A 144,179-nucleotide genomic window follows, 5' to 3' on the forward strand; every position below is an offset into this window, starting at 1 on the left:
ATATTTAAACGATTTTTTTTAATTTTTGTGACCGATTTATGGTGAAAGATCGACACATTTTTTATTTAAAATCAAAATTTTGAGATTGATCGCCTGCCAATTTCTTTAATGTTTTTTTTATCGTTTTTGAGCTAAACATTGTTTAAAAAAACAGAGTTTCGTAGCGGTCATTTGTTAAAAAAATACTGAGTGTAGCTAACGATATGTCATTTCAGGTGAAGAAACATCTTTTTAAAAATACTCCGTAGTATTCTTGAAAAAAAAAAAAAATAAATAATAATAAAATAACATCATGAACAATTAAAAAAGTATCAGTTTTCTATCAGGCTTTGCCGACAGAGATATACCCTCAGCATAAGTGAATTGGAACTTTCATCTACAGACAGGTCGAATGTATTTATGGTCCTTTCAGAATTTTGTGGGACTTTTTGGACATTTGAACCTGCCGACAAAAATGTGGATTAGGATTAAAGTTTAAAAGTTTTGAGGAGGAGGGAATGTACCGACATAGTGCATTACGGAAGTGGATTTAATTTTTAGAGTCATATCTTTTCGATAGATATCGCGCCCACTAGTAATTTCAGTGAGTTATCGTACAACTGTTGGACCAGCATGCCAGGAAGCATGGACTAGTCCACGGAAAACATATATGGCTGTAAACAGGACCACATAAAACATCATCGGTATAAATTTGCAAAGGATCTCCGAACAGAACATAAATTGCACTTGGACACAAAGGTTGAACTTTTGTGGAGGAGGTATCGTAGGGAGAGGACAGATATGGACCATTTTAGAAGTTAAACTAAGTTTGGACAAAATATGAAGAAGGCAAAATTTTGGACCAAATCGGTTAATCAGCTCGAGAATTATTGTGCTCTCCAGCTACTACATATGGTGCCATAGAAGTTTTTTACAACTTTCGCGTTGTAATTGACACAGCGATTGCAAGTAGCTTCAAAAGAAATCAAAGTTAGTCAAGAGCAGGTCTTAAAGTGAACTTATCCGAAATTTTGTGTGGGAGGTACCCGAAGGCGTGTACCGATTGAGTCCATATTGGAACCTCATCTAAGTCTGGTAGAAATTTCTCGATGTGGAAAGTATGGACCAAATCGCTTACTCCCTTTAAGAGTTATCGTGCGCACAAATTGTCCGAACTTTTTCAAACATTTGTGGGGGAGGTACCTGAAGGAGTGAACCGATATGGCTTATCTTCGAACTTAAACTAAGTTTAGACAAAATATTATCGAGGACAAATTTTGGATCGAATCGGCAGATCCGTTCGAGAGTTATCTTGCACTCCAACCACTACACACGGTGTCATAGGGGTTTTTGAAACTTTCAGGCTATTTTCTCAGGAAGTATAGTTTTGCCCCTGATGAAAATTGTACCGCCGTATAGGGGCTGTGAATAAAAGTTTTAACAACAAAAATCAAAAAGATTCGAGAGCAGGTCCTAAACTGAACTTTTCCGAAATTTTGTGTGGGAGGTACCCGAAGGTGTGTACCGTGTCTGGTAGAAATTTCACGATGTGGAAAGTATGGACCAAATCGCTTACTCCCTTTAAGAGTTATCGTGCACACAAATTTTCCGAACATTTTCGAACTTTTGTGGGGGAGGTACCGGAAGGAGTGGACCGATGTAGACCATCTTCGAACTTAAACTAAGTTTATACAAAATATTGCGAAAGGCAAATTTTGGACAAAAACGGTGCATCCGTTCGAGAGTTATCGTGCGCATCAGCCAGCCAGACAGACAGACAGACGGACGGACATTTCTAAATCGACTCCAAATTGTCTGAAACACATTTCGTTCAAACATACTTGGGGTCTAAAAAACATTATTTCGATGAGGCACATTTTGCCCGTATGAAAGTGTATATACCCTCGTTAGCATAAATGCTGAGGGTATAAAGAGGGTCAAAACTACATCGATGAGGCACATTTTTGCTGATCCCTCGTTAGCCTAAAGGCTGAGGGTATAAAAACGACTTAAAATTCCGGTGGACTGAATTTTTTGTACTCTACACCATAAATTCCGGCCCTTTCGGTTGTATATGGTGGCAAGAACCAAATTAAAAAAAAAAAAAAAACAAGTAAAAATGTGTTAAGTTCGGCCGAACTTTTTATACCCTCCACCATAAAATATTCTGAAGTAAAACGGAATAATTTTTGTCTTTCCTGTCCACAATTTTAGGCGGAGATATTTTGTGACCACTGATACCTAAATAAGGTAAAAAAATCATAAAAAATGTGTTCAATTGGTCGGGAAACTTATATGCGGCCAAATTAAAGTGTGGACCGATGTTTTTGGTGGAGAAGTTTTGCGACCACTGGGAAACTGAAATGTCGAATTGCAGATACTTGGGTCAAAAATTTTAGCTAAGATCCAAAAAACCGAAATTCGGGAGATACCGTTATATGGGGCTCTACCAACACATGGACTTATGTGGACAGTTTTTCGAATTACAGATAGTTCGGTCAAAAATACCGAAAATGGAGAGGCACCGTTATATGGGGGCTATACCAAAACATGGACCTCTGTTGACGGTTTTTAGTGGAGATATTTTGTGACCACTGGGAACCCCACAGGTGCAATTACAGGTAGTTCGGTCAAAAAATGCAGCTAAAATTCCCAATATACCGAAAATCGGGAGATACCGTTATACGGGGGCTATACCATATATACTAGGAACCTCAACTGTCAAATTACAGGTAGTCGGTCAAAAATTGGACCTATGTTGGTTTTTGGTGGATATGTTTTGTGACCACTGGTAACCTCAAATGTTCTATTGTAGGTAGTTTGGTCAAAAAGTGTAGTTAAAATCCACAATGTACCGAAAAATGGGAGGTACCACTATATGGGGGCTATACCAAAACAGGGACTTATGTTGACAGTTTAATGTGGAGGAACTGTCAAATTACAGGTAGTTTGGTCAAAAATTTTAGGTAAAATCCTCAAAATACCGAAAATCGGGAGGTACCGTTATATGGGGGCTATACCACAACAAGGACCTATGTTGACGTTTTTTAGTGGAGATATTTTGTGATCACTGGGAACCCCACACGCGAAATCACAGGTAGTTTGGTCTAAAAATGCAGCTAAAATCCCCAAAATACCGAAGTGGTTCGATATAGTCTATCTTCGAACTTGACCTGCCTATGGAAACAAGACACTCGGATGCAAAAATATAGCGCTCCAGCTCAATTATTGCGAACGCGGACATGGCTATATCGTTCTAGAATTTTATCCTGATCAAGAGAATATACTTTATATGGTCGCAAATTATTAGTTCGGTGTGTTACAAACAGAAAAACAATCTTAATATACCCTCCATACTATGGTGGAAGGTATAAAAAAATAAACAACGGGAATAATCGTGCTATGGGATGCTAATCATAACGTGGGCCTGTAAGTACAATTCTATAAAGGAAGACTAACTACAAAATTTAAACTTTTTCCATTGAACAATGTAACTGAAACCTTTAAAATTCCCAAATTTGGAAGGTACCGGTCTGTGGGAGCTATATCAAAATAAGATATCACCTGATGAAACCGTTCTTTGAGTGCTATATGAAAACGTGGACCTGCAATGATAATTCTCTGGAAGAATGCTTTATACCACCAAAGGCGACTAAAAATGTAAGCTATTTCTCTTGGATAATGGGGCCAAGTACCAAATTTTATTATTTTCTGTTGTATATGTTTGCAAGAACTTTCAAAACCCCGAACTTTGGCAGATACCGTTCTATGGGGGATGTGTGACAACGTACCCCAATCGATGACTATAAGTCAAATTTAAGAAATTTCGGTAAGATAATACTACCATAAGCTTGAAAATACTGAAAATCGGGCGGTGTATGTATATCAAAACTAGGACCCATTTTTAATACACCCTAGGTGTAGTATGAGCTTCTGCACCATATGTTCTATGTTCTATTTTTAGAACTGTTGAGGTGAATTTATGTTCAATTTCAACACACTCCATATTTGTATTTTGCTCCCTGCTTAAATTGAGCATGCGAACTTCTTTAGTGCGATTCTCTAACTCATTTTTGAGTTACCGACAAAAATCGGTAGCATTAAAACGCAAAATTATAAATAAAAAGTTTAAATAAAAGTTGACAACACTCATGCCATTGGTAGAACTTTACTACTACATTTTATTGGTCGCTAACTCGCCGAATAATGTCGTTAATTACCGAAATTATAAGCATTTTGATTTTACCGATATTTGTCGGTAACTCAAAAAATGAGTTAGAGAATCGCACTACAAACACACTACACATCACAGCAAAAATACTCATTACAAAACCCCCTACTAATCCATTACTTTAACAAGGGCATGTCACGCGAAATAAATACAAATTTTTTGGCCACTTAAATAAGTAGTCAGGACTTTTAGTACTACTTTTATAAGTGGCCAAAAATCTACATATTTTGTGCGACATACCCTTGTTAAAATAATGGATTAGTATAGGGATTTATTATGAGTATTTTTGCTGGTACTGCCCCGCAGTACGAACATGGTAACATGTGCACAACCCTCGCTTTTGAAAACAAAACCAGAAAGAAAAGGATCAAAGTCGGGCGGGGCGGACTATATGAAACCCTACACCACCACAATTTCAATATAATTTGACGAAATTGTTTCTAGACCGAATTGCCTGACATTTTCCAAGTTTCATCAAAATATCTGTCCAATTTTGTGTTTGATGCCTTGTATACCTGAAATCGGCTGAAAATGTTGATGTTAGTGGAAAACAGACGTTTATCAATTGTAATTATAACACATTTTTAACTTGTGATAAAACCATATAATTCAAATGACATTGCATTTATCTAATTTTTAGATTGTTGTTGTCGTATGCTCTGTTAACTTTACTCACTTTTTATCTTTAAATTGATTCCTTCATTCTTAAAAAATTTAATAAAGGAAAAAAGCAAAATTCTCTCATCCTCCTTTTCTGTCATGCTGAAGAACAAAAAATAACAATATGTAATTGAAAAAGTTAAAAATAATTTCAACTTTATAACAATAACTTTCTTCATACTGGAGACTGGCGTAATAGCATCAAATGCTATGTGAAAAAAACAGAAACAATAAAGGGGGATTTCACCTTTCTTGCATAATTTCTCCACATGTTTATCGCTACCACGAGGTTTGCACGAAAACTGTCACACGACCATGGTCATACGACCATGTGTTGTGTTGTTTACAGTGACTTGAAAAAATTACTTTCCAAAAAAACTAGTATGAAAGTATCAGTCAGCTGTACTGACGGAGATATACCCTCAGCCACTGACAAAAAAAAAAAACAACAAAAGCAAACCAAATACCATAATGATGCCGTATATTCAAATATATTGATTTTATATCACGAGTTTGCTTTAAAATCTTTACGCGCAGAGAAAAAATATTTTTCGCTTTTGTTAGAACAACAATATCTATTTTTGTTCCAACAATTCATTCGGTTTGTTCAAGCATTGCAATTGCAAATCCAAAAATACAATCTTTGGCTCCAAACATACATAACAAAAGCAACTTGCGAAATTCCTCAATATTGTAAAAATCATTAACAATATCGATAGTAGGAAATAACATAATCTGGAATTTTTACAAAAACTATTGTCTGCCAAGAAAACCTGTTACTTAGATTTGATCGTATATAATTCTCATATACACTTTCCACATAACTTTGGTATAAATGTCACGTATAATATTATGAGTATTGGCAAACACAACGAAGGGTCAGGTTTAGCTAAAAATACAACAAATTGAATGAAGAAAAACCATCCCAACATAAGGAATACTATTAAACCATAACAAATATGAAAAGAAAACACACATTACGACCAAAAACACTTCTCAGATTGTGGTGTACCTCAACTATCAAAACACAAAGAAGAATGAGAAAGAAGAAACAAATAACAACAACACTCTCATGGTGTCCATACACAAAATAAAGAATAAAGATAATATAAAAAAGGTAAGAGAAACTCATACAAATAAAATTCACCAAAATTGTTTTTTCATCACGGCATCGAAAACTGAGAGAAGAGAAGAGCAGACAAAACTAATTGTTGTAATTAACAAAAACGATTGTTGGAGTTACAATACTACAGAACAATAATCTAACAATATATTTACACTAAATGTTTTACTCTTCGAATATTGTTGGATCAATTCTGTTTTTTTTCTGCGTGTAGGTACTGTAATGTGGGCTATACGAAATCATTAACACATACCAAACATTTTTAGTAACCAAACTTCTTCATAAAGGACTCGAAATATTAAATTACGTCAGCATCGGGCAACCCATACCAACGCACATTGCGTTGTTTGCATTAGTATTGGAGACATAACATGCTCAATAGTCATTTCGCTAAGTGGACGCATACACAAAAAACGAAACAAGCGACTCACAACTTTATTCAATGACTGCTCAGCTGAGACTAAATTGTTTTGTGCTCTCCACATGTTGTATACGTGAATAAGTTTACGCTCCCAAAGAGCGTGTGTTGATCCAGAGCCAGACAGACGGACGGACATGGCTAAATCGACTAGAAATTGTCTGAAACGAATTTCGTCCAAACATACTTGGGGACTAAAACTGTTATTTAGATGAGGCACATTTTCTTTCTAGCCTAAAGGCTGAGGCTATAAAAATGGAATTTACTTGTGTACAATTTCGTTCGATAATTCTTCACAACTTTCGACGTGGATAATCACGGGAAGATGTCTATAAAGGACCACCCTATTCTAGCACTATGAAAAGCTGGTTCAATGAATTCAGTTGTGGCCGACACTCGCCAAAAAACTAAGGTCGTGAGGGTCGTCCAAAAACGGCCTATGTGCCAGAAAAAAATAAGCCGTGCGTGAACGGATAATGAAAGATCGCCATGCTACGTGCCGTAAGATAGAGGCATCCTTGGGCATTTCTTCTACCAACTAACATTCGATATTGCATGAACACATGGCCAAAAAAATGGATTTTGCTCGTTGGATAGGGCAAAATTGGACAATCGCTAAAAGGCTCTTAGGGATTGGTGCAAAGAAATTGTGAATAAACACGATTGCTGTGCTTCAAACGACGTTTATAAAATCGTCACGGACGACGAATCTTGGATCTATGCTTAGGTGTTCGAAAGCGAGCCAAATCCAACGAAAGTTGTTCATGTAAGAAGCACATCGAAGCAAATGGTCGCCTATTTGTTCGGCAAAACTGACCGTGTCGCCACTATTCGGCTTTAGAAATGTAGGACGGTTAATTCTGAGTGGAACACTTCAATTTGTTCGCCTGAAGTTTCCAGAGAAATCGAAAAAACAAGAGAACATGAATCATTCTGTATCATGACAATGCGAGCTCTTACACATCGATTCAAACCAGCGCACACTGGTCGAAACCATTGATATAGCGGTTGAAAGTCAACAAATCAAAGTATAAAATTGCGAAATGTTTTCCATTGTATCGATTACAGACACTCTGCTGACTAAAATTTTGTTTTTACTTTTTCTTTTTCTTGTTGTAAAATTAAATTTAAAAAAATGTTTGGAGCCTGAAGTTACATAATTATATAGCAATAAATGTTCAAAGATTATTATTTTTTTTTTTAGTTTTTTAGTGCAATGTACTTTTGTTGAATGGAGCGTAAATACAAAGGTTATCTAAGGTCCAGTCCAATTAGGGTGTCCAAAACCGAAACCGGTTAACCGGTTACCCGGTTTTTCGTTAAAAACCGAAACCGGTTTTCATCAAAATCGTCATTTTCGGTTAACCGAAAAAACCGGTTATTTGTGTCGGTTAACCGGTTTTTTAAAAATAGTGAAATGTTCAATATTTCATTACAATATTACTCTTGAAAGTAAAATAAACTCAACTAACATAAAATACGGCAAATTTCTAGATGCCAAATGTGTTTAAAAGTGAAAAGTATTTTGTGCAAAATGGTCCTAAAGCAGCTTTCGGCACAGTGTCCTAAAAATTAAATAATATTCAGAATGTATTGTTGTAATTACAATTTAAAACGAATATTTAGTCCAATATTTTCATTACTCAAAGAACGATTTTCTGATGACGTCAATGATCGGCCTAATTAGTCAAAACCTGCACATATAGCCGAAAGAAAAAATTCCCTACAACAGATTCTTCTTTAGGCCAAAAATATGAATTTTCAAAGAAAAATCATCTATTTATCAAGAAGGTGCTTTATAACATATACATTTTCGTCCCCAAGATCTACGTTATAGAGAAGTTTGACTGTAATTAGTAATCTTTAGCCGGATGCCAGGTTATAAATAAAATGTAACGATAATAAAATGTATGTTTGATTCAGACATTTCACAATAATATGAAGCTTACAAAACAAGACGACGTAAATTGTAAATTTAGTTCATTTGGTATATAATTTTATATTAGTAACAGTTTATACTATTCTTAAAGCACAATTTCAATCTAATACCAATTTCAAGGTTGAATGTCAGATATCATTGATTTGATGAGTTAATTATATAAGTCCCGGTCCACACTAGCGTGAATTTCATTAAAAAATTTCATGAAATTAGGTGTTCTTAAATCGAATTCCCTACTACAGCAATTTTATGATTTTACTCTACTATGGACGTCGATCTAGAGACGCATAATTTCATATCAAAATTTCAGTGAAATTACTGTAGTGTGGCCCGGGACTAACAATGTCAAAAATAGACGGTAAATAAAGTATAACCTTCCGCCTATTTTTAATCCAATTTTTATTAAATATAAGCAATTTTATAGTTATTTAAAAAACCGGTTTAAACCGGTTAACCGGTTTTTGAAAATTTTAATAACCGAAAACCTGTTTTTGAAAAAAGCGAAAATTTCGGTTAACCGAAAACCGTTTTGTTTCAAAAAACCGGTTTTTTGGACAACCTAAGTCCAATTTTTGTTTAACTAAGTAATTTAGACTTCATAGATTCCGAATAACAACAACTTAGCTGCTAATAGCTGCAAATCTTTCTGATAAATGGTCTTAAAAATAGTTTAAATCCTCAAAATACCCAAAATCTGTCGGTACAGTTGTATGAGGGATATATCATATTTGGTCTGAAAATGTAGAAAAAAATGACTCAGACTCCGACTCCAGCAAAATTGCTCTACTCCGACTCGTAGACTGTTCCATACTCCTAAATACCTAGCAACAGTTATCCAATACTAAAATAATTTTAAAGCTAAATTTAGAGCAGATCCGTTGTTGGCCCAAATCAAAAAACCTCAGTCATATAAATCAAAGAAATTAAAAACAACAAGTAAAAAAGCATTAAGTTCGGCCGGGCCGAACTTTTCATACCCTCCACCATAAAATATTCATTCCTGTCCCCAACTGTGAGTACGTTTAAAATGTCAGATAATGTTTTTTTTATGGTGCCTATATCTAACTGTTGACAATTTTTGGTGGGCTAGAAATTGGGAGGTACTGTTATATAGGGGTTATAATAAAACATGGGCCTATGTTGACAGTTTTTGATGGGAGCCTTTAATGTCAAATAACTCCTAATTCGGTTAAAAAATTTAGCTAGAATCCTCAAAATATCGAAAATCGGTACATAACGTGGGAACTTCAAATGTCATTAACAGCTAGTTCGGAGGCATCTGGGCTATACGAAAATATGAACTTAAATGAACAATTTTTGTTGCAGAATTTTTGATGACTTTTAAATTTCAAATTAAAGAAATTTCGTCCAAAAAATAAAGCTAAGGTACGGAAAATCGGGAGGTTTGTTTTGGGGCTATACAAATACATGGACCTACGTTCGGTTAAACATTTTAAGTAAAATCCTCAAAGTACCGAAAATAGGGAAGTATCGTTATATTGGGGCAATGTTGAAAATTGTTGATGCAGATGTGTGGTGACCACTACAGCCTTCAAATGTCAAATTACAGTTAGTTCTGTTAAAAATTGTAGCTAAAATTGCCAAATTACTGAAAATTGGGAGGTACCGTTACATGGGAGCTATATCCGAACATGGACCTATGTTGACAATTTTTGATGGAGAAGTGTCACTAAAAATGTCAAATGTCAAATTACTGCTTGTTCGGTTTAATATTGTAGCTAAAATCATCAAATTACTGAAAATCGGGAGGTATCGTTATATGGCGGCTTTCTTGACAATTTTTGGTGGAGAGGTGTGGTGACCACTAAGAATTTCAAATGTCAAATGTTCAAATTACAGATAATTCGGTTAAAACTTGTTCCCAAAATCCCTGAAATCGGGCGGTAACGTTATATGGGGGCTATTCCAAAACATGGACCTATGTCCACTAGTTATATAAGTTCATTGACATTTAAGAACCCTAAATGTTAATTGATAGATAAATCGGTCTGAAAATGTAGATAAAAACGTCAAAATGCCGTTAATCGGGGGTACCGTTATATGGGGGCTATACCAAAACTTGGACCTAGGTCCACAACTTTTGTTATATAAATTTATTGACACTTAAGAACCCTAAATGTCAAATTATAGCTATATCGGTCTGAAAATGTAGCTAGAAACGTCAAAATACCGTAAATCGGGGGGTACCGTTATATGGGGGCTATACCAAAACTTGGACCTATGTCCACAAGTTTTGTCACATAAGTTTATTGACATTTAAGAACTTCAAATGTCAAATTATAGCTAAATCGGTCTGAAAATGTAGCTAAACCCGTCAAAATACCGTAAATCGGGGGGTACCGTTATATGGGGGCTATACCAATACGTGGACCTATGTCCACAACTTTTGTTATATAAGTTTATTGACTTTTAAGAACCCCAAAATGTCAAATTATAGCTATGTACATCGGTCTGAAAATGTAGCTAAAAACGTCAAAATACCGCAAATCGGGGGGTACCGTTATATGGGGGCTATACCAAAACGTGGACCTATGTCCACAACTTCTAATTTATAAGTTTATTAACACTTAAGAACCCTAAATGTCCACAACTTTTGTTACATAACTTTAGTTACATTTAAGAACCCTAAATGTCAAATTATAGCTATATCGGTCTGAAAATGTAGCTAAAAACGTCAAAATACCGTAAATCGGGGGGTACCGTTATATGGGGGCTATACCAAAACGTGGACCTATGGTCACAAGTTTTGTCACATAAGTTTATTGACATTTAAGAACTTCAAATGTCAAATTATAGCTAAATCGGTCTGAAAATATAGCTAAACCCGTCAAAATACCGTAAATCGGGGGTACCGTTGTATGGGGGCTATACCAATACGTGGACCTATGTCCACAACTTTTGTTATATAAGTTTATTGACTTTTAAGAACTCTAAATGTCAAATTATAGCTAAATCGGTCTGAAAATGTAGCTAAACCCGTCAAAATACCGTAAATCGGGGGGTACCGTTATATGGGGGCTATACCAATACGTGGACCTATGTCCACAACTTTTGTCACATAAGTTTATTGACTTTTAGGAACCCCAAATGTCAAATTATAGCTACATCGGTCTGATAATGTAGCTAAAAACGTCAAAATACCGTATATCGGGGGGTACCGTTATATGGAGCTATACCAAAACGTGGACCTATTTCCACAACTTTTGTTATATAAGTTTATTGATACTTAAGAACCCTAAATTTCAAATTATAGCTAAATCGGTCTAAAAATGTAGCTAAAAACGTCAAAATACCGCAAATCGGGGGGTACCGTTATATGGGGGCTATACCAAAACGTGGACCTATGTCCACAAGTTTTGTTATATATGTTTGTTGACACTTAAGAACCCTAAATGTCAAATTATAGCCAAATCGGTCTGAAAATGTAGCTAAAAACGTCAAAATACCGTAAATCGGGGGGTACCGTTATATGGGGGCTATACCAAAACGTGGACCGATATAGCCCATCATCGAACTTGACCTGCCTGCAAACAAAAGACGCATTTTCCCAAAATTTCAGCGTCCTATCTCTATTTTTGTGGATGCTAGAGTGATTACCACAGACGGACGGACGGACGGACGGACGGACGGACGGACGTGCTCAGATCGACTTAGAGTTTTACGCTGATCAAGAATATATATACTTTATAGGGTCGCAAATGAGTATTTCAATGCGTTACAAACGGAAAAACAAACTTAATATACCCTCCATACTATGGTGGAGGGTATAAAAATAAATAAAAAACCCTTACCTACTACCCCCCAACTATTCTAAATTCCCTCTCTATTTGCTGCCTTATATAATAAACTAATCAATATTCATTTTTTGGTTTTTACAAAGCTACTGAATCATCGGACAAAGTTGCTGTGATACTCTTCGATGCTGCCGTCGTGCTGCTGGATGCTGTATGCGTTTTACTATTTGTTGCGGCGGTGGCGGCCAGCGTCGTTTTGGTAGACGTATTCAATTTAGAGGCAGGTAAGGTGGTGGTGGTGGTGTTGGAGTTGTTGGTGGTGATGTTCGACAAACTACTACAGGTGGTTGCGAGTGTTGTTGAGGGGGATGAGGCTATGACATTATTCTTAACCAAACGCTGCTGGGGCTGCTGATGTTTGCTTTGCTTTTGAAGTTGTCACATATCAGTTGTGGTATCACGTGGATCACCAACATAACCTTCATCTGGACTATCGGCCAAGGGGCCATTGAGGTAACGCTTTTTCGTTGTACCCTTTTCTGTGGCCGTCGTTGTGGTGGTAGTGGTGCTGACATCACCACCACCCACTGTCATTGAAGAGTTTGAGGGTGAAATTTCACTTTCGTCACATTCGGGTATGGTGGAAGAGTCCGCCTGGGCGGCTACACAACGTTGTTTACGTGCCTCTGTTGCTGTTGTGGCTGGACATGTAATGGTGGACGCCGATGAGGAGGCCGATGAAGAGGTTGAAGAAGATGAGGCTGATGAAGAACATGAGGAGGAGGCGGCTGGTGATTGTATAGAGTTATTAGCATTCACTAACGATGATGAGGGTGAGGAGGAGGAGGTGGTGGTGTTGTGGCTATTTAGTTGTGAAACTGTAGAGTTTAAAGAGGTAAGTGGTTGTGGCGGCTGCTGAGGACTTAACATACCCATAATTGTGGGTGCATAGTGCAGTGGTTGGGCATGATAGCCGGGCAGACAAGGTGGCCACTGCTGATGCTGCTGTTGTTGTTGCTGCTGTGAGGACGTTTGTTCTGGCCCACTATTACAACTCTTGTAGCCCTCAGGTGGTGAAGGATACTGCACTAGATGCGTTTGCGGATAACCCTCTGCTGTGAAACGTACATGAGGCAAATTATATTTGTCATAGGTGTTGGGTGTCATGCTGCGTTGCTGCAAAAACTCTGCCTCCAGGCTATAACGCATGCCATTGTTAGTGGCATTGGCAAATTGTTGTTGTTTGTGTTTGTGCGGCAAAGTACGATAGAAATTTTGTTGTTGCTGGTGCAGGGCATTTTGCTGTTGTTGTTGCTGCTGCTGTTGTTGTTGCTGTTGATTGCTGGCCGCTGCAGCTTGCTGTTGCATTAGATGATGATGGGCTGGCGGTTGTTGTGGTGACTGCTGCAAATGGGCATTGCTATAGTCATAGGCAAAACCATCTTGTCCCAAAAAACACACCGGATTAAGGTGGACATCAACTGGATGCGTGGGTATAGAATTCATTACCGTCTTTAGCTGCATGCCCCTTGGCAAGGTGGTAAGGCCACCAAAGCGTGATGACGCCATGGCGGCAGCAGCATTGGGCCTGAGTATTTGTGAGCCAAATTGTGGAGCTGACAGCTGATAGTATTGTTCATATTGCAGTGGATTTTGACAATCACTTTGACTATCGTACTCCGAGCCGCCAGCATCCAGTGATGCAGATGCTTTCAGTTTGTGTTTCACGCCACTTTCTGCATCATTGACCAAATCGGGATTCTTTTCGGTGTAGTTTCTCAACGATGAGGGTGGTGAACAGTAGGCCAGTTGGGAACTTAAAGCTGGATTAACCATCAATGAACTGGGCGGTGGTGGTGGCGGTGTGGCTGAGGCCGATAAGGCAGCAGAAGCGGCTGCCGCCATGTTCACACTGAGTTGTAAAGTTTGTGTCGAACTGTCCATGGGATTATAGAGCATGATGTTCTGTTTCATTTGTTGGCCGAGAATGACACCATTCTCCTTGGCTAATTTGGTGGGTGTTAAGTTGTCACATTGTCCCAATATTAAGCCGGAATTACCGTTCAGACTATCGCTGTCATTGATGATGGATGAGCATTTCATGAGGCCGGTATCGTTGCTGGACGAACCATCCGAGGAGGATGTGTTACCATTGCCATTGACAGTTGTCACAGCCGATGAGGGGCATTTCTTGCGTTTCACAGGATTTTGACGTTTCTTGCATTGGATAATGATAAAGGCCATGATGAGAACAAAAATGATGCCACCACCTGCCGAACTGGCCACAATGTAGTTCATGTAGTTTTGGGGAAAGGAAACTTCATTTACAACGGGTGGTTCCTTGATCATAACCCTGATGGTGTAATTGCTGAAAGTGGTGCCGGCAATATTTTGACCCACACAAGAAAATGTGCCATTGTCCTCCACCCCCACATTGTAAATGAATATTTCGCTATGTTTCTCCTCCGATGTGGTGGATGTCTCATCGATGTAGTAAAGCATGTGCATGTTGTCGATGAAGCTATCATTGGTCATAACTTGGCCGTTGAATAACCACAAGACTTTGGGTTCGGGTATGGCCCGCACCACACAGGATATGGTGAGATTTCTACCCTCTGATACTTCAGTGTAGGTGGACTGGGGTGTTACCTCCGGCAGACAAGCAAATTCTTCTTTCTTCAGAGATTTAATAACCTGGCCCTTGAGCCGTAAAGGTTCCACACATTTGGGTTCCTCTGTTTGCGGCGTATTATAGCTATTCAACCAATTGTGCAAGTCCAGCAAACGGCAATCACATGTCCAGCGATTACTCTGTAAACTTATACCATGCAGAGACTTGGGCAAGATGTGATTTCCCTGAATATAGCTTATGCGATTGCCATCCAAACGTAACCACTCCAAATTGTCCATACCCACAAATGCCTCATTTTCAATGCGTTCAATTTGACAATTACTCAACTCGAGAGTGGTGAGAAAAGAGAGATAACGAAAGGCTGAGGTCTTCAGTTCTCTTATTGGATTGCCGCTTAACGAGAGACGCATCAGGGAACTATAATCCTGAAAGGTTTCTGTGGGTATGTGCTGCAGTGAGTTCTCCGATAAATCCAATTCCACCAGATTTGTAAGGCCACGAAAAGCTTTTTCATGTATGCGTATCAGTTGGTTGCGTGACAAATAGATTTTCTGCAGATTTAACAGGTCCATGCGTAGAAAGCGTTCACTCTGCAAAACCTGTAGCGCGTTACCGGAAAAATTCAAAACTTGGGTACCAGGATCCATGCCTTCGGGTATATTGGGCAGAGATTGGCCACCGCATTCGACAGTCTGTTTGCCACCTTTCCATTTGCAAATGCATACTTCTGCCGGGCAGGCCAATGTGTGATATGGAATCAGCAGCAGTGGCCATAAAGCGAAATAAATGCCAAAAATGTTGGAAAGTTTCGTTTTTGATGTTGGCCGGTAAGACATTGTTGTTTTTGTTCTTTTTATGTAATTTTAAAAATATAAATTTGTATTTTTTCTATGTTTGTTTTAATTTTAAAAGACTTTGTTAGCATTCATGTCAAAAATAAAACATCTTTTTCTTGGCAAAATTGTCATTGGCCCAAGGTGAAGGCGTATCTTCTTCCTACAGTCAATTGTTCATTTACCCAGTAAGCCATGTACTTTCGCCTAGAATATTTAAGTTTATTAAAGCCTTCTCAATAATCCAAAATCCTTTTAGACTAATGACTTAAAGCTATCCAAAGCTAACCGACATTACACAATCTCCAAATGAAAATCAGGCTTCTTTTTCAAATGTTCCTTAACATGTCAACCAAGTCTCCTTCAACATATCAGTAAAATTGGGTGAATATTTCTTATCTGTTTTTTGTTTAGTAATCCCCTTTTTTCTGGAAACCACAACTATTTAGGGGCCAGGAGTTTGTGTTTGTTGTTTTCTTAGAGAGGAAGTAAGTGTTGTTGGCATTTGTTTGCTATTTTTCTTGCTTTGTTTGTTCCTTGTGAGTTCCTAGTCCTGTTGGTTTTTTGTTATTTTCGTCTTTGAAACACCCACACTTTTTTATGAACTCTTTTATATATATAGGTTTGTGCGAGTGTGTGTTTGTTGTGACTTTGCTAGTTTATTGCGTGGCTGACGTCAGCATATTTTCTATTAGTTTCTTTGCTGCTGTTGGTTTTTTACTATTTTCCCAAAATCTTTTTTTATGAACATCACTTGTTTCACTTGTGTTCTTATCGCCTTTTTGCTGTATTGTATGTTTGTTTTTTGTGTTCCGTTCTTCCTCTTGTTTCTTATATTTCCTGTACATCCCGGTATTATGCTATTCAATTTTGGGTCTTTTTGGGGTTTCCTTCTTTTTCTCGATTCTGCTTACTATTTCATCTAATCATTAAGGCCATTAGTGTCGTTTGGTTGCCAGCTGTTTGGTTCGCTTTGGTTTTTTTCTGCTTGTGGTTTAGCTTTTTGGCTGGGGTTTCCTTTGTATTCTGCAAGTATTTGGTAGAAAAAAGAAGAGAAAAATAAATGTTATTATTACCAAGTCAATGAAGAAACGGTTGTTAAATTTAAAGATATTTCAATAGATTTTTTGATAAATGTTGAAAATTACACAGAATAAAAACACAGTGAGTACATCAGATTGTATGAATAACATCGATACTCATACGCACCAAATGATCACACTTTTTGATATGTGGTCACAAGTTTAAAGCTAAGATATAGTTTAGGTATTTAAATACAGAAAATTATACAGAATCAAAAACACGATATATCAGATCGTATAAATAACATCTATACTCATATTTTTATATATGGTCATCAATTTAAGTTTAAACAAAGATTTGGTAACATTTTGTTTTTGAAAACGTGAGAAAATTGCGACAGAGGTGCAAGATTTTCTATTTTTGAAAAAAAGATCCAAAAATATAAACTTTTTAGAATTTTAAAAATTGTGTAGTTGCCAAGTACGTAAGTGACCACAATTATTCTGAACAACATGAAAGTTAACAAGTCAAAAAGTATTAGTGGGTAAAGAAGAAGCAAACAAATATGTATTGTTTTCCCCAATGCAAATAAATCACTGCTGTAGTGGGATTATCTAACTCATTTTTGGGTTACCACCAAAAATCGGTAAAATAATTTTTCTTATAATTTCGGTTATTAATGATCGGTAAGTTAGCAACCGAAATATAGGTGTCACAAAGTTCTACCGACAACAACAGCGTTGTCATATTTTTGTGGTATTATCATTTATAACTTTGCGTTTTACTTTTACAGGTTTTTTATCGGTATCCATAAAATGGGTTAAAGAATTCTACTATTGACGTCTATAAAAAATATTTCTTCTTACATTTATATTTTTGTTACATTTCTAATTTACTTATAAATATAATTGTTAATAAATAAGTAAATAAAAAAAATATTTCTATTTATTTAACTATGGAAGCCATACAAAACCATCTACCAATACAAACAGTTTTTTGGTAGGCGGTTCGAAATTCCAATTTACAGCTTTACCATCCGAGAAATCTTCAAAATATCTGAAATATGAAAATTTCTGTACTTATTAAATATATTCGTACTTTAATAGCCGAAGCAAGGGAAGGAGTGCATCGATATAGTTCATCATCGAATTGGATGTATATTTGAAAAAAACTTTTGCGATGTGTTAAGTTTGAAGCTTGGGATTGACTACCTTCAAGAATTATCTTAATCTGCCCATTCGCAAAAAGTATTGAAATTTTGTATGGGAGGTACCCGAACGATTGCACAGATAAAGTTCGTTTTCGAACTCGATTTATGTCTGAGAGAAATATTACCACTCACTTATCTAGAGCATGAAAATATTCATAGAAATTGACATCAGCATGTCTGTCAATTTCAGGAATAACAAGTAAAAATCGTTAGGCTTGACCTGGCCGAACTTTTTATACCCTCCTTTTTTCCAAAAAAAAACTTATGTACATATTTAGGTGGTTTTCAAAGTTATGTACGTATGAACGGACAAAAGTGTGGATTAGGATAAAAGTTCAATATGTTGCGGAGGAGGTACTTAAAGAAATGGACCGACATAGTCCATTATGGATGTGGATGATATTTTGGGAGTCATATCTTTTCGATGCCAACGTGGTGCAATGGTATGCACGCCCGCCTTGCACGCAGAAGGTCGTCGGTTCGATTCCCCGGCCAGGCAACATCAAATATTTCCAACGGTGGCAAAATACCCCTCAGTGATGTTGGCGACATTTCCTGAGTATTTCAGCCTTGAAAAACTTCTCCACAAGTGGTGTCTTAAGACACGCCGTTCGGACTCGGCGATAAACAGTAGGTCCCATATGATTGAGCTAAATATGAATCGGGGTGCACTCATTGATATAAGAGAAGTCTCTCTTGTCCCGTATGGGATGTTGTGGAACAATGTTTGTTGTTTTGTTTATCTTTTCGATAGATACCGCGCCCACTAGTTATTTCAGTTTGAGAAGACATAATATCGCTGTAAATAGGACCACAACGAACAGCATCGGTATACGTTTCCAAAGGATCTTCAAACAGACCCTAAAATGCACTTAGACACAAATGTTGAATTTTTTTGGGGGAATTATCCTACGGAGAGGAGCGAAGTTAAATTAAATTTTCGAAGTTAAATTAAATTTGAACAAAATATTAGGAGATCCAAAGTTTGGTCCAAAATGATTGCCCCATTCAAGCGATATCGTGCATACCATTTTAGTGCAATTTTTTAAATATTGGAGGAAGTACCGGAAGTTGGGAACAGGTATTGCCCATCTTCGAACTCAAAGTAAGTTTGGACAAAATATGGCGAAGGCCAAATTTCGGACCAAATCAGTTCATCAGTTTGAGAGTTTTCGTGCTCTCCATACACCACATATGGTGAAATAGGGGGTTTCTACACATTTCGGGCTGTTTTCTCCAGAAGTATAAACTTGCCGCTGAAAAAAAATTTGCCATCGTATTTGAAGCAGCGATTGCAAGTTGCTCCAACAAAAATCAAAATGATTCGAGAGCAGGTCTTAATGTTAACTTATCCGAAATGTTGTGTGGGAGTTACCCGAAAGAGTCGACAAATATAGACCCTATTCGAACCTGTTCTTTATCTGGTAGATATCTTAGGATGTGTAAATATGAACCAAATCGGTTGCGCTCCCTTCAACAGTTATCATGCGCACAATTTTTCCGAACATTTTTTAACTGTTGAGGGAGAAGCACCTGAAGGAGTGGACTGATATGGCTTATCTTCGAAATTAAACTAAGTTTGGAAAAAATATTACGAAAGCCAAATTTTGCACCGAATCGGCAGATCCATTCGAGAGTTATCTTGTGCTCCAACCACTACATACGGAGTCAAAGGTTTTTGTTTTTGCAACTTTCAGGCTATTTTCTCAGGAGTTGTTATAACAGAAATCAACTCGATTCTAGAACAGGTCCTAAACTGAACTTTTCCGAAATTTTGTGTGGGAGGTATCCGAAGAAGTGGACCGATAGAGTCAATATTGAAACCTCCCTCACCTAAGCCTGGTAGAATTTTTATGGTGTGCAAAGTATGGACCAAATCGGTTACTCCCTTCAAGAGTTATCGTGTCCCCAAATTTTCCGAACATTTTCGAATTTTTAAAGGGAAGGTACCTGAAGAAGTAGTCCGATATGGCCCATCTTCGAAATTAAACTAAGTTTGGACAAAATATTACGAAGGCCAAATTTTTGACCAAATCGGTTTATCCGTTCGAGTTTTATCGTGCGCACCAGCCAACCAGACAGACAGACGGACGGACATTGCTAAATCGGCTCCAAATTGTCTGAAACGGATTTTGTCCAAAAATACTTGGGGTCTAAAACCATTATTTCCATATTTTGCCCTTATGAAAGTGTATACATATACCTTCGTTAACATAAATGCTGAAGGTATAAAAATTTGAAATACCTCAAATGAGGCTGTACAGTTATATGGGGGTTATTCTAAAACCTGTGTCCACAATTTTAGGTAGATAAGTTTTTAGACCACTACAAACCATAAATGCCAAAATACAGCAAAAGTTTAAATGTAATTAATAACTTTAAAATACCTGACAGGCGGTGGTACCGTTATATAAAGCTATACCAAAACATGGACCTATTTCCACAATTTGTTTAGGTACGTTTTTTAAACTCTAGGAACCGTAGTTTTCAAGTAATAGCTAATTGGGTCCTAAATTGAAGTTAAAAACTCCAAAATACAGAAATCGGGCAGTACCGTCATATGGGGCCTATACCAATACATGTTCCTATATTGATAATTATTGTTGGGGAAGTGTTATGACCACTAAGTATTTTAAGTGTCAAATTACAGCTAGTTCGATCAAAGTCCGATCTTCAAAAAAACTAAAATCGGGAGGTAGCACTATAAAGGGACTGTACCGAAACGTGGGCCGTTATATCAGATCTTCGAACTTGACCTGCCTATGGAAAAATACACAAAGAAGTAGCTCAATTGTTCTGGAATCTATAGTATCGCAATGCATTTCAAACTGAAACACAAACTTAATATATCCATATTATGGTTGAGGCTATGAAAATTTACAGTTGAAATAATAACTTTCAAAACCATACGAAGTAAACTTTAGAATTTACCCAAGGAAATGTATTAACCTGTACTTAAGTCAAAATTTTTTTTGTGGAGGATGTACCGAAAGAATTGGACCGTCCATCTTGGAATATGATGTAAATATGCAAGACTTGCACTCTACAAAGCAGAAGTTTTGATATGTAGTGTGGTTTTCATATCCTCCACCTTAATATGGAGGGTATAATTAACATTGTGTCTATTTTAAAGGTTTCAGTCTCATTATCACATCGATGGAGCTACAAAATTGTTCTCTCGAAATTTCACATTCCGACTTGAATATTTTAATTGTTTTAGCCTCATTATTACACCGAATTGGCTTTTAATGAGCTGCTTCTCTACGACGATTCGAATTTAAATTCGTTCGAATTACTACCAAACTCCTATTGTTGTAGAAAAAATTGTTTTATTGAATCTGAAAACACCAAGAATGGACGTTGGATGTTTTCCTGTAGAAATGGAAGAAAAGCTTAATACCCGAAGCAAAGAAATATTTTTTGGAACACAATATTTCTCCCAGATGGATTTCGTGAAAAGATAAAAGAAAAGAAAAAACACAAGCGGGATCAATTTGTGAATTTGAACAGAATAATGTTTCTTTTTATTGAAAGAAAGTAGGAAGTAAATTGTGGAGATCGATCCTTACCGAATTGTACAATGGTTGAATAGCAAGTGATTGAACAAAGAATAAGAAAGAATGTCCGAGGAAGCACAAACGACAGGCTTCGAACTAGAAAAGCAGAACGCACACATATATATATGTATGTGTAGATGATCGGCAGTGAGAACGAAAATGAATAAATATAATAGAAAAAAGCCTGAGTTGCCAGAAGCCAATAAGGACCTCTGTGACACAGGATTTCGGCGTTAACAGAATCAAATATTTTTCAAGAAACAGAAGTTTGGAAATAGTTCGAAACAAGTCATTTATCCTATTTGAGCCTACAAAATTTTTCTCCCGAATTTTGTCATCAGCTAGTTTTGGGTAGCGTGTTCTCAGATTGAAAGGTGAGTCTTTCTATCTGTTACTCTCCACCGGAATAGAAACCAGATGTTTTAAGCGCTGACTAAAAAAATTTAGAACCAAGCTCGTGCTATACATCGTGGCACCAATACTACAGTGCTTCATCTTTTGGCATTTGCCAATCAATCGTACGTAAACTGCAGATTCTCTATGTACAGTCCGAACATTGCAGTTTCTTGTTCAAAGATCATAGTCTTTAAAACGCTTTGCGGGAGTCGTCAACTTTAGAGGGGTTTTTTTTATACCCCCCACGATAGTATGGAGGGTATATTAAATTTGTTTTTCCGTTTGTAACGCATTGATCAGGATAAAATTTTAAAATCAACACAATTGTAATCCAATATAATTGCGCTAGAACGCTTTATTTTTGCATTTTTGCCATATATGGTCTATATCGGCCCACGTCTTGGTATAGCCCCCACATAACGGTGCCACCCTATTATCGTTATTTTGAGCGTGTTTGGCTACAACTTTTAACCGAACAAGCTGTTATTTGTTCTCCACCAAAAACTGTTATATAGGTACATGTCAGTCGGCCAGTCGACATCAAATTTTCAATGGTGGCAAAATATCCCTCAGTAATGTTGGCGACATTTCCTGAGTATTTCAGCCATGTAAAACTTCTCTACAAGTGGTGTCTTAAGACACGCCGTTCGGACTCGGCGATAAACAATAGGTCCCATATCATTGAGCTAATACGAATCGGGGTGCACTCAATGGTATGAAAGAAGTCTCCCTTGTCCCGTATTGGATGTTTGTTGAACAATTATACCTGCTCCTAAAGGACCCTCAGCATATGAAGACCACGATTCTATGGTGTATTTCAATATTGTATCTATTTACACTAAGTTGTTCCTTTTTATAGTTCCCTCTTACATCAGCCACTACCTCAAATTGTCCTCCAAGTGAAATAAAAGAAAAAAATCGTAAAATTAGCACTTACTTTTTGTCATATTTTCCATCTCCCTCTCTGTTTCTTTATCTCTCAAGTTCTTAGAGAAAACGTAAAACAAACATTTACAGAAATCTAATTTACAATATAGCTCAAATCCATCACTACCACAAGCTCTTAACTTTCAACAGCTGGAAAACTTCTATGCCATTAACAGTGAGGAATAGCGCGGACAAAGTGTCATTCATTTTGTTTTTATTGATGGTGTGTGTTGTTGTTGTTGCTACCTCCCTACATTTAAAAGTTTTACGCTATAAACTTTAATTAACTAAATTTCTATAATTCTTTTTTTGTTTTTTTTTTTTTGTTTTTGTTCATCTTCTTTAAACTTTTCTCAGCTCTATTGTCATTGCCATCAACACACGGCATAGTTAAAAAGTTAGTAAATTGTATACCATCATAGCCATTATCATCACGAACGGTAGGGATAGGGGGAGGGACATCTTGGAATCCTCAACATGATGGTTATGGTGTTGGCCAACAATGAAATGGAAAGAAGAGGATGAAGTCAGAAAAGGGATAGTCGGGATGGTGTTTGTGTTCTTTGAACGTTGTTAAATTTAAAATGATAGCATTTCCAACAGGGAAACAAAAGATAACGTTGATCCTACTTATTAACCCGCAAAACTTTATGGGTTATGTTGGTTGCTTTTGTTGTTTTTTTGCTTTGGGTTCCTTCAAACACAATGTCATCCATCCTGTTCGACATGAAGATAAAATGAATATGATTTCCATAGAATTTCATGCCAAAAACTTTAATTGAAATCTAAAAATGAACATATTTTGTGGAGCAATTAAAAATTTCCTAAAGTAGTTTGGAGTTTTTGGCTTACACAGCAGGGGCTTCTATGTAGCATGTGGACTGAAAAGTTGTGGGCCTTCGGAAGGAATTTAAGGGGTTTGGTTTGTAGCTCTTTGCCTACCGATAGCTACAAAGATTTCAGTCCACGAGGCAACTGGGAAGGATAATATTAAAATAAAATACCCTAATTATTAATAATCACGAAATTCCTAATAAAATAAATTAAAATAAAATTAAAAATTAAAATAAATTAAAATAAAAAATAAGATAAAATAAAATTAAATATAATAAAATTAACAAAATAAAATATAATAAAATAGACTAAAATAAAATTAACTAAATTAAAATAAATTTAATAAAAAATAATATAAAATGAAATAAAAAATACAATAAAATAAAATGAATTAAAATAAAATAAAATAAAATAAGATAAAATACAATACAATACATTAAAATAAAATAAAATTAAAAAAATAAAATAAAATAAAATAAAAATAAAACAGACTAAGATAAAATAAAATTTAATTAAATAAAAAATAGACTAAAATTAAATAAAATTAATAAAAAATGAAAGAAAATATAATATAATAAAATATACTAAAATAATATAAAATGTAGAAATTTTCTTTTCTAGATTTAGAGAGAATGTTAGACCTTGCCAAAATAAAATAAAATAAAATAAAATAAAATAAAATAAAATAAAATAAAATAAAATAAAATAAAATAAAATAAAATAAAATAAAATAAAATAAAAAAATAAAATAAAGTAAAATACAATGAATTAAAACAAAATTAAAAAGAAAATAAAATAATATAATATATATAAAATAGACTAAAATTAAATAAAATAAAATAGACTAAAATAAAATTAATTAAAACAAAAAAATAAAATAAAATTAATAAAAAAAGAAAATATAATATAATAAAATAAAATAAAATAGACTTAAATAAAATAAAAAAATTAAAACAAAATGCCGAAATATTCTTTTCTAGGTTCAGAAAGACCTTACCAAAATAAAATAAAATAAAATAAAAATAAATTAAAATAAAATTAATTGAAACAAAAAATAAATAAATTAACATAAAATAAAATTAATAAAAATCAAAAGAATATATAATAAAATAAAATAGACTAAAATAAAATAAAAAATTAAAATAAAATGACGAAATACTCTTTTGTAAGAGGTTTGGTTTGTTGCTCTTCGTCTACCGATAGTTACAAAGATTTCAGTCCACGGGGCAACTGGGAGAGATAATATTAAAATAAAATACCCTAATTATTAATAATACCGAAAAAACTAATAAAATACAAATGAAAATATAAAATGAAATAAAATAAAAATGAAATACAATAAAATACAATTAGTAAAATTAAAAAAGAAAATAAATTAAAATAAAAAATAAGATAAAATAAAATACAATACAATAAAACTAAAAGAATAAAATATAATCAAATAGACTAAAATAAAATGAATTAAAACAAAATAAATTTAATAAAAAATAATATAAATTCAAATAAAAAAATACAATAAAATAAGATAAAATGCATAAATTAAAGTAAAATAAAATTAAAAAATAAAATAAAATAAAATAGACTAAAATAAAATAAAATTAATCAAATTAAAACAAAATAGACAAAAAGAAATAAAATTAAAACAAACAAAAAAATAATTAACAAAAAGTAAAATTAAATTATTTTTTTATTAGTTTTCTCGTTTAGAGTTAAGCGTGATGATGGAAATATTAAATTAAATTAATAAAAAATATAATATAATAAAATAAAAAATATACAAAAATAAAATGAAATGCCGAAATTTTCTTTTCTAGATTCGGAGAGAATGTAAGATCTTGCCAAAATAAAATAAAGTAAAATAAAATAAAATAAAATAAAATAAAATAAAATAAAATAAAATAAAATAAAATAAAATAAAATAAAATAAAATAAAATAAAATAAAATAAAATAAAATAAAATAAAATAAAATAAAATAAAATAAAATTAAATTAAATTAAATAAAATAAAACCAGTAAGGAAAGGATCAAAGTCCACTGTGAATATGTAAAGTATATATGGGAGCTAAATCCAAATCAGAACAGATTTTGATATAATTTTTAACATTTATATGTAGACCAAATTGCGTCACATAGTCCAAATTTCATCAAAATTTTACATATATAGCGTGTTTCGTGCATCAAATACCTCAAATCGGTCGAAAATATATATGGGAGCTATATCCAAATCTGAACCGATTTCGATATGATTTGCCACAGTTATTTGTAGACTAAGACACCGTTGCACATTCCAAATTTCATTGAAATCGGACATATATAGCGTGTTTCGTGCACCAAATGCCTTAAATCGGACGAAGATATATATGGGGGCTATATCCAAATCTGGCCAAAAAAACTTTCTTCCCCAATTTTCATGCGAATCGGACAATAAATGCGACCTGTACTTTGTTTACAAAAATACATGGACAGACGGACATGCGTAAATCGACTCAGAAAGTGATTCTATGTATATTCCTAAAAGGAACTATGGGTCTATCTCGTTTCCTTTTGCATGTTACAAACTAATGCACAAAGACATAATACTCCTTACCACAAGGTGGTGTAGGGTATAATTTAATAAAATAAAATAGACTAAAATGAAATTAATTAAAACAAAAAATAACATAAAATAAAATAAAAAATAAAATAAAATAAAAAAATAAAATAAAAATTAAAAAAATATAATATAATAAAATAGACTAAAATAAAAAAATACAATAATATACCGAAATATTCTTTTCTAGGTTCAGAGAGAATGTAAGACATTGCCAAATTTTTGATAACATTTCTGATTAATGTTGCACACACAATTTCATAAAAGATTCTATTCAAAAACGTATTTTTATCTTTGTGTAATTTAAAAATGTCTATATGTATGTGTGCTTCGCCAATCTTGCCTATATCTTTTCCTATGCAAAATGCAGAAAAATTTTACACTTTGGAAAATTAAAACAATGCATTCATTAACACACACCCGGAATGAGAGTCATGAGGCTTGTTGTGTTGGATGTGGCTTTGAAAGGAAATGCTTAAATGGTAGTGATGGAATTCCATTAACATTTCCTCTTGTTGCTGTTTTATTGTTGAATAAAGAAAAAAAAACGAAAAGATAAACAATTCAAAAATTACTTTGCAAACACACATTTATACAAACTATGTAAATACCGTTCTCATAGGCGTCAAGTTACCCAAGAACAACAACAACAACCCAGCAAAGGATAACAAACAAACAAATAAACAAAAGGGGACAGACAGACTGGGTAACCAACAGACAGACATAGGCATACAAACAGGCCTTGCATACACTAGACGGGGTGGTGACTTTTTTCTTATACTCTTTAATAAAAGCAAATGTGCGGGTGCCATTCAAAGCTTTTGTTATTACTCTTATCGTTTGATAACAGCAGAGTGCTGGTTTAAATGTCCTACTAGTAGCAGTAGACCCCCCTTTCCAACCTGTGTCAAGGCATTAACTTAAGTGCCTTCCATATTCAACTAAATTGTGGAAAATAAAGTGAAAATAATTTATTTTCTCAAAAGTGAACAAACAACAGCAGGGGCCAGTAACAACAACAACAGAACACAGGCATAGTAATGCAATCTCAGTATCAGACATTCAAAATTGAAATGAAAACCACTCCAACAAAAAGGGCCTACGCATAGTGAAGTTTGAGATTTTGTGTTTTGTATTTTAATAAATTAGTATTTTATACGAAGACGACGAAGACAACGACCGGTACTTATATAACTATGTAAATGGACAAAATCAAAATATGAGACATTACACGGAAAAATATCTGAAATAGAATTGGAAAGCGAAGAGCATATCAAGAAGTCGAACAGGATCCCTTTACTAGAATTTTTAGATTAATTAAAAAGTTTGTATCGTTATTTATATAATTGGGAACTGTGATTTACACCAAATTTCACCCACGTCGGTGTGATAATGAGGAAAATTTGGAGCCTCAAGGAAAACCAAATACGAAATTTCAGTCATTTCTGAAAGACAACGTGGCTAAATCGAAAATAGGGAGGTACCGTTTTGTAGCCCAACCAATTACTTAATTTCATCGTGGTAGCTGCGATACAAGAAAAAGCAAAGCGTACCGTCCCCAGTTGCTTGCAACGTTGCGATGGTTACAACATTTTGCGGAAGAATATAATAAGAAGCGGAAGAGGACTTGCCTTCCTTATAGATCCCTCTGTGCTGGTAGCACAGACCTATTTCGCTTGGTCTTGACTCGCAAAAAATTCAGCGAAATAATAGACTTTATGATCGAAAAAAAAAACATCGTTGTCGCCGCGATACAAGAAAAAACAAAGCGTACCGTCCCCAGTTCCTTGCGTACTATTCTGAACCATGAAAAAGTTGATGGGCAAGGGTTCAGAGAATTTACCAATCACCGCTTCACACGGTGCTCTTGAAACAATTTTAAATGGAAGGTGCTTACACCTTGGAAGTTTTTGCGGATTCTGAAATTACAATGTTCATAGATGAGAAAAATCAAAAAGACAAAAAAATCGCAGGAGCGCTTTAAGTTGACATTTTTAGGGGTTGTTTAGGTTTTCACGATTTTGATAAGAAACCGCAAGTCCTATCAAAATGGAACTAAATGGAACTAGCTATGAAAATTCTTTACAAGATAGTACTTTATGGTATTCTCGTCAGTTTTACCGTTTTTGAGATATAGAAGTTCAAATTGGGACTATTCAAATTCAATTCAATTCTGTATCGCCCCCTTATAAAACAATGACATGACTGCAAATTCCCAACTTAAACTTATATATTTAAAAAATGGTACAACCTAGGATAAGTTACTTAAGCCAGTCTTGTAGAGAATTTTCACAGCCTTAAGATTTGCTCAAGTCCCATATCGATAAGATAAGTCAAGCAAAATCGCGAAACCCTAACAAAAAAAAAACTAAAAATTTAAACTAAGCTTCTTTATCTCAAAATGGTACAGCCTTTGAACAATCATTAACGTCATTCCTCTAGAGAATTTTCACAGCTACAACATTTTCTTTAGCTACATTTCGATTGGACTTGCGGTTTCCAAGCAAAATCGTGAAACCCTAAAAACACCTACAAATGTGAATTTTGACCGCGATTTATTTCAAAATCCCTACAGCGATTTTTTCTTGTTTTTGGATTTTTCTCATCTATGAACATTGCTGTTTCAGAATGCAGAAAAACGTCCCCTGTGTAAGCGTTTTTTTATTAAAAGTTAGTTAAGGCGGACCCTTCATGACATTGTTTTATAAGGGGGCGATACAGAATTGAATTTTAATTGTCCCAATTTGAACTTCTATATCTCAAAAACGGTAAAGCCGACGAGAATACCGTAAAGGCCAGTCTTGTAGAGAATTTTCAGAGCTACAACATTTTCTTTAGTCCCATTTTGATAGGACTTGCGGTTTCTAAGCAAAATAGTCAAAACCTGAGCAAACCCTAAAAATGTCAACTTAAATCGCGATTTATTTAAAAAGCGCTCCGGCGATTTTTTGTTTTTTTTTTGTTTTTCTCATCTATGAATATTGTAGTTTCAGAATCCGCAAAAACTTCCAAGGTGTAAGCACCTTCCATTTAAAATTGTTTCAAGAGCACCGTGTTCAGAGAGCGTCCATTCCCTCAGATCCTCGGGAGCTGAGAGAATTTTCCGAGACATTATTATTGTTGCAACAGCTAGCTACAAACCTGCTGGTCGAATACCTGAAATCCATATTTCCCAGCAGAGAACTTACGTTTAAAGTCAACAGGCTAGTAAGCGAAAATAAGAGGAAAAAGTGGCTAGAGGATTAAGTGGTAGAGGATTAAGTAAAGTGTTGGCAACGCTTAAATCACTTTCGGATCCGGGAAAAATAATGAACTGTTACTTTCAACGACGTGACATTAACTGACCCCAAGAGGTGCGCTTGTTGTTTTAATCGGCAGTTTATAGAGCACCCAGTTAGTGATCTCAATCGTAATGCTGGATGGACTCGGGATTGAGTATTTATCAAGTGTCCTAAATCTATCCTTAGCCACCCATATTGCATCAGAAACCTGGAAAGTTGGCAGGGTGGTCCCTCTACTAAATCCAGGGAAGGTTGCCAGCCGATGTGAATCGCACTGGCCGACCTTCCTCTTGTCGCCAGTAACGCTTATAGATGCACTACTCCTCTCATGATGAGAGCACATATGAGAACTGAAACAGAGCTGGCCGTACGACCGAACAATTATGACTGCTCTTGACCTATAGAAAGCTTTCGATACCGTCAACCATGCCTCCATCCACAACCGTGTTTGAAACGTTGGATAATCAACTATAAAAGTGGACGACATTACTTGTGGTGCTGACAAAGAAACCTTGCTGACCTCTTATCAAACAATAGGCTAGTATATGGTAAGCTATGTGGCGTCAGTGTAGTACGCAAATCTTAGCGCTACGAAGTGGAAGAATATTCAAACTTGCCAGACATGCTTCCCCACCCAGGCACGTTAGGAGAGATCTTCGTGATCTGGCGGTCCAAAGGTATAAATGGGAACCTCTAGATCATCGCGCCTATCAAGCAGGCTTTGACAGTATTCATACTGTTGCAGTTGCGCAGGTACAGTGTGAATGCCATATTCGGAGACCATAACCCATCGTCGCCAGCTGCGTATACAAACACGATCGATTTTAGACCAGTTAAGATCTGGACAATGCAACCGCCTCAATTCATATTGGACCCGAATTGATGTTACGACTACACGACACGCTGCACTTGTTTAGCTGCCCAGCTGACCTGACTCATCCGTCTCCTGATTCTTAATGGATTTGCTTCAAGCATTAATGTCGCAGATAGGGGGCATATCTCTGTTGGCAAATACTACTGATACTTTTTTTCTTATTTCCTCTGGAAAATTTTGGTTTCGCAACTTTATACATCTTCTTTCTCTTATAGAATGCCTCATATCTAATTATCTACAACTAAATTACTATGTTAGCTTAAAACACGTGCTTCATACATCGTTTCATTGTTATGCAACAAAGTAAGTCTGTTCTAAATTGTTGGTACTTTAGAACAAATAGATGGTAATATATCTTCTTTTTTTAAATAAAGAACAAACAAAGTTTTCTATGTGTGTGCGTGAGTGTTTTTGGTTGTTAACCTTCCCAAGAGGAGTCACAAGGGATTTTAATAGCCATATCACCTAAAGATTTAACAAAATAACATTTGTTTTGGATTGAAGGTGGTTGTGAATCACGTATCCAAATGACATTTACAAGACGAGTTCCTTAAGTGTGTGCATTTCAATGCTTCTCACATTTCGAAACAATGATTGAAGTTTGATACATGTTACCTTTTTTAAAGAAATAACTTCACATATGCTTACATGGCACAGTTCGTGTGTGAAAAGGGTTGAATGTCGTTTGAAAAAAGGTATGTGTGCATACATAAGACATATAATAGCATTGTGTCATACATATGGGAAGCAAATCTTTTTAGTTTTATACACTGTGGGAGTGCGTGATATAACCCGATAAGATTTTGTTTTTTAGAAACTCTTATTGGAGAAAAGAGTGATTTTTAACGTTAGGGCTAAGATAATTTCGGGTTGGCATTAATGACGATCGATATCGATATTTAGAAGCCACATAAATGGAATAAACCAAACTTGGTGTCCTCAAATGTATCAGAGTACCATACAGGCTGAGCGTATACAAATACCAGACGTAGCACAGGTTCTTGAAGATTTTATAGTAAAATCTCATATTTTCTTGTTATATTACGTTTATAGCTTTGATTATGATTAAAAAAAAAATAAATAAATAAAAATTCTCAAATTTTCCTTCCAACATCTAATGGATAATTGACAATATACATACGCATATTTCCCTTAAAGACACTGACATTTGAACTAAGCATAATATTCATGTCACTTTCTCAACCTTTTAAATCTTTAAATATGTTGCTAGGCGTTCCTTATTCTTTTTTGTTTGTTATTTCGTTCTTTTTGATAAATTTATTGTTGTTGTTGTCGGTACTGTAATTCTAGATAATTTATGTTTTATTTACCTCCTAAGTAATTTCCTGCAATATGCTGTGTTACATACATTCATTTTCATGATTTATGTACTTGGTTTTGATATACACGCTGGGGGAAAATGTATTTTCTTCCGAAGGAAACATTCTAATTATGGGAATATTTATATTTTTGTAACTTCGACATACAATCTTTTAGATGAAGAACTTCTTTCATATATGTTTTTACTTCAATGATAAATGAAAGTAAATATTGAAATGGAAATTAAAAAGGTGTAAGTTGATAATAAAATGGCAATAATGTATGAATATGAGAGGAAACATTTTTCTTGATGACTTGACTTGTTGACATTTTTTTTTTCAAAAATGATTTCCTGTAGTGAGAATGAATGAACTTTTGACTATTACTTCCTAAACTAAGATTAAATCCGTTTTATTATAAAAAAGGTTTCGCACATACCACTTTGATTTTTTCAAATCTGTGAAACGAAAAAAAAATTTTTTTCAAAAAATTATTTCCTGTTGCACGAATGAATGACCTTTTGCCTATTAATGTCTAAAATAACTTTTATTACATTTAAATATTGAAAAAGGTCCAGCCCAAATCAATTTTAATTTTTATGATAATTGAAATAAAGTTATATATAATATAAATGATACATATAAAATAATATGAGGATAAAATTAGTGAGAAACAAACAGTTATGTCATGTTGGTTATGTCGCGTGCCCCTATAGTTTGTTTTCATATAAATATCGACTTACAGTGACTTCAAACAATCTTCCAAAATTCTGAAAAATAAAAACTTTAAAAGCAATTTCTGCGGAATCTTTTATCAAATCACTTTTTTATTAAGATTTTATGTAAAACTCATCAACATATCATACAGGGATACTAGGTTGTAAAAAAGTCATAACCCTAATGACAAATTTATTTCAAATAATTATTGTATTAGAACATTAGTGGCGTTTTTTTTATTGGGATAGCTGTTACAATTCTGATTTTTCAAAATTGTCTGGCTTAATCCCATTGTTGTTGTTTTAATATTTAAAACAACTAATTTATTAGTGGTTCAGGATTGGCATTGTTCGCGTAGGTGTAAGGCAGGGAAGACTAGTTTCGATCCTCCCCACAGGATCTCATCAGTTCCCTTGTGTTTTGTCTTTGGATATTCTCCACCGAAGTTTTAATTCAATAACTTCTTCAACAAAAAACCTTTTATGCCCAAACATTAATCGTCAGCTCGAAGTGAACTAAGTAAAAACTTCAATGAGAAATTTTTCGTTGGCAACTTCACACAACCCTGACGAAAGTGTTTGCAAAACAAAGCAAACCCAGTTATTCAATTTATCAACAGATTTTGCCTGTAACCTTTCTTTTTTCTTACGGCCTTTGTCGGATTTTTTCGCCCATTGATGCTGTTTGGGATTTATTATCGTCCTAAAGCGATCTAATAATAAAAGTTAAACAAGTAAGAACGGCGTTATGTTCGGCCGGGCCAAACTTCTTATACCCTCCACCACAAGTTGTATTGAAGTAAAATGGAATAATTAGTTTCCTTTCGTGTATGAAGAAGACTTAATACTAAATTTCAGCAATTTGGGAAAAAATAATTGGGTGCTATTTCCAAACGTCGATATATACCGACAAATTTTTGACGGAAAGTTTTTAGACTCAAAGAAGACTAAATACCAAATTTCCTATATTTCGGTATGAGAATGTGGCTAAAATCTAAAAAATACCGAAAATCAAGAAGTACGCTTCTATGGGGATATAGGAAGACGTGGGATATTGATGTAACAATCTTCAGTACTACGAAAATCGGGAGGTACCGTTCTAAGGGGGCTATATCGAAACGTGGACCTATACCGACGAATTTTAGTCGGAAATGGGGCAATATGAAAGCGTGGACCTGTACAGACAAATTTCTATCCAACAGTTTTATATCATATTGAAGACTAAATACCAAATTTCAGCCATTTTGGAGGAATATTGAAGCCACAACTTTAAAAATACCCAAAATCGGGAGGTACCGTTCTATGGGTGCTATATGAAGGCATGTTTTATACCACCGACCTAGACTAAGTACCAAATTTCAGCCATTTCCGTGTGATATTCAAGCTAAAATCTTCAAAATACCGAAAATCTGGAGGTATCGTTCTATTGGGGCTATATGAAGGCGTGGACCGATACCGACAAAATTCTGGGGGAAAGTTTTATACCTCTAAAGAAGACTACATAGCAAATTTTAGCCATTTTGGTAGGATAATGAAGCTAAAACCTTTAAAATACCGAAAATCGGGAGGTACCGTTCTATGGGGACTATATCAAAACGTGGACCGATATATCCCATTTTCAATACCAACCATCCTGCAAGTAATAAAAACTTCTGTAACAGACAGACGGACGGACGGACAGACGGACATGGTTAAATCGACATAGAATTTTATGCTGATCAATAATATATATCGTCTGCTCCGTCGGAAAAGGTCGTAAGTCCACTTTTTTGGAAATCGCGTTTTTGTTACAGGATGATAGTACAAGTCAAAACACGTTGTATGATACAAACAAAATGGTAGTATGTCGCGTTTTTCTTTATGTTTTGCCCTTGTCGGAAAAGGTCGTAAGTCCACATAACGTACAAATTTGAGTACGAAATGGTCGTAAGTCCACAGGAAAATGTATAATTTAACAGAATACTACAGCTAATGTAGTTCAAATATAATGTTTAACGTCATCCATGGTTGGGGTACAATGTAAAGAACTAACCTACACCTTTGGATGATAATCGGATGATATTTGGCGGAGCCTGTGGACCAAACTTTTGAACAAAAATGTGATAATTTATAAATTGAAAAATTTGTAAAAAAAATCAAAATTTTTACTGTTTTTATTTTCGTATATCTTACTTAACTATCTGGTAATTTGTGGTTTCTCTAGGGACATTTATTCGCATAACGAGATTAGGTTGTATTCTGAATTCAATAAAGTAATACCTTCTTACGGACGGGTAAGTGCAATGTTCATATTATTAAATCATTCTAAAATAATAATTGATTGAAATGTTATTAAACTAAGAATACAATATGGTTATTGCTAACAAAGAGCAGTATGAATTTGGAATGGAATTAGACGATGGTGTCATGGATCTAGTTCCCTATGATTTTCACGGTGATTCTGAAAGCTCTGATGATAAACTTCCTAAACGCAGGAAGACATTACATGCCGAAGATTCTACATGGTTTGCAGACAAAAACAAAAGATGCAGGGAGTTGGGGCAGGACTACGTGGGAAGACAAAAAAGGACACTATTTGGGATTACAATGTAGCTAAAAAACCACGGACATTAACGGAATTAATCATGAAATTTAATTGAAGGAAAAGTTCGTAAGGCAAAAATACAAGGTCTTAAGTACAACGCGTCATGTTTTATATTAAATATTATCCGAACCGGTCCACGTTGCGTCAATACCAAACATCCTAGAAGTAATAGAAACTTCTATACCAAATCACGAAGATCTATCTTAAAAATTGCGAACTGTATATTAATTTCAAAAGACGGACAGACGATCATGTTTATACCGACTTAGAATTTTACTCTGATCAAGAATATATATAATTTATAGGGTATCCGCTGAATATATCGATATGTTACAAACTGAATGACAAATTTAATTATACATGGAGGGTATTAAGTTTATGGTATAAAAATCTTCAGAAATGTTGGTGTCGATATGCAATTTTAACATACCGCCAAATAACTGATGACTTGAGGCATGTCGACTGTGTCCCTCTTCTTATAATGTATCTTTTATACCTGATGAAACTATAGCTATCGATATTTTGCCTTCTAATCTAAACACTTGCATTCCAATAAGACCAAAGCTTCGTTATGCATAACATCTAGTATTTCCCTTCATTTGTAGCATATTTAAGAAGGTGGGAGTGGTCGGATCTTATTTTCGTTCGTAAGTTTTATATATAGCGCATTTAAAAATAGGGCACAGGTGTAACCCGCTACACCGAAATTCAACAAAATATATAGCCTACTTCCACCAAGGGACATCCCTCTGCATAATCTGAAAATTACATGGAATAAGTACATAGGGTCAGAGATTCAACAACCGTTGTTTCCCACATTTATTTTCTCCGATAATTTCATAACTTTTGCGAAAAAGCGTGTTTTTAAATAGGGCCTGCCCCCGCCCCCTCCGAAATTCAAGAAAATATAAAGCATATTTTCACCACGGTTGTTCCTTGTATATTCTTTGAAATTTAAAAAAATCGGTTCAGACGTTTTTGAGTCTATGCGGAACATACACACATTGTTTTTTATATATAAGATTTCACCCAAAAGTTTTGGTTAATTTAACCTGCTAATAATTATCTCATCACCATGTTAATTTGCAAGCTTATTCTTTGTCTTAAACTCAAATCATTCTTAAAATTTCGCTCCGATCGGAATATTACTGCGATCTACAGGGTTTGGTCCATTTCAAACCTCTCGATCATAACCAACATCTAATGGGGTTACTTCTGGTCGGAACCCGACCTCTCCACAAAATTTCGTGACGATCGGTCCAAAATTGAGGCCTTGAATTTTATTACAATTGTTAATGGATGGACGGACACACATAGATAGATAGGGAGGGGGTCTACGACGAATACTTCGCTATGTAACACGAATATTGGACAAAATAAACTTATAATGCCCTTTCCACATTGTTTTGTAATATATAAATATTTTATTTTAAAAACGTCCATACATTGTAGGAAAAGGTCGTAAGTCCCTACAAAAATACAAAACTGTACAAGGAAAAGGTCGTAAGTCCCAAGACATCCAATTATCTCCTAAACGCGGCGGAATTTTATCAAACAAAGTACAGGTATTGAAGCGGAATAAATAAACGAAGAATACTGTCTTTACCACCATAATAACATCTTTAATACAGAAAGCGCTGGAATGTTTTTTCTTCCTCCTGAAAATTTTATTGAAAGGGACTTACGACCTTTTCCGACGGAGCAGACCATATACTTTATAGGGTCTCCGACGAATATTTCGATGTGTTACAAACGAAATGACAAATTTAATTATACCCTCCATATGGTGGAGGGTATAAAAAATGGTTAAGTCAAATTCTCCTGCTTATTGAGACATATATTTTTTAGTTTTTTTTTTTTGTGGCTGATGGCTGATCTTAATGGGAGAGATACCGTGCCATATTCGAAATTCATGCCTACATGTACCACGGCATATTCCACAAAATTTCGTGAAAATCGGTTCGCTAGTTTACTTAAAAAGCGGCCGTGGTCGGGACTTCGGGCACCAAGAACATTTGATCGGGGGCGCAACCACCGTTATCTCGAAAATTAATTTGCAAGCCAATGCATTCATAAGTTTAGCGAAATTCATCAACAAATATACAGTATTTTGTAACACGGGTCATTCCTGAACATTTTCTGAAAATTTCATGAAATTATGTTCAATAGTTTTGAAAAAAATGTACTGAAAATAGTGAGCGTATTTTGTACCTAAGGTCGGAGACACAATTAATGCTGCAATCGATAAAATCATAAGTTTGGCATATACATATTGCGTTTGAAAGAAATACGTGGGGTACCTTCTTCTAAAATTCATAAAGTACACATTGCCACAGCAGAGTTTGAGCTTTTTCTGAAAATTTCTTGGAAATTGGTTCAGTATATATTACGTATTTATAAAGGTAGACATGGTTGGGTCTTTAGGTCCAAAAGAAGTACCTAGATTCTAGATTAATTCGTAAATTTTCAAACCGATACATTCGCTATTATTGTAAATGTAGCTTTTTTTTAATATCAAACAAACAAATATGCAGTCTATTTTCACCGGGTACCATCCCTTTACATTCCCTGAAAATTTCAGTAACATCTGTTCAATAGTTTTTGTAAAAAAGATCAAAATTGCAAATTGAAAAAAGTGGCTGTAAAAGTGGGCGTTGTCAAATTTTCTTTGCATAAAAACCTAATCTAGGTTATGGCAAACATTTAAAAAAAAAATAATGATCCAAATCGGTCCAGTCGTTCTCAACTGATGCCATTACCAATGAATGACATTTAATTATTATTTATAAAGATATACTCGTAACATTCTTAAAGAAATGGGGTATAGGGGAAGTACCCCGCCCCTTCCGAAATACAAAAAAAAAATATTTAGCCTCTTTTCACCGCCGTACATTCCCTGAAAATTTCAGGAAAATCAGTTCAGTAGTTTTTGTAGAAAATTATAAAATTGAAAATTGGAAAAAGAAATAGGGTATAGGGGAAATACCCCGCCCCTTCCGAAATGCATTTATTCATTTACTCATTTATTCATTTATTTTCACCGGTGGCCATCCCTGTACATTCCATGACAATTTCAGGAAAATCACTTCAGTATTTTTTGTAGATACCGCCCGCAATATTAATTATAGAGCTTTTTAATTTGGTACAAAAGTTTCTATTACTCCTAAAATGTTAGGTATTATTATTATATCCCAGTTTAACATGTACAAATGATGATTTCTAACAGTATTTCCAAGTTTCACTTCTTATTCTTAGAAGAACATTAAACCTGCCTACTGTTGATAGGAGACATTTTCAACATGTAAGTGTCATTGACAGATAAATTATGTCCCAACCTCTAACAGCAATAAATGGTCAACGAACCCTTCCAGTTGAACCAATGTTATTTGTTCCCGACAATGCCGTCTACCTAGATAAAGGTGTAATCGGCTTTCGAACAATTCTCAAATGTAATTTGCTGTTACTAATCCTGAGATTTTATATACATTTCCCGTAATATACAACAAAAGCAAAGTGTAACAATCACGACAGAGTATTTAAATTTCATAATTATCACCTGCTTAAGTTTACACATTTAAAACTTACCATAAGTAATTTAATACTCAGCTTCTTTGCCTTGCAGCTACCTCACTTGCAAACTAAGAATGTAAAGATATTTTCACCATTTATGGGCAACACTTAACGGGCTTTCCATAAAATTATGGCTTTCAAGTTCTTGGTATCTGCATTTTTAATATCCCTGATGTTGGTGTATAATGAAAATGCAACATAGTTAATAAAAAGAAATTTAATGGCCAAAAACAACATCTTCCCACAAGTGGGGAATATAAAAAGTGACATAATTAAATATTATTTATGAAAAAAAAAGAAATCTCAAGAAACAGTATTCAATGTCATTCACACATCAGGCGGCAATAATTCGAAGAAAATACCAGTTTCTTTTTTTGTCGTTCAGCTTAAGACGACACCGAACAAAAATGGAAACTCTATCAAGGTCTAAATAAAACATGGAGAAAAATAAGAAGAACAGAACGTTGTTCGTTTTTTGTTTTTGAAACTTCTTAAATATTCATTGTAACGCTGTCGCATTATACATAACGCCGCAGCGCTAACATCATTATGTACTTTTAACAGTTTTAACAGTAATTAAAAAAATATGCTAAAAAGCCTGTAATGGGCAAGTGTATGGCATTTGATTCGAGGCATGTAGATTTTTATGAGTTTGTATATGCAAATGTGTGGGGGGTTATAACGTGGGTAAAAAGGGTTGCTAACGCAAAAGTGTTTTATGTCGTTGTCTTGTTTTTTTTTTTTATTTTTTAATTATAACATCTATTGACAGTACTTTGTCATATTTGAAATTGTTAATGTCATAAAGGTATGGCTTTACATTTATATGTAAAACAGAATTAATAAAGTTTTTTTTAATTACATTACTTGTTCTTAAGTAATAAATAATAACGACAATACCAGCTGGAGGAAGAATATGGGCGATGGTTGGAAAATTTTAAATTTAATTTTATCATTTATGAATGGAAAGAAATATGTATAGGAAAGAAGTTATGTAAGGTAATGTAGGAAATGCGACACAAGTTTGATTCAAAATTTACAAAACAATAAGGGAAGGTCAAAATTTTACTCTGTTGGTAAAGAGCTATTTAAATAATTATACCCAGCAATAATGCTCATTAAAAAATTATTTTTTACACAGTTCCACATGGGTTCTACGATGCATACTTACATTTGCGATATACATTTTGGGCTTATTGGGATTCGAACAGTACATGTTTTTATGTATGCAAATATTACACATTTTTATACCCTCCACCATATGGAGGGTATAATTAAATTTGTCATTCCGTCATCGAAATATTCGTCGGAGACCCTATAAAGTATATATATTATTGATCAGCATAAAATTCTATGTCGATTTGACCATGTCAGTCTGTCCGTCCGTCTGTCTGTTGAAATCAAGATACAGATCGCAATTTTAAAGATAGAGAGTCAAAATTTAGTACAGAAGTTTTTATTACTTGCAGGGTGGTTGGTATTGAAAATGGGATATATCGGTCCACGTTTTGATATAGCCCCCATAGAACGGTACCTCCCGATTTTGGGTATTTTTAGCTTCATTACACTGTGCGACACGAAAAAAATTAACCACATTCTGACACCGCAGCGTGATAGAAGACGAAAAATAAGAAGACACGTGTCTCGGCGTTTTTCCCTGTTACTTCGAATTTCGCGGTTATGGGCCCCCAAAGACCTGAGGCCTTGATGTCAAAAAGGACCATTTTGTCAGGCTCATATCTTCTAAACCGCTAAGAATTTTGGTTTACTCGTGGAGGCAAAGTTGTAGCTCTCATCTTAAAGCATAATAATTGTGAAGACATAAAATCCATTCAACCTTATCTTCATGGTCAAAATCGTTAAGGTCAAGTTTCCGTTATAATTTTTTCTCAGATTTTGGCCTACAGATATCAAACCGATCAAAATTGAATCAAACAACCAACTACAAAAATGTACCATAGATCTCAATAAACAACTTTCTAGAACATACGAATCCTGTAGAAATGGTTCTTAAAGGTCAAAATAGCAAACCAAATGCAATTGTTATTTTATTTTTTCGGTTTCTGCTCCATAGAAATTAAACCATTCAAAATTCAAGAAAACATTCAACCACAATAATGTGGCGATTATATCAGTATACAACTTTGTGGAACATCAGAGCTCTCTATGAACTGTTAAAGGTCAAAATAGCAAAAAACTTTAGAAAATATTCGATTTTTATTCTTTTTTCTCCAATTCTGGTCCATAGTTCAAAATTCAAGAATAAAATTAACTACAAAAATTTACCTACATAGTACATAGTCTTCTTAAGGGGTATAAAACATTCCCCCAGAATTTTGTCGGTATCGGTCAATGCCTTCATATAGCCCCCATAGAACGGTACATCCCGATTTTCGGTATTTTTAAGGTTTTAGCTTCATTATCCTACCAAAATGGCTGAAATTTGGTACGTAGTCTTCTTTAGGGGTACAAAACATTCCCCCAGAATTTTGTCGGTATCGGTCCACACCTTCATATAGCCCCCATAGAACGGTACATCCCGATTTTCGGTATTTTTAAGGTTTTAGCTTCATTATCCTACCAAAATGGCTGAAATTTGGTACTTAGTCTACGTTGGTGGTATAAAACTTTCCCCCAGAACTTTGTCGATATCGATCCATGCCTTCATATAGCCCCCATAGAACGGTACCTCCCGATTTTCGGTATTTTGAACGTTGTGGCCTCAATATTCCAACGAAATGGCTGAAATTTGGTATTTAGACTTCGTTGGGGTTACTCAAACTTCCCCTTTAAATTTGTCGGTATAGGTCCACGCCTTCATATAGCCCCCATGGAAAAGTACCTCCCGATTTTTCGTATTTTGAAGGTTGTGTCTTCAATATTCTACCAAAATGGCTGAAATTTGGTATTTAGTCTTCAATGTGATATAAAACTGTTCGCCAGAAATATGTCTGTACATGTCCACGCTTTCATATTGCCCCATTTCTGACTAAAATTCGTCGGTATAGGTCCACGTTTCGATATAGCCCCCATAGAACGGTACCTCAGGATTTTCGTAATACTGAAGATTGTGACGTCAATATCCAACCGAAATGGCTGAAATTCGTAATTTCGTCTTCCAAGAGTTATAAAATATTCCAGAAGAGTATTATCAGTATAGGTCCACGTCTTCCTATATCCCCCTAGAAGCTTACTTCTTGATTTTCGGTATTTTTTTAGTTTTAGCTACATTCTCTTACCGAAATATAGGAAATTTGGTAATTAGTCTTCTTTGAGCCTAAAAACTTTCCGTCAGAAATTTGTCGGTATAGATCGACGTTTTGAAATAGCCCCCATAAAATGGTGCCTCACATTGTTTTACAGAAATTGCTGAAATTTAGTATTAAGTCTTCTTCATAACGAAAGGAAACTAATTATTCCATTTTACTTCAATACAACTTGTGGTAAAGGGTATAACAAGTTCGGCCCGGCCGAACTTAACGACGTTCTTACTTGTTGAATATTATTACCGAAGACTACCTTCGTGTCTATCAGGTTCCAGATTTAAGGCCAATTATGAAAAAGTCGAACTCTGTAAAAACTATGTGAAATGAATGTACGCAAAACTTCCTTACTATTGGTCCAAGTAGAAAAAAATATTTTTTGTATTTTTTGCTGTTTTATCAGCAATCTAATAAAAACTAGAAAAAAATTCTGCACAGTGGTCTTGCATGCAATGTTCGCGATTCTAATAAACTACGATTAATTACAAACATTTTCAGTCCTATTTGGTAGTGGGATTCGAGTGATTACCATTTTTTCGGGTACCTCCCTCACAAAAGTTCAAAGTTTGTCTTAAAATGGTGTGAACGATAACTTTCAAAGGGGGTAATCGATTTGGTCCAAACTATGCACATCGTATTATTCCTATCAGATATATATCGGGATCGAATATAGTCCACTCCTTCGGGTACCTCCCACACAAAATCCGGATAAAGTGAAGTTTAAAAGCTCCTCTCGGATCGTTTTGAAATTTGTTTCATAAAGTTCTCCATATTTCCTGAGATATTGGACTAAAAGTTCCAAGAAACCCTGACGGCACCAACCAAAATGGCAAATCCGCAAGACAATTCTCCCAGCGAGTTTCTGATTGGTGCAGACTTTACACATCATATTATTTCATCCAGTCATGTATAAGGTTGGAATATGGACTATATCGGTCCACTCCTTCGTGTACCTCCCGCACAAAATTCGAAAAAAGTGAAGTTTAAGAGCTCCTCTCGCATCGTTTTCGGCCTCATTTACAACGGTACAATAGTCTGGATTATAGTCTGGCTTAATCCCATTGTCGTTGTTCAAATATTTTAAAACAAATAATTTACTGGCGAAGAAAATTTGGCATTGTTCGCCAAGGGGTAAGGCAGGGAAGACTATAGTTTCGATTCTCGCCACAGAATCTCATCATCAGTGGCACGGTTATATTATTGCTGTAATAAAGAGACCAACAGAATTTTGTTATATTGGCTTCGTTGTAATTCAATGACACATAACAGTGAAGAAGGTTCGTATTGTTTCGCAAACACTTTCGTTAGATTGATTGATGTTTGGGTATAAAAAGTTTTTTTTTTTTTTTTTTTTGTTGAAGAAGTTATTGAAAAATAACTTCGGTGGAGAATATCCACAAACAAGTAAGAAGGGAAGTGATGAGATTCTGTGGCGAGAATCGAAACTAAAGTCTCTACCTTACCCCTTGGCTAACAAAGCCAAATTTTTTCCACTAATAAATTAGATGTTTAAAAAAATGTAAAACAACAACAAGGGGATTTAGCCAGTCTGTTTAGAAAAAAAAAAAAAAACAAACAAAAATATAAAACTCTTTCCACATTTCATAGTAGGATACTGCAAGCAGACTTCACCCAGCTGATCTCAGGGTTATCGTTAATATCAGCGCTGCCGCTGAATTAATTATTGGTACTAAACCCATGAGAGGACGTGCTCTACATTATTTCCTCAACAGGGTCGTTCATAATCTACTTTCTTCGATCTCCTGGACTAGAGCAGGACTTCTAAAGACCATTGCCAATGCACAACCTCGAATGCGACAATAGAATTGTGGAGATGTACCTGCTCATTGAAATGGAACTATCTTCTATAATTTTGATAGAACCAGGATACGCCGATGCAGGAGAGAGCTTAAGGAGAGCTAATAGCAACACATTCTCCCCGTCAACATGAACGTCTCAGTTGAAGAAGGGCTTAGTTCTATCTTTAAAACAGGTATTGACAATAACATGACGAGGTATACAAAAATTCTACTTGGAGATCTTCGAACAAAAATGCCAAGATTCATCGCGTCTTGCTACCTTAGAGGAAATATCAGGAACCTTAGTATAATAATCAGGCAACTGATTAATATACTCGAGGTTAACTCCATAATCTATGGGAATGTGAAGAGAGCTGTTGGCCAATCCTACAGGTAGTCCATAAAAGAATTCATAAACAACGATGAAGACTTTACCTCAGATAACGCACAGATGGCATCGTAATATTTTTCGGTACTTAGATAAAGTTCGATTATGGACTATATCGGTTTACTCCCCACAAAAACTCAACATATTTGTTTAAGAGCAGTTCAGGGTCTGTTCGAAGATCCTTAGGAAATGTTTACCGATGTTACTCCTTGTGGTACTGTGTACAGCTATAAGTGTTTCGTAGGCAAGTCCATGCTCCCTGAAATATTGGTCCAAAACCTTTAAGTTATACGGTGACCAACTGAAGTGACTGGGAGAGCTCTATATATCGAAAACAAGTGACTTCCAAAATAACATTGTAACGTGACCGTTACATATATGTATTTCTACATGCATCCATTACCATCAACCACCACTTCACAGTCAGTATAGTGGACAAATTTAACTTGGGGGTAATTAACGATAACCACCGTTTATAATAATTTTCATTCACTTCGTGTAACTAGCCGAATATGTATTCTGGGTTTATTCACCGAAGTCGTCGATCACCAGCCGACAAAGTACGACAAGACGTGTGGCTCGTCCGCAGTCTCGTTACTCGTTAGCTACGATTCGAACACGCTCCTAGTAAGCTCCAGTCTCTTAGCAAGCTCCAAGCTCTTAGCAAGCTCCAGACTCTTAGCAAGCTCCAAGCTCTTAGCAAGCTCCAGACTCTTAGCAAGCTCCAAGCTCTTAGTCAGCTCCAGACTCTTAGCAAGCTCCAAGCTCTTAGTCAGCTCCAAGCCTCCTAGTAAGCTCCAAGCTCTCAGCAAGCTCCAAGCTCTTAGCAAGCTCAACGCTCTTAGCAAGCTCCAAGCTCTTAGCAAGCTCAACGCTCATAGCCAGCTCGACGCTCATAGCCAGCTCCTAAATATTTACCGACCTCTCTCCCCCACAGCAACCCGAATACCATCGACATACACCCGACGACATACACCCGACGACCGCCGAGCCGACAACCACCCGATTGCCCAGACCCGAGTTGTGTAGAGGCGAGTCCACCCGACAACTGCCGAGCCGAAAGCTACTGATTGCCCCGAGTCGACAGCAACCCGAGTCGTGTAGTGCCGAGTCCACCCGACAACTGCCGGGCCGAAAGCTACTGATTGCCCCGAGTCGACAGCAACCCGAGTCGTGTAGAGCCGAGTCCACCCGACAACTGCCGAGCCGAAAGCTATTGATTGCCCCGAGTCGACAGCAACCCGAATCGTGTAGAGCCGAGTCCAACCGACAACTGCCGAGCCGAAAGCTACTAATTGCCCCGAGTCGACAGCAACCCGAATGAACTCAATTAATAACTAATATTGCATCCACTCTCCACACACATATATTATTCGTTCATCAAACACCAAGAGTTCACAATAAAGATTAAATTTATAAAAACTCGTGTTTTACTTAAGGTTTGTGGGACCTTAGGTCGACCCTGGCAGCGACTGAGCGTACCTCAGCCCTAGATAAAACCACCCGTTATAACATCCACTTCCAAAATGGACTATTCCGATGCGTTCTTTAAGGCACCTCCTCCGTAACACTTTTGAGCTTTAATCCAAATATATTTTTGTCAGCAAGTTCATACCTCCAAAATGGCCACAAAATCTTAAAACCCCCTAATCCATTTTTATTGGGGAAAGGATGTAGGATGCGTAGCCGGTATTCGATATTTTCAATAGATGAAAGTTTCAATTCACACAGGCTGAAGGTATATCTCTGTCGGCAAAGTCGACTGATACTCTGTATATCCTCAGTCTTTAGGCTATTAAGGGTATATACACTTCGATTCGACCAAAATAAGACAATTTGGAGTCAATTTAGACTTGTCCGTCCGTCTGTCTGGTTGGTGCGTGGATCACAGATTCGAACTAAATTGTGGACTTGGAAATATTTTGCCCAAACATAGTTTATGTTCGAAGATAGGCCCTATATATAGGTCCACTACTTCTGATTTTTTGAAGTTTGTTTGTTTTTCAGCAGCTTTTACTTGCTGCCCCCTTTGCGGCGGTAAAATTTGTTCTAGGGCAAGTCTATACTTCCTTTTATAATGACCTTAAAGCTTTAAGAAATACAAACCGCACCAACTAAATCCGCAAGATAACTCTCTCAGGTAGCTTCTGATTGGTCCAAACTTTGAACGTGGTATTATTTCATCCAATCACGTATCAGTTTAGTATATGGACTATATCGGTCCAATCCTTCGGGTACCTTCCACACAAAATTTGGGAAAAGTGAAGATTGAGGACTCGTTTCGGATCTATTTTAAATCTATTAGGAGAAGGTTGCTTTCACGGTGTCTATTGTAACGGTACAATTTTTTTTTCCTGAGTAAGTTCATACTTCCTCAGATAATGGTCCAAAAGCTACAGAATGATTTGGTATAATCCCACATTACGGTACCTACCAATTCCAAGTATATATACAAATTCAATATATTTAATACACGGCAAAATATTGTGCTTGCTTCTGTTTTTGTTCAGAGGCTAAGGGTATATCTTCGTCAGCAAGCCGTATGATTCTCTCTTTTTTTACTTTTTGGATTGTACAAGTATATGCATATATTTACCTTTAACATTTTTCTATTTTCGGGGTTATAGTTCTAAAGGTTAATAATAATTATTCCACATACATCCCATAAGGGACAAGGGAAACGTCTCTCATATCAATGAGTGCACCCCGATTCATACTAGCTCAATGATATGGGACCTACAATTTGTCGCCGAGTCCGAACGGCGTGTCTAAGACACCACTTTTGTAGAAAAGTTTTACATAGCAGAAATACTCAGGAAATGTCGCCAACATTTTCCACCGTTGAAAAGTGATTTTTTATGTTGCTTGGGCGGAGAATAGAACCCATGACCTTATGTGTGCAAGGCGGGCGTGCATACCATTGCACCACGGTGGCACCCAGTTCTAAAGGTTATTAAAAAGTATTTTCATAAAAAAGTCCATATGAAAGTTGTAGTAGTCCTTCCAAAATAGTTTTTAAATATAAGCAATAGTCTGGTTTTTAAAAATCGATGTCGGTTTTTTTTGTGCGGCACCCCCTTGCAGTTTTTAGTTTTGTTCGATTTTAATATTGCCAAAGTTTGAGTATTTGTTAACACGTGCCAGGCCTCCAATTTTCCATCGAAATTTGTATTGGGCCAATGTTGAATGTCACGAATTTGCCCTAAAGGCAACAAGGGGGTGTCGCATAAAAATCCGACATCGATTTTTTCCCTTTTAGTTAAAACCAGTCTAATGAGCAATTTAATTTTGCGAAATTACTGTACAATTGAGAAATAGAATACCATTCATAACCATGTCCATTCTGTTGTATATATTACAAATTCTTCTAAAAACTGACAACAACAACTTAGACTTTTTAAATTCCATTGTTGGCTCTCCCCCTAAACGTGTCCGTGTCCTTGCATAATTATACACTTAAAGTTTATAATTGTTTTACTTAAGAATTCCTTTTCTTCTTCTTCTAGCTGTTGTTGTTGTTTTTTGCTTTTTTCGTTATACCACTAGAAATGTTGTTGATATTGCCATTGCAAAAATGATGTAGTGCTCGTCTTGAGACACATCTGTGTTTTCTAAGTTCTCGGTTACTTAGGCTTGGTATTTACTTGGAAATGAACATACATCTGCTTGCCTGTGTGGGTGGGCTGGGGGCTCTGTCTAGTTACCGTCATTGCCTTGTTTTCTAAATGAACGGATGTATTGAAACTGTGTAGTAGAACATGTGTGAGCTAAGGTGTTGTCCTAGGTGGATTTTATTTGTTCAGAGGATGGTAGCTCTAAGTGTTTGCTCTTACTGTGTGACTATAAAGTGCAATTTGTTGCCATATTTTACTGTGTTTTTGTTTTCATCTTCTTGGCCTTATTGTTCATGGTCTTGAAAACAATAAAAAGACGACTAATGTAAACAATAGACTTACACATATTCTATTGGCATTGAAGAAGACAACAACCATTAGAGTGTTGGTTATGATTTGAAGGGTGGCGGGCAGTGGGTCTTTGGAATGAAAACAAAAATACAGAATAACAATTCTGCAACTTTAATGGAATGGCAAAAGACGGAATTATAGTTGATGTTTTTGTTTTCTTCTTTGTTTCTACTGTCACAACTAGTAACAATGGATTGATGACAGACAAACAGACAGGCATACAAGTGTGAATGTCCATAAGTGGCATAGTTGTACAGCAAGAGGTATTAAACGGTATTAGCACGTTTTTCAATGTGTCGGAATAAAAACAGCAATTTCGGGTGAATAGTGTTTTTCTCATTGTATCGATGTTGAGCTTAGAATGATTCGTCGACGCTGAATGTGATAGCGAATTAATAAATATTGGTTTCATTGCTGTGTCGAATGGAATTTTTAGAAACTAGGATTAGGAATACTCTTCATGGGTAAAGAGCGCGTTTTTGTTGACATTCAACAAACAAAAAATGTGTCTGCCAGTTCATGTGTTGAACACTATATAACACATGGGGTAAAATTTTTAATCTAACATAAGTGTTGTAATTTTTTTAGGTTTGGTGTGTTATAGTTATTTTGTCGGCTATGTGCATAAAAGATCTTGGGTGTTCTTCATCGTAAATATTATTCGGGCGGATCACGATGCGCCTGAACCAACTTTAAATGAAAGGAGCTTATACCTGGGAAGTTTTTGTGGATTCTAAAACTACAATGTTCATAGATGAGACAAATAAAAAAACAAAAAAAAAATCGAAGGAGGGCTTTTTAAATAAATCGAGTTTAAACTTCACATTTTTAGGCCTTTTTAGGTTTCCACGATTTTGCTTGGAAACCTGAAGTCCTATCGAAATGGGATTAGAAAAATTTTTTTTTGCTGTGAATATTCTTTACAAGATTAACCATTATGATATTTTCGTGGGTTTTACCATTTTTGAGATAGAACTTCAAATTGGGACAACGCATGGACTGCATCGTCTCCGTGAGATGGGTTTTTCGAACAATCTACATATATTTGTAAAGAGTATCCCAGTATTGCTCTTGCAGATTTGATTATCGTCCAAAAATTTGATGTGACCTTGTTGGGGTGCTACCTACCGTGGTGTAAGGCTATGTATACCAGCCAGACAACATCACGTTTGCAACGGTGGCAAAACAAGTCTCAGAGCTGTGTTGGCGACATTCCCTGGCAACATTTCAGCCATGTAAAAATTCTATACAAATGATGTCTTAAGACGCGCCGTTCGGATTCAGTTATAAAAATAGGCCCCATAACATTGAGTTAATATGAAACGGGGTGCACTCATTTATATGCAATAAAGTGAGAGGTTTTTGGAGATCATTTGGCGCTTTTTTAAATGCCGCGTTATTTAAAGCCGCCACATATCTGTACATTTCGAACATTTAAAACCTGAGCACATTCATGTCAAGCAACCAGGACTAACAGAAGGGAATAAAACAATTGTCCTAACGAAATTCAAGGGCGGACATCAGGTAATTTTCCATCAATCGCAATTCAATTCTTTTAATTACCCATGGTCCCCGTTCTGTAGGCAATTATTCCATCCATAGCACGCTACTCCGTTCTCCTTGTCTCCAGATATCTCTTTCGTGGTACATATACGTGTTTCTTTTCCCTTCAATAGTAGAACGGCACACTTGGAGATACTAAGAGTTTCTTTGCCGAAGCCTCGGGAGTAAGTAACTTATTTGGTACAAAATTTGGACATCGTATTATTTCATCGAAAAATAGATCAGGAATGAATATAGACTATATAAGTCCATTCCTTCGGGTTGCTTCCACAAAATGATGTGCACGATAACTCTCGAACGGATCAACCAAATTTGTCTGAACTTTTCACAGCGTAATAATTTGTCTAACATTTCCGATCAAGTCCGAAAATGGATCATATCATTCCACTGCTTTGGGTACCTCCTCCACAAAAGTTCAAAATTGTTCGCTAAAACGTCGCGCACGGTAACTCCCGAATGCAGCAACCGATTTGGTCCATACTTTGCAAATCGTAACATTTCTACGATACATAGATCAGGTTAGAATATGGACTATATATGTCAACTTCTTCGGGTACCTTCCACACAAAATTTTGGAAAAGTGCTGTTTAGGACCTCATCTCGAATCTTTTTAATTGTTCTTGCAACAGGTTTCACTCAATGCCTCTATTACGATGAAAAAACTTTTTTCAGTGGCTAGTCCATACTTCTTGAGAAAATGACCCGAAGTTGTAAAAACCTCCTACGGCCAGCATGTGTACACGCAGAGAAAAAAATATGTTTGATCCAACAATATTCCAAGTGCAAAATATGTATTGTTAACATATTGTTGGATTCCTCATGTAGTATTGTAAATCCAAAAATAGTTTGTGTCAACTGAACAATATTTCTCTCTTTTCTTCGAAAATTTGTTTCTCTTCTCTCGCTATTCGATGCCGTGTTGAAAAAACAATTTTGGTGAGTTGTGGTGTGTTTGTATGACATGCTGTCTTTACCTTTGTTTTTGTGTGTATGTACTTGTGAGACTCTTGTTTTTATTTGTTTCTGTTTTGTTTCATTCTTCTTTCCTTTTCATGTTTGTTATGGTGTTTAATTATTCCTTATGTTGTGGTGGGTTCTTGTGGCTTTTTGTTTGTCTTTGTTGTCAGCCAATGCAGCAAACCATGTATTGTGTTCATCAATGATTGCAATATTATACGCGACATTTATATCCAAGTTATGCGAAAAGTGTATATGAGAAGTATATGCACTCAAATCAAAAATTTCTGGGCTGGTTTTCTGTATTGACAATACTTTTTGTAAACAAAATTAGATTATGATAGTTCCTACAATCGGTATTGTTAACGATTTTAACAATATTGCGGAAATTCGAAAGTTGTTTTTGTTTTCTATGTTTGGAACAAAAGATGGTATTTTTGGATTTGGATTACAATGTTTGAACAAAACAAATTCATTTTTGGAACCAAAACATATATTTTTGTTCCAACAAAAGCGAAAAATATTTTTTCTGTGCGTGCAGTAGCTGGAGCACACGACAACTTTCGAACCGAATGCTGCGTTGGTCCAAAATTTGCATATAGTGATATCTCTTCGTATATTATACGAAATTCAAGAACAGTGCTTATACGTCCCTTTCTGTACCTCCCACACAAAAGTTCGAAAATAGTCGCTAAATAGTACGCGCAATATCTCTAAACGGAGCAACCGATTTGCTGCAAACTTTGGATCTCGAAATATTTTGTTCTCACTGTTCAAAAGTGGGCCCTATCGGTCCACTCCTTAGGGTACAACCCACAAAAATCTTCAACATTTTTGTTTAAGTGCGTTTAAGGGTCGGTCCGAGGATATTTTGGGCGATATTATGTTTTTCGGGGACAAATCCATGTTTCCTGATATAATGGTCCAAAAGCTTTAAATTATATGGTGACCAACTGAAACTGGCGTTGGTATGTATTGAGAGGAATGACTCTCAAAATAAGACCCACATCCAAAATGGACCATATCGGTCCCCCTCTCCCTCCCTCTCTTTTGAGCTTTAATCCAAAACCATATTTTTGTCAGCAAATTAATACTGCCAAAATTCTGAACACCGCCTTAATATATAATTTTTTTTTTTTGGAAAAAAGTATTTCAATTCACACAGGCTATCTCTGTCGGCAAAGCCGACTAATACTATTTTACTTGTTATTTGTACACGCAGAAAAATTTATGTTAGAAATATGTTTGGATCCAAACAAATATATGTTTGGGACCGGTTGCAAACAAATATATGTTTGGATCCAAACATAATATGTTTGGGTCCGAACAAATATATGTTTGCAACATTTTGTAACATATCTCAATTTGATATGTTTGGGTAAAACATATTTTTTATGTTAAAACATTTTTTTCATGGGTGGAGAGAGGATGTTTGTCAACGAGAGTAATAACAGTGCTCTCGCGGCTGTGGAATGTTGTTTTATAATAAAGAGTTGTGTGTATTGTATAATAGAAGACGTAGAAGCGAAGGGGGCTTTGGTGGCGTGTATGCGTCAAACTCGTTTTTTCTTGTTTTGTTGTTGTTAACCAACGCAGGCAAAGAAGAAAAGAAGAAATGATATGAATTATATTTTTTTCTTTCTTCAGTGTTTTTAGAGTCAAGACGGTAAAGTGAGTGAGTAAATCAGTGTTTTGTGTTTTCTTAAAGAAATTGTGCTTTTTAGTAAATTAAATGCCCAATACATTTTATAATTGAATCGGAAAGTTTAATGGAATTATTTTATTGGACAAGGAAGAAATCGCATTTAATATTGGTAATTACATACATACTTATGTATATTTGAAATATGGCATATCCATATTTATTTATTACATTACATAATCATTTGATTCTAGATGCCGATTCCCCGCTGATGATTTCAACATACATAAATTATCGGTAATGTTTAAATTTAGATTTTTGTTTGTTCGTGATCCTCAAGGCCTGATATGGACAGCAAATAGGTAAATTACTATGTTTACAGTGGCCACAAATTGTCATGGAAATTTTAAACAACGAACACAAATTTGAATGACATAATGGAGACATTATCCGTTATTTAAATTTGCACAGATTTCATCCTTCTGGTTAGGCAATGTTATGACCATGGCCATAAGTTTCGAATATTTTATGTTAGTTCCAAAATTTCCTCAGTAACTTAATTTACTCTCCTGAGCTTAAATTTAATGCAACCCAACAACAGATGTTGCAAAACTGTCACAAAAAAACTGTCACGTTATGATGTTGGAATTTGTTATGGCCCTCATCATAGTTGGGATATAACATCTAATATATGTTTATTTGTAAATTTATAACCACATATTTGTCTTTGCTCTCTAGGTTTTATAAGTTTCAAATATGTATACCAACCAACAAACATACGGCGGATATCATAAAGGAATTATTTCTAAAAAGGGAATTTGTTTATAATTCATTCTTATTCCATCAGCTACCTGCAGCAACAAAAATGTTGAACTTTTTGCCTCTTCTTCTTGCTTTTTTTGTCTCCCATAAAACATTTTAAAGTTTAAGTCGTGCCGGGAAATCCATATGTTGTTTGGTTCGGTATCATCACCACACCATGTTTTTGTATTGCCATAACGTCGTCGTCATCGTAGTACGTGTATGGAAATTTTGTTGTTTATTTTAGTTTCTTTATTTATACAAATATGTGCTCTAATATTTCTTGAGCCTTAGCTTGTGCCACGTCTGCTGCCTGCTACCTCCTGTCATCTAATCTGATTAGGTTTATAAAATTGTGTTGGATTTACGTAGAAACTAGGAACGAAAATTGCTCTACGAGACCTGGAAATTTATACATATTTTATTTTGTTGAGATTTTGTTTTCGTTTTTAGTGGGATTTTTTTGTTTGTTTATGAATTGGTGTTTTTTCTAACTTTATTTTTGTTGTAGGCGAACGTGAAAGTGTGCCAATTTTCTTAATATACCGAAATAGCAATCGTGGTGAAACCTACTAGAATAGTTGTTTTTACAGAAATTTTAAATTCCTTTCACAGGAATTTTATGTGACCAAATATTTATGTTGGAGATATATTACACAAAATTTTGTATTAATTTCATTTAAAAACCTTTTTAGTGTTGATATTTGTTATAAAATAATAAGGAAGGTAAAACCAAAGTGTGTTTATAGATATGTATATTCTATGTGCGCTCAAATGATGATCATATTTGAAACACAAAAAATTCCGTATATAAATATACAAATGTTCTCATCTGAATGTTGAAGACCGCCACACAACTTTCATCGAAGGTTTAGGCACAGAAACAACAAGACCGACACAGCTGCCTTAAAAAAGTTTGACATTAAAAACTTGAAACACCGAAGGCAAGAATTCTTTTGTATCAATGAAAAGTCTTAATTTATCAATATGTACACATGAGGCAGAGACCGAACAGAATTTGATTCAAATTAATATAAGTTATACCCGTCCGAAATTTCAAACAACAATAGAAACCGAGAAATTTATGGAGGAAAGTTTTGTAAATACCAAATATTAGTCATTTCGGTTGAATAATGTGGCTGAAATTTTCAAAACACCCAAAAATCGGTGGTACCGTTCTATGAAAGCCATATGAAGAAGTGGGCATATGCCGACAAATTTCAGGGAGAAAGTTGTATACCGTATTTCAAACATTTGTGTTGAATATTGATATTGCCATAAACTTCAAAATATCGCAAATCGGGGTATACCGTTCTATGGAGGCTCTATGAAAACCTGGACCGTTATATAAAGAGGTGGACCTATACCGACAAATTTCTGATGGAAAATTGTATTCTCCCCATGAGGACTATATACCAAATTTCAGCAATTCCGGTGATATTTTAAGGCCACAACCTTCAAAATACCAAACTTGGGAGAGACAGTTCTATGGGGGCTATAAGAGGATGTGGACATGCACCGACAAATTTCAGGTGCACCGACAAAGTTTCAACTTTTGTACTAAAATACAAAGCTCTACCTTAAATATGGCGAGCTGAAAGGATTATTCTCAACGGGAATGTTCCGTAAGGAATACTATATATAACATTTCAGCGATTTCCGTTAGATAATGCGGCAAAAACCTTAAAAACACGAAATATCGGGAGTTACTTTCTATTGGAACTATACAAAAATGTAGACCTATACTGACAGGTTCTCCCCAACCTTCAAAATACGCAAAATCGTGGGTACGTTCTATTAAGCTATATCAAAACGTGGAATTGTACGGATCATTCTCATCGGGAATGTTCTGTACCCCCAACGAGGTGTGCCCCGTCTTCTATTCTATAGAAGCCTCCCACGGAGGTCTTCTATTCTATAGAAGCTTCCCACGGAGGTCTTCTATTCTATAGAAGCCTCCCACGGAGGTCTTCTATTCTATAGAAGCCTCCCACGGAGGTCTTCTATTCTATAGAAGCCTCCCACGGAGGTCTTCTATTCTATAGAAGCCTCCCACGGAGGTCTTCTATTCTATAGAAGCCTCCAACGGAGGTCTTCTATTCTATAGAAGCCTCCCACGGAGGTCTTCTATTCTATAGAAGCCTCCCACGGAGGTCTTCTATTCTATAGAAGCCTCCCACGGAGGTCTTCTATTCTATAGAAGCCTCCTACGGAGGTCTTCTATTCTATAGAAGCCTCCAACGGAGGTCTTCTATTCTATAGAAGCCTCCCACGGAGGTCTTCTATTCTATAGAAGCCTCCCACGGAGGTCTTCTATTCTATAGAAGCCTCCCACGGAGGTCTTCTATTCTATAGAAGCCTCCCACGGAGGTCTTCTATTCTATAGAAGCCTCCCACGGAGGTCTTCTATTCTATAGAAGCCTCCTATGGAGGTCTTCTATTCTATAGAAGCCTCCTATGGAGGTCTTCTGTTCTATAGAAACCCCCTATGAAGGTCTTCTATTTTATAGAAGCCTCCTACGGAAGTCTTCTATTCCACAGAAGCCTTGTACTTAGGTCTTCTATTCTATAGAAGCCTCCTACGGAGATCTTCTATTCTATAGAAGCCTCCTACGGAGGTCTTCTATTCTATAGAAGCCTCCAACGGAGGTCTTCTATTCTATAGAAGCCTCCCACGGAGGTCTTCTATTCTATAGAAGCCTCCCACGGAGGTCTTCTATTCTATAGAAGCCTCCCACGGAGGTCTTCTATTCTATAGAAGCCTCCCACGGAGGTCTTCTATTCTATAGAAGCCTCCCACGGAGGTCTTCTATTCTATAGAAGCCTCCTATGGAGGTCTTCTATTCTATAGAAGCCTCCTATGGAGGTCTTCTATTCTATAGAAGCCTCCTATGGAGGTCTTCTATTCTATAGAAGCCTCCTATGGAGGTCTTCTGTTCTATAGAAGCCTTTATGAAGGTCTTCTATTTTATAGAAGCCTCCTACGGAAGTCTTCTATTCCACAGAAGCCTTGTACTTAGGTCTTCTATTCTATAGAAGCCTCCCACGGAGGTCTTCTGTTCTATAGAAGCCTCCCACGGAGGTCTTCTATTCTATAGAAGCCTCGTACGGAAGTTTTCTATTATATAGAAGCCTCGTACGGAGGTCTTATATTCTACAGAAGCCTCCTACGGAGGTCTTCTATGCTATAGAAGCATCCTAAGGAGGTCTTCTCTTCCATAGAAACCTTCTACGGAGGTCTTCTATTCTATAGAAGCCTGCTACGAAGATCTTGTATTCCCTAGAAGCCTCCTACGGAGGACTTCTATTCTATAGAAGCCTCCTACGGAAGTCTTCTATTCTATAGAAGCCTCCTACGGAAGTCTTCTATTCAATAGAAGCCTCCTACGGAGGTCTATTCTATAGAAGTCTGCTACAGAGGTCTTCTCTTCTATAGAAGTTTGCTACGGAGGTATTCTATTCTATAGAAGCCTCCTACAGAGGTCTCCTATTCTATAGAAGCCTTGTACTTAGGTCTTCTATTCTATAGAAGCTTCCTTCGGAGGTCTTCTATTCTATAGAAGCCTCCTACGGAGGTGTTCTATTCTATAGAAGCCTCGTACGGAAGTTTTCTATTATATAGAAGCCTCGTACGGAGGTCGTATATTCTACAGAAGCCTCCTACGGAGGTCTTCTATGCTATAGAAGCATCCTAAGGAGGTCTTCTCTTCCATAGAAACCTTCTACGGAGGTCTTCTATTCTATAGAAGCCTGCTACGAAGATCTAGTATTCTCTAGAAGCCTCCTACGGAGGTCTTCTATTTTGTAGAAACCTCCTACGGAGGTCTTCTATTTTGCAGAAGCCTTCTACAGAAGTCTTCTATTCTATAGAAGCCCCCTACGGAGGTCTTCTGTTCTATAGAAGTCCCCTACGGAGGTCTTCTGTTTTATAGAAGCCTCCTACGGAGGTATTCCATTTTATAGAAGCCTCCTACGGAGGTCTTCTATTCTATAGAAGCCTCCTACGGATGTCTTCTATTTTATAGGAGCCTCCTACGGATGTTTTTAATTTTATAGGAGCCTCCTACGGGGGTCTTCTATTCTATAAAAGCCTCCTACGGGGGTTTTCTATTCTATAGAAGTCTCCTACGGGGGTCTTCTATTCTATAGAAGCCTCCTATGGAGTTGTTATATTCTATAGAAGCTTCCTACGGAGGTCTTATATTCTATAGAAGCCTCCTGCGGAGGTCTTCTATTATATAGGAGCCTGCTACGGAGGTCTTCTATTATATAGAAACTTCCTACGGGGGTCTTCTATTCTATAGCAGCCTGCTACGAAAGTCTTCTTTTTTATAGAAGCCTCATACGGAGGTCTATCAAAGCGCATAACAAAAAAGTTTCATTTTATCCATTTCTGAGAAAAACATTAATAGCCTTACAAAGTCACCACAGAATTAAACAGTGCTTGTGGTTCATCACATCCAACCATGAAATCTAATAATCTAGTGAATGTAAAACAATCTCCTTTGATAGCTGAATCATTCAAGTCAAAATCTTTTCATTCATTCTCACAAACAGGTATTGCGTATCACAACAAGATTCTTTCTTACCACCAAAAATTTCCTAATAATTTGCCAAAACACAATGGGGAAGCTGGGAAAAAAATCTGAAATGGAATCATAAAACAAAACTACAAAGGTGTGTCCATAATATTTTATGTCTTTCCTTTGCAGCTGTTTTCTTTTTCTTTTTTGCTTTGAAAAGTTAGAAGAATGGTTATTTTAAACTTTCAAAAGAGTAGAGAAAAAATATGGAAACGTGACGATTTTGTTTGTCATAGATGTCTGTCTCAGTTGGTATTAAACAAAGATAGTCATTTGCTAAGGACGAAAAATATGATAAAGATGTAATGGGATTTTTCGGCCATGGGTGGGAAGGTAGAAACTCATATTCATTAAGGAAGTTTTCAGTACGTTCTTTCCCCCAAATGCTCACTCAACCTTTTCACTTGGCGTTTGACAATGAAAATACGTATGCTTTTAGGCACTGACGACTATGCTATACTGACTTTTTTAATTGTATGCATTAGTGGGCATATACACTAGGATCATACAATCAAACATACTTAAATATATGTATGTGTATACCCAACCCCATCTGTTTTTAAAGGAAATGTTGTCCTTTTACATTACAACAAAAAAGTGGAAGGGTACCTGCAGTGTGCTTTTCCCAAGTGTAGACAATGAAGATAATGTTAATAACTTTTCGTCTTTACTATGTTGAGAAAGAAAACAACAACACACGCTCACACCCCAACACATACATACATATTATTAACACTTTTGTAAACACTTTGTTGTTTGTTTATTTTTTTTCTTAACTTTCTGCTGCCTTTTTGTTCTTCCGTTGATGTTGAAAGATATTTTTACTTCTTTGCTCATTCCGTAGCATCTTTGTGTAATTATAAAAGGTAAGAAAATCTGTTTCCCGCGCTATAATATTGGGATGTTTAAAAACATATGGTGAAGATTATGAAAGATTACGGGATAAATGAAAACTGTGCGGGATTCTTTGGGGAAATTGAAAACTTTTTCAGTTTTATTTTTAAGGGTTAAAGCGGATATTAGAAATATTAAAGACTTTAGTTTAAGAAAGGGTTTTTTGGAGGGTGGGTGGTAGATAATTAGTTTCTTGTCCTATATTCACTGTATTAAACATTGAAATTTACAATAATTGGAATGGCAAGGCGAAAGCTCTTCCTTAAAGGGAAAATTAACAGGATTAAAATAAATAAGAATATGTTAGGAATTTGAATGCGTGATACTGCTATTTCCCTAAATGCTGTTATATAAGCTTCGTTCCCGTACTTTTTAATGGTAAAACTCGTAAAAGAGAGAACTGCAAAAAATTTGTTCTCACACACAAGTTTTTTGAAATAGTTCGGGAACGGAAAAATGGAAAATACGTCAAAAAAACTGGAACAAATGTCAAAGTCGGCGTATCAGCCAATCAGACGCCGGCAACCATGTTACTATTTTTTACTCGCCCAAATTTGTCGTGTAAAAAGTTTTTAAAGAGAGCGTCATTCAGCGCCATTTTTGTTTAAAGAGAAGTGAACATTTTACAACTTTTTTGTGTACGGGAACGCTTTTTCGAGTAAAATGTGTAAAAGTCGTAAAAATTGTAAAAACTTTTTAGTTCTGGAACACAGCTAATATTGCAAGCGGTAAATGAAATAATGTTAATTTTAGACCATCATGGCGTATAATTGAGATAACGTAGTTCATACGCAAACGTGTCTGATACTGATATCACTAACCTGAAGGTTTTTGTAACCTCCAGAATATGGAGGGTATAATTAAATTTGTCATTTCTTTTTTTCGGTATAGGTCCAAGCCTTTGTATAGCTCCATAGAGCCTCATAGAACGGTACCTCCCGTTTTTCGGTATTTTGAAGGTTTTGGCTTCAATTTTCCACTGCAATGACTGAAATTTGGTATTAAGTTTTCCTTGGTGGTACAAAACTATCCAACTAAAATCTGTCGGCTGAGGTCCGGTCGACACCTCCCGATTTTCGGCATTTTGAAGGTCGTGGTTTCAATGGTTGAAATCTGGTATTAAGTTTTCGTTGGCGGTACAAAACTTTCCAGCTAAAATCTGCCGGTTGAGGTCCATGTCTTCATATAGCCCCCATAGAAAGGTATTCCCGATTTTCGGTATTTCAATGTTGTGCCTCAATTTTTCCCGCAATGGTTGGAAGTTGGTATTTAATCTTCGCTGGGGGTATACAACTTTCCACCTGAAAGTTCACGCCTTCATATAGCTCTCACAGAACGGTACCTCCAGAATCTCCGGAATGGCTGACATTTGCTATTAAGTCTTTGTTGGGGGTATACAAATTTCTACCAGAAATTTGTCGGTCGGACTATATGAAGTCGTGGACTTAGTCTTCATATTGTCCCTACGTAACGGTACCTCCCGTTTTTCGGAATTGTGAAAGTTGTGGCATCAATATCCGACCGAAATTACTAAAATTTGGTATCTAGTCTTTTGTGGGTTAAAAAATATTCCAGAATAGAACTATCAGTATATGTCTACGTCTTCAAATATTCCCCATAAAAGCGTAACTCCCGATTTCTGGTATTTTGAAAGTTTTAGCCACATTATCTTACCGAAATATCTGAAAATTTGTATATAGTCTTCTTCATCGTTTTTATGCATAGAATGGTACCTCCGAATTGCAGTGTTTCGAATTTGCTCTTCTTTTGGGCTACAAAAATCTAACCCAGAAATTAAACTTTTAATTATGGACCGATCGAATACCGGCTTACACAACCAAAATCCGTTTCTCCAAAAACTAACAACAAAATTATCGGAAGTTTTCGAGATTTTATCTTGAGGATTGTGGACGTTCCGAATAAATGTTTAATTTTTGGTATATATAAGTTTGCATAGGAGGAGGTACCTGCAGGAATGGACTGACAAAGTCCATGTTGCAAGTGATCTTATTCTGGAATTCATTACTATATATCTATCTATCGATACCAGTCATTACAGTTGACCAACGAAGGATTTCCATATTTTGGATTTTTCTTAGGAAGCCCATACTTCCTGCCACGAAAAAAAAATTTTATCGTCGTAAAAGGAACCACGAAAAAATTGTTCACGGCTATCCCAAAAGAGTTTCTAAAAAGAGTTTCCTGATCTATGTCAGGTAGAAATAATACGATTTGGAAACTAAACCGGTTTCTTTCTTCAATAGAACATTTTGAACTTCGTGGGGAAGGAACCCGAAGGATGAACCGATTGGCCATCATCGCACTTAAAATAAATTTGAACAAAATATTACGAGAAATATCGTGCGCTCCAGCAGTGTAATTTTTACGGTAGCGTATAACTAATAACAAACATTATACGCTCCCCAGAACCGAATATTCACAGCATTGTATCCTCCACCATAATATGGAGGATATATTTAAATATTTCATTCCGTTTTTAACACATCGAAAACCTATAAATTATATACTCTTGATCAGCATGAAATTCTAAGTCGATATAACCATGTCCGTCCGTCGGACCGTCTGTTGAAATCATGATACAGCTCGCAATTTTGGGGATAGAGCTTTGTAATTTGGCACAGAAGTTTATATTCCTCCTACGATGGTATTGCTAATGGGCTATATCGGTTCACATTTTGATATATCCCCCTTATAATGGTACCTCCCTATTTTCGGTATTTTGAAGGTTTTAGCCACATTATGACACCGAAATGGCTGAAATTTGGTATTAAGTCTTCGTTGGGAGTATTATACTTTCCACCTGAAAATTTTCGGTATAGATTCCCGTGTTCATGTAGCCCTCATAGAACGGTACCTCCCGATTTTCGGTATTTTGAAGCTTGTGGTCTAAAATATTCCCCTAAATGGCTTAAATCAGGCAATAAGTCTTCGTTGGAGGTATCCAACTTTACACCTGAAATTTGTCCGCATAGGTGAACGGTTTCATATAGCCCCCATAGAACGGTACCTGGGCAATATTTTTGAAAATTTAACATAGTTGAAGCCAAGGTTTAGCCTTTAATAACACGCGAAATGTGGTTGAATATTATACAAATTAAATGCTTTCGGATAAAATGAAATGTTTTTAGACTTGGCAAAAAATATTGGCCTTAAAAGTTAATTTTGCGTGGAAGCTGTGGCTACATTTATGTTAAATAAATTTTTTTGTTTTCTGTCGATTTGTGATTAATCCACACTTTTCACGATTTTCCTGTCAAAGTAAAAGTAGAAGGCAGCTAAATAAGGATCATCTCACTACTGTATAACTTCTCAAAATTTGATCTGCGTCTACCATTAAATGATGCTGACATTTTGAAGCCAGATTTTAAGCGTTTTTTGAAATTTTCTTTTAATTTCGTTCCGCAAACAGGTTTTTCAAAAAATCGTATATAGGATTGTAGAACTAGCGATTCTGAGTTATTTGATATATGTGTCGTGAATGTACCCTACACAGCTTTACAGAAATCTGCATCCAAAAACGAAAATTTTTTGCGAACATTTTTCTAAAAATCATATTTTTCGGGCCTAATTTTTACAGTTGTCATCCGATTTACTCGTACTTGATTGCAAATTTTAGATTTTTACGTTAAGGATCTAATAAGGATCCTTACTCGTGAAATTCCATCTACTAAAACGCGAGATTCGAGAAATTCCAAGGTAGGAAAATCACCTAAAATTGTTTTCGAAAATATTGCGCATTCTATCGCGTATTCTGGAGCCGTTTCCACTTCAATGAAAAAAGTAGTGCAGCATATTCGTTTTTGTGGAAACAGAGATTTAAAAACTTCACTGATAAGGGAGCTGCATTAATTTTATCCCAAAAAATAGTGTGTGATGCTACATCCACGGTTCCTGATTGATTGCCTTGAAATAGATATGTATATATGGATGTAGATTTTCACGGTGGACACTGAAATCGGATGCGGACAAAAATTGTATGCACTTTGCCCAAATTAGCGATATTTTATAGGGTTTTTAATGCTAAGATGCAGCCGATGCTACATCTTAGATTCCACATTATATTTCGAAAAATATATACAACTTAATAGATAATTACGCGATTTACACGTATTTTAAAATGCATATAAATTAAAATGGGTTATTTGACCTCTATTTTAATTTCAGAAGCTTCGAGATATATTCTCATCAACCCACTTACCTTCCCTAATGGGAAAGCTTTAATACGAATGTCAATAAAGCAAAATCCGTCTATTTTATTGGGGGTTTTAAGCAAAATGAAGGAAGTATTCCTATAGATGTTTACTATATTTTCTACTACACAATGCAAGTGAAAAAATATTTTTTCAAACAAAAAATTATTTTTTTTACCAAAATATGTGCTTATTTTGGCTGTAACATCGAAATTATAACACCAATCTGTATGATTGTAGTCTAATTGCCGTGAAGTTTTGATCCACAACAACTTTTTATGTAATTTTATGACCACTAAATGGGCATTAATTTGGAAAAAGAAGTTGACTTATATTCAATAATTTATCAATTTTATGTACATTCCGCGAATTCTGTGTAACATTTTGCAGGTATTATGCAATCTACTCGCTGAAGTCATTTCGAGAAAACATTTTTGTAACAATTGTGATCATTAAAATAATTAGCGTTTTTATAATATTTTCTTTCTTAGAAAGCGAAATAAAAGCGCCGCACAGTGGTTCAGAATCGTTTTTTCTTTTTTTGTTAGACGGATAACACAATTGGGTGACGTAGGGGATGAATGATACCAAGCAACGGTCTTGACCGGCTTTAACATGGCAAAGCCCAGGATTTATCTTGGTCCCTCTTTCATCTCAAGTGGACACTGACCTCCCCGTGGTGTCACCTGGGGAAAGGCAGTTCCCACACACCCGTTAAAGGTAGTGAGCTAACATGTGCCGCGCGTTCACCCATAAGAACGTTAAAAACTTGGGTTTGGGCGTCGGGTTAGTAACCCTCCCCTAGAAAAAACATCCTACTATGAAAAAACGAAAGAAAAGAAAAACAAACTCCTCTAAAGTTGACGAACCCCGCAAACGTTTTAAGGACCATGATCTGCGAATCTGCACCTGGAATGTTCGCACTTTATAGAGAAGGCGCAGTCTTCGCATTGGCAGACGTACTTGAAAAGTACAAGGCCGATATTACTGCCATACAGGAAATACGATGGATTGGGAAAGGCGTCACAACAACACCTAAAGGTGACGCACTGTATTATAGCTGCCATGACGTAAAGCATGAGTTTGGTTGCGGATTCGTAGTTAGTCGGAGACTAAAACATCTGGTATCCAGCTTCACCCCAGTGAATGAAAGACTTGCTGCAATTCGAATAAAAGCTAAATTCTTCAACATCAGCTTTATTTGTGCTCATGCTCCCACCTAAGAAAAGGACGAACAGACCAAAGATATATTTTACGAGCGCTTAGAAGAAACATATGACCGTTGCCCTGCCCATGACATTAAAATCATTCTAGGCGATTTTTATGCCAAAATTGGAAAGGAGAATATCTTTGGCCCAACAGTCGGGAAATTCAGTCTCCACAGTGAAACATCTGACAATGGTATGAGGCTGATAGACTTTGCAGCTGCAAAAAACATGGTAGTTAGCAGTACCAGATTTAATCATCTCGATATTCATAAGGGCACCTGGCTGTCTCCAGATCAAAGAACAAGTAATCAAATTGATCATGTTGTAATAGATGGAAGACATTCATCCAGCGTGTTGGATGTACGATCGTTCCGAGGCGCAAACATTGATTCGGACCACTACCTTGTTGCAGCAAAGGTACGTACCCGTCTAAACGTTGCAAAATAAAGCACGAACAGACTCAACGCGGAAGTTGGACATCGATAGGCTGCAAACACAACATATAGCCACAGCATATTCCACTCAACTAGCCCAAATGCTTAACGCGAGCACTCCTTGTCCCGATAACATAACAACACAAATGCCCACTCCATGCAAACAGCCGCAAAATGCATACTTGGATTCCAGAGACCTCCACAAAGGAATTCATGGTATGACCAGGAGTGTCGTGCTGCTACCGAAGAGAAAAATGCGGCATATAGAGCTACTTTACAATCAGTAGCAACGCGTAGCGCGCGAGAGAGATATCGGGAGAAAAGGAGAGAGAGAAGAAACGGCTTTTCCGCAAGAAAAAGAGAGAAATGGAAAAGCGGGAGTGTGAAAAAATCGAGATGTACAGGAGACAGAATGAAGTCCGAAAATTCTACCAAAGAGTGAAACATCAAACAGATGGCTTTGGTACAGATGGCTTTGACATTTGCATCTCGTATTACCTTTTCCAGCAAAATGTTGAATAGGTCACACGAAAGGCTGTCTCCTTGTCTGAAACCTCTTTTGGTACAAAATTCTTCGGAGAGGTTCTTTTCAATTTTAACTGAGGACCTAGTATCAGTTAAAGTCATTTTACAAAGCCGGATGAGCTTTGCGGGGATACCAAATTCAGACATTGCGTGGAATACATTTGATCGGAGGGGACTGTCGAATGCTGCTTTATAATCGACAAAAAGGTGAAATATGTCGATCTGCATCTCTTGGGTCTTCTCTAGGATTTGCCGCAGGGTAAATATCTGGTCAATGGTGGACTTGCCAGGTCTAAAGCCACATTGGTATGGTCCAATTATTTCGTTGACCATTGGCTTTAGTCGTTCGCACAATATCCCTGACACTATCTTATAGGCAATAGGGAGAAGACTTATGCCCCTATAGTTTGAGCATACTGTCTTATCTCCTTTCTTGTGGACGGGACATAGGATGCTCAGGTTCCAATCGTCGGGTACGCGTTCTTCCTGCCAGATGGTGCTAACTAGCTGATGCATACACCTTATCAGCGCGTCGCCTCCGGTTTTAAACAGCTCGGCTGGTAAGCCATCGGCTCCTGCTGCTTTATTATTCTTCAGCCGGTTGATTGCTGTTTTCACCTCATCTTGGCCGGGCGGTATACATTCTATACCATCTTCTGGGATTGGATCTGTGGTATCATCGTCTTCGCTACTATTGGATACCAGCAGATTGGAGAAATGTTCCTTCCATATCCTGAGCACGCTATCTGTATCTGTTACCAGATTACCTTGCTGGTCTCTACAGGAGGATGTGCCTGTACCAAAGCCATCTGTTTGATGTTTCACTCTTTGGTAGAATTTTCGGACTTCATTCTGTCTCCTGTACATCTCGATTTTTTCACACTCCTCATCCGGCTTTGTAAAATGACTTTAACTGATACTGGGTCCTCAGTTTAAATTGGAAAGAACCTCTCCGAAGAATTTTGTACCAAAAGAGGTTTCAGACAAGGAGATAGCCTTTCGTGTGACCTATTCAACATTTTGCTGGAAAAGGTAATACGAGATGCAAATGTCAAAAGAAATGGCACAATTTACACCAATAGCCACATGTGACTTACCTATGCTGATGACATAGACATCATGGGACGATCAGTAAAGGAAGTAACTGATACCTTTAGGAAGGTCGAAGCAGAATCTGCGAAAGTGGGTCTGGCGGTAAACGGCGAAAAGACCAAATTGATGGTGTCGACGCGCAAAGCGTCCATAGAGCTCGGACCAACTGTGAAAGTTGGTACCTACAATTTTGAGGTAGTTAAAGACTTCGTCTACCTCGGCACTGCCATAAACACAACAAACAACATCAGTTGTGAAATAAGAAGAAGAATTGTATTGGCCAACAGATGCTACTATGGTCTAAGTAAGCAATTTAAAAACAAAGCCACATCTCGTCAAACAAAAATAATAGTATACAAAACGCTGATACTACCCGTGCTAATGTATGGCTCCGAAGCATGGGTACTTGCGCATGCAGATAAGGCAGTGCTTGGTGTGTTTGAGAGGAAAATTCTTCGAAAGATCTACGGGCCGATTTGCGTTGACGGTGAATATCGACGTCGTATGAACCACGAGCTATATAAGCTATACAAAGACATGAATATAGTTAAACGTATCGAGATGCAACGATTGCGTTGGCTAGGCCATATCATGAGAATGAGCGATAATGAACCCGCTAAAAAGGCGTATGAATACATGCCACATGGCGGTGCACGCAGAATCGGCAGGCCTAAGCTTCGATGGAGCAAACAAGTGGATGAAGAAATGGAAAGGCGCGGCATTCCAAAAAGTCAAGCGAAAAACAGAGAGGAATGGAGATCTTTTCTTAGTTCGGTCTATGGAACAAATGTTTTGTAATGGGCCAACTAAGTAAGTAAGTAAGTAAGGATAACACAATCAGCTTTCAGGCGAATTACAAGCGGTCAAATTCGGTCTGGAAGTTGCAGAGAAATTCAAGGTCAAAGTTCAACTTTTGAGTTTTTTAACCATTTTTCATCAAATTATGAGTGTTTTTGTGGTTTTTATATCTTCCTATGTATTAAAGATGGTTAATCACCAATAAATAAACAATAAAATTACCAAAAAATTTCGGAAAAAAACTTTTTTTTTCAAAAATTTGTAAAAAAAATTACAAAAAATTTTAATTTTTTCAAAAATTAAAAAAAAAATACTCCCTGGGTTTTCATAAGACTTATGTAACTCGTATAAAAACTCATATACTCAAAAAAAATGTTAATTTGTGTCAAAAAACTGTAATTCATATGGAAAAAGTATAGAAAAACATACATTTTTACCCATGTAATTTCTATAAATTGAAAAAAGTGTTAAACCGACGAAACGGGACGGGTACAAAAGTATATATGGGCTGAAAAAAGAGACTTTTGGGCATCTCTCTGTGAAAACAGAGCTTTGTTCTATCTTGTTCCACAAAAGTTCTAGTCCACTAAATTTGGAATTTCATAAAATTTAGTACCTAAGGAAAAACTAAATAGTTCATGTTGTGTAAACGCTATGGTAACTTACTAAAACGAGTTTTAAAGGCTATAATCCTACCTACCTTACAAAAACACAATGAATACAATATCTGTTATAGTTTCCGAGAAATAGCTACGTCTTTCTCCAGAAATTTGCAAAAATTATGTATTTCACAAAAATGGGGAAAATGTTCGTCTTTAGGGGCACACCACGCCCACGCCTTCCAATATTTGTACCTAATTTTTTGGTTTCCTTAGTTTCAGTATATTTACTATCGAATCCCATATAGAAATTAAATATCTTTGACAAAACAAAATTTTGATTTTTGGCCAGGAAAATCGATTCCTGAACCATTGTGCGCCGTAACTTTTGTCCGCAACAACCAAAAATTGACTCTCGACCAGATTCGTACTGGGAATTTTTTTCTAAACATACATATCAAAAAGCGTTGATGTAGCGCGAAAAAAATTTATCCTTTTTTCTGAAATGGAATATGAAATAATTGACAATATTCGTGATATACCCTTTCTAGCCCAAAGGCTGAGGGTATAAAAACTAATGCAAAAATTGTGGTTTAGAAGCAAAATAGACTGCATCCTCGCTGCACCATGTCCTTGTAAAAATCATGACTTCTTTTACGTAAAAAGATGTAGTCCGAAATCACTTGCACTCATGATTCAACTACTTCTTTGGCTACAAACATTTTGCTGGGTGTTTATATTAGACTATGGCGTATAATTGAGATAATGTAGCTCATACGCAAACGTGTCTGATACAGAACCTATTGACAATATCACATTAACCTGATGATTTTTGTAACCTCCAGAACATGGAGGGTATAATTAAATTTGTCATTCCTTTTGTAAGCCCCCATAGAACTTTACCCCCGAGTTTCGATATTTTGAAGTTTTATCCACATTATTCAAACGGAATAACTGAAATTTTGGATTTAAAGCAAAAAAACATTTTTAACGATACAAAACATCCCTTGCAAATAGTCAGACAGTATAGGTCCAAGGTTTGGTATAGCCCCCATTAAAGATTTTTGGAAGATCCTATTCACATTATTGTAAAGAATTGATTGTTAATTGACATTTTGTGTTCCAAGAAGATATAGAAAAACTATTCATATATAACCTGATTTATGTCTAGCCGTTATTGCCCAGTTTTATGTATTTTAATGTTATTTTGTCAAATTTTCAATCCAATATTGCTATAATTTAATATTGTGCGTTGCCAGAGAATACAAAAGCTCAATTCTGACAATTGTAAATATTGGCCCATGTTTGGAAAGAATAACGATGGCGACCCATATGAGCTCTTTTAAAGGAAATATTATCAGTTAGGGTATTCTGCTCTTGCAAGGGATAAGATTAAGATCTTAGTACTTTCATAAACAAATGGAACCTATTCACTTCAATACATTTCCTGCTGGAGGGTATAACAATTTCGAACCGCCCGAAATTAACGAATTTCTTACTTGTTATTGTTTTATTTTAAATGTTTTCTTTATTTACATACTTTGCTTTGTACTTTGTAAAACATTTGACTTTCATTCATTTAAAATGTTTATTACATTATGCAGACAAAAATAATAATTCTTTGATGTAAAAAAAATCTTAACCCTCGCTGTTTTAAGTTTCAAAGGTTTTTTAAAGTTCAAACAGGAAAGTCAAAACAAATGTCCAACATAAACATTTCTGGGAAATCATTACAAAATACGCAGACATGTTTTCCATAAACAACTTGGCAGAAAAACACAAAAACCTGTACAAGTACGACAGCGAAGTGAATGCTTGCTTTTTTGTCCATACCTCTGCCATTGTAATTTCAATAACTACAACGAAATACTAGACGTTCGGACACATAAAGGAAATTATTAGTGGCTTGTTATGCGATGCAGTCAGTCAGTCAGTCATCCACTTAGTTCTTTCCGTTCTAGACAACAGAGTAATTTGCATTTCCGTAAACATTATTTTCTTTGGTGGCAGTTAGAAGGTTTTTTCCTGCCTTAGCTTGGCTTTATTTTATTTCAGGCAAAGAGCTGTGTTTTTTAAGCTGCTGTACTTTGATATAACATTTCTTTTTTCTTCTTCTTTGCCATTTCTTTTTCATTCACTAATGCATATTTGTCTATGGCATTGTCGAGTGTACAAATCTTCAAGATAAAAGTACTTAGGTTTTTTGTTTTATGTTCTGCAGAGTTGACGAGACAAAAAGTGATTATTTAATTTTTTTTGCTCTGTAGTTATTTTGTAGGTTTAGCGAAGAAAAAAAAAAGATGGCCATAAAAACAACAACAGAACTTGAGAAAAAGTCATAAAGATTGTAATGCAAATAAGATGGATTTGGGTAGTTGGTTTGTACTGGGTTTTGACGAAAGCTCGAAACCTTTGAAGATACTTTTTGTTTGAAATTCGTATTAAAGTAACTGGTTAAGGATTTTGTTTTAAAAATTTACTTGCTTTGAAATCCGTTTAAAATAAAAAATCTCTTTTTAAAAGAAAATCCAAGCTACAATAGATGAGTAAAGAATCAAAACTATTCCAATGACCACCTAGATGCCTTTTACTTCTTGGTAATTTTTCTACGTCCTCAACTGCAAAGTTACAGTTCCTTGGGACCCCCCTTAGTCCCCATTTAGAAAAGAAATAACTTCCCACTACCCTCACTTTCAGTTTTAAGGAAGACAAACAAATTTCGATACTTGCAAAAACTTTCTTCTAAAATCTTATTTAAAGACATGGTGAGCGGTTGTAGTGGGCACAAACTTACGTTTAAATAGATGTGAATAAACATTTGCAAAAGTACTACAAGAGAATTTGCAAAGAAATATATATTTTTTGTTTCTTTCAGCCAACCATGGTAAAATAGTTCATGAAATACTTAAATGTTTAACTTTTAAATGGATATGAAAAGTTTCTAATTGTCCTTTAGGGAGAATGTATACACATAGGTATGTATGTGTGTGTGAAAAAAGTTGTTTTGGGAATACTTTTTCGGAATTATTTATATGTTATACAATTTGTTGGCTAGCACATGGTGATCGAATACTTTGTAAAATGTGTTTACAAGAACATGTTTGTAAATACTTTTAAAATAAATGTCACCTTTGTTTTAGAACGAAGAAAGTTTTCTTTTCTGTTGTTATTTTCTTGAGACTGAAAGGGAATAACATGAGGTTATTTGTTTTATTTTAAAAAGGAAATATTTTTTAAAGGCCACCATAAAGGTAGTCTATTAAATGGGTAGAGAAATGTTAAGATAACCTCAGAAAATTTATATCAGTATTGCATGCATGGTACGGAAATTCCCTTTCATTCTAGGCTTTTGGAAGAAACGCAAGAGATTTTCAGAAAATACCTAAATATATAACTCAGACACATATTTCAATAACAACTTATTAAGCTAAAGAAAATTTGAGAATCAGCAGCAGGTTTTAATGCAGGAACTAAGGGAAAGTATTTTAAGGTTACTTATCAAAAGCAAGGAAAGCTAGCATGGATATGACATAAACCTTGAAAATATGTGGTGTGACAAGAGTTCCAATGGGCATAATACACTATAAGGAATCTTTATGTTTGTTATGTCCTCTTTCTAAATGTAAATAAGTTTGTTTTTATTTAATTAATTAAATTAATCGAGCTAACCTGACATAAGGAGTTTGTGCTGAAAAAGTGAATTCTAGCGAAGTCCCACAAACCCAACCAATATGCTACGATCGTTTCGCTGGTGGTTTAATTCAGCTCATAAGGCATATCGGTTGTAAATGGCTAGAAGACAAAGGCTGAGTTTTATAACTTCTACTTAAACAAACATTATTGCAAATTTGCAGATATGAAGTATTTTTGACGCCTTTTTTATCAAGTCAACCTAGAGTCTTATCTCGAATCATTTCTCAATACATATGTTTGTTTTTATACCTTCAACCTTTAGGCTAAAAAGGGTATATACTCTTTGATACGACCAATAATGTGCCTCATCGAAATAATGGTTTTAGACCCCAAGTATGTTTGAACTAAATTCGTTAGAGACAATTTGGAATCGATTTGGCCATGTGCGTGCGTCCGTGTGGCTGTCTGGCTGGTGCGCACGATAACTCTCAAACGGATCGACCAAATTGTGGGTATCGTAATATTTTGTCCAAACTTAGTTTAAGTTCGAATATGGGCCATATCGGTCCACTCCTTCGAGTACTTCCCCCACAAAAGTTCAAAAATTGTCTGTAAAATGGTGTGAACGATAACTATTGAAGGGAGCAATCGATTTGGTCCAAACTTTGCACAACGTATTATTTCTACCAGATATATATTGGGTTCGAAGATGGATTATATCGGTTCACTTCTTCGGGTACCTCCCACACAATTCGTATAAAGTGAAGTTTACGAGCTCCTCTCGGATAGTTTTGAATTTTCTTCAGTAGGGTGTCCTTGCTACTTCCTTTACGACGCTAAAATTTTTTTCTTGCGCAAGTCCATACTTCGTGAGATATTGGGCAAAATGTTCCACGAAACCCTGACGGTACCACCCAAAATTGCAAATCGCAGGGAATTTCTGATTAGCGCAGACTATGCACATCGTATTATTCCGTCTAGTCATGTATCAGGTCGGTCCACTCCTTCGGGTACCTCCCACGCAAAATTCGCATAAAGTGAAGTTTAAGAGCTCCTCTCGGATCGTTTTGATTTTTTTTTCAGTAAATTGTCCTTGCGGCTTCCTTTACGACGGTACAATTTGCTTTTGCGCAAGTCCATGCTTCCTGAAATATTGGCCTAAAAGCTCCAAGAAACCCGGACGGTACCAACTAAAATGAAAAGTCCTCAAGATAATTCTCGCAGGTAGTTTCTGATTGGTCCAGTTATGTAACATCTGGGAATATGGACTATATAGGTCCACTTCTTCGGGTATCTCCCACACAAAATTTGGAAAAAGTGATGTTTAAGAGCTTCTCTTGCATCGTTTTGATTCTTTTTTCAGTATGTTATTCTAGCGGGCTCATTTTCCGGAATAAGTCCGTACTACCTGAGATAATGGCCCGAAAGCTCCAAAACCCTGCCGGCACATACTAACTTTAAAACTTTACAAAAATTCCTTCCAAACTCACGGTGCGCCTTAACTAGATTTAAATGAAAGATGCTTACACCTGGGAAGTTTTTGCGGATTCTGAAACTACAATGTTCATAGATGAGAAAAATCAAAAAAAAAAAAAAAACAAAAAATCACCCTAGGGATTTTCAAATAAACCGCATTTTAGAATTTTTTTAGGTTTCCATGATCTTGCTTGAAAACCGCGAGTCGTATCGTAATGGGACTAAAGAAAATAAAATAAAAGCAGTGAAAATTCTCTACAAGATTGTCCTTTATGACTTTTTCCTAGGATTTACCAGTTTTGAGATATTGAAGTTCAAATTGGGACAATGGACTGACTGCATCGTCCCCTTCTAAAACAATGCCATGACTGCAATTTCCCAACTTAGACTTATATATCTAAAAAATGGTACAGCCTAAGAAAAAAATCACACAAGCCAATCTTGTAGAGAATTTTCACAGCTGCAAGATTTTGTCAGGTCCCATAAAAAAACCTAAAAATGTAGCCTGTGCTGCTTTATCTCAAAAATGGTACAAACTGGGAACAAATCATTAACGTCAATCCTCTAGAGAATTTCCACAGCTACGAGGGCAGTTCGGAAACTTCTTAGCCTAGCACAACAAGAGCGGTATAAACAGAAAAAAGTTAAGTGTTAAGTCTGTTATGAACACATGTTAAATTTTGTTTCGATCTGGCAACTCCTTCATATAGAAACAGGTGTTCAAAAAAGACGCATCAGCAATTTTTTTACAATGGAATAATTAGAAATGCGTGCTGTCATTAAATATTTACATAAAAAAGGTTTATCGGGACAAGAAATTCATAATGGTATGGTGAATGTGTTAGGTGAAAGTGCTCCTTCATATGCAACAGTAAAAAATTGGGTTGCTGAATTTAAACGTGGTCGTACAAGCATTGAAGATGAACCACGTAGTGGACGTCCAGAAACAGCAACAACAACAGAAATTGTAGCCAAAGTGCATGATATGGTATTAAATGATCGACGAATAAAAGTGCGTGAAATTGCCAATATCATGGGCATCTCAAATGATCGAGTCCATTTAATTTTGCATGAAGAACTACAGATGAAAAAGCTTTCTGCAAGATGGGTGCCGCATTTGTTAACAGTCGATCAAAAACGCATAATAATGAACATTTCTCAAGCTTGTTTGGATCGTTTTAAGCGAAATAAAATGGATTTTAAGCGTCGTTTCATAACTGTTGATGAGACATGGATCCACCACTACACTCCAAAGACAAAAGAACAATCCAAACAATGGACTGAAGCTGGAGGAAGTGCCCCAAAGAAGGCAAAAACAATTCAATCGGCTGGTAAGGTTATGGCAACGGTTTTTTGGGACTTCAAAGGTATTTTATTGATTGACTATCTGCAAAACGTTAAAACAATAAATTCAGAGTACTATTGCAACCTTTTGGATCAATTAAATGTACAAATTCGAGAAAAACGTCCTGGCTTACAACACAAAAAAATAATTTTTCATCAAGACAACGCACCAGCGCACAAGAGTGTTTTAACAATGGCTACGAGTTGCTTGACCACCCACCTTATTCTCCTGATTTAGCTCCCAGTGACTTTTACTTGTTCCCAAATCTAAAAAAAATCCTTGCTGGCAATCGTTTTACCTCAAATGAAGATGCAATTACAGTTGTAAACCACTATTTTGAAGACCTTGAGAAAAACTATTTTAATCAAGGGATAGAATTGCTAGAAAAGCGTTGGACTAAGTGTATTGAAGTTTCAGGAGATTATATTGAAAAATAAAAATATTTTTGAAAAACTAACTATTCTCTTTCATTGATAGGCTAAGAATTTTCCGAACCGCCCTCGTACTACATTTTCTTTTGCTCCATTTCGATGGAACTTGCGGTTTTCAAGCAAAATCGCGAAAACCTAAAATAAACCTAAAAATGTGAACATTGACCGCGACTTATTTAAAAATCCCTACATCGATTTTTTCTTTCCTTTGCATTTTCTTAACTATGGACATTGCTGTTTCAGAGTTAACAAAAACATACCAGATGTAAGCTGTTTTCACTTAAAGTTAGTTAAGGCGCTCCGTGCACGACATTGTTTTACAAGGAGGCGATACAGTCAGTCCATTGTCCCAATTTTAACTTCAATATCTCAAAAATGGTAAATCCTAGGAAAAAGTCATAAAAGTCAATCTGGTAGAGAATTTTCACTGCTACAACATTTTCTGTATGCCTATTACGATAAGGCTGGTGGTATCCAAGCAATATTGTTAAAACCTAAAAAAACACAAAAATATGAACTTTGACCGCGATTTATTTGAAAATCCCTCCCGCGATTTTTTTTTTGTTTTTTGATTTTTCTCATCAATGAGCATTATAGTTTCTGAATCCGCAAAAACTTCCAGGTGTAAGCACCTTTTATTTAAATTTAGTTAAGGAGCACTGTGAACTTAGTTTAATGTAATTTAATATTTCCTATTGAAAAAAGACTACTAAAACAAGTATGAACGACGTTAAGTTCGGGGCTGGGGCGAACTTTTTATACCCCCTACCATCACTGTATTGAAGTAAATATGAACAATTAGTAACTACTAAGCTCTCCTTGGAGAAGAATAATATCTTAACTGATGATAATCACTTTATACTGATAATTTTCTGTGTGGAGGTTTTCCACCAATTGGGATTCCAAAATACGAAGTTACATCCACTTCAGGAGGAAAATGTAGCAACACTCTTTTAAGGAGCTGATCGTAGCTGTTTCAATCCTCTGACTAAATAAACACAAGACCAAATTACGGCATTCTTGGTTCAAAAATTTGACAAAATCCCTCGAAATACATAAAACTGGGCAATACCGGTTCATGGGGGTTAGACCAAAATCTACATATATGTATGTACATATATGGATAGTTTTTGTAAGTAAGTTGTCTATCTTCTGGGAACACCAAATTCCAATTAACAACCAATTCGGTAGGAAAATGTGACTAAAATCTTCAAAAAATCTCAAATCGGTTGGTACTCTTATATATGGCCTTTGGCAGGACGTATGCTGTCTGATTTTTTGCAAGGGATGTTTTGTACCTGTTATAATGTTTTGTACCACACATATAAAGACATATAAAGACATATCCCAACAAATATCTGGTGCAAAGCTTTATACCCCTAGCGAAGACTAAATACCAAATTAACACAAAACAAAACACCGAAAATTGGGAGGAACCGTTCTATGGGGACTATAGGAAGACGTGGACATATACCGACAAATTTAAGGTGGAAAGTTGTATACCACTTAGGAAGACCAAATACAAAGTTTCAGTCATTCCGGTGGGATATTGAGGCCACAACCTTCAAAATGCCGAAAATCAGGAGGTACCGTTATATGGGGTCTATACGAAGGCGTGGAAATATACCAAGAAGTTTCACGTTGAAAGTTTTATATTCCCTGCGAAGACTAAGCACTAAATTTCAGACACTTCGCTGAGATATTGAGGCCACAGTCCCTATACCGACGAATTTCAAGTGGAGTGTTTCATACCCCCAACGAAGGCTAAATACAAAATTTCAGCAATTTCGGTGTAACAATGAAGCTATAACCTTCAAAAATCCGAAAATAGGGAGGTATCGTTGTATGGGAGCTACATCAAAACGTGGACCAAACATCCTAGGAGTACTTGAACCTTCTTAACCAAATTATAAAGCTCTATCTAACAAAATGCGAACTGTACCTTGATTTCAACAGACGAGCGGACGGACGGACATTATTATATAGACTTAAAATTGTATGCTGATCATGAATATATATACTTTTTAGGATCTCCGACGAATATTTCGATGTGTTACAATCGGAAGGACAAAATCAATTACACCCTCCATATTATGGTGGAGGGTATAAAAATGTGAAAATCGGACATACGTAACATATGCAATTTGAAAAAAAGGGTTTTTTTTGATAAGATTTTGTATATACCCCATATGAAGGTACTTGGAACCTGGTTTTTATACCCTATACCACTATATGGAAAGGGTATTATAAGTTTGTTTTGGGAAAAACTCATGTAACACCGCAAAATATTCGTCGGAGACCCCCAATGTGGTATTTTGAGATGTGTGTCCGTCCGTCCGTCTGTCCATTATAAATTGTAATCAAACTCCAGGCGCAATTATGGACCAATCGTCACGAAATTTTGTATAGAGGTCGGGTTCAGACCAGAATAGATTCCTATTTTTGTTGGAGATGATCGTGAAATATTTAGTGGGTGAAATGGATCAAAAACATAATTTTTATCCAATTTTGTAGCGGCTCTGTAGGTGCCAATAATAGTCCGATCAACGCGAAATTTTAAATAAGGTAAGAGTATATGACAAAGAAGATGCTTGCTATTTGAGATGGCGATTTTGAGATGTGTGTCCGCCCGTCCGTCTGTATATGACGTAAGAGTATATGACAAAGAAGGTGCTTGCGATTTGAGATGGCGATTTTGAGATGTGTGTCCGCCCGTCCGTCTGTCCATTATTAATTGTAATCAAACTCCAGTCCGCAATTATGGACCAATCGTCACGAAATTTTGTATAGAGGTCGGGTTCAGACCAGAATAGATCCCTATTTTTGTTGGAGATGATCGTGAAATATTTAGTGAGTGAAATGGACCAAAAACATAATTTTTATCCAATTTTGTAGCGGCTCTGTAGGTCGCAATAATAGTCCGATCAACGCGAAATTTTAAATAAGGTAAGAGTATATGACAAAGAAGTTGCTTGCGATTTGAGATGGCGATCAGATAATATTTAGAGGGTTAAATAGACCACAACTTTTGTGTGAAAATTGTGAAAATTTTTTAATATACAGCTTATACCTTTGTTCCTGAAAAACTCATTTCTCCCTCGTGCATTACATTTGGAAGACGATCTCTTGACCTTTCCATTTATGTCAATTATGTTGATGTATGTGATCAGATAACAGAGTTACAGCCTAAAATATCCAATTTTTTGTTTGTAGTGTAATCATAAACACGCTATAGGTCGCAATTATAGCTCAATAGTCACGAAATTTTGCACGATGTAAGAGTTCAGGTTGAAGAAAATGCCTATAATTTTGCATGATGATCTGATATTATTTAGCGGGTGACATAGACCATAACTTTCGTATGAAAAATATACAAATTTTATTTTTGATCCATATTTTAATTCCTGGAGGGCCTATACCGGCAAAGTACATATGGAAAAATAACTACTGACCTTACCCCTTGTGCAAATTGCAATAATGTGTCTGCTAGATAACGGGCCTACTGTCTAATATACATATAATGGGTTTTGTGTAGAGAACCACAATGTCTTCCCATGCTACAAATTGTCTCTATTATGACAGCGAAATTTTCAGTTCAATTGTCCAATTGGATGTTTTATACAAATATTGCAGCATGGGGCCCCCTCGCCACCTATTTACACAAAATTTGCAGTAAAGGGGATACATACAAAATACGACCAAAGATGTGTCTCATCGAAATAGTGGTTTTAGACCCCAAGTGTTTTTGGACGAAATTCGTTTCAGACAATTTGGAGTCGATTTAGCCCTATCCGTTCATTTGTCTCTTACTGTCAAGCTGGCTGGTGCGCACAATAGCTCTCGAACGGATCTACCGATTCGAACCAAGTTTTATACTTCGTGATATTTTGCCCAAACTTAGTTTAAGTTCAAATATAGGCTATATATGTCCACACCTCCCCCACAAAAGTTCAAATTGTTTTCGAAAAATTGCGTGAACCATGACTGGCGAAGTGAGCAATCGATCGATAGATGGGCCGAGACTATATCGGTCCACACCTTCGGGTACATCCCACACAAAATTCGGAAAAGTGAAATTTAACAGTCCTCTTGAATCGTTTTGAATTGTTTCAGCAGATTGTCCTTGCGGTCCCCTTTACGATCGTACAATTGCAATAGCAATTCCATACTTCCTGAGATTATGGAAACCTAAATAAAATGGCAAAACCGTAAGATAACTATCAAGGGGATTTTCTGGTTGGTCTAAACTTTGCACATCGTATTATTTCATCCAGTCATGCATCAGGTTGGAATATGGACTATATTAGTCCCGTCCTTCGAGTACCTTCGACACAAAATTTGGGAAAAGTGCAGTTTGAGGACTCGTATCGGATCTATTTGAATTTTTTGAGGGAGGTTCTTTTCTCGGTCCCTATTGCAACGGTACAATTTTTCCGGGGTAAGTCCATACTTCCTGAGATAATGGTCCAAGGGAGGGACAAGGGAGCCTTCTCTTTATCAATGGCTTAATATGAAGCTATTGATAGCTGTGTTCCAGAACTAAAAAGTTTTTACAACTTTTACGACTTTTACACATTTTACTCCAAAAACCGTTCCCGTACACAAAAAAGTTGTAAAATGTTCACTTCTCTTTAAACAAAAATGGCGCTGAATGACGCTCTCTTTAAAAACTTTTTACACGACAAATTTGGGCGAGTAAACAAATAGTAACATGGTTGCCGGCGTCTGATTGGCTGATACGCCGACTTTGACATTTGTTCCAGTTTTTTTGACGTATTTTCCATTTTTCCGTTCCCGAACTATTTCAAAAAACTTTTGTGTGAGAAAAAAATGTTTGCAGTTCTCTCTTTTACGAGTTTTACCATTAAAAAGTACGGGAACGAAGCTGATATGTGACCTAGTTTTTATCGCCGAGTCGGAACGGCGTGTCCTACGTTGCCACTTGTAGAGACGTTTTTCATGGCTGACATACTCAGGAAATATCGCCAACATTACAAAGGGGTATTTTGCCACCGTTGAAAATTTGATGTGGCCAGGCCTAGTTATCAAACCCGGACATTCAGCGTCCAAGGCGGTTGCACATATCTAATTCATAGAGGTTGTGGTGTAGGGTATCACATGGTCGGCCCGTCCGACTACAGCCTTTGCTTACTTGTTTATTTACAGCGATGTCTCATTGTTTAAAATTAAGTGATAATTTTCAGTTAATATATTCAACTTCTCCTAGGAATAAGTCTGGAAGTGACGGAAGAGCATAGTACTTTCCATTTGACTTTAATACAACACAAATACCGCATAAATATGGGGACTATGGGAAAACTTCGATCTATCTTGAAAATAATTATGGCTACATTGCTGCCAATTCACTACGAACTTCTCAGATCGATATGTTGTATAGAAATATTTTATTCCCACTTTCCATATAAACTAAATCACAGTCCGCTGGATGGACTTGGATTGAATTTTTAATTGATGATAAATTCAAGATGTTACCTGTCGAAAAAAAAAAACATATATGAGATACATATCTCCAAGCTTTAAAAATTACATCATCCTTGAACTACTGAACCACTTTACTACAGACTATGTAAAAGAGGTAGCCCAAAAATAAAATGTTGAGCAGTTGAAACAGAGAAAGTATCACGGAATCATGCCAAAGCAATTTTGAATTTTAAAACTACTAAAACTTTCAGTTACATTAGAATGTATTCTCTGCTCAAATTAACGTTACATATTACATTCATTAATGGCCTTGCTTATTATTTCAAGAATTCTTTTTAATTACTGATTAAATATTTAGAGAAAAAACTCATCAATTATTTGTTGGCAGGACACTATTAAAAAGTAGTTACATCACTTTAGCGTTGTAGTCTTATTTTCAGCTATGACCTGCAGCTGAGTTTACACGAATAACATTAGCACCTGGCGAAACAGAACAAAAAAAAGAAGAACATTCGTTTGTTGTACATCCATCCTCTTTATATAAATCATTAAGGCAGAACGGTACTTCAACAAAAGGGAAAACAATAAAAACGAAATCTCTTCAAATAATTGCAATTTAATGATAATTAATACCTTTTAATCAGATTGCCATTCTCTTTCTACTTTTGCGCAAAATGTTGTTGCTTTTGCTTTATCTTATTATGTTCTTTGTCGGCCGACACTAGTTAGTTTCTTTCTTTTCTCTCATTTACGTCGAAACAATTTTTATTTAATAATTTAATTTTATCCTCACTTTTGTCTTGCCCATTCCCTCCTACACTTGGCTTCGTGTTGGTACTTTGTAAAATGCAGCATTAAACAAAAAAGAAAAGCTCAGTAAAAACTTAATTGTGCATAATAAATAGTATAATCAAAAACGTTGGAGAAGTACAAAAGAGAATGGCAACCAAAGATTTGAACACAATTACACGAGCTACCGAACTCGGTCAAAAACAAAGCGTAACAATTAAGAACAAACACTTTTTTCAATGCCTTTATGAAACGGTGTTGTTGGTTGGGAAAATTTTTGAAGACATGGTGGTGTGGATGGTTTGGTAGGAAATTTTGGGGATAAAATATTGATGGAAGAATAAGTTACACTTGCACGAATGGACCAAAATAGAGTTTTATACATGTGTGTCATATGAAGACGAGTAAGGGTTTAAATATTTTTTTAAAATAATTTGTAGAACTATTTGATACAATTTTTTCACATTATGCAAAAATTGATCCAAAACCAATTATTTGTCCATCCATATTTCACCTTAACTATTTTCAACATTTAACTTAAAAAATTGAACCCCTTTTTTTACGTATTCCACAACCTTAAAAATATAAAACTTTACAATTTCCCAATACACAAGTGATGACTTGTCATTTAAATCCCATCTCTCGACTCATTTAAATGTCTGCATTGCCGCCCATGCTGTGTCCTTATCTGGGGTAAAACCATTTTATAAATCTTCAGACATACAATTAAGAACGAATGAAATTGCGAACAAAAGCAAAATGATTAATAGTGGAAATAAGAAAAAAAAACTCGAATAAAAGAAAACTGAACAAAAAATTAATTAAAGTGAAAGTATGTTAATCGTTTGTTCAACACACTCACTCCCTCACAAACAGACACCCACACATACGCACACACATACAAAGGCATTAACAGTAGACTAGATAACATTAATGAATGGAAACAAAACTTAGAACTACAGCTTGAGAAATGATTAAATTTTTCCAATTCTTTTTTCTCTCTATTGTTGCCTTTTGTTTTCAAGTAGAATTTCATAAGATCATTATTTTGTAGTGTGCTTGATTTTAATTAAACTTTAATTCAATTGAAGTGTATTGTTAACAAATGCTCATAAAAATAGAAATAAAATCAATAAGCTTCTACTGAAAGTGGATAAATTTCATTTGGTGATTATATAAAGGAAGCTAATTCTCGTATTCGGTTGCGTCCACATTTGTCAATGTGATAATGTAATTACATCCATCAGTGTTTCTGTATATTTAAATCAAACCGTCTAATTACGAGGGTTGCACGATAGCTTTCAGGCCTAGCAATGAAAACCCGAATATTTACCATAAAAAATAGCTTTATTGTTTTCTTAGTAGTCCCCAGCATGTTTTATACACTGCGATTGAGACACCTCCAAAACATGGTTTTACAACAGCATCTTCTGGGGCGAAAATTGTTGACGACGCCTTCTGTCTTGATGTGCGGAAATCAAATGAAGTCATTAGGTCCCGAGTCATGTTTGGATTGATGTGTAAGAGCTCGCATTGTCATGGTGCACAATGATTCGTCTTCTTTTGTTCGTATTTCGAATTTCTCAGGAGACCTCAGGCAAACAAATTGTAGTGGACCACCCAGAATTCAAAGTGCTTCTTCCATGAATATCTTTCGTTGAATTTGGCTCACCCTCGAAGACCCACACGGTCGATTGCTCTTTTGTTTCGGACTCTACGCATAGATCCAAGATTCGTCCTCTGCGACAATCTTATACACGTGGCACAGTGGTTTAGAAATAGATTTTCCTACCAAAACCCCAAGTTTTTGTTGTCACCGATTGTTAATTTCTATATGGGATTCGATAGTAGACATATTGAAACTACGGAAAGCAAAAAAAAATAGAACAAAATATTGGAAGGTATGGGCGTGGCGAGCTCCTAAAGACGAATAATGTTTCCCAGTTTTGGAAATATTTAATTTTTGTAAATTTCTGGAGAAAGAAACAGCTATTTCTTAGAAACTATAACAGATATTATGTTCATTGTTTTTTGTTAGGTAGGTAGGATTGTTGCCTTTAAGAGTCGTTTAAATAAATTACCGCAGCGTTTACACGAAGGGAGCTATTTTATTTTTCCTTAGATACTAAATTTTAGTGAAATTCCATGTTTTGTGGACTAGAATTTTTAAGAACAGCTTGGAACAAAGTTCCTTTTTCACAGAATGATGCCCGAGAGTGTGTGTGTGTCGTTTAAATAAATTACCGTAGCGTTTACATGAAGCGAGCTATTTTATTTTTCCTTAGATATTACATTTTAGTGAAATTCCAAGTTAGTGGATTAGAATTTTTAAGAACAGCTTGGAACAAAGTTCCTTTTTCACAGAATGATGCCCGAGAGTGTCTGTGTCGTTCTAATAAATTACCGTAGCGTTTACACGAAGCGAAATTCCAAGTTTAGTGGACTCGAGATACTCGAGAGTGTTCTTTTTCTGCCCATATATACTTTTAGCCCGTCCAGTTCCGTCTGTTTAACACCATTTTTTGAAATTACATAGGTAAAAATGTGCGTTGTTTCTATACCGTTTCCCACATAAATTCTAGTTGTTTTCACCCAAATGGAAATTTTTTAATACATGAGTTTTTTTAAGAGTTTTTCAATTTTGAAAAAAAAAATTCAATTTTTTGAAAAAAAAAATCAACATTTTTTATAGCCTTAGCATTTATGCTAACGAGGGTATATACACTTTCATACGGACAAAATGTGCCTCATCGAAATAATGGTTTTAGACCCCAAGTATGTTTGGACCAAATCCGTTTCAGAACATTTAGAGTTGATTTAGCTATGTCCGTCCGTCTGTCTGTCCGGCTGGCTGGAGCGCACGATAACTCTCGAACGGATCAACCGATTTGGTCCAAAATTTTGCTTTCGCAGTATTTTGTCCAAGATGGGTTATATAGGTCCATTCCTTCCGGTACCTCCCCCACAAAAGTTCGAAAAGGTGCGGAAATTTTGTGCGCACGATAACTCAATTTTGTCGGTACTTTGAACGCCGTGAAATTTCTACCAGACTTAAATAAAGTTTCAATATGGGCTCAATCGGCCCACTTCTTCGGGTACCTCCCAGTTTAGGACCTGCTCTCGAATCCCTTTGATTTTTGCTGTAACAATTTGTATTCACTGCCCCCCATACGACGGTACAAGTTTCATCAGGGGAGAGTCAATACTTCCTGAGAAAATTGTCTGAAAGTTGAAAAAAGCCCACTGTGACACAGTGTGTAGTGGTTGGAGCGCAAGATAACTCTAGAACGGATTTGCCGACTCTATTTAAAATTTGACCGTCGTAATATTTTGTCCAAACTTAGTTTAAGTTCAAAGATAAACCACATCTGTCCGCTCCTTCAGGTACCTCCCCCACAAAAGTTCAAAAATGTTCGGAAAAATTGTGCGCACGATAACTCTTGATGGGAGTGACCGATTTGGTCCATACTTTACACATCCTAATATATCTACCAGATATAGATCAGGTTCGAATATGGACTATATTTGTCCACTCCTTCGGGTACCTCTCACACAACATTTTGGATAAATTCACTTTAACCCTGCTCTCGAATCACTTCAGTTTTTGTTTAAGCAACTTACATTCGCTGCCTCAATTACGACAGTAAAAGGTTTTTCAGGGGCAAGTCCATACTTCTTGAGAAAACAGCCCGAAAGTTGTAAAAAAACCCTATGGCACCATATCCCAGCAAAAATCCTCATTACAAACCTCCTTTCCCACCCATTATTTTAACAAGGGCATGTCGCGCGAAATTTCTGGTTATTTTGTAACCACTGAGATAAGTAGATACTGAGTAGATTCTGACTACTTATTTCAGTGGTTACAAAATAAACAGATATTTCGCGCGACATGCCCTTGTTAAAATAATGGGTGGGAAAGGAGGTTTGTAATGAGGATTTTTGCTGAGATGTAGTGGCTGGAGAGCTCGAGCCGAATACTGCGTTCGTCCACACTTTGGATATTGTAATATTTCTTTTACCTTCCGGTACCTCCCTCACAAAATGTCGAAAATATTCGCTAAAATGGTACGCGCGATTTTTCATAGATGTAGCAACTGATTTGGTCCAAACTTTGGATCCCTAAATATTATCGAAACTTAGTTTATGTTCAAATTTGGGCCCAATCTGTCCAATCCTTGTGGTACCACCCAAACAAGTGTTTAACATTTTGTGTGGTTTTACCGAAAGTTTTCTTAGTGGTCCTGTTTACAGCGATATTATTTTTTTCGTAGCCTTGTGTGATAAAAAAGTTCTATCTATCGATATCCCCGCAAATTTTTGAGCTTTAATCCTATCCATACTTTTGTCGGTTCATACACCGAACATTTTGAAAACCCCCCTAAACACATACGTTTTTTTGGGAAAAAAAGTATTTCAATCCACACAGGCTGGGGGTATATCTCGGTCGGCAAAGCCGACTGATACTTTTTTACTTGTTTTTTTTTTTATTTGTCAACAAAGTTTTTCATTTGTACCAGTGCGAAACATTCGTTATCTTACAGAAAAAAAATTAAATAACTTTAAAAATTTGATTTTCTACCCAAATTCCTCAGGAGCCGCTTAATCGATTTTAAAGAAATTTTAAGTAACGGTGTCAGACCTCTCTAAATAAGTCCTTAATCCAGCTAATCCAGCAATGACAAATGCGGCTGAGCTGGTTTCGGACATTGATGGCGACAAAGTCTTATGTGGTTTATTAACTTCCGTCAGTTTACTTAAACTTACTTTACTTTTCCATTTTGATTAGTCATGAAATATTGACAAAAAATACTTCAATAAAATGCTTTAAATTTTCTAATAAAAACAATATTGACCCACTTAAAATTTACAAGAGAACCATCAATTTATAAATGAAATGAAAACTTATCATATCAATTTCAATTTCAATCCATCACATAACACTTTACTCAAACCAATGCAATTAAGTGGCAGTGATAGCTTTCTAAGTAATTTAAAATAACGATACAAAAACTATTCGTTTTTTACCGTTTGTTATATAAAAATACTGACACTTTATTTACGAAATTTTAATTAATTTATTTTTGTTTATAAAAAAACTCATTCACTTTCAAAACTAAAAAACAGACCACACGAAATAGCCTTCAAATCCGTTTAAAACATTTGATATATGTCAATTTATTTTAGAAAAATAATTCCACTTAAAAAATAGAATTATTTTGATGTGACGTTCCAATTTAAGAGAAAAACACACAAGTAAATGACAGATTTCAAATTGATTGCCGGTCGTTTTTTGTTGGGCTTGTTGGCGGCGAAAAGAGGAAACGAAACAAACAACTTCAAAATCAAATGCAATTCAGTTCAGTCGATATGCAAATTGATTAAAGTGTATTAGTGTCACAGGCATGGCAGGCAGGCATACTGTCAACTAAGCCGCCAACTAACTCCAACAACACCCATCACAACAACTCATAGACAACAGATGTTGGTTGTTTGCAGGGAAACTCTGTTTTTGGTGGCAGTGATTCTGTGTGGGTTGCGACGACTATACGGCTATCTGGGTTAATGCTAAATTAAGATTGACAAATTCCACACAAACAACCAAAATGGAAATGGAAAAAATAAAAATAATCGCTTTTGTCACAAATATCAGAGGACAAAAACAAATTTAGTTTAGTAAAACATTCACACTTCAATCATTGCGATTTTTTCAAGTGAATTTAATAAAACAAAACTTTATTGGAGAATTCACACAAGCAGAAGTGTGGAAACAAATTGCTATTTAATTTGCTCATCAATGTATTAAAGTGGCAATGGTGATTGTGACATACACATTGCAAGCGTTTAACTAATGAAATAGTTTTTAAATGGAACTCCAATATTTAATTACCTAAATTCGAAAAACGAGAAACTTTATTTTTTTAATGCATTCGGAGTCTAAATTTCGCCACCTTTCGTAAACTTTTCACCCAAAAAACAATTGGCCTCAATTTTCATTCCATACTTTTTTTCTTTCCATCCTTTTTAGACGAAAAAAACTTTAATTTATCTGCTGACTTGATGAACAACACAAGACATTGTTGCTGCAACACCTCCCACAAACTTCTCAAAAATGCTGTAATTTATTTAAAGAGCAAAAAAAGGCGAGGCGTTGATAATTACTTTCCAGCAGAACTATTCGACGACTAATTTTTGCAAACAAACGACGAATAAATTCCAGGACAAACAACATCAAAAGAACATCCAACAGCTACACCAGCAAAAGACTCTACTACCAACTGAACTAAAGTTATGCAAGCTCATATCCTGCATACAGCTAGTTGTTGAAAGAACCGACTGAAGTGTGCATTAACAACAACAATCTTAGAACAAAATTATGCTAAAGTTTGTTTTCCCACCATCAGCACATTTTCTCGCTACCATTTTGCCTGGTTGTTTGTTTGTTCGATGCCTCGCAAAACTCTAAACCAACAAACAGGGCAAAATTTTCTTCGTATTGCTTGAGTTAGTTTTCGACATTAGGCTTAATGAGTCGCTGCGTGTTCGAGTGTGAAAGATATCTTGGAGCTATATATACGGCAGTTTACACCATTTCGCTGGAAGAAAGGATGAGCATATTCTTTTAATTTTTATTACCGTTTTTATAACCTCCATCGTAGTATGGCGGATATATTAAGTGTGTCTTTTTGTTTGTTACGCATTGTATAATCATTTACGAACCTTTAAGGTACATATGGAAATTTCTAAAAGAAATCGGACACTTTTTCAAAATACCGAAAATCAGGAGATACCGTTCCATGAGGGCTATAACAAATCCTCGATCTTTACTGACAAAAAAAAAAGAAAAAGTTTTACGGCTCCAAGGAATAATAAATATGAATTTTAAGCCACTTCAGTGTAATAATAAGGCCATTTATGTAGGATAACGTGGCTAAAACCCTGAAAATACCAAAAATCCCCCAAAAGAAAATTTAATTCTAAATTGTATACATTTTTTGTGATAACGCGGCTGCTATATCTAAGCGTTGACCGATATAATCCATTGTCAATACCAAACATCTTAAATATTGCGAGCTGTATCTCGATTTCAACTGATGAACGGACGTCGGCCGACCTGCAGACGGCCAGACGAATATGGTTGTATTGACTTAGAATTTTATGCTAATCAAGAATAATAATACTTTATAGGGTCTTCGACGAATATTTCGGTATGTTATAAACGGAATGACAAATTTAATTATACCCTCCATATTATGATGGAGGGATGCCTTTTCAACAACCGTTAGTACCACAGCAATAGATAACTTCGTCGTGGAACCATTTATCAGTAGCTGAATAACCACCATGCTGCAGATTAGATCCATTAATGTCAACCTGATAAATAGCATGATATCACATAAATTGAACAACTCCACATGGTGGGGTGATTTCGGTCCTTCTTATTAATGCAATCCTAATCAAATTTGACCTCATGGGTATTATGGAGATTGCATATGCGGGCAATGTGGTAGTACTTGCCTCTGATTTGTTTCCTTCCTTGCTGAGTGCCATAATAAATAGTGCCCTGAAATCGCTGGATTCTTGGGTCATAAGCAACGGCGTAGTGAACCCAGGGAAAACTTAGATGACGCTATTCGCTACAAAAACCAAACCCCTATCAAATCACGCCAAATGCTTAGGCATTACCCTATACCCAAAACGTAACATGGAACATCGTCCTTATAAAGCAAACGTTGCATAGTATACCACTGTGCAACATTTTTAAGGTGATCTTGTGCAAACAATTCGAACTGAGGATTTTTTGAAAGTACAGGCCTAATCGACAAGAAACCCTAGTTGGGTTTTGTTGTGTCAGATCCAGCTCGGATTTTATGGCCCCATCTAAACATGGTTAAATATTGAGTTTTTAAAAAAAAAATCGGGGCTATATCTCTGAAACCAATGCGAATCTTCTTCTGACATCTGAAGCAAATTTTCAGATAAGGACAAGAATAAAATATTTGGAGAAATAATGAACTCGAAAAACTACATTTATTGCCTCAAATTTCAGAATATATGCAAAAATTCCACTATTTTTATACATTTTGCACCGTATCTCAAAAACCGTTAATTTTTTCTAAATATTTTCTTTTGGAAAAATATTCCCTAGAGTGTAATACACAACTCTTCAAAACATGTCATTGTTGTAAAATGCCTCTATGCCGTTGTTTTCAGTAAATTTTTCAATGACGATTTAATAAAAATGTCAATACTGTAGTGAAATCCGAAATGCGAGAATAAACTGTTGGTGTGAACTGTGTTTGAAATACGTGTTGTAAAAGATATGATGCAATATATGCTGAAACAACATGAAGTAAGCATTTTAGAGTTTCGGAATGTTCTAAAGAATTGTTGAGAACTTTATTTGGAAGATTTTTGCAAAAAGTTACTTGGTTCAACTCCCAATAGTTTAGCTGATACTGACCAGAATTTCAGCAATTATGTAATATTTTCTATATTTTATAGATTTTGATGCTCTAGATGGAGTTTTTCTTATGTGTGTAAGTTCTACTAGTTTAGGGCTACAATATTGCTAAAGACAGCAAGGCCAAATTCCTATTCGTTTCCGAGATAAAGGCCTGATAAATGCAAAAAGGTGTAGATTTAGCCCGGTTTAGAAGAGGCCATAAAATCCGAACTGGATCTGACAGGACAAAACCCTACTAGGGTTTTTGTAGTCTAAATATATGCTTTCAAAAAATGCATACTAGAAGTTGTTTGCATTTTCAGTGTTGCATATTATACATGTGGCAAAATGTTTGGAAGCCTTTGGGATCTCAAATCTAAAATGGTGTTATGAATGTACAACAGCATTAATGTGGTGGTCTACAGTAAAAAAACATAACAGGAAAAAACTATACCGTATGCAAAAATCCGTATGTATCGAGATGACAGGGACAATGAGGACTTGTTCGGCTGAAGTGATTAATAATTGATGCATATTCTGCCAATAGATATACACATCAAAGCAAATGCGGCTTGCAACGCTGCAAGGCGTGCTCTAGGAATGTCGAGAGATGTAGAATGTGGACATGTCTGAGTGATTCAGAATTTACCGCAATAAATGCTGGTTACTGCATTCTTGCACTTCCCCTTGATCAGCATTTTTAAGTAAATGTTTCAAGCAGAAAAGGATGGAACAACGGATAACCACAGAAGGGTCACGGCATCAAGTTATATATAGACGGCTATAAGATGAGTTATGGAAACGGCTATATCCACGGAGATACTAGACGTAAATATTTGTGTTTTACTTCTAGAACATCACACATCAAACACAATAGGAATTTTGTCGGAAGCTAAGAGACGCTTATAAAAAAATGTAAAAAATTGTTAAGTTAGGGTGTCTGACTAGAGTCGTTTTTACATCGAACCCACGCCAGAAAAAACTTGTTGGTAATGAAAAAAAAAATAAGGGAAACTATCCAGATCAGGACACTCCTCCATAGAACTTCCAAAGGCGTCAATTGCAACCAACATGGGAATAATTAAAGGGGATATTCTCAAGTACTATATATCACACGACATCGTGGTGTAGTGGTAAGCACGTCCGCTTTGCAGTCAACAGGTCTGCGTTTCGACCCCTGACCAGAACTTCAAAATTTTCGGCAGTTACAAAAACTCTCAGTGTAAGGCTGGCTCAAATTTACTGAATATTTCAGCCACAACTCTACAAATTAAACGCTGTTTGGACCCGGAGATAAATAGTAGGTTCCATATCAGTGAGCCAATATGAATCGCCATACTCTCATTGATATGAGAGGAGTCTCCCATGTCCTTTGGGGATGTTGTGGGAACATGTGTACAGACTGAAACATTCCTAATGTCTAAATCTACATGGCAATATTACAAAATCAAAAATACAAAGCTCCTGATCAGTTAAAATTGACGGAACCTGGCATGACTTATTGAGGTGTAACTGGTTAATGGGATACTGGAGGCCATGCAAAGCACCCAGATCTGTCGTATAACGAACAGTGTCCCAGCTGCAGAAACGTCAAAGAGGAAGAAACGATTAAACATCTTTGTTTCAGCCCTGCACAAATACAACGAATATTTACAGCTCTACGAATCGCCTTCCATCATCATCGCTGAGATAATCGAAATAGGTAGACCTTCTGAGATTTCCTAATTCATCAAGATGGATATAATTGATATTATATTTTAGCGGAATAGCAGTCATTGGACTAGTGGCGTGGATTTTCAAAACATTATATTAAATACATATATTATAGTCCGGTCAAAATAGACATGCGTATAAGGGGGAAATAGCAAAAATTCCCACAAAGCTGAACTTTGGTGGAGAGCTAGGGTTGGCCATTAGAAGCAACGTCCTAAAAGTCCCCATCGATCCCAAGTGTGCAAAACAAGTTATTCGGGGTCAAAGGTCATTTTTGGAGACATTATTCGGTTTTTTTAATTTTTCTCAAAAACGGTAATACTTAGCAAAAGCCCGCTAAAGTAAAAGTTGTAGATTCAATAATTGTCTACAAGATTGGTCTTTATGATTCTTAAAAAAGACTTACCATTTTCGAGATATCTCGATCTAAAGGTCAAATAAAAAATTAGCCGCGTAAGTACATTATGAGGCGAAATGGTTAAAGTAAGGACACTATGTGTTAGATACTTCCGTAAGATTTCAAACGATATCCACTTTGCAGTAATCGGTTCAGTAGAACCGGGTCTAACCCTGTTTTTAAATTTGGCCTTTCGGGTCTAATAACCGGCGAACCGGATCCGCAACCGTTGAAAATTATACATATCCGTAATCAGCGCAACAAACCCTACCTTCGGACAAAACTTGAAAAAAATCGGAGAGTTTTCGTTGGGGTCGTTCCCGTTGGGCTTTCGATTATACATGTGGGTTAAATGGGCTATTTTTGCATAAAATGACTCTAACATTGAATAACTCTACTAAACACACTCCGATTTTGTTGGAATTTTTTTTAGTAGATAGCTATAATTTCGCTCTTCAAGAAAATATATATTTTTTGGGGGACAGACCCGATTACTTCGCTTATTTTAGCCGGTTCGTTTGAATATGTGCATATTTCCCTTACAAGTGCATAAAAATCATGTGTTTTTTTAGAACAGCTATATCTCAAGAATGGTTCCTTCTAAGAAAAAAATTATAAGGGTCAAACTTGTAGATAATTTTTCTGTCTACAATATTTACTTTAGTCACTTTTTGATTAGATCAACCGTTTTCAAAAAAATAAATCCGAAAACCTAAAAACCCTTAAATTTTGACCTTTGACCCCGAATAATTTTTTTTGCACACATGTGATCGATGGGGACTTTTAGGACGTTGCTTCTAATGGCAAACCCTATCTCTCCACCAAAATTCAGCTTTGTGGGAATTTTTGCTATTTCAATGTCTATTTTGACCGGACTATTAATTGAAGCTACGAAGTTAATTCACCATGTAAACATACCAATCTTTAGGCATTAGCTGGCAATCACACTAAGAAATATGGATATGACAATATATAATAGAGTTATTCCAAATTCATCACATGTTTTATCCAGAAATTCTTTACAGCCACAATTTTCTTTGGAAATGGTGTCATTATTTACGCTGAGTTTTTTTATAATTGTTCTTCAAAATATGCCTAATTATCAAATGAAGAAACATTCCTTGGAAAAACAACAAAAACTTTCGCTGGTAACAACAATGAGACTAGCAATAATGATGATTATGTTATACTGATGATGACTACAACATTTGGTATCCTCTATGAACCAAACCCAGCTTCAAAATAAAAAGCTAACACGACGAACACCATAACCGATGGAATGGAAATGTTAATATAAATGACATTTTTATGAACTTTGCCAAAAAACAGTGGTATTTGTATACGTTTCGCCTTACATTTATCAATATAAATTATATCACATAATTACGGCATAATATAATTGAATGAAAAATTAGAGTCATTGTCGGCATGTAAAAACATAATGTTCTTTTAACAATGGAACCAAAAAAACCAATGTGGGAAAATGTATATTGTAAAAAATTACTCTGAAGTAATTGGTGTTGAAATGAAACTTTTTAGATGTTTAAATGATATATTTTGTTTATAAATTGAATGGGAATATGTTAAAAATGTTTAATGCCAACGGCGACGTTAAGGTTTTATATTGCCATATATGAAATCTGCATAATCTATTACAGTCTACAAATATAATAAAAATTTAAAAAAAATTAACTTAAAGTGTTTTATTTATAAAAGCACTAAAAAAACTAGAAAATAATTTTTCGCTTAGCCTCAATAAGTATATTCTTCTTAAATAAAACGCTTTCCGCTTATTTTAATTTAATTTTGTCACCATTTTTAATTTAAATGAAAGCGGTTTATTTGACAGATTTATAAATAAAACACTGTAACTTATTTTTTTTTAATTATTTTTATACCCTCCACTGTAGTATGGAGGGTAAATTAAGTTTGTTTTTCCGTTTGTAACGCATCATTTGCGACCATATAAAGTATATATTTTCTTGATCAGGGTAAAATTCTTAGTCGATCTATTATTGTCCGTCCGACCGTCCGTCCGTCTGTGGTAATCACTCTAGAATCCACAAATATGGAGATAGAATGCTAAAATGCTTTGGAAGATGCGTATTTTGTTTGCAGTCAGGTTAAGTTCAATGATGGGCTATATTTTTGAGGTCACGTTTTGGTATAGCCCCCACATAACGGTACTGCCCGATTTCAGTTATTTAGTTATTTGACATTTAGGATTCCTAGTGATCAAAAAACTTATATTCCAAAAATTATGGGCATATGTCTATATTTTGGTATAGCCACCATATAATGGTACCTCCCGATGTTCGGTATTTTCACAAGTTTAGCAACAATTTTTAACCGAACTAGCTGTAATTTGGCATTTGAAGTTCTCAGAGGCCACGTAATTTCTCCACCAAAAATCGTCAACATTGGTCCATGTTTTGGTATAGCACCCATATAATGGACTCTTTCGATGTTTCGGTATTTAGAGGATTGTAGTTACAATGTTTAACAGAGCTAGCTGTAATTTGACATTTTAGGTTCTCAGTGATCACGAAACTTCTTCACAAAAAATCGTTAGCATAGGTTCTTGTTTTGGTATAGTCCCCATATAACGGTACTTCCCTATTTTCGGTATTTTAAGAATTTTAGCTAAAATTTTTAGCCGAACTAGCTATAATTTGACATTTGTGGTCACGAAAGATCTTCACTAAAAAATCGAAATCGTCAACATAGGTCAATATTTTGGTGTAGCTCCCATATAACGGTACCTCCCGATTTTCGGTATTTTGAGGGTTTTAGTTAGCATTTTTAACCGATATAGCTGTGATTTGACATTTGAGGTTCTCTGTGGTCACGAAAATTCTTCACTGGAAATCGTCAACGTCCCGATTTTCTTTATTTTGAGAATTTTAGATACACCTTTCACCAAAACAGCGGTAATTTGACATTTGAAGTTCCCGCACCCCGTATATATAACGGTAGTGGTCACAATACTTCTTCACAATAAATTGTCAGCATAGATTCATGTTTTGGTATATCCCGCACGTAACAATACCTCCGCACATAACAATACCTCCGTCAACGTAGGTCCATGTTTTGGTATAGCCCCATATAACGGTACCTCCCGATTTTTGGTATTTTGAGGATTTTAGCTACAATTTTAAACAGATCTATCTGTAATTTGACATTTGAGGTTCTCAGTGGTCACGAAACTTCTTCCCTAAAAATCGTCAACAAAGGTCCATGTTTTGGGAGGTACCATATAACGGTACCTCCCGATTTTCGGTATTTTGAGGGTCTGGGATACATTGTTCGATGGAACTACCCGTAATTTGACTTTTGAGCTCCTCTGCAGTTATAAAACTTTTCCACCAAAATTTGATAAAGCCCCATAGGTGTTACCTTCAAACTGGCTAAACACATTTTTTAAAATTAAATTAGATAATTTAGGCATTTGGGGAATTCATGACCGAAAAATTGTTCCACCTAAAATTGTGAAAGGAAGCTAACTATTCCATTTTCATTAAGACTATTTTATGGTGGAAGGTATAAAAAATTCGGCCCGGCCTAACTTAACGACATTTTACTTGATTATTTTTAACTTTTCTCTAAGTTTTAGTTTGGCTTGTGGTCAGCAAATTAATTCATTTATTTTGTTTTTAATATTATTTTTATTTTGCGATATTTCGGTCATCTCCGACAACCATCATCAGGGATTTAATCTTTACAAATAACAAATCACATTCTTTTATATAAAAACATTAACAAAAAATGCGCAAAGTGGTCTGTGTCTGTCTTGTAATTCATCCGATTTTCTGCCAGAACATTTATTATGTGGAGCATTTCTAGCATAAATCGTCGCTTGTCCTTATTTTCGTGAGTTAAAATGTCCACATTTTTAAAGTTAGGAAGGAGTGTGTCCTGTAAGAACACAATGGGCGGCAAGTGCTATTTTTATTCCATATGTCTGTTTTTTACTTTCTGGTCAGACTTATGTGCAACTAACCTAGTTTTAAGCTTGTATTTTGTTGTCCCAACATATATATATGGATGTCGTTTTAACGTTTGTGTAATGCAATGCAAATTTTGTTGTCCCAACATATATGTATGGATGTCGTTTTAACGTTTGTGTGCACAAACATATATGTTTGCTTACAGCGAGTGACTTCAGAGAAATTGCCCAAAATGCTAATAAATAAAAATTTTCAAATGATTTTTTGTGTGAGGTTATTTAATTGAATCACCTTATATATAAAATTGTATTTTATATTAAATTAAAACCCATCAAAATACGATACATGGGTACATGGTTGTGAAAAAGTCATAACCCTAATGTACATATCGCTCATTTACTTAAAGAGTGGCATAACACAAACAAAATATTTTTTGAGTTAGCAATTTCTATTTTTTCTACGACTTCTTCTTTTTCTTGTGTCAAATTTTCATGTTGATATCTCTAATACCATAGACAGACGGCAACGTTAATTTGAATTAAGATGCGTATTTAATTTTAACCTGACAGACGACAGTTTCTGCATTTACTAAATAGCTGTTTCCTGGTAAACAACTGTTTTGTTGTTGTTTACAATGCAAATTGTGTCTCAGAGCATGAATATGCTCTCTCTCCTACATGAATATGGGCTCTCTATTACAGCATTGCCATATTGAAATACCTAAATTCAATTTAAATTCCCTTTGATTTTGTGCATTAAGATGTGGATAATGCACGAATTAATTTGCTGTTAATGCAAATTACCGCTGCCGTCTATCTAGGGTATAAAACTCAACAAGTAACAGATTATTTATTATTTTTATTGTTGGCATAAATAAAAAAAAAACAATTCAAATCATGGTTAATAATTTACACAAAAGTTTAGCACTAATGTCTGACTAGCTACTTGTAAAAGATGGTCCAAGTAGTTTCTTTTAATTTCACCCGGCAACTTAAAACGTGTTATTCTCGAAGCTGCATTTTTTAAGATGTGACACTCTTTAAATAAATGAGCGATATGTAAATTAGTACTAATTATTTTTAGAATCCAATCATATTGAGCATTAAAAAAAAATTTTAAATTACTCACCTAAAAATTGTATTTTAAATCAGCATTGGTTTTAATTTTTCTGAAATGAAATAGCCACAAACGGGGTATTATAATTAAAATATTTCGATTATTTTATACATCAGATTAAACAAAAAAAAATTTTACTTTTATGGTATGTATTGGAATAGTATCTGCTTATAGTCAGTCATCTCTTAAATACACAATCAAATATCCAATTATAAAAATGATTATTTACATGAATTAATAATTAATAACACAGGATGACAAAAACACAACTGCGACAACAACATCATAATAATAAAAATTGAAATGATTGCACTTCACAGTTTTTGCAATAAATAAAAAAAAAACAAACTAAATTAATGATGGTAGGAAAAACAGCAAACTAACTTCAACTTCATGTGCATAAAATAAATATTTCACAAATGTTGAAAACCAAAAACGCTTTGACTTCTTTTTTTAACAAAAAAAAAGTGTCACAACAAAATGCAACGAACGTGCAAATGAAAAACATAAAGTAAATAAACGCACAAATCGAATCAAATTTAAAATTTTATAAAATCCACCAATAACAACAAAAAAGTGTAAACAACATCACCACAACGCATTCGAATAAAAACTAAATTTAATATGCCACATAAACGATAGTCTAACCACAATACGAAATGCTAGTGTTGGGCAATCTCGTTCATTAAGCGGATCGATCTTTTTCATTCCGTTCACCAAAAAGATCCGGATCTTTCACTTCGTTCGTTGGCTCTTTTTCGTTCAACAATACATTTGACTGTGTTATTTTCTTTTGAAGTCGTTCGTTCTCTGCTGCATATGACTCCGTCGTTCTTTTCACCGAATCGTTCTTTTGAAAATGTTCGTTCACGAATGACACATTGTGTGCTAATGGGGGTGGTTTTGTTTCTGGATCTGATATGAAAGAACCAGATGAACGAATGATGCAAAAGAAAGATATGACCGAGATGTGCTGTTACTGAGCGAGAGTAGCTCTCTGAATCATTGTTTGTTTTGTGTGGGAATTTGTGCTGCTTGACTGCAAAACCAATGCATTTGTTTTTTTTTTTTTGCTTGCTTGTGTGCTTGTGTGTATGCAAAGCTAATGGTGGTGGTTTTGTTTTGTAAGGAGCAATGACTCGGTCATCGGGGATCTAAATGAACGATATAAAAGAATGAGCTGGATACGGATCCGTTCGTTCTTTTCACGGAATCGTTCCTTTGAACCGGTTCGTTCATGAACGACACAACTCTACGAAATGCCAGCATCAACAACAACAACAGCAGCAGCAAGATGAACCGCAACATCATCAACAGCAGTCGCAGCCGCAGCCGCAGCAACATCATTACCCACAACACTCCCTAGTTACAACAACAGGAGGCTCACAAAAAAACGAACATTTAGGGCACATAAAACTCTTAAATTATGACAGGAATATGTAGAGGGGAGGAAGGGCCCTCCAACAAATGAAACTCCCATCCAATCCACACTGGGGCTACCAAATGTGACAAAAAGAACAACATCATAAAAAACAGCATTCTCAACCAAAACTATAAATGACAAGAAAAAGATAAATTTTGGTAAAAAATCTATGTTCATTGGAAATGGGTGTGGAAGGGTGCAATGGGCATTCAACGTGTGTATGTGTGCATGTGACTGTGTGCTGTTGCTGATATTTATGTGAACAATTTTTTGTTTGTTTGTACAAATTAATTGCATGATATGCAACTGAAGTTATATGCATGTACTGCATACTACATAAAAAGGGGGCCACAGATAATCTGTTCTAGCAAACAAATTAATGACACAGCTATATACGAGGGGTAGAATTTGAAATTATTCGAAAAGTCCAAGCCACATTTTTATACCCTACACCACTATGTGAGGAGGGTATTAAAAGTTGGTTTTGGCCAAAAAGTTTGTAACGCATCGAAATAATGGTCGTAGACCCATACATATATATACCAAAATGAATGTCTCGACGAGCTGAGTCGATCTGGCTATGTGTGCCCGTCCATCCGTCCGTCTGTCCATTTAAACCTTGTAATCACGCTACAGGTCGCAATTTTAATCCGATCGTTACCAAATTTTGCTTGTTGATGAAGGTCCCAGAGGGGAAGAAGCCTATTGATTTTGGTGTTGGTCGGATAATATTCAGGGGTCCATCCAAACTTTGTAATCACGCTACAGGTCGCAATTTTAATCCCATCGTCACCAAATTTTGGGTGTTGATGAAGGTCCCAGAGGGGAAGAAGCCTATTGAAATTGGTGATGGTCGGATAATATTCAGGGGTCGAGATATGAAAAAAACTTACTTGGAAAATTGGCCAACGTTTTATTTCAAAGCGAATATCTCTCTTCTGTTAAGAGGTATATCGAAAGCAAAACCTGGCAAGGGAAGTAGAAAATATCGCCTTTACAACGATGTGAAGTAGGTTGTCATATGTGGTCAAATAACAGAGATATCGCTATAGTCGGCAATGAATTCTTTTTTCCATTTTTTGTGCAATCACACTACTGGTCGGAATTTTGATCGGATCCCCACGAAATTTTGGGGGTTGATGGGGGTCTCACAGAGAAAGAAGCCTATTGATGGTTGGTGTACATCCCACTTTTCCATTTTTTATTTGAGTTGTACTGACAATGCACTTAAATGGCGCTAAGCTATCTCAATTTTATTATTTTTTATTTTAACAGTCAAAAGCTTATGCACAGGGGTAGTGGTGTAGGGTATCACATAGTCGCCCGACCCGACTATAGCCTTGGCTCACTTGTTAGTATTGCCTTAAATATTAAATATAATAGATTAATTTAATAAAAGGGCATCAAACAACTCTATCTAAATCTGAAATGTTGACCAATATCAATAGGCCCAATAAATTTAACTGAACCACATTTCATTCTAGTTAGCAAAATAAGCAGAATTTTCTCTTGATTACAAGAATATGAGGCCTGACGATCCCACCACTCTTCTCTAAATTAATGCCAAATTAACTTCTCTCCCTTAGTATACAACCCTCTCACTACAGCTGAACTAAATGTCTCACACAACTTGTAATAACTGAGAAGTATTTCATTTCCAAGTAATTAATGAACAAATGTGTAAAAGAAAATCTAAAGGTTTATTTTTAGTAAATTGATTTGATATTAAAACCATAAAACGTAGTTTCGTGCAGTGAGTAACATTTTATAAATCTCCTCTGACACTGTGTCACAGGGACAATTAAAATTTCTGTCTAGAAGACAAAAGATCAAACGCAAGAGATACCACATGATTTTGGGGTATATATATCTGCAGTTTGATATGGCATGCCGTCATGTGTTTATTGAAGTAGTTTAACTTAGTACTACTGTGTAATTTGTATGAAACGCACAATGGCTAAATGGAAATATTAAGACATTCCAGACATTCAATTAAAAATTCTAATTTACTTCGGTGGCTTCTTAGGGAACATTTGTTTAGTAAGCCCGAAAGTTTTGTCAAATTAAACACTCATAAACAACACATATGTATGTATATTAAATAGTAGATTAAGGCATTTCCGTCCGTCTGGTAGACGATAACTCACAATGAAAGTAGCCGATTTTGTCCAAACTTTGCACCTCCTAATATTTCTTTGAAACATAGATCAATTTGGAAAATGTACATTGTAGGTCTACTCCTTGGGTTGCGCCTCATCCCAGGTTTTCTTGGAAACTGCAAGTTCAATCGCAATCGGACTTAAGAAAATGTTGTAGCAGTGAAAATTCTCTACAAGATTGACCTTAATGGTATTTTCGTAGGTTTTACCATTTTTGAGATGTAGAAGTTCAAATTGGGACAATGCACTGACTGTATCGCCTCCTTATAAAACTTTGACAGCGGTTTATATAAAAAACCCTCCAGCGATTTTTTCTGGTTTTTTGGATTTTCCTCATCTATGAACATTGCTGTTTCAGAATCCGCAAAAACTTCCCACTTGTACGCGGTTTTCATTTAAAGTTAGTTAAGGAGCACCGTACTTGACATTGTTTTATAAGGAGGCGAAACAGTCAGTGCATTGTCCCAATTTGAACTTCTATATCTCGAAATTATTAAAACCTACGAAAACACCATTAAGGTCAATCTTGTAGAGAATTTTCCCTGCTATAATTTTTTTTTAGTCCGTTTGCGATCGGACTTGCTGTTTCCAAAAAAAAACTCTGAAAACCTAAAAACCCTAAAAATGTGAACTTTGATCGCGATTTATTTGAAAATACCTCCGGATTTTTTTGTTTTTTGATTTTTCTCATCTATGAACATTGTAGTTTCAAAATCCGCAAAATCGCGATTTATTTTAAAATACCTCCGGATTTTTTTTGTTTTTTGATTTTTCTCATCTATGAACATTGTAGTTTCAAAATCCGCAAAAACTTCCAAGGTGTAAGCACATTTCATTCAAAGTTAATTAAAGCGCACCGTGACATGATATCGAAATCGGACAAATATAGCATATATACATATAGCATATATACATATATATGTAAATCTGAATTTGGCACATTTATTTCTAGACCCATTTCAGTCACACATTCCATATTTCATGGAAATCGGACATACATATATAGCGTGTTTGGTGCAGCAAATACTTGAATTCGGCCGAAAATATATATGAGAGCTATATCCAAATCTGAAACGATCAAATTTGGCACGTTTATTTCCAGGCCGAACTCAGCAGTTTTGTGACCAGTGGGGACCTCAAATGTCGAATTACAGATAGCGCGGTCAACAAGTGTAGCTAAACTCCTCAAAACACCCGGAAAAGGGGAGTACATTTATATGGGGGTTAAAAAAAACGTGGACCTTTATTGACAATTTTTGATGCAGATGTTTCGTGACCACTGGAAACCTCAAATGCAAAATTGCAGTTAGTTCGATCAAAAAATGTATCTAAAATCCTCAAAATATCGAAAATCAGGAGGTACCGTTATACAGGGGCTATACCAAAACATGGACCTATGTTGACAGTTTTTAGAGGAGATGTTTTGTGATCACTAGACATTTTAGCATGTTTTTTATTTCTCATCCGATTGGACTCAAATTTTGGATCTAGGGCGTTTTGAGGGTGAATTTTTCGATATTTGGGGTCATATCAAAAACATGCAAAAAATATGCAAAATATGCAAAAAATATGCTAAATATGCAAGTGTTTTTTTTGACGAAAATAGTCAAATAAATTTGGAAAATCATCAAAAAAGCCATCTAAATTATGTTTTTTGCCGTTTAACATAGTTTTTTGCAGATTATTATGTTATTGAGACTCTCCAGATATTCCGCCGCAGCAATAAATCTGGACTAAAAAGACTTAAATCAGTTTTCACAAGGTAAGAAAATGCGAAATATCCCAGCATTCCTATTACAACATAAGTTGCTTCCTATACAAATGTAGGTAATGGAAACATTTCAGAAACTCAATCAGAAATGTCAAAATCAACGTGTCCAAATATGGTGATAGTTTCTACTCGGCCAAAAGTGTCTAGCAGAAAAACAAAGGAGCTAGAGTTAGTCATCGCAAATTTTTGTTTAGATAAAAGCGCCATTTCTTCTAGTTTTTGGAAAAAGGGTTCGTTTTATAGCACAAATGGGAAAATATACTAGAGTACCATTTACGATTCCAGGTTCTGGAATATATCTATAATTAGAAGTATACGTTTTGAATATCCACATATTAGATTTCAATATATTTTATAGTGTTTAGTCCTCTATTCAGTATATACAGACATAAATTGGCAATTTTTGTTCTTTGTGGTCAAAAAGCATCACTTAAAAAAACCATACAATAGCGTGGTAGTGGTAAAATAAGTCAAAAACCTTAGAATTGTCTTTAACATGACAAAACCACTTACATATTTCTGCTAGAAAAGCATTTGGAATACAAAAAAATATAGTTCTTTCATTTCTGCTACAGGAAAACAATTTTGATAACACAGTCGAAAAGACATAACCCTTTTGTATACACAATCAATTAACTTATACCTGCCCGTGTACTCGATAATTTATATTAATTATTACAAATGCTCCGAATTTTGACAGTTGTTTAATGGAGAAGTTGCTGTAAATTTTTTCAGCAACATTTAGTAAAGATTATCGAGTACAAGGATATAAGACCTTTTATAATAAATTAGTTTTGTTGTATAGGATATAAATAAATATATTAAGAAAAATATTCGCCGCAATATTGTCATTAAAGTTGCCAAAGGCACTATACACCTAAGAGGCAAAGATTTCAAGGAATCTTAATTTCCAAAAAATGAAATTTCACATCTGTCCCGTGTTTTGCTTACATCCTGATGTAAACTTTAAAAACGTCATATTTCTAGCTCTACTTTCACAATCTGATTGGCTTTTTCTGTAATTTGGGAAAATTGAGACTTGTTGCATGATAAATTGGTAAAAAGTAAGGAAAGGAACAAATACGGGCAATGCCAATAAAAATGTCCGGATTGTCGTGTAGAAAAATCTCACTATTGTTTACACGTAGAGCACTTTTTACTTCTATATTTTATTTAAAAGTTCGGTATTAGTAATTACAATTTAAAAAAGTATTATTATATAACTACCACAAGTGATTTAATCATAGAAAATAATTTATTTTCTTTATTTTTCGTTAATCCGGATAACTTGATAATTCGGACACCGCGGAAACCTGTGGTGTAGGGATTATCGAAATTATACTGTATATATGGGAGCAATATCCATACCTGAATCGGTTCTTACCAAAATAAATAGAGATCGCCCTAGGGCCAAAAAATCTCCAATTTTTATGCGAATTGGTCTATAAATGTGACCTGTGCTTTGTTTTAAAAAAGACATGGCGAGATGGATAAGTGCGAATCTATGCAGATCACCAAAAGGAACTGTGGGTCTATTTCGTTTCATTTTGCATGTTGCAAACTCATTCACTAAGACATAATATCCTTAGGGTATTAAAATATACTTTTCAGTGCAATCATGAATAAAAATTCCGTGAGGAATTTGTTTCCTTTCCCCAATTTCACAATTTGTTATTTCCATATTTATGCCCAAAAAGGGAATATTTTTGTTTATTTGACTAGAATACGCCATAATGAAGCAAATCTAGTAGTTTTCAACTTTTAACAAATATTGATTTTAAGAGAATTACACTTTTTAAAATTATTTTCCGTGCGGAAAATTCAGAGGGAAATATTTATGATTGCCCTGTATATGTTTTTTATATGTTACATGTTTTTAGTAAAATATGAAAGATTTTATGAATTATTCACTATTTTCTTAGTGTTAATTTCTAGCACATTTGTTATTCTGTCAGACAATTTTGGCCGAGCAGAAACTATCAACATATTTGCATACGTTCACTTTGACATTTCTGATTGAGTTTTTGAACAAATTTGTATTAGAAAGCAACTTATGTTGTAATAAGAAGGCTTGGTTATAGGAAATTTTCTAAGTCTTTTTTTAGTCCAGATTTATTGCTGTGGCGGAATAACAGTTAATAACATAATAATCTGTTAAGAAATCGACGTTTAACGGTAATAAACTTTATTTAGAACACTTTTTGATGACTTTCCAAAATTAATTTGATGATTTTCGTCAAAAAATTACTTGCATATTTTGCATATTTTTCCATATTTTATGCATATTCAAAATATGCAAAAAAAAAAAAAAAAAATAAAAAATATGAGTCTGTCATTGCATTCAGTTTTCTCCAAAACGAATTTTGGTCCAATCAGAATGTTCGTATCTTTATTAATAAAAAATATGCAAATATGCAAAATCCGATGTCTAGTGATCACTAGGAACCCCAACTGTCAAATAATAGGTAGTTCGGTCAAAAACTGTTGCTAAAATCCTCAAAATATCGAAAATCGGCAGGTACCGTTATATAGGGGCTATACCAAAGCATGGACCTATATTGACAATTTTTGGTGGAGTTTGTGAACACTGGGAAAAATCAAATGTCAAATTACAGGTAGTTCGGTCAAAAATGAAGCTAAAAGTTATTCCATTCATTATTAGGCAAAAAGTCATTCAACAGGAAATAATTTTCTGATAATTTTTTTTTCATTTCGCAGTATTTTTTTTAAAAAAAATCCAATTTGGTTTGTGCGGAACCTTTTTTTATAATAAAACAAGAAAGAAAGTATCCGTCAGCTGTGCTGACGGAGATATACCCTCAGCCACTGATAAAAAACCAACCCGTATATAAAAACCCGTTCATCATGAGTTTGCTTTAAAACTTGTAGGTACCGTAATGTGAGACTATACCAAATCATTGACATATCGTCGGTGTCATGCTTAAGTGTTCCATACGCCATTTTTTACTTTTTGAGATACACATGGTTTCTAGGGTTTTCCGGTATGCTCTTTCTGAATTTCTAGTCGGCTTTCTCCTATCTGCTCTAGTTTACGAGATATCCACACCTCGACGGGAAAGCATAAACTTTTTTTAGTTATGAAATTAATATTTTAAAAACTTACACGTTTAAAAACATATTTCAAAAGTTAGAATTTTAATTTTCGAATTAGGAGTATTTAAGTTATTGAGGCAAAGATGGAAATTTTTTTGTCACTTTGTTCCATGTGATTTACAATATTTCACATTTGTGTCATAAGTCTTTAGTCTTTAGTCAGTCTTTAGTCAGCTCCACGCAGTTGTGACGCAAAACATTAAAATGCGATTATCTCAAAACAGGCAAATGGCGTATGGAACACTTAAGCATGACACCAACGATATACCAAATATGTTTAGTAAACAAACTTCTTCATAAAGGACTCGAAATGATAAATTTCGTTAAACTAAGTTTGGAAGACATTTTGGAAAAAGTTTTAGAGTTATCTTGCACAATAGCCATTTTGGTATGTGCAGGCAGGGTTTTTGAGCTTTTGGGCCATTATCTCAGAAAGTATTGACTTACTCCGAAAAATTTGTACCGTTGTAAATTTGGCCGCTAGAACAACCTACTGAAAAAAGAATCAAAACTATGCGAGAGAAGTTCTTAAACTTCACTTTTTCCGAATTTTGTGTTGGAGGTACCCGAAGGAGTGGACCGATATTGTCCATATTTCAAACTGATACATGTCTGGATGAAATATTCCGATGTGAAAAGTCTCCACCAATCAGAAAACCCCTGCGAGAATTATCTTGCCGATTTGGCATTTTGGTTGGTACTGTCATTGTTTCTTGCAGCTTTTAGGCTAATATCTCATGAAGTGTGGACTTGGGCAAGAAAAAAATTGTACCATCGTAAAGGGAGCCACAAGGACAACCTACTGAAAAAAATTCAACCCGATCCGAGAGGTGCTCTAAAATTCACTTTACCCGAATTTCGTGTTTGAGGTTACCGAAGAAGTGAACCGATATAGTCCATATTCGAACTCGATCTATATCTGGAAGGAATAATGCGATGGGCAAAATTTGGATCAAATCAATTGCTCCCTTCAAGGTACCCAAGGGAGCGTACCGATATGACTCATCTTCGAACTTAAACTAAGTTTGAACAAAATATTACGATATCAAAAATTTGGTTCGAATCGGTTGATCCTTTTGAGAGTTATCGGGCGCAGCATCCAGCCAGACAGACGGACAGACAGACGGATATGGCTAAATCGACTCCAAATTGTCTGAAACTAATTTCATCCAAACATACTTGGGGTCTAAAACCGTTATTTCGATGAGGCAAATTTTTGGTCGTATCAAAGTGTTTCTACCCTTTCCAGCCTAAAGGCTGAGGATATAATTAAATGAACGGTATTAGTAGGCAAAAGATCATTCATTCTCACTACACGAAATCATTTTTGAGAAAAAATTTCAAAAAGTCATAAACCTAATGTATATATAGGATCGCAAATGTATATTTTAATGCTTTACACACGAAAAAAAAACTTATTATACCATATATACTATGGTACGGGTTATAAAACTAAGAAAATTAGGTTTTGTTCCAATAGCCGGTGTTGTACTTATTAAATAAATACTGAAAATACCTTAAAATCGGAGGTACAGTTATATTGGTGCCATACCAAAACGTGAACCGATATAGCCCATATTCGAACCTGATTCGGACGCTAGAGAGATTAAAACAAAAAGACAATTGTAGATTGACTCAGAATTTTACCCTGATTAAGAATATATGGGTTCGGTGGGGCGATTTGAAATATGTAGATGAACAATGTTCAAAACTGCTTTTGCGATGTACCAGTGAGTTCTTATTTATTGCCTTGGCTACAATTTGTGTCTTAGTATTTGATCGAACATTGCAATGGTTTGGCTGTTATATGCCAAAATATGCAAAAAAATGATAAAAGTCGGATAAAAACTTTAAGTCAAAATCGGTAGGCTCGATTTTCACCGTAGACCTATAACCTACAGGACTTTTTTGCTAAGTACAATCTCAGGAATCAGAAGCGCAAAGCGCCCTTTATGATATTCTAATCGCCCACATTATGTCGCAAATTTTTATTTCGATGTGTTACAAATAGAAAAAAATAATATACCCTCCATATTCTGGTGGAGGGTATAAAAACAAGAAGCCAAATTGATCATGTATTGATCGGTGGAAACATTCATCGAGCGTATTGGATGTATGATAGTTCCGAAGAGCAAACATCGAACCGGATCACCACCTTGCCGAACACCCCGGTTATCTCCCCTTGCTACGTCGGCGGATTCCGATAATGCGACTGTAATAATTTTGATTAAATTAGCCTTAAGTCAGTCATCTTACATTATAGAGCTAGATGGTGAATGAATTTAGTATTTCCCTCAAAGAAATAATAATGCGTAAACAATGTATGTATGTTTTTCTATTTTCCTATTTAATTTCTTCTGAAAACGAGCTTAGCCCAATATGCGTTGTATATATGCCTAGGTGATTTTGCAAAAAAAAAAAAATACAAACGTGTTGCTTATATACAATTTGGCTTGGAAAAAACTACACTCCAATTAAAGTACTTTTTTCTACGGAAAATCTTTTATAACTTTTCTTGTTACCTTGTTTATACAAACATATAAGTATGTACGCGTGTATATATTCACATCATGTCTTTGTGTGTGCTTGTTTGTAAATTTAATTAAAATCATGACTTTGAGTTGATGCTTTTCTCCTCCCTTGCTTTGTTCCTACATACATGCAATCTGTGAAATTTTCTATTTATCCTTTATAAATTATAAAATCAAAAGATTAGGAGCTTCTGATGCTTTTTGTGCTTGTATTTGTTAACACAGCACACCAATACCCAAGTACATAATAGCTTAGAAGTTATGCTCAAAGTGTTCATAGAGATCAAAAGGCAATAATGCATTGGTTTTACTACTGACAGCTACCAGCTACTGATGACATGCATGAAATTTCTTTAACAATGCACAATATTAGAATTCATGAAGAAATATAGGACTTTGGAAGTTTTTGTTATATCCTTTTGTCGGGATGGCAAGCAAAATGGGACACAAATTTTGCAAAGTCAGCTTTCAGCACATAAATTGGAAATTTAGTTTTTTTTTTATTTTGTAACGAGATGAAGTCCATAATTCTTAATCAAAAAAATTGGGATAATGTGTATATTATTTCTAACACATCATTTCCAAAAAATTTCAAATTGTAACAAAAATTTAAAGAAAACTTTAAACGAAAACTTGTTATAAATAATGCAGATCCTTTCACTTAGTTTTCATGTTGAAAGAAATTAATTATTTGTTCATTAAATATATATCAAGGAGTATTTTCAATACGAGAGGTGTGATGTTCCGTTATTTCCAATCATGTTGTAAACAATCTCTGTGTCGGTCTGCTCCCTTTTTGTGTTCATAATCCCCAGTTTCCTTCCAAGGCATTTTATATATTATTTGCATTTATAATTTGCTTTCTTATAAAATTTATCGCAACAATGCACACAGCACCAAATTATTCAATAATTTTATATTTCGTAGTAAAACATTTACAAAACAACGAACACAGCCACACACACAAATTCATGCATATAATTTTAAAACATATTTACATAATAAAATCGTTAAACTTGAATTTCCCTCCCAACTGCATGTAATTCAAATGAGATTTTATTTCAAGATTTTTTTCTCTTTATTATGGCAACACTTTATAATTCCCACACCTCATATGCGTGGGTAACATTTGCCGCTAAATCCTTAAGAAATATAATAATATATACATTTTATTGGGGCAGGACCAAAAATAAATACCGTTTAAAAATCAGCCAAGCTAAAGACTATGAAATGAAAGCTGAATGACATGTCATCTACTCGTGTGTGGCTGTGTGTTCTACACCCTGTCATTTTATTCTATCTGTCTACAAAAGTTTGGTGACGTTTAGCAAAATGTATTTTATGTTTTATCAAAATAATAATTTTCTTCGGTTTATTTTTCTGCTCCTGTCTCGACGCCAGTTTTGCAGGTTTATTCTTTCTTTACTTCTTCAAACTGACAGTCAGTCGTAAAGCAATGAGTGTCCCATCTTGCCACTGAAAGAGAAATTACTGTCTGTACTGCTGTGCCTTTTTCATTCTAAAGATATTAAAATTTTTCGGAATAAAAATTTATGACATATGTTCAGTTGTCATTTTATCCGATGTTCAGTTTTAGCTTCATTTGGAATGCAAACATGTGTTCGCGTGAGTTTGTGGGTGTGTGTTTGGGGTTGATGTGTTCGCGGTGTTATTTTTTTAGCGGTGATCCGAAAAATATGTATGTGTCTATCCCTCTGCTGGTACAACGTATATCATTCTATAAACTTTTAAGTGTCTTATAGGGGGCGTTAGACATAACCTTGTATGCATGTGACAATTGATTTATGTTGTAAACACTTGCCTCGGGCCAAGTTCTACCCAGAAAAAATACTGTGAATAAGGAGTCAAAAGTGTTTGAATGCAAGCAAGTGTGTTTTTATACGGAAAGAAGGGATTCCTTTTCCCTTCAAATGTTTTATGAAGGAAATAAAATTGTTTATGATTTTCTTATCGTTTTCGATAGCAGTGATAGCAGAAAATCCCATCAGCAGCAACCATAAAGCCATTATGAAAACATAATCCAAAAACATTTTTTTATTAAATTTACTTAAATTATGTTTGGAGATTTTTTCAAAATGAAATGAGTTTTTGAATATTTAGCTGAAAAGTCTTTATACACTCCATTATGCATGGGAAGGGGTAAATCAAATTTTTAATTTCGTTTAAAACACCTGTCGGTCGTAATTTTTGCTAGAATAGACAATAATAGGTCGATTCCGTATAGCGAGGCAAGTCATGTCGCGTCGTCTATCGTCTCTGTGACAAAATTTAAAAAATGCACTACGTAAAGCGATAGCAAATAATCGTAGATAACAAGTTATCGGTGATGTAGCTGTGCGTTTTTTGTTTTGATTTCAATAAATTAGAAACAAATATCAGAACAAGTTGTACACAAAAGTTATAGTTTTCTAAAATGATAAGCTCAGTGGTGATAGTGAAGAAAATATAGTTAGCGTAGCATCCAACATTCATCAAAATAATTGTTAATTTTTTAGGTTTAAGCCTATTTTCGGATTCCAAAAGACGCTGTTATTTATATAGAAGAGGCATTAAAAAATGTCTTTAAAGACTCCCACAGATCAACAGCAAATACAGCCACTCCTAAAAGTGTGTGCTGCTTTAAGATGTTTTGCAGAAGGAAGCTTTCAAAAATCCCATGGCAATGACTTTAACATCGGGATAGCTCAGCCCACATTGCCAAAGGTATCAAGTGAAGTTCTGGAGTTAATAGAGGTAAAACTGTGTACAATTTGGATTGTTTTCAAACAGAAGAGGAAAAGCGTCAAAATAAAAATTATTTTTATTCAAAAACAAATTTCCCGGGTGTTTACGGATGCATTGACGGACACACGTATGTACGTTGTCAATTTCCACTTCATTTTGAGGTTTTTCATGTTCTACCTCAGCAGATTGTCCAATTTCACTGTTATTATCATCCCATGTTTCTTCAGTTCCGTAGATCGCACCTGCAGGATTTGATACTATATTAATTTGCAGTAAGTCTGCTACCGCTTGCTCCATCGACACCAAAGATATTTCTTGTGATGGTCCACCTCCTGTAGCTGCAATGTTCTTATTTTAGGAAATTTTTTTCTTTTGTTTGGATTTAAAATGAATTCATACTCTGTTCCATTCATCTGGTGTACGCACACAACTATTTAATTGCTTCGCAACATCCTTCCACACATTATCAAAAGTGGCTTTAGTTTGTATTAATTTTTACCAATATAAGTACCGAAAACCCAAAAAATGTATATAATATTAAATAAATTCACTTAAAATAAATGAAAATGTGATCTACGGTTCATTTTTTCGTTTTTATTCGTTTGCAAAAATGCACGGCGACAGCTAAATTGTTGTCGCCGGAAAATGAACTTCATGGCGACAGAATTTGACGTCGTCGGGCGACTTTTGCCATACCTAATAGAGAAATTGCAACTGGCAACGAGACACGACTTGCGTCGCAATACGGAATCGACCCATAAATTGACATGATTGGCTTTTATTGTTGGCAAGTGTTAACATGGCAGCATTACTCACGGAAAGTCTCAGTTTGAAACTCCAGAACACAAAAAATAATATTTTTAGATATTATTTCAGTCGAAGTCACATCAGCGATTTTTGTTTTACAATCGGGCTACAGATGGAAATTGGTTGTTATACTATATTATGGAAGAGTTTCATCTTCTTCTTTGAGATGATAATTTAATGGTCATCTGAATACCATGAACCTTTTAAAACTCTTACGACTATGAGTCACCTTCCTGCCTATAGAAGACGTAAAAATATCCTATATCTTCGGAAGCAGTCAAAAAGTTTTTCCGCATGTGCAGGACCTTACGAGGGTATTCTGCCATACAAGCCCTAAGACTGTTATTCAGCTTATACAAGTAAAAAAGTATCAGTCAGCTTTGCCGACAGAGATATACCCTCAGCCTATGTGAATTGAAACTCATCTACTGACAGATCGAATATAGGGTTTTCGAATAGGGTTTTTCAGAATTTTTGACAATAGAACTTGCCGACAAAAATGTGGATTAGCCTTAAATATCAAAAGTGTTGTGGATGAGGTACTTGGAGGGATGGACCGACATAGTCCATAGTGGAAGTGGATCTTATTTTGGGAGTCATATTTTTTGATAGATATAGCGTCCATTAGTCATTTCAGTGGGTCATCATATAACCTTTGGACAAGTAGGCCAGGAAGCATAGACTTGAACACGGAAAACATAATATCTCTGTAAACAGACCACAACTTCGAACAGATCCTAAACTAAACTTTTGTGAGGGAGGTATCCTAAGGAGAGGACCGATATAGGTCATTTTAGAAGTTAAACTAAATTTACACAAAATATTAGGAAAGTTTTGGCCAAATTGCCAGGCAATACATATGGCGCCATAGGGGATTTTTTACACCTTTCGTGGTGTTTCCTCAAGAAGTACCGAATTGCCTCTGAAAAAAATTTTACCGTCGTAATGGAGGCAGCCACAAGTTGCTTCAACAAAAATCAAAGTGATTCGGGAGCATGCATTTATCCGAACTTTTGTGTGGTAGGTGCCTAAAGGAGTAGACAAATATAGTCCATATTCGTATCTTAGATATTTTACGATGTGTAAAGTATGGACCAAATCAAGAATTATCGTGCGCACAACTTTTCCGAACATTTTCAAACCTTTATGGGGGAGGTACCTGAAGCAGTGGACCGATATGGTCTATCTTCGAACTTAAACTAAGTTTGGACAAAATATTATGAACGCCAAATTTTGGACCGAATCGGCTGATCCGTTCGAGTGTTATCTGGCGCTCTAACCACTACACACGGTGTCATAGGTTTTTTTTATCTTTCAGGCTATTTTCCCAGAAAGTATGGACTTGCACCTGATGAAACTAGAACCGTAGTATAGGCGGCAGTGAATAGAAATTGTTACATCAAAAATCAAGTAGATTCGAGAGCAGCTCTTAAACTGAACTTTTTCAGAATTTTGTGTTTGGACAAAACATTGCGAAAGCCAAAGTTTGGACAGACTCGGTTGATCCGTTCGGGAGTTATCGTGAGCTCTAGTCAGCCAGACGGACGGACATGGCCAAAACGACTCCAAATTGTTTTTTCTCCCTGTACATTTTTTCATGGGCCTTCAGACTAAGATACGTGGAATTTTGAAAGAATATTTTTTTACATGGACCTCCAGACTAAGACACGTGAATTGTTTAAATAATATTTTTTCATGGGCCTCCAGACTAAGACACGTTTATTTATTAAAGAATATTTTTTCATGGGCCTCCAGACTAAGGCACGTGGATTTTTTAAAAAATATTTTTCGAGGGCCTCCAGACTAAGTCACTTGGATTTTTTAAATAATATTTTTTCATGGGCCTCCAGACTAAGACACGTGGATTTTTAAAGAATATTTTTTCATGAGCCTCCAGACTAAGACACGTGGATTTTTTAAAGTATATTTTTTATGAGCCTCCAGACTAAGACACGTGGATTTTTTAAAGAATATTTTTTTCATGGGCCTCCAGACTAAGACACGTGGATTTTTTAAAGAATATTTTTTTCATGGGCCTCCAGACTAAGACACGTGGATTTTTTAAAGAATATTTTTTTCATGGGCCTCCAGACTAAGACACGTGGATTTTTTAAAGAATATTTTTTTCATGGGCCTCCAGACTAAGACACGTGGATTTTTTAAAGAATATTTTTTTCATGGGCCTCCAGACTAAGACACGTGGATTTTTTAAAGAGTATTTTTTTATGAGCCTCCAGACTGAGACAGTTGGATATTTTAAACAATATTTTTTATGGGCTTGCAGACCAAGTCACATGCATTTTTAAAGAATATTTTTTATGGGCCTCCACACTAAGACACGTGGATTTTTTAAAAAATATTTTTTCATGGGCCTCCAGACTAAAACAAATGGATTTTTTAAAGAATATTTTCTCATGGGCCTCCAGACTATAACACGTGGATTTTTTAAATATTTTTCATGGGCCTTCAGACTAAGGCATGTGGATTTTTTAAGAATATTTTCCCATTGGCCTCCAGACTATAACACGTGGATTTTTTAAGGAATTTTTTTTATGGGCCTCCAGACTACGACACGTTGATTTTTTTAAAAATATTTCTTCGTGGGCCTCCAGACTAAGGCACGTGAATTTTTAAATAATATTTGTTCATGGGTCTCCAGACTGGGCGCGTGATGTATTAAGGAATATTTTTCATGGGCCTCCAAACTAGGACACGTGGATTTTTTAAGAATATTTTTTTCATGGGTCTCCAGACTAAGACACGTGGATTTTTTAAAGCATATTTTTTCATGGACCTCCAAACGAAGACACGTGGATTTTCTAAAGAATTTTTTTATGGACATCCAAACTAAAACACGTGGATTTTCTAAAGAATTTTTTTCATGGACCTCCAAACTAAGACACGTGGATTTTTTAAAGAGTATTTTTTTATGAGCCTCCAGACTGAGACAGTTGGATATTTTAAATAATATTTTGTTTATGGGCTTGCAGACTAAGTCACATGCATTTTTAAGGAATATTTTTTATGGGCCTCCACACTAAGACACGTGGATTTTTTAAAAAATATTTTTTCATGGGCCTCCAGACTAAAACAAATGGATTTTTTAAAGAATATTTTCTCATGAGCCTCCAGACTATAACACGTGGATTTTTCAAAGTATATTTTTTCAATGCCCTCCAGACTAAGACACGTGGATTTTTTAAACCTCCAGACTAAGACACGTGGCTTTTTATACCCTCCACCATAGGATGGGGGTATATTAAGTTTGTCATTAGACCCATTTGACCAAAGAATCGGTTGTAACTTTGTATTTTGTGTTTCCAGAGGCTAAGAAACATTTCTATCATAAAATGTTTATATAGGTCCACGTGTTGATATAGCCCCCATAATACAATATCTCCCGATTTTCGATATTTTGAACGTTTTAGCCTCATTATCACATCGAGATGGCTGAAATTTGGCGTATAAAACTTTCCCCCAGAAATTTGTAGGTAAAGGTCCACGTCATCAAAAAGGCCCCCATAGAACGGTACCTTCCGAATTTCGGTATTTTGAAGGTTGTGGTCACATTAATCCACCGAAATGGCTGAAATTTGTGGTGGAGGGTATAAAAAGTTCGGCCCGACCGAACTTAACGCTTTTCTTATTTGTTTTAAATATTTTTCATGGGCCTCCAGACTAAGGCATGTGGATTTTTTAAGAATATTTTCCCATTGGCCTCCAGACTATAACACGTGGATTTTTTAAGGAATATTTTTTGATGGGCCTCCAGACTACGACACGTTGATTTTTTTAAGGAATATTTTTTGATGGGCCTCCAGACTACGACACGTTGATTTTTTTTAAAAATATTTCTTCATGGGCCTCCAGACTAAGGCACGTGAATTTTTAAATAATATTTGTTCATGGGTCTCCAGACTAGGCGCGTGATGTATTGAGGAATATTTTTCATGGGCCTCAAAACTAAGACACGTGGATTTTTTAAAGAATATTTTTTTCATGGGTCTCCAGACTAAGACACGTGGATTTTTTAAAGCATATTTTTTCATGGACCTCCAAACTAAGACACGTGGATTTTCTAAAGATTTTTTTCATGGACCTCCAAAATAAAACTCGTGGATTTTCTAAAGATTTTTTTTCATGGACCTCCAAAATAAAACACGTGGATTTTCTAAAGAATTTTTTTAATGGACCTCCAAACTAAGAAACGGATTTTCTAAAGAATTTTTTTTTATGGACTTCCAAACTAAAACACATAGATTTTCTAAAGAATTTTTTTCATGGACCTCCAAACTAAGACACGTGGATTTTCGAAAGATTTTTTTTCGTGGACCTCCAAACTAAAACACGTGGATTTTCTAAAGATTTTTTTTTATGGACCTCCAAACTAAGACACGTGGATTTTCTTAAGAATTTTTTTCATGGACCTCCAAACCAAGACACGTGGATTTTCTAAAGAATTTTTTTCATGGACCTCCAAACTAAGACACGTGGATTTTCTAAAGAATTTTTTTCATGGACCTCCAAACTAAGACACGTGGATTTTCTAAAGAATTTTTTTTTATGGACCTCCAAACTAAGACACGTGGATTTTCTAAAGATTTTTTTTTATGGACCTCCAAACTAAGACACGTGGATTTTCTAAAGAATTTTTTTCATGGACCTCCAAACTAAGACAAGTGGATTTTCTAAAGATTTTTTTTTCATGGACTTCCAGACTAAGACACGTTTGTCTGGATGAAAAGATGAAAATCACTTCGATTATCACTAGAAGTCGATATGTGTTTAGGTCTTAAATTTCAATATTTGACGACAGTGGTGCTTAAGCGCCTCTACTTTGTTGGTACCCTCTGTCAATGTCAGCAAGTTGGGTTCCATCTAATAAAAGATGAGTCTGTTATGTCAATGATTTGATACTACATATGCAAACTTTATAAGGTGTACTTCCAGAAAGCAAGCCGCAGCTGCCAACAGTACTCTCAATGGAATTGAAGTACCTTTGTACTTCTAAAAAGAAAGCCGCAGTTTGCAACAGTACTCTCAATGGAATAGCTGAATAGCTGATCAACAAGCTCGCGATGAAATTTTGTCACATTGGTTAAAAATTCAGAAAGACAGGACTACACATTCAGCGCAAAAATAGGTCCATATTCGCAATAAAAACGTATGTAATTTCGTTTAGTCTCTATACAAGTGTTTGCCAATTTCTTGTTTTGCCATAAACCCACTAGGTTTCAAATGTCAATTCCATTGCGTATACGTCACAATAGATTCACATATAGAAGGTTAACCCTGCAAAAAGCTCTAATGCAAATGGCATTTATAACGGTTAATCCTAATTCTAGACATTTAGAAGATCTAACCATATTTTTCAAATGAACTTATTTCCATATCTCGAAAGTGACTAACCCCTCCTTCCTGAGTGTTTGCCAATTTATTTGTCTTTAAAGAAGGAAAGGAATTCCTTGAATTTTTAATAATCCATTAACCCACAAAAACTTCACTTGACAAATGACATTCCGAATTGCATGTTCCATAAACATCCTTTAATTTACCGCATACACATACACAGATGATGATGTTCGTATTATTTTATTATGCAAATTGCAATCGTTGAGTTTTTTTTTCCATTTCGAAATTATTGGGCATTTGTTATCCAATTTAAATGAAACGCGTTCATATAACATATTAAAAGTAAAGCAATACCGCCAACAACAACAATTTGTCGTAGTACGTAAATCGCTTAACAACGACAACAACTATACACAGCAAACAATAAAATAATTATTTCAAGCAAAGAAAGCAAAATGCTTAATGCCTTTCTTGGCCTCTTATAATGGACAAAAGCAAATATGATGCACAATCATTTCGTTTTTGTGTTGGTTGCTGGGAGAAGAGTGGGCGGTGAGCGGTAGTTGGATGCATCCAGTAATGATGAAGTATTCAACACATCACAGCTTCAACAACAGCTGCAATTAATTTGCTATTTCTCTGCCGGCTGGCTATGAGTTTGCATGTCACGTGTATTTATTGTTTATTTTATTATTGAAGAATTATAAAAAATATATGTGAAATTAAGAACATTGGGGGGGATTGATAAGCAGTTCATAAAGTTTGCAAAAATTAGATAGATAAGACAGCATATAGATATAAGATTTATTTGGGTAAATTTTTGCAGATAGGTGTACATAGGCAATCATATTTACAAACAAGGTTTCCACCGAACACTCGCATTTAAGTCCATTGAAAATGAAGTTACGATCTCCATATCTGCAATCATTAAATGGTTTCCGTGTCAGTTATCACACAAAGTGTCCTTTACCCCCCGTACCCTTGCAATTAACCCTCTGAAGTGTACGCAACCCATGGATCCCTTTAGCTTAGAACTTTGCCTGTGTGTTTAACTCTAAGATATCAGTAAATATACTCTTTTCTTTAAACCAAGGAGGTGTCCGAAGCCCAATTTTAACATTTCTGTAACATTATTTGACCCCGACAACTTTTCCCGGCACACCGTTTGCCGGAACTTCTGTCGAAACTTCTGTCGTTACATTCCTTATGATTCTAAGTAGATCCACGAGAGTAGTGCATTGGCAGACAGTATTGATCAAATTAATCGCTTTAAATCTATTTAAGGCCATTCGGCTCAATATGTGGCTCGAGCCTACTGGTCGGTTTTTATGTCGATACCATAATCTTGGTCTTTCGTCGTTTACTGCCACACTAACTTTGGCAGACTCTTTTCTTATACCCTCCATCATTCTATCGAGGGCATATGAAGTCCATTTTCTTTCTGAAACTCATTGAAATAATCATGTGGGACTCCATAAAGTATATATTTTTGGTCAGGGTGAAATTCTAAGTCTATATAGCCATGCCCATCTGTTGTAAACACTATATTTTTGCACCCAATGGTCTTTTGCATAGTTTTGGCTCAGCTGATTTTATTTGTTTGAAAATTTTGTCTATTATTTTGCTAATAGACAAAATTTGTAAACAAATAAAATCAGCTAAGCCAGGCTGAGGTTTAAACCCACGTTCATGAAAAACACAAGAAAACAAGGTGTTGTCACGGCGTGTTAGCGTTCAGAGCCAAAATCATTACATAATTTCATAAACAGCGCTAAGCGTTTGTCATTAAAGCACAACTAAATGGGCAAATACCCATTGTTGTTTTAAAAAAATTGCATTTGAAAGAAGAAAAGTTCGATGACAGCGAATCCGCTCCACAGCCTCTACCAAAGGCGAAACATGCATGTCACATAGTGGTGGTTGTGTTGGTTCGAATCTTCGGCTTTCATTTTTCACTTGCAAAAATAAACGATCAGTAAACCAACGAGAAATTAATTAAAATTAATTTTTTTTTTGGCGTTAAATCAACGATTTTTGGTACATAGGTTAAGAAAAAATTCCCCAGTACAAATCCGCTCGCGAGCAAATTTTTGGATGTTGCGGACAAAAGTTATGCGGTTGTACTTCGGCTTTTAAGAAAAAAATACTATAAAAAGCTAATAATTTTAAACTTGTCACTAAAATGTTATCCCGAAGTGACGTCAATGAGTATATTGCATAATAGTAAGGAGTATTCGCAGAACTTACCAAATTAAAACAAATTCTCGTTAATAATTACAAAAAAGTTAGTTTTAAATAAAAACTTCGCGGGGAATCATGTGAGACCAATTATATAATGATCGTTATAATAGTTTGGATGTTATAGCCAAAATATGTACATATTTAGGTAACAAAAAATAAATGTTGGTTCGTAAAAATTGTTTTCACCAGCATTCTATAGTTGAAAGTATTGGAAAAATATAGGAATACTTCTTTTATTTTTCTTGAAACTCCCAAAAAATCGGCGGATTTTGTTTTATTTTCATTCACACAGAAGGTGTCTCATTGAGGAAAATTAACGGGTTGTTGAGATAAATCATTAGGCTTCTTAAAGGGAAATGGAGTTCAAATAAACGTATGCATTTTTAAAATATGTGTAAATCGCGTTGTTATCAAAATCATTTTGTCCGCATGCGATTTTCATGTCCAACAGAAGCATACCTTTAAATTTGTATATATTTCTCAAAATTACATTTGGAGGCTAAGATGTAGCATCGACTGTATCTTATTACTCTGTGTGTAATTTTTTGAGTCATGTTTTATTAACCATATTCTGACTCCTTAGTGTGATAGAACACCAAAAATGAGGAGACACGTGTCTCGCCGTTTTTCCCTATCTCATCAACTTTCGCGGTTACAGGCCTCCAAAGGTTTGAGGCTTTGATGTAAAAAGGGTCATTTATTCAGGACTATATCTTCCAAACCGTTACGAAATTTGAATTTGTCTAAGAGGCAAGGTTGTTGTTCTTATCTTGAAGAACAAAAATTGTAAACACATATAACCCATCAAACTTCATCTGCAAGGTCAAAATCGCCATGGTCAAATTTCTTTTAAAAATTTTCTCAAGTTTTGTTATACAGTTATCAAACCGATCAAATTTGAAGCAAACAATCAACTACAAAAATATACCTCAGATCTCAATAAACATCTTTCTAGAATATACGAACCCTGAAGGAACAGGTCTTAATGGTCAAAATAGCAAAAATCGTACATAGTTCAAATATAATATGTATGTTGATTTTTTATTAATTTTCTCGTTGGAATTGAGCTGAATGACCGAGGATCTTTTGCAAACGAATGTTTACATTTAATGTGACCGGTTCCGCTCTTAGTTACGCATCATAGTTACTCATCATACATATTGCCCAAATTCCCAATTTTTCTTACTAAGCCATTATTCGAACAAGGGCATATCGCCAAAAATAACTTCGAAATTCAAGAAAATATATGTTCTATTTTCAACGGGGGCCATTCCTTTACATTCCCTGAAAATTTTCAGAAAATCGGTTCAGTAGTTTTGTAGATGTAAAATGTAACATATATTTAAAGTGGTCATGTATTTGGGACCTAAAAAAGTAGCTAAGATCGGAGACACAACCACAATTGCCCCTTAAATTAACTTCTAACCCTATACATTCAAAATTATTGTAAATATAGCAATTTAGTTTCCATTCTAATCGGTGGCCATCCCTGTACATTCCCTGACAATTTCAGCCAAATCGGTCAGATAGTTTTTGTAGAAACGATAAAAAATAAAAATTGAAAAAAGTAGGCGTAAAAGTGGGAGGGTTTCACATTTTCTTTGCATAAAAACCTAAGTCGGGTTATGGCAACAATTTCAGCAGTTCTCAACTGATGTCATTACCAACGAACGACATTTGATTTTTATTTATGAAATATAGCATTTTCAAAGAAATAGGGGAAGGACTCCACCTCCTCCGAAATTCAACAAAATTGTTAGCCCATTTTAACCGGGGGCCATCCCTGTACATTCCCTAACAATTTAAGCAAAATCTGTTCCGTAGTTTTTGTAGAAAAGATACAAATTAAAAATTGAAAAAATGGGCGTAAAAGTGTGCATGGTCAAATTTTCTTTGAATAAAAACCTAAGTCGGGTTATGGCGAACATTTCACAAAAAGAAATATCCAAATAGGTCCAGCCGTTCTCAACTGATGTCATCACCAACGAACGACATTTGATGTTTATTTATAAAGATTGAATGAAAAACTCTGTCCTTTTGGAACTTATTCCCATTGTTTGTTAATAAAGCCAAATTTCACCATGAATCAATAGCCACCCTATGTTTAAAAATCGCTTTAAATAAAACAAAAGAATCGCTAGCACATGCAGGCGTGCATCGAGCCGCATTGTTCAATTCATCAGCCGAGCACAGGCATCGTACATGTGCAATTTTATTCCCGACCAAAGTTACGTGCACATTTTATTGTCACAGTCACAGTCGATAAACATGTGTGCCGTTGTATGTGACATTCGTGGCATTGCTTGCATTAAATGTTAACAATAAAGTGTCAAATAATACATACATATGTACAGTATCGGCCAAAACTAAAGCACCCCCTCAGTACATATTTTTAAAATGAAATTTTTTTTAAGAAAACAAAGTTGTAATTTGTATTTGTATTTTTCGTTTTCTTTATTTATATCCATATTAATAGAAAACACAATCAGAATGTATTCAGAATGTAATAAACAAAAGTTAAAATTCAAAAATCATTTTAGGTCGAAAATGTAATCGGACAAAACTAAAGCACCCCCCTATTTGAAGTATAACAAAAACCATTGAAATCATATTTCGTTGGGCCTCCTCTATTCTGGATGACACAATCACATCTTTTAGACATAAAGGATTCTAAATAATTAATTATTGCAGGCGAAATAATTGATTTTCGGAAAATTTAGCTTAAATCCTCAAAATACTGAAAATCGGAACTTATCGCTATATGGGGGCTATACCCAAACGTGGACCTAGGACAACGATCTTTGGTGGATAGGTTTTGTGACCACTAGGAACCCTAAGTACCAAATTACAGCTAGTTTAGTGGGGAAATATGGCTTAAAAATTCAAAATACCGAAGATCGGAAGGTACCGCTATAAGGATGCTATACCAAAACATTACCCGATATTGTTTATATCCATTTAAAAAAGATACTACAGCCTCTTCTGTTCAAATACAAAATCGCTTAAGTTTAAAAATTAGCAAAAGAACGATTCACAAAAGAACGGTAGACGTCGGCTTATTCAGTCGACGACGACCAACAAGCAATATTTAGGATTTAACAGTTGCCCACTTGGTACACGTCTTTTACCATCTGAATACATTAAATTAAATATAGCTTCATCGGAAAATAGCAGTATCCTCCATTTTCTAATCCAATTCACTTTTAGTCGATATTAAAGGTTTCTTGCTGGTCGTCGACTGAATAAGTCGACGTCTACCGTTCTTTTGTGAATCGTTCTTTTTCTAATTTTTAAACTTAAGCGATTTTGTATTTCACCAGAGGAGGCTGTAGTATCATTTTCGGATGGATATGAACAATATCGGGTAATGTTTTGGTATAGCATCGTTATAGCGGTACCTTCCGATCTTCGGTATTTTGAATTTTTAAGCCATATTTCCCCACTAAATTAGCTGTAATTTGGTACTTAGGGTTCCTAGTGGTCACAAAACATACCCACCAAAGATCGTTGTCCTAGGTCCACGTTTGGGTATAGCCCCCATATAGCGATAAGTTCGGATTTTCAGTATTTTGAGGATTTAAGCTAAATTTTCCGAAAATCAGTTATTTCGCCTGTAATAATTAATTATTTAGAATCCTTTATGTCTAAAAGATGTGATTGTGTCATCCAGAATAGAGGAGGCCCAACGAAATATTGATTTCAATGGTTTTTGTTATACTTCAAATAGGGGGGTGCTTTAGTTTTGTCCGGTTACATTTACGACCTAAAATGATTTTTGAATTTTAACTTTTGTTTATTACATTCTGAATACATTCTGATTGTGTTTTTTTATTAATATGGATATAAATAAAGAAAATGAAAAATACAAATAAAAATTACAACTTTGTTTTCTTAAAAAAAATTTCATTTTAAAAATATGTACTGAGGGGGTGCTTTAGTTTTGGCCGATACTGTATGTATGGCAACATGAACGCACGCACACATCAAGTGGCTTAATGTCAACAATGCTGCTGGGTCAAATAAATAGGCAACCAACCAGTGAACGAACGAACGTTCGCCACCAGCGCCATTACCATCACTTTTGAAACGAAATAATTTGCATTTTATGCAACTTTAAATATTTGATGTTCTTTTCTGTTTATTGTGCGGTACATATTGTCCCATTTGTGGTTGTTATTGTTATTATCATTGTTTCTTGTTGTTGCTACTGGTGGTGTGATTTGCAAACTACGAGTAGATATATCTTGTTTCTTTTTAAGCGGACAAATGGAATCTTTAAAATTAAATTTTAAATTATTAATAAGAATTTTTTATTATACGTGTGGCACAGGTGCGTGGCTGTCTAGCGTGACAATATGTCTATGCAATTTTATTTAAAAAAATTATATCATGTGCAGTCAAAATCTTCTACAAAGTAGTATTTGGGGTCGGAAATTAATTATAGAGGATGAAAGTAGGGTGACATAAAATTGACCAGACTTACTGCCATCATTCGATGATACATTTTCTTTTTGTACGCCTCCCCTAGGAGGCACTGGTCAGTTATTCGATTCCTGTATGCTGTTTTTCTGCTTAAACTGGTTTTGGCTCTATCTCCAGTTCTAAGAAAGTGACTGTTTCGATGGGATGTAACTACAGGTCTTCTGGAGTTAATTGAGCAGGTTTTGCAAGGCAGTTGAAAAGGTGCAGTGTGTCGTGCAGGCCTGTGCCGCATGATGGGCAGATGTTTTGCCCGGTGTCATTGACTGCGGGTTATGGCATCTGGGACTGCATCCGTGTAAATGCTATTTAAATTTGACTTGTTGATCTAGGCGTTCTCTCTTGTAACATTGGACTTCTCTTTTTAGATTATGAAGATCCCACCTGGAAAGCCTGGATGTGAGGTGCATTCCACCATATAGTGATTAAAATGGCTTCGAGCACGTACTGCACCAAAAGCACGTCATTGTGTTGCTGCACTGAAAGAATTTTTGTCTCATCATGTAGATGATCGACTTCAGACATGAGGAGGTACCACGTTGCAGTTCTCAGGGCGGCATTCTGACTGGTTTGAATATTTGTCCGTCGCGTTGCACTTATATTTGCGGAAAAAACTGGCGCCGCATAGTTTACCACAGAACGATCTATTGTGTTATGTGTGGTCAACAATATTTCTTTATCTGCTGTCCAAGTGCTGCTGGCAAGGGTCTTGAGGAACTTGATCCTACATCTCAGTTTATCGCAGATAGCTGTGACATGCGCGGATGACATGAACATGCAGTCTAAAGTGAATTTTGGGGCAGCTAAACAAAGTGGCGTAGATTTAGTGGCGGATATTTGCATATTTCTCGCGTGGAAAAGGTGGTAAGGTCAGTCAAATAGGAGTTTATCCTCTCACAAATGACAGATGGGAACTCAACTGACGCCAAGATCGTACAGCATACGCAACCGTCCACCATCGCTCTTCTATCACACGGCATTTCCTGGTTTAATCCTTGCAAAATATTTGCAGCGCTGTTGTCGTGCTGTGCTGCTTACAGAATACATGATGATGATAGCCAACTGGGCAGATATTTTTGACGTGGGGAGGAAGGATTAAAGCCTCTAGGATTTTTGCTACGGGCGACAAAAGCGAAATCACTCTGTATGATTCATCTTGCTGGCATCCTTACCTGGCTTCAGTGGCGGGACTACCCTACCTATTTTCCAGACTTCGGGATCGATGTGGTTGGCCAGCGGCAGGTTAAGAACTTTACTGATATATATATCGGTAGGAAGAGATCTAATGCGAAAGAGTACTCTTATTTTCGCCCTGTCACTCCCTGGGTGCTCTGCGAACGTCGTCAAACGTAACTGAGGTCCTAACTTCCTTCTTCAGAGGGTTCGAAGGCTTAACCGATGCCCACAATTTAACTGTTACGGGTACAATGTTGCGAGTCTTTAGATTATTTAACCACTTCCTCCGTTCATGTTCACCGACCAACCTGTTAACTTCAAGTATTAGCACCCTGACTTTGGGGTCACTGGTGATGGTATGACAAAGCTTATCACACTCATTTGCTAAGCCCGTCGCCTTTGCTTGGTATTTTGGTCTCACTTCGGTTATTCGATCAGCAGGTATATGGCGAGCGGCTGCAACAGTGATGATGTCTCGGAACGTCTTTTCTGCTAACCAAACATCCGAAAGGTTGGGCAGCTATATGAAGCGGCGATCAATGAACTCTCTGAACCTCAACTGATTAGCTTTCCCATGATTGTTGAGAGTGCGGCGTTCAGAGGTGATGAAATCCGGTGGTCTGTTGAGGGAGACAATTATGGGGATGGTCTGAGTCAGATCAGGTAACACGACATTAACCACCGTGCAAAACGTAGAGCTTTCAATCCGCTGAGCCAGCTCTGTAATCCCCTGGTCATTGCCAAAGACCGAGCGCCACAGCTCATTATCAGCAGTTAAGTCTTTAGATTATTTAACCACTTCCTCCGTTCATGTTCACCGACCAACCTATTAACTTCAAGTATTAGCACCCTGACTTTGGGGTCACTGCTGATGGTATGACAAAGCTTATCACACTCATTTGCTAAGCCCGTCGCCTTTGCTTGGTATTTTGGTCTCACTTCGGTTATTCGATCAGCAGGTATATGGCGAGCGGCTGCAACAGTGATGATGTCTCGGAACGTCTTTTCTGCTAACCAAACATCCGAAAGGTTGGGCAGCTATATGAAGCGGCGATCAATGAACTCTCTGAACCTCAACTGATTAGCTTTCCCATGATTGTTGAGAGTGCGGCGTTCAGAGGTGATGAAATCCGGTGGTCTGTTGAGGGAGACAATTATGGGGATGGTCTGAGTCAGATCAGGTAACACTACATTAACCACCGTGCAAAACGTAGAGCTTTCAATCCGCTGAGCCAGCTCTGTAATCCCCTGGTCATTGCCAAAGACCGAGCGCCACAGCTCATTATCAGCAGTTAAGTCCCCAAGACCAGAGGGTTGTGGCGTCCCAAAAGCGGGCTAATATTGGGTGTATAACCTAGAGTGCAGTTTTTTCAGAGGGATGTATACGATCAGCAACTCTACCTAGGCAATTCCACACCTGACTGCTACCCCCACACATTCCATGCACTGGTCATTCGAACCAGGCTCAAGCGAGATAGGTCTGTATTGAACAGTCTGGTGCAATGGTAAGTCTAATCTCCCCAGCTCCACTTCTGTTTTATGTTTTAATCAGCAAAGCGTTGTAAGTTCCAGTTGTTGTTGAGCATGGTTTCCTGCACCGCCGAGACTACGATATTATTCCTATTCATCAAATCCACCATTTCCTCGATCTTACCTTGCAAAAAGGATGCATTTTCAAGGATTGGAAGAACAACGGCTGGTGTTAAGTGGTGCGTGTGGGGCTGGTGTTGGTGGGACCACTGGGGAGTCGTGTGTTCTGATGACGATGATGGCGACTCACTGGGGGGGGCTGTTTTCACGCAGCATGCAGCAACATAGTCAGTCCCTCGCTTCGATGAATCCAGAAAAACCCCTGAGATGCACCCACTTCCGACATCTATTGCGTCTCACCGAAGTTTGAGTGTGGTGAATGCGGATGTGACAAACTAAGCACAAATAAATAGGCCCTAGGTCTTCTTCCAGGATATACTGCCCCCAACACAGAAAACCGATACAAATACAAAAATGTGTACACTGATGTGGCAGCCGCTGGCCGGAACATGGGTGTTGAGTTTTTCCGGGTCAATCCGTACCCGTCGTCGTGGGATTAGATTTGGACAATAACGTCACATATTTTTGCGGTTGATAAATCTCCAACTTATCAATATGATAGTAGCCTCCCCTTGCCACTTCGGTCATAGCCTCCTGCTAATATGCTTGTCACTCTCATAAAGTTATTTAAAATATCCTTAAATTAATTTCAATTTCCGATTATCAGCGTTTTTCTTGGAACAACAAATCCCTCAACATTATGTTCCTGGCTAAGAATGGATAAGTAACCGATTGTATGTAAGGCATCCTTTCGTATTATGTATTAAGTTTTCCCACAAAAACTATTAAATATGAAATCTTCCCATTTTGTTTTTCTTACGCGTTTTTTCCCTCTGCATCTTCAATATTTTTATGTGGCCCCAAGCCAAACTAATCGTTTTTATGGTATGCCGTAAAATGATTAATGAAGCAATTTTTCATGCTTCCCCTTTTATTTGTTTTTTCACACTTCGTATGCAGTTTTTTTTTTTGCTTTCTATGTCTTGATTTCCCCTATCGAAATACATCTGGTCTGTCTTGCCTTAAAATATAAATGTACATCATCACTGGGTGTTTGAATCGGTGTTTTTTGTTATTCTACGAACACCGGATGAGTGACAATGACAACGCCTTTGAAATTTTGAAGTATTTCTAAATGAATTTTTGTGCAATGTGTGATGTATTCTTGTCTTCGTACATCTTGACGAATTGGTGCTGGGAACAAGAAGAAGAGAAGAAAAGACACACACACAACTGCAAAAATTACAACAAAGTGTGAAAAACAATTAACAATACATTGCAGACAGAGAGTGAAGAAAGAGAGAAAAAAAAACATCATTTTCCGCATTTATTACAGAAAATTAATATGGGGTCGAGCAGACATGGCATAGGGTTATGAGTACCAAATTGTAGATAAGTGAGGACGATAAAAATATTTTTTTGTTGGTGTATTTTTTTTTTTTTTTTTGTATTTGAAGAACCTCGAAATAGCTTTGTATAATTTATACATAAAAGTCGCAACCTTGGGGTAGTTATTGGTCACAATTTATACCACTTTAATCTTTTAAGTAGAAAAAGTTAACGACAGCATTATCCTGGATCCTCGGCGGCGGGTTCCCGGGACCCAGGATGCCTGTTCCGAATTATTTTGGTCCGTGCCAGGACGGAGGAAACCCAAGGGCCAATATGGATGTTGGTTTTTCACATCCGCATCCACCACTCCCAAATTTTGGTGAGATGCAATAGATGCTGGGTGCGTCTTAAAGTTTGATCTGGAATTTTCCATGTGAGGGACTATGTTGTTGTGTGCTTCGTTAACACAGCTCCCAGTGAGTCGCCTTCACCAGAATGCGAGACTACCCCGCATCAATCCAACGGCAGCCGTAAACGCAGCACTTAACACCAGCAGTTGCTGTTCCAACTTCTGAAAATGTATCCTTTTTGCAATATATTTGCAATGGATTTTATGAGTCGGAAGAATATCATGGTCGCGGTGGTGTAAAAAACCAAGCAACTCATAACTGCTACATTGTTCACACATATTGGTCGATGATGTACTGATTCCGACCGCTAACTACCCAAACATATTGGGTGTAAAGTTCTACAACACGTTCAAGTCGTCCGCGCAAGCCACTGCTATTTTCGATAAGATCAGAATTAGGAACAAGGCCTTCAAGTTACTAGCCGGCAGCACTTGTGGTGCTGAAAAAGAAATCTTGTTGAAATCTGTGGTAAGCTATGCGGCGCCAGCTTGGTATGCAAATGTTAGCGCTACGCAGTAGAAAAATATTCAAACCTGTCAGAATACGGTCTGAGGACTGCAACAGTGGACCATTTTAATGAGGAGACGAAGTTTTTACCGGTGCATCAACCCAACAGGATGCAGTCGCGCAGGCTGTACAGAGATATGATGTGTAGGGCGTACTTGAGGATCATCTCTCCCTGCCATCTATCACGGCAGCAGAACGCAATCTGCCAGGCAAACACGAGTGGTTTTAGTCCAGTAAAAGCCCAGTTAACCCGCCTCAATTCGTATAGGGACCGAATTGATGGCATGTGGATTGGGACCATACAACACGCTGCATTTGTCCAGCTAACCCCACTTACTGTCTTCTGATTCTCTATGGACGCATCCACAGTCCAAGCTTCTGAATTTTTGAGTCCGGATACAGAGGAACCAGGACCTGAAACCTGAAAAAATAAACGATACTCAACAACAACAACAACTACATCCTACAGCATTGTGATCTGTGATGGTTACAAAGTACTGAAGAAGAATCGCACCTAAAGTGGAGGTGGGATATTAGCTTTCCTATCTAATGACCCGTGCATGGAATGTATGAGAGTAGAAGTCAGGTGTGGAACTGCTGGAATAAAGTTGCTTAAAAATACACCGACGATAAATAGCTCTACTCCATGTTATAGTCCAAAAATTAGTCCGCTTTTGGAAGGTCATAACCGACTGGTCTTTGCAGATTTTAATGCTCATCATTAGTTGTGGCATTCGGTTTGTAGGAGTATAGTGTTGGCTGAGCAGATTGATACATCCACGTTTTGCCGTTCGATGAGGACACCACTATCAGAAATAGCGGAGAGTGTCGCAGTGCGCCAGATATAACCTTCGTGTCACCCATCGCTTCTCTTGGGTGAGACCATCTTCCTCTAATTGTCTCCATTAGCAGACTACCTGATTTCATCGTCTCTGAACGCCACATTTTCATCAATCATGGGAAAGCTAATTGGCCTAGTTTTAGAGAGTTCACTAATCACCGCTTCACACATTGGTTCAACCCTTCTTATGATCGGGTAACAGAGAAGGAGGAGGAACCACCACGATTCACAATGGATGATGTTGTGGATGTCAGAAGAAAGGCTAAATCATGCGTTTGGCCCTGATGAAATATCCATTAAAATATCTGGATGAGCCGGGAGTCGACTATCTCACCAAAGTTCTCAACCTGCCAATATCCATCCACATCGTTCCTGAAGTCTGGAAAATGGACAGGGTGGTGCCGCTACTGAAGCCAGCCAAGGATGCTAGCAAAAGTGAATCGTATGTGTGTCGGCCTTAGCAAAAACACTTGAGGCTTCAGTCTTCCACAGCGTCATAAATAGCCATACAGTTGCCGATCATCAGCATGGGTACCGTAAGCAGTACAGCACGACAACAGCGCTGCATGCCATCTTCACACATACTAGGCGAGGACTCAACCAGAGCAAGTCGTTCGATAGGACTGTATCAAAGGAAGGCACGGATGCTAGCAAAGGTGTATCATACATACCGACCTCGCCTTTGTAACCAGTAGCAACGACAAAGCGTCAGAAATAACTATCCAGTTTGGCGATCATAAACATTGGTTCCATAAGCAGCACATCACGATAACAGCGCTGCACGCCATCTCCACACATATTAGTCGAAGACTCAACCAGAGCCAGCTGTGCGATAGGACAGTTTTGGTGACGCTCGACTTATCAAAAGCCTCACAAAGACTTCACGGTGTTTGAGGAAACTAATACGTTGATATCGTAACGTATGCGGATGATTGTACGGTCTTGGCGTCATTTACCTTCCCTGATGTGATTTGTAAGACCCCCCACCCAGGCATGACAGGAGGGATCTTCATGATCTAGAAGGAGAGGTCAAACGTTACAAAATAGAGAACACTTAGATCATCAAGCCCATCAAGTAAATTTAAACAGCATACACACGGATGCAGTGGCTGATGCAACAAACAGCTACGAATGCGGTCTTCTGGGAACATCCATCATATGATCGCAGCAGAGGAGCGTCAGCTGCCACGTCAAACCAAAGTAGTTTTGGTTCAATTACGCTCGGTATGATGCAGCCGTGCAAAACATCGTGCGGGGCTGTGCGCCTTTTCAACCGCAATGGCAAATCTTCTTAACTAGCTCCAGTATCTTTGTGGTTATATCCCATAGAAGCAACCAGCTATCTCCTACTAAATTAGATGTCGGAACTAGGTTCTCAAATCCCAAGCCTGCATTACTTGGGGTGCAGATAAAGAAACCTTGTTGACCACATATAACGCGATAAGTCGGTCTGTGGTAAGCTATGTGGCGCCAGTGTGGTTTGCGAATATATGTGCAACGCGATGAAAATATATCCAACAATGTCAGAATGTCGCACTAAAAACTGGGGCCGTCTCATGTCCTCAATGGATCTACATCTACATCTGCATGAGGAAACAAGGACCAGAGTAGTTTTGGCTGTACTATGGTCGGAATCGTTCAGCCGTTTAAATTCCTATAGGTATGAATTGATGACATCGTGCAAACAATTTACCCAGTATGTAGCACAGCCGTGCATGACACACTGCACCTTTTTAAATGTCATGTCAAACATACCCAAATAACTCCAGTATATTTGTGGTTACAACCCATAGCATCAGCCACATGTCTAGAACTGAAGATAGACCCAGAGCCAGATTACGCAGGAAAACGAACTTACAAACATGTCATATGCTGTTACAACAACAATAATCCACTGTACGTGGAAATATTTAGGTGTTTTTAACGTTTAATAGTTTCTAATACTTTCGGTAACTTAGCAAATATTGCTACCACAAATCCTCAACGATAGGAACAATGCTACTAATTTTTATTTAACGTTTTAATTCATAATTTGGCGGTAAAAAAATAGTTGCAGGATTCCACTGGTGAACGGCCGTCCATATGGTGAACTGTTGTTAAAATTCGCTTAAAGATACCAGAATACTGTAAAATATCATTTAACCGGATCACAAAATATATAATTGTTAGGTATACATTCATTAAAATATACCTATTTGACTCTTTAACAACATGCCCTTTCAATATAATAACCCCATTACCTAACAAAATCATGACAGGACTTCCCATAATGATGACAATGCAGTATAGTACTTTACACTATACCCCATTAAATACATCCATGTCTGTACACATATGCATGTGTGCTTGCATGTGTAACATGTCTAGTTGCCTTGCATCACGATGGATGATGAAAAATTACCCTAAAAATTATTACTATCAACATATGACAGGAGTTGTTCACTCGTCAGCAAAAGAAAAATGAATGACGAGTTTTATATTTCACACCTACTACCTCTTACCAAAATATCGCACGCTGACACATACACCGACATATATATATTTAATGATTGCTAGCTAGATGCTGATGCTGCAACATTTACAAAAAATACAAAATAGAGAGGTGTTTGGGAATACACCTACTTGCAATTTTGTTCGTTTTTGGTATTTGGGACAGGACTGCTGTATGTATGTACCACCCCGTCTATGCTGCAAGTGTGTGTCTGTGGTAATTCAAGTCCATGACATTTAGTGTCATTGGTTGTTATCTCGCTTGGCACATGACATTGTTTTATTATATACATTTGACATTTCGTCAAAACTCATGAGAAGAAAACATGTATGTATTGGGGATGGAAAGAACAGAATGTTTTAGTCCATTATGAACCTAAAATGTCAAATTTCAACTAGTTTGGTAAAAAATATAGATGAAATCCTCAAAATACCTTAATTCGGCTGGTACCGTTTTATGGTGGCTATACCAAAACGTGGACCTATATAGCCCGTCTTCGAACTTGTCCTGCCTATGAAAAAAATACACTAGGATGCAAAATGTTAGCTTTCTATCTCAATTATTGCGGACGCTAGAGTGATTACAACAGACGGACATGGCTAGATCGTCTTAGAATTTTATCCTGATCAAGAATATATCATGAAGATCCCGACTTAATAGAGAGTCCTATCCACTATATGTGCAATACTGCAACGAGAGTATGGCATTGTGTTGCTGTAGTGGAAAAATAATTGTCTCTCATGTAGATGGTACACTGAAGACACCTTGTTGCAGTTCTCAGGGCGACATTCTGACTGGTTTGAATATTTTTCCATCCCGCTGTACATAAATTCTCGGACCACACTGACGCCGCTTTGTTTGTCACAGACCGACCTATTGCGTTATATGTGGCGAACAACGTTTCTTTATTTGCAACCCAACTGCTGCCGGCTATAAATTTGAGGACCTTGTTGCTACATCTCAGCTTGTAGCAGATAGATGTGGCATGCGCGGACGATGTGAACATTCTGTCGAATGTGAACCCTACATTCTTGGGTTACTTAGTGGTCGGAATTCTGCTACCGTAGACCATGATATTCAACTCAGTACTCACCTCTGCAGTCCGTGTGGTGAACAGAATGGCAGTAGATTTAGTGGAGGCTAATTGCAGATTCCTTGAGTGGAATAATGTCGTAAGAACGGTCAAATAGGATCTTAGCCTTTCACAAATAATATCAGAGAAAGTACCTGACGCTAAGATCGTACAATCATCTACATACGTTATAATATCAATGCGGTGTGGGAGGGGGTGGAATGCAGCTGATGTAGAGGTTAAACAGTTCCGTTGATATGAAACCACCTTTCGGAACTCGCTGTTTCACTCTAAGTAGCTGGAATTTCTTGTTCCTAAATTTTACGTATGACAGGCGACCACACATAAAATTGATTATCCAAATGTCCTCAAACACTGTGGAGATACGACGGGTTGCCAAGCGATGTCAGACCAGGGGACACGAATGTTATATCTGGCTAACTGTGACACAATCCCCTATTTCTGAAAGTGTAAAACGTAGACGTAGTACTCTTTTCTTCGCCCTGTCGCTACCAGCTTGCTCTCCCGCAACACTCGAGTAAATACTGCAACGAGAGCATGGCATTGTGTCGCTGTAGTGGAAGAATAATTGTCTCTCATGTAGATGGTACACTGAAGACACCTTGTTGCAGTTCTCAGGGCGACACTCTGACTGGTTTGAATATTTTTCCATCCCGCTGTAGCTAAATTCTCGGACCACACTGGCACCGCGTTGTTTGTCACAGACCGACCTATTGCGTTATATGTGGTGAACAACGTTTCTTTATTTGCAACCCAACTGCTGCCGGCTATAAACTTGAGGACCTTGTTGCTACATCTCAGCTTGTAGCAGATAGATGTGGCATGCGCGGACGATGTGAACATTCTGTCGAATGTGAACCCTACATTCTTGGGTTACTTTGTGATCGGAATTCAGCTACCGTAGACCGTGATATTCAACTCAGTACTCACCTCCGCAGTCCGTGTGTCGAACAGAATGGCAGTAGATTTAGTGGCGGCTAATTGCAGATTCCTTGAGTGGAAAAATGTGGTAAGATCGGTCAAATAGGAGTTTTGCCTTTCACAAATAATATCAGGGAAGATACCATACGTTACGATCGCAATGCCGTCTGGAGGGGGTGGAATACAGCAGAGGTAGAGGTTCAACAGCCCACCTTGGGGAACTCCCTGTTTTACTCTACGTCGCTTGGAGTTCTTGTTCCTCATATGTCTTGCGACCGCACATATAATTGATTATCCAAAGTTTCAAACTCTTCGGTTACCTGCATAATGTACTCAAAAACAGTGGAGTGCTTGAGAGGCTTTTGATATGTCAAGCGTCACCAAAGCTGTCCTATAGCACGGCTTATTCTGGTTGAGTCCTCAATTCATGTGTGTGGAGATGACGTGCAGCACAGTTGTCGTACTGTCCTGCTTACGGAACTCATGCTGATGATCGGCATCTGGATAGCTATTTCTGGCGCTGTGTCCTTGCTACGGGTGACAAAAGCGAGATCGGTCTGCATGATTCATGATTCACCTTTGCTAGCCATCCTTTGATACAGTGCTATCGCACGGCTTGCTCTGGTTGAGTCCTTGGCTGGTATTTGAGGAGATGGCGGTACCCATGCTGAGACTAATGCCTTAAGGGTCTTTGCTACGGGCGAAAAAAGCGTAATCAGTATACTATTCACCTTTGCTGGCATCCTTGTCTGGCTTCAATAGCGGCACGACCCTGTCAATTTTGGTTGAGAACTTTAGTGAGATACTCGACTCCCGGCTCATCCAGCTATTACCATGGATATTCCATCACGGCCCAGTGCTTTCCATGATTTAGCATTGCTTATGACATTCGCAACATAATTTATTGTGATTTGTGGTGCTTTCTCCTCGACAGGAAGGTATAAAGTACGACGTAATTGTTCCACAAACATTCCAAAGGAGACAAGGCAGACTTCTCGCATATCAATGAGTGCACCCCGTTTCATATTAGCTCAATGATATGTGACCTACAGTTTACCGCCGAGTCCGAACGGTTTGTCTTAAGACATCACTTGTAGAGACATTTTACATGACAGAAATACTCAGGAAATGTCGCCACCATTACTGAGGGGTATTTCGCCACCATTGAAGATTTTATGTCGCATAGCCGGGAATCGAACCCACGACATTAATCGTGCAAGGCGGGTGTACATTGCACCACGGTGGATGGACAAACTATCGTCCATAAATAATTTGCGCACTTCTTGGGGCCAGTTAGCGCGACGTCGCCAAACGTGTCTGAACTTCATTCTTCTTTCTTTCCTGGGGTTCGAGAGTGACTTTACCGTTGCCCACAATTCACTTCTTCCGGCTCCAATGTTGCAACTCTGCAGAAGGTTTTGCCACTTGTTCCGTCTACGCTCACCGTCTAACCGTTAAAATTTCCCTGATTCTGGGATCACTGAAGTTGGCTCGATGATGCTTTGTTGCTAATCTCGCCGTCTTTGCTGGAAATTTTGTGTCCTACCAGCAGGTTTATGGGTCGCTACAACATTGATGATGTCACGGAACGACCTTTTTGCTACCCGAACATCAGAAGGGTTTTGTAGAATCAGTCATAAGTGAACTCTCAGAAACTAGGTCAATTAGCTTTCCCATGATTGATGAAAACGCACCGTTCTGAGGTGATGAAATCGGGCGGTCTGCTGATGGAAACAATTATGTGAAGACGTTCTGGCCCAAGAGATACGACGCGTTGTCCAGATGACGTCATTAGTCAGACCATGTGACAAGAAGGTTATATCTGGCTAACTGTGACACTATCCTCTAATTCTGAAAGTGTAAAACGCAGACGTAGTACTCTTTTCTTTGCCCTGTTGCTACCAGGCTGCTCGAAAAACTGCCTATTGAAATAACTTGCACATTTCTTCGGATCAGTCAACGGATCATTTCCCATTTTCCTTCTTCCCAGGTTCGAAATGACTTAATCGTCGCCCTCAACTTACTTGTTCTGGCTTCTATGTTGCAATACTTCAGTGTTAGCTCCCTGGCTATGGGGTCTCTAGGGATGGTACGACAAAGCTCATCACGCTCATTTGCTAATCTCGTTGCCTCTACTGGAAAATTTGGTCTCACTAATATTGGTATTCGATCACAGGTGTAAAGAAATGGCTGCGGCAGTGATGATGTCTCAGCACATCCTCCCGAACATCAAAAGAGTTGGACAGATCTCCGAAGAGGTGATTAGTAAACTATCTGAAACAAGACCAATTAGGTTTTCCTTGATTACTGTAAGTGCGGTGTTCAGAGGTGATGAAATCAGCGTTCTTCTGACGGTCAGATCCAAGAGAAACGTCGGGTTGCCAGACAAAGTGACAAGTGACACGAAGGTTATATCTGCCCAACTGTGACACTAACCGATAGTTCGGGTAGGAGCGTCCTCACTGACTGTGTAAAATGTAGTGCTATTAATCTGCTCGGACAGCGCTATACCCCTTTGGTCATTGCCGAGGATTAAATGCCACAACACATGATGAACATTAGAGTCCTCTAAGGCCTCGTTGACAAAAGCAGGCTGATAGCGCGAAATATATGTTAAGTAACCCTACACCTGACTGTTACTCCCATATAGTCCATGTACGGGTCATTAGATACAGGCTCAAGCGAGATAGTCCTGTACTGAACAGACTGCTGAAACCGCAAAGGCTGTTGTTAGGTGTTGCAAGTGCGGCTTCTGTTGGAAGGACTGGGGCGGAGTCTCGTATTCTGATGAAGACGACGACTCACTGTGTTCACGCAGCCTGCAGCAACATGGTCCCTTTGAATGGACGAGTACAGAAAAACCACTGCGATGCACTCACTCCCGACATCACACCCAAGCTTGAGTGCGGTGGATGCGGAAGTGATATTTATATTGAATTTTTTATCACATATTGTTTGCAAAACTAACAGCCTGTTTGTCGTATACTCGCAGTAAGACCAAATTTCCGAGTGGATGTGGGGCTTGAAATTTTGGTCACTTTTATCGAGGCAGTGACAAATAACTTCTAATTGACGTTCTAATGTTGCTTTTTAGCGGAGAGAGGCTAGATCAGATGAGGTTTTCCACATCCACATGGCGGCCCTGCTACAAGTCAGTCAAATACGCCGGCTAACGTTATACACCTCAGATGCCGTCATCGCGAAATATATCATTAGGTATGAATTTGGCTTTTTAACGGAAAATTGATATTTTAATCTAATACATCCTCACTTAGACCTCGGAGACAAATTTTGTTAAAGTTGTTCACACATTTTGGCAATCCAAACAATTTAATTTTCAACAAAACCAGTTAGTACACATTTAAAGACCATATTATGGAATTTAATTCCTCTTACGACTACCGAAGCTAACACAAAATCAAACTTAAAATTAGCCGAACATTTTTAGCCATGATATCTTCAAAATGGCCACCAGCTCACTCTTGCAAGTCTGGAAACCTCCCCCCAGAAAATTTGTGAACGACACTCCTTCTTAGGTAATGCTGCTGCTTGCTGCCAGTGCACACCCAAACAAAACAAGAAAACAGATATCGACCATAGCCATTCGATATATTCACCAGGGATATATTTAAAATAGCATAGGAACCAGTCAACTAAAAACAATAATGCCAGATAAGATACAGAAGTGTTGGTGGATTGCTTTTGTTATTGTTGGCATGGAAAAAAGAAAAAAAAAATTAAAACAAAATAAGCAAAATCTATAGAACAAATATGGCTAAAGAAGATGCAGGGTACAGCACCACCTATCCCTGGAGGTGGATACGTGCGAAACTTCAGTGGAAATGCTGATGATGAAGGGCAACAACGGCAACGATGACTACGACAGCAACGCGGCGGTCTGGAACTCCCCATCTATCTCACAATCATGGTGTGACTTATTATTTTTATGGCCTGCGGTGTTGCAAAGGCGTGCAAAACATGGTAATGTTTCATTGGCTTTACGAAACCAAGTGAAACGAATTGGAAAGATTTGCCTTTTGGTGCTATCAATGTACGAGTATTCATATAGCCGCTTTTGCACTCTATGCTACACCCCAACACGGTGTTTATTTTTCTACATCTCTGTGTCTGTATATCTGTCCAAAACAACAAAACGCTTCATCTATTAGGTGAACGATGATGGACCAAGGGATTTATCTAATTGAGGGTGAATGTGGGTTGTAAGAAAAAATGCCAATATTGAAAATAATCAAATGCATAAAGTCTGAACATATGCCAATACATAGAAGACAGGGTGTTTATGTGTGTGCGTAAGTTTGGTGGGGGTTTTGTAAAAAGTTTTGCATGAGTGTGTACTTCAACTTTTCTAATAAAAATATGTAAAACGTCTGGGTTTGGAACGAACATAACATATATAACTTTACATGCTACATGTAGCAAAACACATAAGCCTTTGGGGCATTTCTATAGAAACTAATGACTGTTACAATCATTTAAAGTATAAGCCAAACTACGAGGATGGTTTGGAAAATGTGAAAATGCTTCTTCTCTTACCCAATTTATTACAACAGAAAACATATTGTAGCCATTATACGTACCTGAAAAGAAAAAAGTGAAAATTATTGAAAAATAGTTGAATATTATAATTAAAAAATCAATAAGAAGGAATACGTATCGACCGCTAAAAGCGTGGATTTTAAAGGAATATTTTTTCCTAAATCAAACAAGCCATAAGCATGGATTTTTAAGGAATATTTTTTCCTAAACCAAACAAGCCATAAGCGTGGATTTTTAAACGAATCCTTTTTCCAAGACAAGCCATAAGCGTGGATTTTTAAACGAATCCTTTTCCGAGATCAAACAAGTCGTAAGCCTGGATTTTTAAACGAATCCTTTTTCCAAGACCAAACAAGCCATAAGCGTGGATATTTAAACGAATCCTTTTTCCAAGACCAAACAAGCCATAAGCGTGGATTTTTAAACGAATCCTTTTTCCAAGACCAAACAAGCCATAAGCGTGGATTTTTTAACGAATCCTTTTTCCAAGACCAAACAAGCCATAAGCGTGGATTTTTTCACGAATCCTTTTTCCAAGACCAAACAAGCCATAAGCGTTGATTTTTAACGAATCCTTTTTCCAAGACCGAACAAGCCATAAGCGTGGATTTTTAAACGAATCCTTTTTCCAAGACCAAACAAGCCATAAGCGTGGATTTTTAAACGAATCCTTTTTCCAAGACCAAACAAGCCATAAGCGTGGATTTTTAAACGAATCCTTTTTCCAAGACCAAACAAGCCATAAGCGTGGATTTTTAAACGAATCCTTTTTCCAAGACCAAACAAGCCATAAGCATGGATTTTTAAACGAATCCTTTTTCCAAGACCAAACAAGCCATAAGCGTGGATTTTTAAACGAATCCTTTTTCCAAGACCAAACAAGCCATAAGCGTGGATTTTTTAACGAATCCTTTTTCCAAGACCAAACAAGCCATAAGCGTGGATTTTTAAACGAATCCTTTTTCCAAGACCAAACAAGCCATAAGCGTGGATTTTTAAACGAATCCTTTTTCCAAAGACCAAACAAGCCATAAGCTGGATTTCCAAGACCAAACAAGCCATAAGCATGGATTTTTAAACGAATCCTTTTTTCCAAGACCAAACAAGCCATAAGCGTGGATTTTTAAACGAATATTTTTTCCAAGACCAAACAAGCCATAAGCGTGGATTTTTAAACGAATATTTTTCCAAGACCAAGCACGCCATAAGCGTGGATTTTTAAACGAATACTTTTTCGAAGATCAAACAATCTACAAGCGTGGATTTTTAAACGAATATTTTTCCAAGACCAAGCACGCCATAAGAGTGGATTTTTAAACGAATATTTTTTCCAAGACCAAACAAGCCATAAGCGTGGATTTTTAAACGAATATTTTTTCCAAGACCAAACGAGCCATAAGCGCGGATTTTTAAACGAATATTTTTTCCAAGACCAAACAAGCCATAAGCGTGGATTTTTAAACGAATATTTTTTCCAAGACCAAACAAGCCATAAGCGTGGATTTTTAAACGAATATTTTTTCCAAGACCAAACAAGCCATAAGCGTGGATTTTAAACGAATATTTTTTCCAAGACCAAACAAGCCATAAGCGTGGATTTTTAAACGAATATTTTTTCCAAGACCAAATAAGCCATAAGCGTGGATTTTTAAACGAATATTTTTTCCAAGACCAAACAAGCCATAAGCGTGGATTTTTAAACGAATATTTTTTCCAAGACCAAATAAGCCATAAGCCTGGATTTTTAAACGAATCCTTTTTCCAAGACCAAACAAGCCATAAGCGTGGATTTTTAAACGAATCCTTTTTCCAAGACCAAACAAGCCATAAGCGTGGATTTTTAAACGAATATTTTTTCCAAGACCAAACGAGCCATAAGCGCGGATTTTTAAACGAATATTTTTTCCAAGACCAAACAAGCCATAAGCGTGGATTTTTAAACGAATATTTTTTCCAAGACCAAACAAGCCATAAGCGTGGATTTTTAAACGAATATTTTTTCCAAGACCAAACGAGCCATAAGCGCGGATTTTTAAAACGAATATTTTTTCCAAGACCAAACAAGCCATAAGCGTGGATTTTTAAACGAATATTTTTTCCAAGACCAAACAAGCCATAAGCGTGGATTTTTAAACGAATATTTTTTCCAAGACCAAACAAGCCATAAGCGTGGATTTTTAAACGAATATTTTTTCCAAGACCAAACAAGCCATAAGCGTGGATTTTTAAACGAATATTTTTTCCAAGACCAAACAAGCCATAAGCGTGGATTTTTAAACGAATATTTTTTCCAAGACCAAACAAGCCATAAGCGTGGATATTTAAACGAATCCTTTTTCCAAGACCAAACAAGCCATAAGCGTGGATTTTTAAACGAATCCTTTTCCGAGATCAAACAAGTCGTAAGCCTGGATTTTTAAACGAATCCTTTTTCCAAGACCAAACAAGCCATAAGCGTGGATATTTAAACGAATCCTTTTTCCAAGACCAAACAAGCCATAAGCGTGGATTTTTAAACGAATCCTTTTTCCAAGACCAAACAAGCCATAAGCGTGGATTTTTTAACGAATCCTTTTTCCAAGACCAAACAAGCCATAAGCGTGGGATTTTTTCACGAATCCTTTTTCCAAGACCAAACAAGCCATAAGCGTTGATTTTTAAACGAATCCTTTTTCCAAGACCGAACAAGCCATAAGCGTGGATTTTTAAACGAATCCTTTTTCCAAGACCAAACAAGCCATAAGCGTGGATTTTTAAACGAATCCTTTTTCCAAGACCAAACAAGCCATAAGCGTGGATTTTTAAACGAATCCTTTTTCCAAGACCAAACAAGCCATAAGCGTGGATTTTTAAACGAATCCTTTTTCCAAGACCAAACAAGCCATAAGCATGGATTTTTAAACGAATCCTTTTTCCAAGACCAAACAAGCCATAAGCGTGGATTTTTAAACGAATCCTTTTTCCAAGACCAAACAAGCCATAAGCGTGGATTTTTTAACGAATCCTTTTTCCAAGACCAAACAAGCCATAAGCGTGGATTTTTAAACGAATCCTTTTTCCAAGACCAAACAAGCCATAAGCGTGGATTTTTAAACGAATCCTTTTTCCAAGACCAAACAAGCCATAAGCATGGATTTTTAAACGAATCCTTTTTCCAAGACCAAACAAGCCATAAGCGTGGATTTTTAAACGAATATTTTTTCCAAGACCAAACAAGCCATAAGCGTGGATTTTTAAACGAATATTTTTCCAAGACCAAGCACGCCATAAGCGTGGATTTTTAAACGAATACTTTTTCGAAGATCAAACAATCTACAAGCGTGGATTTTTAAACGAATATTTTTCCAAGACCAAGCACGCCATAAGAGTGGATTTTTAAACGAATATTTTTTCCAAGACCAAACAAGCCATAAGCGTCGATTTTTAAACGAATATTTTTTCCAAGACCAAACAAGCCATAAGCGTGGATTTTTAAACGAATATTTTTTCCAAGACCAAACGAGCCATAAGCGCGGATTTTTAAACGAATATTTTTTCCAAGACCAAACAAGCCATAAGCGTGGATTTTTAAACGAATATTTTTTCCAAGACCAAACAAGCCATAAGCGTGGATTTTTAAACGAATATTTTTTCCAAGACCAAACAAGCCATAAGCGTGGATTTTTAAACGAATATTTTTTCCAAGACCAAACAAGCCATAAGCGTGGATTTTTAAACGAATATTTTTTCCAAGACCAAATAAGCCATAAGCCTGGATTTTTAAACGAATATTTTTTCCAAGACCAAACAAGCCATAAGCGTGGATTTTTAAACGAATATTTTTTCCAAGACCAAATAAGCCATAAGCCTGGATTTTTAAACGAATCCTTTTTCCAAGACCAAACAAGCCATAAGCGTGGATTTTTAAACGAATCCTTTTTCCAAGACCAAACAAGCCATAAGCGTGGATTTTTAAACGAATATTTTTTCCAAGACCAAACGAGCCATAAGCGCGGATTTTTAAACGAATATTTTTTCCAAGACCAAACAAGCCATAAGCGTGGATTTTTAAACGAATATTTTTTCCAAGACCAAACAAGCCATAAGCGTGGATTTTTAAACGAATATTTTTTCCAAGACCAAACGAGCCATAAGCGCGGATTTTTAAACGAATATTTTTTCCAAGACCAAACAAGCCATAAGCGTGGATTTTTAAACGAATATTTTTTCCAAGACCAAACAAGCCATAAGCGTGGATTTTTAAACGAATATTTTTTCCAAGACCAAACAAGCCATAAGCGTGGATTTTTAAACGAATATTTTTTCCAAGACCAAACAAGCCATAAGCGTGGATTTTTAAACGAATATTTTTTCCAAGACCAAATAAGCCATAAGCCTGGATTTTTAAACGAATATTTTTTCCAAGACCAAACAAGCCATAAGCGTGGATTTTTAAACGAATATTTTTTCCAAGACCAAATAAGCCATAAGCCTGGATTTTTAAACGAATATTTTTTCCAAGACCAAACAAGCCATAAGCGTGGATTTTTAAACGAATATTTTTTCCAAGACCAAATAAGCCATAAGCCTGGATTTTTAAACGAATCCTTTTTCCAAGACCAAACAAGCCATAAGCGTCGATTTTTAAACGAATATTTTTTCCAAGACCAAACAAGCCATAAGCGTGGATTTTTAAACGAATATTTTTTCCAAGACCAAACAAGCCATAAGCGTGGATTTTTAAACGAATATTTTTTCCAAGACCAAACGAGCCATAAGCGCGGATTTTTAAACGAATATTTTTTCCAAGACCAAACAAGCCATAAGCGTGGATTTTTAAACGAATATTTTTTCCAAGACCAAACAAGCCATAAGCGTGGATTTTTAAACGAATATTTTTTCCAAGACCAAACAAGCCATAAGCGTGGATTTTTAAACGAATATTTTTTCCAAGACCAAACAAGCCATAAGCGTGGATTTTTAAACGAATATTTTTTCCAAGACCAAATAAGCCATAAGCCTGGATTTTTAAACGAATATTTTTTCCAAGACCAAACAAGCCATAAGCGTGGATTTTTAAACGAATATTTTTTCCAAGACCAAATAAGCCATAAGCCTGGATTTTTAAACGAATATTTTTTCCAAGACCAAACAAGCCATAAGCGTGGATTTTTAAACGAATATTTTTTCCAAGACCAAATAAGCCATAAGCCTGGATTTTTAAACGAATCCTTTTTCCAAGACCAAACAAGCCATAAGCGTGGATTTTTAAACGAATCCTTTTTCCAAGACCAAACAAGCCATAAGCGTGGATTTTTAAACGAATCCTTTTTCCAAGACCAAACAAGCCATAAGCATGGATTTTTAAACGAATCCTTTTTCCAAGACCAAACAAGCCATAAGCGTGGATTTTTAAACGAATATTTTTTCCAAGACCAAACAAGCCATAAGCGTGGATTTTTAAACGAATATTTTTCCAAGACCAAGCACGCCATAAGCGTGGATTTTTAAACGAATACTTTTTCCAAGATCAAACAATCTACAAGCGTGGATTTTTAAACGAATATTTTTCCAAGACCAAGCACGCCATAAGAGTGGATTTTAAACGAATATTTTTTCCAAGACCAAACAAGCCATAAGCGTCGATTTTTAAACGAATATTTTTTCCAAGACCAAACAAGCCATAAGCGTGGATTTTTAAACGAATATTTTTTCCAAGACCAAACGAGCCATAAGCGCGGATTTTTAAACGAATATTTTTTCCAAGACCAAACAAGCCATAAGCGTGGATTTTTAAACGAATATTTTTTCCAAGACCAAACAAGCCATAAGCGTGGATTTTTAAACGAATATTTTTTCCAAGACCAAACAAGCCATAAGCGTAGATTTTTAAACGAATATTTTTTCCAAGACCAAACAAGCCATAAGCGTGGATTTTTAAACGAATATTTTTTCCAAGACCAAATAAGCCATAAGCCTGGATTTTTAAACGAATATTTTTTCCAAGACCAAACAAGCCATAAGCGTGGATTTTTAAACGAATATTTTTTCCAAGACCAAACAAGCCATAAGCGTGGATTTTTAAACGAATATTTTTTCCAAGACCAAACAAGCCATAAGCGTGGATTTTTAAACGAATATTTTTTCCAAGACCAAACAGGCCGTAGGCATGGATTTTTAACGGAATATTTTTTCCAAGCCACAAGCGTGGTTTTATGAAATATTTTTTCCAAGACCAAACAAGCCACAAGCGTGGTTTCATGAAATATTTTTTCCAAAACAACCCAAGCCACAAGCGCGGATTTTTAAGGAATATTTTTCCAAGACCAACCAAACCACAAGCATGGACTTTTAAGGAATATTAATTCCAAAACCAACCAAGCCATAAGTGGGGATTTTTAAAGGAATATTTTTTCTAAAATCAACCAAGGCATAAGCGTGGATTTTTAAGGAATATTTTTTCCAAAGCCAACCAAGCCACAAGCGTGGATTTTTAAGGAATATTTTTTCCAAAACCAACCAAACTACAATCATGGACTTTTAATGAATATTTTTTCCAAAACCAACCAAGCCATAAGTGGGGAATTTTAAAGGAATATTTTTTCTAAAATCAACCAAACCAACCATAAGCGTGGATTTTTAAAGAATATTTTTTCTAAAATCAACCAAACCAACCATAAGCGTGGATTTTTAAAGAATATTTTTTCCAAAACCAACCAAGCCACAAGCGTGGTTTTATGAAATATTTTTTCCAA

General features: G+C 36.2%; 1 protein-coding gene across 1 annotated transcript; it reads right to left on the reverse strand.

Annotated features, from left to right (window-relative positions):
- Positions 1 to 7,608: 7,608 nt before the first annotated feature.
- kek2 (leucine-rich repeat, immunoglobulin-like domain-containing kekkon 2 protein) lies at positions 7,609 to 95,957 on the reverse strand. Its single transcript, XM_073966127.1, has 2 exons — positions 95,918 to 95,957; positions 7,609 to 16,596 (listed from the first exon to the last, which is right to left on the reverse strand). Exon 2 carries the CDS (start codon positions 15,571 to 15,573, stop codon positions 12,544 to 12,546), a length of 3,030 nt encoding a protein of 1,009 aa, XP_073822228.1. The 5' UTR covers positions 15,574 to 16,596; positions 95,918 to 95,957; the 3' UTR covers positions 7,609 to 12,543.
- Between the last annotated feature and the right edge of the window lie 48,222 nt (positions 95,958 to 144,179).

This window comes from Musca autumnalis, unplaced genomic scaffold (genome assembly GCF_047663935.1).
Source record: "Musca autumnalis isolate F117 unplaced genomic scaffold, ASM4766393v1 scaffold_2, whole genome shotgun sequence".
Lineage (NCBI taxonomy): Eukaryota > Metazoa > Arthropoda > Insecta > Diptera > Muscidae > Musca > Musca autumnalis.

What these genes read in the sequence shown, in the direction of transcription:
- kek2 (XM_073966127.1), bottom strand. Translation starts at nt 15,573, where the DNA reads ATGTCTTACCGGCCAACATCAAAAACGAAACTTTCCAACATTTTTGGC.